Genomic DNA, 116,262 nt, shown 5'->3' on the forward strand with positions numbered 1-116,262 from the left:
TTAATGAAGAATCTATCCACCTCGACATGTTTTGTACGATCATGTTGTACTGGATTATGAGCAATGTCACATGCGGCTTTATTGTCACAAAACAATCGGATTGGTTGCGTAGATAGGTAACCTAAGTCCTGTAAGAGGAGTCTTAGTCATAATGCCTCACAAAGTCCTAGAGCCATACCTCTAAATTCCGCTTCTGCACTTGAATAAGCGACGACATTCTGCTTCTTACTTTTCCATGTCACAAGATTACCACCTACAAAGGTAAAGTAACCAGATGTAGATCGTCTATCATCCACTGCACCAACCCAATCAGCATTAGTATATACTTCTATACTCTGATGATCAACATTTTTAGCGAACAAAATTCCCTTCCCAGGAGCATTCTTCAAATACCTCAAAATACGCATGACTGCATTCATATGTTGCTCTCCAGGATTATGCATGTATTGACTCACTACACTCAATGCATAAGCAAGATCTGGTCTTGTATGAGCTAAGTACATTAATCTCCCCACAAGTCTCTGGTATCTTCCCTTAACGGTTGATACTTGATTAGGTTCAACACACAATTTCAGACCTTCTTCTATTGGTGTATTAATAGGTTGGCATCTCGACATTCCAGTCTCCTGTAAAATATCTAAGGCATACTTTCTTTAAGACAGAAAAATTACTTCACTTGATCGAGAAACTTCAATCCCAAGAAAGTATTTCAGAGGACCTAGATCTTTCATTTTGAATTCTCTAGATAGATAATTTTGCAGAGCTTTTCTTTCTTCAGGATCATTTCCTGTAACTACCATGTCATCCACATATACGATGAGTGTCGTAATCTTACCATGTTGCTTTTTTAGGAACAAAGTGTGATCTGAATTACTTTTACGATAGCCAAAAGCTCTCATTGACTTTGTGAACCTTCCAAACCATGCTCTCGGGGATTGCTTCAACCCATACAATGACTTCTTCAATTTGCACACCTTCTGACATTGCTTTTCTGACACCATGCATCCTGGTGGAAGATCCATATATACTTCTTCAGATAACTCGCCATGCAGAAAGACATTTTTCACATCGAATTGCTGTAATGGCCAATCTAGGTTTGCAGCTAAAGACAGTAATACTCGAATTGTGTTGATCTTAGCTACAGGTGCAAATGTCTCTGTGTAGTCAATTCCATAAGTTTGAGTGTACCCTTTTGCTACCAGTATTGCTTTAAATCGTTCAATACTACCATCTGCCTTGTACTTCACAGTATAGATCCAACGACACCCAACTGGCTTTTTTCCTGGTGGACATTCTACGAGTTCCCATGTTTCATTATTCTGCAATGATTTCATCTCTTCATTCATGGCAGCTTTCCACCTTGGATCAGCTAAGGCTTCCTGCACACTGTTAGGAATAGTTACAGTAGATAATTGATTTACAAATGACTTATTTGATTCAGACAAACGATGGGTAGACACATAGTTGCTCATGAGATATTTGACTTTAGTAGACAATTCAGGTTCATATGTGGGTTTAGGAATACCTCTATTATGACGATGTGGTAACCGTTTCATGAATGGATCAGGTTCCAAATTAAGAACACCCTCAGCAGACGACGATTGGTTTGGTATTTCAGTGAAGACATTTTCGGACCCAAATTGTTGACCACTCATATCCAACTCACCCGCTTCCTGGTTCACTAGTTCAGATTGTCCAGATTCATCATTCTCATAGATATGATAATCATAATCGAGAGTCTGAATTTCCTTATGGTACTCCCCCTGAAGTTCAGACTCAAATGAAAAATACATTGAATCTTCATGAAATACCACATCCATTGTAATAAACATTCGTTGAGTTGGAGGATGGTAACATCAATATCCCTTTTTGTGCAATGCATATCCAACAAACACACATTGCAATGCATGGGAAGTTAAGTTGGTGCATTGGTGTTTGTGTAGATGCACAAATGCCATGCAACCAAAAACACGAGGAGGTAGATTTGGGATGGTTGGGGCAACTATGGCATTAGTAAGAGCTTGGAGAGGTGTTTGGAAGTTAATTGGGCTAGAAGGTACCCGATTGATCAAGTATGTGGCAGATGTGATTGCTTCTCCCCAATAAGATATCGGTATTTTTGCTGCTATCAAGGAAGCACGAACAACCTCTAACAAGTGCCGATTTTTCCGTTCAGCGACTCCATTTTGCTGGGGTGTATTGGAACAAGTAGTCTGATGAATGATGCCATGTTCTTCCAAATACTTTTGAAGATCAGAACTCTGATATTCTCCACCATTATCACTACGCAAAACCTGAACCTTTGCATTGTACTGAGTTTCAATCATTTTATGAAATTTTTGAAACAACAAGTTCACTTCATCTTTGGTCTTCATCAAGCATAACCATGTCATTCTGGTACAATCATCAATAAAAGTAACAAACCAACGTGAGCCACTCAAAGTTGAGACTTTGGATGGGCCCCAAACATCAGAATGTATAACCATAAAAGGAAGCGGACTTTTATTCAAAATTAACGGAAACGAAGCACGATGACTTTTAGCCAATTCACAAATATCACAACGGAAACCAGAAATATCACTCTTTGCAAACAAACTAGGAAACAATTTTTTTAAATAACCAAAGGAAGCATGTCCCAGACGTCGATGCCACAACCAAATTTCAAACTTTTTCTTCTCCTTCTCAAATCCATCTGCCATCAAGGCTTGTTGCAACTTATTTGAATCATTTGACTGCAAGTCCAAGTAATAGAGTTTTCCCCGCTTAATACCACAGTCAATCGTCTGTCTTGTTTGGATGTCCTTAATCACACAAAATTTAGGCCAAAAAATGACAATACAAGATAAGGTTGCAGTAATTTGAGAAACTGACAAAAGATTGTAATATAGAGATGGAACAACTAAAACAGAATCCAAATTCAAAGTATCAGTAAGAGTTAAGGATCATTCCCCAATGACTGGGGTTGTGTTACCATTGGTTGTGGAAACAATTTTTTGTGAGGAAGGTCTAAGGGGTGAAATCTGTTTAGAATCAAAAGTCATATGATCTGTAGCACCAGAATCAATTATCCATGCACTATTAATAACAGGTGTAAAAGTATTTAGAAACTTACCACCATGATCTGTAGCGGCTACCAATGCAGAGGCTTTCTCAGCAACATTAGTCTTTGTTTTTATTTCGGCAACAGTTGCAGTCGAGGTTTTCTTGGAATCTTTCTTCCGTTGATCACGATTATTATCATTAATAACAAAGTGGTGATAGCCTAAACATGATCTAAAGGTCCATGGTTCAAACCCTCGGTTCCTCATTGTTTTCCTGGTCATACCAAGAGTCGTTGCTTTGAAATTGTGGGATATCCAGACTGGTGGGATCAGTCTTATTGCAGTGAGTGCATTTGAAGGTTGACTTATCAATATTAAGGCTTGTCTTAGGATGGTTGATCGCTGTCGGACTACCATAGCGACAAAATATCCAGGATTTCAATTCCATGGCTCTGATACCATCTTCAAATTGATAAATAATAGGTTTTTCATCCATACTTTCATTCGTTCATGTACAGAGTATATATAGAGGGTAATCACCATTCTAAGAATGGGAAAGAATGATACAAGAAAATAATGATATAAGGAAATAACAACTAATATCATAATATCTCAACTTTCCTAATATCTCAATATTCCTAATATCTCAATATTCCTAGTATCTCAATATTCATAATATCTCAATATTCATAATATCTCAACTTTCCTAATATCTAAACATTCCTAATATCTCAACACATCCATGTTGCGGCCAGTAGACCCCAGGTAAAGAAAGTCCAGCTTAATCTGCATCCACCCCCAGTCCTACCTAGAAATAGAATCGGATGAAACAATAATTAAGGATTGATCAATGTAATGTTTCTGATGATGAATAAGAAATGAAGAAGAAAGCTGCAGAAAAGAAACCTTCTTGTCAGGGCCAATGATGTAGAGAACTCGAGAGAGGAGATAATATCGGACTTCGGATCCGAAAAGATCGGGTATGACGCCTTGCTACCAGGCTGCAATTCATGCAAAACACTTCGTCAATCATCAGCAGCATAAAATCAAAGAAGAAGAAGAAGAAGTATAATGGTAACTCAAAAATCCACATGGGAAATGGGACTGGACTTGAAATTTCACACATTGATTTATTTGTTTTTCCTTCTTCTTCTAGTCCAAATAAAGTTCTTTTTCTTAAAAATATTCTTAGAGTTCCCACAATTAAGAAAAATCTGTTAAGTGTTTCTCAATTTGCTAAAGATAATAATGTTTATTTTGAGTTTCATCCAAAGGTTTGTTTTGTTAAATACAGATCTAATCACTCTTTACTCTTGCAGGGCAATCTACATAAAGGACTCTATCAGTTCAACCTGTCAAAGAAACTCTTTGGAAAAGCATCTGGTTTTTCTTTATCAAATGGTCAAAATGAACTTACATGTTGTACTGCTCCTCTTATGCATAATGTCAATTCCGATTTTCCTGAAACAACCAATTATATTTTTCATGTTTTTGATCTTTGGCATAAAAGGCTTGGTCATCCGGCCTCAAACCTAAACGAAGAGCAAACCTAAAGACCTGTTACCAAAAAATCAATGGCGATGGAAAGAAAACTGACTTGGGTGGGAGAAGATTATGGCCTAACTATCTCCGAATAAGTCATGGAGTTTGAACTTATGTGTGGTTTCCACTTCCAGGTTTGGGATAGTGTCTCCTAGACCCAGACTCGGCATTTTTTTTATTGGAAAATGTCGGAAAATACTGGGTTTTGTCGTGGATCTCTGAGATGGAGGTGGAGAAGTGCTGCTTAAAAATAGCGGGGAAGTGTTGTATGAAGGGAATGTGACGTGGCTATCCTAGCACTTTTCATCCCTCGGCATCCAAGTATTGGTGGTCTAGTTATTCTGTTATTCCTTATAAGGGAACAAAGCTAACCCTCTTGCTGCTCTAAAATGGGAAAATGACCAATGTTTCCATTAGACATTACTTTCTTTAAGTAGTGCTATACAACAATTTTTGTGTAGACAAAATATTTGTAATTACTTTCTTTAAGGGGATCAAGATTTTATTTTACATGCGAGTTTAATTTATCCTTTTTATCATTATTTTAAAATTATTTTAAAAAATGAATCACTAGATACTCAAAATCATAAGATTATGTTTGGTTTTTGAAAAATCTGAGAAAAAAAAAAAAAAAGGAAAGTTAAAAGGAAAAAAAATGTGAAAAAAAATAAAAAAATAAATTTAAAATCAATGAATTATTTTACATGCTTCTTCAAATTTATTTTATTTGATTTTCTCTCATATTTTTCATATTAAAACCAAAAATAACAAAATTATTTTCTTTAATATTTTTTTAATACTTTCTGAGAACTAAACATAGGATAAAAAAAAAACAAATAAGGTGCATTGTAGATGATACAATATAGTCACATAATATAAATTTTTTTCATAAAAATTCTATGTTCTTTTATTATTGTTGTGCACCTAAGCTATATAACTATATTTTTGACATTACAATAAAACCATATGTTTCAATTCAATTATAAATATTTGTAAAACTTTGATATGAATTTTACATCTTGTGAGTCTTGGTCACATTATAACTTTATCTATCCTTAAAACATAATTATTTCCAAAGCTAACCCTACCGTTAACTAAAATAGGGAAAATAAACTATGTTATAACTAATATTTGCAATTTGTTTATTAGATTTAGTTAGAAAAATTGGTTGGTCCATCTTTCCACGCTTTTTCTTGGACACTGGTCACCATTCCAATTGTTTGACGGCCTAAAGTCCCACTCTCCAATTTTTTTTCCTTTTTCTATTTATTTTTTCCTTCCCTTTTCTAGTTTATTTTTTCTTTCCATTTTTGAAAGATGTCCTTTAATTTTCACCAAATTTTCCAACTAAATATAGTCAATAAATTACATATATTTTGTCTACACAAAAATTTATTACATATCACTACTAAAAGAAAGTAAAATGTAGATGTTTGATGGAAACATAAGTCATTTTCTTCTTTTCATAATTCCACATTCCTCTCTTGTTTCTATTTTGTTCAAATGGTCATAACTTTTTAATCTGACAATAAATTTTTCATTTATAAAATAAATTACTCATTTTGGAGGACTACCTTTTCGGGCACTTTTCCATAAATAAAAAAAAATGTATCTAAAGAGGATGTTTTAGAGACTAATCTCATGTTTGAATGTATAGATATATTATGGAATAAGATAAGAGAAAATAAAACATATTTTATTTCATATTTTAATTAAAAATGTTTATAAACAGTAGTGTAAAATAATACTTATATAAAAATATTTTTATTTATAAATTTTAGATATCTTAATTGTGAATATTATTAAAAATAAATAAAAATTATTTATTAAAATTTAAATTATTGAGCAATTTCTAAATATGAGAAGAGAATTTTTATTCAAGTATGCCTACACAAGGCATACCTTTGCTTCACTCAACTCTAATCATCCCACAACTCGTACTCATTGTTACATGAAGTTGTAGCAACAATATCGGATTTTTTAAGACTGCAAAAATCTAGTGACAATAAAATTCTCCAAGTCTTATGTAATACTATTATTTCATAATACAACATCGTTCATCTTCAATTGATGATGATGGATACCAAAGATATTTCTTATTACATAATTCGTTCCTTTATAGTCATATTTCTTATTACATAATTGATTCGTTTATCACCTTCTATGTCGGATCTTTTATTTTCGTACATTTTTAATATAACTTTTATTTTAAAATATAATTTTGAAAATGTTGCCTTTGCATTATGATTACACTAAAATAAAACTAAAGAAAAAGTTACATCCATCTAATCATAGTAACATTCTAAAAAGATGTAACATAAAATCCTCTTCCACGCAATAGTTGCATGGCCCTTCAAATAAACTTGATGTGATTAAAGTTAAAAAAATATACTAGGAAGAAAAAAAATGATGACGTGGAAAATAAGAACTAGGATTGTCATCTTTTGCATTTTTGAAGTAAGGTGACCCAATTTCCCTTCATCCCTTTAATTTTGGTGAGAAATATATATATAAAAAGAATATATTAACAATACATCTAAACATTCCATTTTTAAATATTTTTTTCTTTTATAAAAATAAAATTTATTATGATATCCCACATTAGATAAATGAAATAGTTTTTCTTAATAAAGATTTATATATTATAATATAAGACAAAACGTTACTAATATTATAAATATATAGATTTTTCTTAATTATGAAGACGCATTTTAAATTTATGAGTATCTTTATCTTCAAAGTGAATAATATCTACAAGTCGTTTCAAATGATATTAAAGTTGATTATCAACTCCGATGTGAGGATTTATTTATAAAAATAACGTTACATTTACATAAGGAAATAATGATTATGATATCCTACAATGGGATAAAAGAAAAAGTTTTTAACTCTATATGTGGACAAGGGAAAAAGTTTCTCCCGTTATAAGTCATAAAAGTTCTTTATATCAAAAACAATAATATTTACATTATTGGAAGCAAAATGTTACATATATAAATGTGTGTTTTAATGATAAAAAAAAAAAAGAACCATGGAGCCTAGCTTGATTACTTAAGTTTGAATTATGATTAGATGAAAGAAAAGAGGGGGTAATTTTGTAATTTTATGCCTATTTTTATTTAAAATAAATAAAACGGGGGTAATTTTTGTGCTACACATTTGATTGATTCTCTCTTTCGTGTCTTATTTCATTACAAGTCTTCTACTACACTTTCCTTAACCATCGTTCACAGCAAATATCTCTTTTTTGCCTTTTTTTTGCTTTTTCCTTTCGTTTCCCAACATTTCTTTTCAATTCTTTAATCATCTTTTTCACCCAAACTTCTTACTATCAAATCTGGAAGATTTTGCATGTACCACAACAGTTTAAAGTTCACAGGGAAGTTGAAGGGAAAGAAGTCAAAAAGAAGATAATCTCATGCTAGTACGCGTGGAAAAAGACTAGGAGGTTTGAAGCACGTGGACGCAACTGCCAATCTCAATAGCCACGACATACGCCACGTTCCCTTCATGCAGCACTCATCCCGCTCTTTTTAAGCGCCTCTGCTCCACCTCCATCTCCCAAATCCACAGCAAAACCCAGTATTTTCTAATATTTTCCCAAGAAAAAAATGCCGGGTCTGACTCTAGGAGACACTATACCAAACCTGGAAGTGGAAACCACACATGGGAGGATCAAGCTCCATGACTACATCGGAGATAGCTGGACCATAATCTTCTCCCACCCAGGTCAGTTTTCTCACTCCTCTCAATCACCATTAATTTACAGGTCATTCGGTTTCGTTTTTGTTTCTGGGCCATAAGGATTTCTTGCATGTAGGCGATTTCACGCCGGTGTGCACTACGGAGCTCGGTAAGATGGCTGCGTATACTGAGGAGTTTGCTCGGAGAGAGGTGAAGCTCTTGGGATTGTCCTGTGACGATGTGCAGTCCCACAAGGAGTGGATCAAGGACATTGAGGCCTACACTGTAAGCAAAACTTTTTTCTTTTACGATTTTCGTTTGTCTTCTTCCTTCTTCGCTTTTATGGCGATCGATGATGGAACGGTTTGTTGTCTGTGTTTGCAGCCTGGGAGCAAGGTGACGTATCCGATCGCTGCGGATCCAAAGAGAGAGATCATCAAACAACTAAACATGGTGGATCCGGATGAAAAAGACTCCTCTGGAAACAATCTACCGTCTCGAGCTCTCCACATCGTTGGCCCTGACAAGAAGGTTTCTGCAGCTAGCTTGAAACTTTCTTCATTTCTTATTCAGAAACATTGATCAATGCTTATTGCTTCATCTGGGTGGGTGCAGATTAAGCTGAGCTTTCTTTATCCGGCGAGCACCGGCCGGAACATGGATGAAGTGCTGAGGGCGCTGGAGTCACTGCAGAAGGTGGCGAAGCACAAGATCGCAACTCCGGCGAACTGGAAACCGGGGGAGCCGGTGCTGATACAGCCAAGCGTGTCCAACGAGCAAGCCAAACAGATGTTCCCTCAGGGTTTCCAGACTTGTGGTCTTCCATCCAAAAAGGAATACCTTCGCTTCACCCAAGTCTGATCGTCCCACCACCATATATATATATATATATATATATATCTCTTCTACTAGTTATATGAAGTTGTAGTACCTTTTTCATTTTCCTTCACTCCACATGTTCCATGAAATGCCTCCTTGTGTAAAACTTATGTACTTATACAAGTGCGTATTTATAATATGACTTAATTTAATCGGTGCCGTCCCTTGGAATGGGGGTTCTTCTTTTGGCTTGCGGAACATCTGTATATATTTGGATCATCTGAGAACTTTCAGACTTGAAGACCATTCAAATGGCTGAGATTCTTACCAAAGGAGAGTGTGCTTATTCTCATATATGCAGTGTTATTTTCCTTAAATGGTTTCAAAAGAGTGCATGAAATACAGCAAATTTGCATCATTAAGGCACCAAATTTACATTAAACATATTTTAATTTGTTCCATATGAAACAAGTCCTATTTATATCCAAGTCGATGGAGTTTTGAGACATGATCAATTTCAAATTAGAGCTCAAATGTTTTGAGGATATCCTTCCTGTTAGAGTTGGGTTCGGGTGATCAGGTGGCAGATCCCATCTGTTCCAATAAAATGTGACTGACCCGACCTTATCCAGTGAAATGGGGAACGGGGGGAGAACAGTTTTTGTAGAGATTAAAATTGCCTAGAAATCTCTCTTTTTGAAAGAACGTGCTTCTTTCTTTTGAATTTTTTTAAAGACGAGAGTTAAGGTGGTCTTTCATCTAAGTGTTGGGACAGAATTTTCCTTGGGTATTTCAGATGCCTTATTTCCATAATTCCAATTTAAGATAAGTTGATTTTTTCTGATTTTAAATTGAATTGTTCCTGATATGACATGGCATACGACATATTTTTAATAATTATTTTTAATATTTCTGTGGATTTACCAAAAATTCAAAACCTTCCTTGGTTGGATTGCACCAGCGCGATTATCAATGTACAATTCCGGGTGCAATAATTTTAATTTGGGGACTGCCCACGAAATGAGCCACCGCTCCCCACTTTTGACCTTTTTTTTCAACTTTCTATACCCCACCACCAGCCTGTCCAACAGTCATAAAGCACCGTAAATCTCGGCCTCCGCCTAAGTGACCACTAACCAGTCTGAACCTATTATTGTTTCGCCGATCAACCAAAGTAGGGAAAGGCAAAATGAAATCTGCATTAACTCCATTCATCGGCTTCCAGCTTACCGTGCTCTTCACTCTGCAACTAAACCTACTTCCCGCTGTTTCCCTCCCCTGCCGCAGCTTCTGCGGCACCATTCCGGTGAAGTACCCGTTTGGAGTCGACGAGGGCTGCGGAGCACCGCAGTACAAGGGAATGCTGAACTGCAGCACCGACCTTTTCTTCCTGACACCCTCCGGGAACTACAAAGTCCAGTCCATCGACTATGACAAGAAGACAATGGTGGTCTACGACCCAGCCATGTCCACTTGCTCCATTCTCCAACCCCACCACGACTTCCTCATGTCCGATATCCAGTCCGCGATGATCCCTCCGGCGTCGGATACCGTCTTTGTCCTCCTCAACTGCTCCATCGACTCGCCTGTTCTCAACCACTACAAGTCTCTCTGCTTCAACTTCTCCGGCCACTCCTGCGATGAGCTCTACAGCGCCTGTACCTCGTTCAAGCTTTTTCACCTCCTCTCCAACAGCTCTCCGCCGTGTTGCTTCACGGGCTACGATACTGTGAAGTACATGAGCATGAATATACTGGACTGTTCTCATTACACTTCTGTGTATGACACCGATGGGTTGAAGGGTATTGGACCATTGGACTGGTCGTATGGGATTAAACTTTCGTATGCCATTCCAGACACTGGGTGCGAACGCTGCACAAGGTCTGGAGGGACTTGTGGGTTCGACACACAGACTGAAGGAACGCTGTGCATTTGCTCGAGCTCCACGAACTCTACGAGAGAATGTGGTAAGAGATAAAGTCAATGTATATATAATACATGTGTTTGATCATGTGAATTTGGATTACTGAGAATTGTGTGTTGATTTCTGTTAAATCCGTGTTTCAGCTGGAGGCAGTCTCGCCAGTACGGAAGGAAGCCAGAGTCCATTGAAGAGATCGTTCCGAGTTTTGCTTTGGGTCTTGGCTGCAGTACTGGGTGTGGTTTTGTGATGATGGCAATTTTGTGATATAATCACATTTGAGGCTTTTTAGGAATGAAAAAAGTGTTTCCATTGCTTTGCTTACATCGGGTCGGGTTTGCGGTCAATCCAAACCCAACTTAAATCAAAGAACGCTATGTCTAGATTCTAATTATCTAAATACAACTCACAATTTTATTTATTTATTTTTTCGGATTGAGTGATGTTAAATTAGATTGGATTGAATTAGTTTGTGATGTTTTTCTTTTAGTATCCAAGTCTATTCTATCTCAATAAGTGAGTTGAATTGAGTTATGTCGACTCTATGTGGCCAAATTGGACCCCAGTACGATATATCATAACTCTGGGAGTTTGCTACACACTTTTTTTTTAATAATTTATTGAAGCCATGTCTTACATGTTCTAACCTAAGCTTAAACAGTTGTTTTTTTTTTCTTAAAAAAAAAAAGTATTAACAAGTTTTATATAAAAATTATAATTAAAATAATAATAATAATTATATGCTAAATAATATTTGGTAAAACTTAATACTTAATAACTTAAATTTGGTTGTTGACTTAAAACTTATTACTTAATTCTTATTTTAAGTATTAAGTTTGTTTGATAAAATTAATTTAAATTTTATTATAAATTATCAAATCGATATATTTATCTTCATAAATCATAACTAGGACAAACGGGTCGAGAAATAAATGAAGGTTGTAAAGTAAAAAAATAGAACGTTAAGGTAATTATAATAAATGAAAATAAAAATATAATATGAAGATGTAGAATTAATAATAAGTTAATTATTTTTATTTATTATTTAAAATTATTTAAATTTTAAATATATTTAATTTGTTTAATGACATGAATTAAGTTATTAAGTTGATTTACCAAACTCCCATAAAATCTATATTTTTAAAGATTAATTTAAAAAAATTTAAAACTTTATGTCTTTTAGATACTCTTTAACTTGGTTTTTAAAAATTTATTATACAAATTATTATTTTGTGTTTTTGAAAAAATAACAAAAGTATATCCAAATGAATACTATGGTTTCGTTTAGCAATTATTTGTTAAATAAGTTTTATTTTATTGAAAAGTATAAATCATTGTAAATTAAATAATATATTTTAGTTATTTTTTTATAACTGTTTTTAAAAATAATGGTATAAATGCGATAAATAATTTAAAATAAAATAAAATTTATTTTAAAAATATATTAATATTTTAGATTTTCAAATAACCTTTTATTTAAAAAACAATTCGAGAATTGTTTTGAAAACATTTATATTTTTAATAAAAGTTTTAAAACATAAAATTTATTAATTACTTATTTAGTGCTTTATATTTTCATTTTCATTTAAAAAAAACAATAGCAATTTTATATTAAATATAATAACTTCTATATAAAAAAGTTTAACTATGAATTTATATTTAAGATGAAAAGAAAATTTTAATATTTAATTTTATTTCTATTTTTTTTATTTAAAATTTTTTTAAATAATTATATTATTTTCATACTTATCATTATATAATTATTATAAAATAACCGTAGGTGTAAATATTTATATTTGTTTAATAGTCTTAATGGATAAAAATTTGAAAAAAAAACATTAATATTTTATATACTTTATTTTATTGAAATATTTACTAAGTTTGTTGCATAGTCCCTAGTTGGAGCTTGTCAGAAATGTAGCTAGGCTTTGCTGACGCAAGACTTATTGGCCCGGAATTGAGGGGGGCCCATTATGATTTTGGTCAAAAGACTCAAAACAACTTTGGCTGGTTCAAGGGAATTCCGATGATTCGTCCAGTTCAACGGCTGGACGGTTTAGACGGGGAGAGGCCGCCGGTTGAATCGGTCCAACTTTAAAAAGATTGGTTTACACTTTGTTTTCTTTAACTGCTTTAAAAAAATAATTATACAAATAAGATAATAGTTTTTAAAAATCATTTTAAAAAAGTATTTCCCAGAGCTTTAAGGATTATTTGGTAATTATTTTTAAAAATAATTATAAAAAATAATTTTTGAAAACTGTTATTTTATTTTTATAGAACAAGTTTTGAAACTTAAAATATTTTTAACATGTTTTTAATATTTTTAAATATGTTTTAAAAATATTTTTTTATATCTGATGTTTTATTTGTAATTATTTTTTTTATATATATTTGTATAATTATTTCTTAGAATAACATTTATAAAATAAGTGAAAACAAATTGTATATGAAAAGCACCTAGGACTTATTTAGTAATTATTTTAAAAACCAATTATAAAAAATATTTTTTTGAGAATAGTTTTTAAAAAATACTCTTTAATTTTTGCATAACAAAAGTTTATTTTAAAACTTAAAATATTTTAATCTATTTTTAATATTTTTAAATATATTTTAAAAATAATTTTTATATTTAATATTCTATTTTTAATTATTGAACATGTTTATATAATTATTTTTTAAAACAATTTTTAAAAAACAAATGAAAACAACTAAAAAATATTACCCGAAAACATTCTGTTTTCTATTCTTAAAAATAAAAAACAAAAAACAGTTTTTGATTATTAAATGTGTTTTTTGTTATAAAAAATAAAAAATTATTATGAAAAATAGTTTCTAAATAGACCCCTATTTTATATTCTTAAAAATAAAAAATAAAAAATAAAAAATAATTTATAATTATTAAACCCATTTTTTATGTTTTTTATTTTAGAGAATATAAAACTATTTTTAAAAACAATTCTCAAACCGTAACTTAATATTTTTCTTATATAAAATTATTTGAAAGTCGGTTATAAACTTACAGGAAAAACCATTTTCCAATTGATCTAATTTACTGGAAATGAAAACCGTTGGTTTGAAATAGTAACGTCGTCTTAGGATGGTAGAAAGGTAAATTTGTACAAACTGGGTGGGGATCATTCTCGATAAAAACTAAAAAGTTTCGCGTACTTTTTCCGAAGCCTCACTTAACAATCCGCTCCACTCATAAATCAGTCGCATCTTTTTAAAGCTAGTGCTTAATGCTTATGATTACTGCTTTCATTTTCTTGCTTGTCCGTTTGAATGTGAGTGATTCTCTCTTATCTTGTTGGCCCCAGCGGGTAACGTTTGAATTCAAATCCCATCCTTTAGGTAAACTCATCTTTTCCGTTGGACCAGTCGCCACTGTCTTGAAATTCTATTTTATTATTTTGCAAATTATTTTACAAGTCTTTCCAAATTGAGACGTTAAAGTACTCAAATACCCTTTAACTAACGGGGAGTGATAATAATTTTGTAAAAATATTTCCCAAAAAATATACATATATAATTAATTTTAAAAATAAAATTTTATTTGAGAATTCAAATATAAAAATTTATTTTATTTTTTATTTTTATTAAACTACCAATTTTTTTTAAATATTTAAACTTATGAGATTTAAGTTCAATATGTATATCATACTTCTTAATATTTTTCTTTAATGGATGGAAAAACAAATATACAAATTACGAAACCGATATATGACTTCTCATTAAACCAAGTTTTGATACCATAATAAATCACTAATTTTTTAAGTTTAAGTTTATAAGATTTGAATTTAACATGCATGTCATGCTCCTTGACAATTTTTTTATAAAATAGAAAGATTTTCAAAATTTTTGATTGTTTTTTAAAAACTCTATAAAAAAATGAAAAATGCTTTAAAATTGTTTTAAGAAAATAATATATCCCAGTAATAAATTATGAAAAAAAGTATTTTTATAAACCTTAGTTAAATATGTTTTCAATGATTCTCAAAATTTCCATTTTTTATTTCTTTGGAAATTTATCTAAAAAAAAAAAAAATCCAAAATGCTTTAAAATTATTTTAAAAAATAATTTATTTTCAAAATAAATTATAAAAAACTATTGAGGCCTTGTTTGATAATTATTTTTTAAAACGGTTATAAAAAATATATTTTTTTAAAACCGTTGTTTATGTTTTGTAGAACAAAAGTTTTATTTGGGAACTTGTGATGTTTTAACTTGTTTTAGATATTTTTTTAATATGTTTTAAAAATATTTTTTATATATAGTGTTTTATTTTGAATCATTTATATATTTATTTAATCATTTTTTAAAACATGTATAGGAAAATAAGTGAAAATAATATAAAATAATTAACATGTGTTTTTTAAAAACACTTTATTTTATATTTTTAAGATCAAAAAAATAAAAAATAGAAAACAGTTTTTAATTGTCAAATATATATATTTTTTATTTTTTTGGTTATGAATAATATAAAATTATTATTGAAAACGGTTGCTACACAAACTCTTAACATTGGTTGTTGCCCAACATGCCGAAATCTTTTTGTGCTTATTTTCCAAAATGTGTTGTATATGAATTGTGAAATACATCATGGGGTCATATTGGTATTTAGGGGAACTGGAGGGCTATCTCTGAAATATTCAACAGTTGAATTTGAAAATGGGCGGGGTGTTAATCTTTCTACTATTCCATATGGGGGCTTTAGCTTACGAACTGGCTCTATCTGACACTTGCGCGGATTCCTCAAATCTCGAAGCAGCTCTTTCACTCCTGAGAATCCTATGTTCTTCATCATCACGAACATGATGGATTCCAAACCCTAGATAGTTCTTCACAATCACGGATCATGGAACGAGCTACGGAGCTATGGTTTTGAATTTCTGTTTTTGATAGAATTGCAACTCCTTTTTTCAGATTCTAAGCTCAAGCATGTCCAGAGACGCCTCCGATCTCCGGTTCGTAGCTGCAAACACTTTGACGAACGGACAACTTGAATCAACCGAAAATGAATTCGATAATTCGATGAATTCGATTCATTTTCCTCCTCCGAGGACGCCTCTGAACACTATACCGGATCCGTCGCAATTCCAGAGACAATTTCAAGAGTTGGATTTTGACTCCAAGGATAGATTTGGAGCTGCTAGGGCAGGTCGATCGTCGGATAGGAAGGTTGAAGTTTTGGAGAATTTGTTGTCGCTGAACAAAGTGATAGGAAATGTTTCCAATTGTGGGACTCCTAGGGTTTCTGGTAGAGGGAAAGCCCAGTCAGAGCCAAGTTCGGCTCAGAGCACTCCGGCGAGGAGTATTTCAAGGACTGTGAATGGCGGAGTAGTGGGAGCTTGTAGTGGTCATAGACCTCCTCCATACAGTGTTGGGAAAGGAGGGAGCTCTTCTAGGGTTTCTAGAGGGATTTCAAATCCAATGTCTGAACCGTTGGTCGAAGTTCCGCATTTTGAGATTGTGGAAGATCCCTCGTTTTGGATGGATCACAATGTGCAGGTTCGTGTAGTGCTTAGCTGCTGTTTGTTTTGTTGTTATCAGTTTATAGGAAATTATTTGTGGCTTTTGGAAATTATTTTCTTTCCCAAAATGGAAAATAATATTTTCTAATTATTTGTTTCTCTTGAAGGAAAGGGGAAATGTTCTAGCATTTTGCCAATACGGATCACTTTTGGAGATTATCGTTTTGAGTAATGAAATTGTTTTCTGAAATACCAAAAACTCTCTTGCCTTTTACATTTCTCCAGTTTTAGAACAGCCAATAGTTTTGACTCTGAAACTGAAGCATCCTTGTTTTTTGGTTGAATGCTGCGTTTAATTTCATTTAGTAAAGATGACTAATGAGTGCTGGTTTTAGGTATTGATACGGATTCGACCCATAAGTTCAGTGGAGAGGGCTTCGCAAGGGTATGGTAGATGCTTGAGGCAGGAGAGTTCACAGACCATATTGTGGCTTGGCCACCCTGAGACCAGATTTACGTTTGATCATATAGCATGCGAGAAAATATCACAGGTGCCATTTTAGTATCCAATTATTTTTTTCTAAAGGTGGATGATTGTATGGAGTCTTCAACTCATGCTTTGCCTTAACTGTTGTAGGAAAAACTATTCACGGTTGCTGGACTGCCCATGGTGGAGAACTGCATATCTGGGTATAATAGCTGTATGTTTGCTTACGGTCAGGTATGAAATGTGTGAGCCTGGGGCCTATTCTTTGTTGTGTGGTTGTAATGTTTTTTGAGGTTTCAGATATTTTCCTGCAGACAGGTAGTGGGAAAACATATACTATGATGGGTGAGATATATGAGATGGACGGAGAGCTCAATGAAGATTGTGGGATAACTCCACGCATTTTCGAATATTTGTTCACAAGGATTAGAGCGGTATGATACTTGAAATTTTCACTAGTTCTGTTACTGAGTTACTCCACCTTGTCATGCCCTTTACTTTTTTCCTTTAGCTTATCTCCTCTCTAAGAAACACCTGTGTAGGAAGAGGAGAACAGGAGGGATGAAAAACTGAAGTACAGCTGCAAATGTTCCTTTTTAGAGATATACAATGAACAGATAACAGATCTCTTGGAGCCTTCATCAACTAATCTGCAAGTAATTCAAGTGTTTTTTTTTTCATTTGACTCATGGTAGGCGTTCCTTTTTTCTTTTCCATATGATAGTTATAGACCTATTTTTCCTGTTGTAGCTAAGAGAAGATATGAAGAAAGGTGTATATGTTGAAAACCTGACGGAATATCACGTGAGAACTGTTGGTGATATAGTGAAGCTTCTGTTACAGGTGTGCCTCAATGGTAATTTTTGTGTTCTTTTTCCCTCTTTTGCAATATGAACCTGGCTAATATGTTCTATTCCAAACAGGGTGCTGCAAACAGAAAAATGGCAGCAACCTGTATGAACAGTGAGAGCAGTCGGTCCCACAGTGTTTTCACTTGCAATATTGAAAGCCATTGGGAAAAAGATTCCATGACCCACTTCAGATTTGCAAGGTTAAATTTGGTAGATCTAGCTGGTTCAGAAAGGTAGATATTGATTTCATGATCTTCTACTTGAGGGTTTTTTTTTTTTTTTTTTTTTTTGTGAATTATGGATTAACTTTATTGCTTATTCAGGCAGAAGAGCTCTGGCGCAGAAGGAGATCGTTTGAAAGAAGCAGCAAATATAAACAAATCCTTATCAACTCTTGGGTAATATATCAGATACCTGTTTTTCGGTTTGGTTGCTTGAACATACTGTATTACCTTAAAAAGATTGCTCTCTCTTATTGTACTTGTGCTTGTAGTGAACTTGTACCCTTCATAGGAAAATACATGTTCTACCTTCATGATTTTGCACACATAATTATACCACTTTTGGCATAGAATGTTAGATTTTTGGCTTAAGATGCAGTGCAAAAGACTAGGGGTCATTTAATTTTCATGCGACATTCAAATGCACCTTGAATGTTTATCCACAGGTGGCTTATGAGTCCTTGAAAATTTGACTTTATTCATGCAACAATGTTACAATCCAAATAACTGTTATGGATATATTAATCTGAACAAAAAAGAAGAGCTTGATAAACTTCTTCACATTATTGAACTTTGTCTTGGAGGCCTTGTATGCTATTGGGTAAGAGTTCTGCACATTCATTGGTTTAACACATTATTTTGTTTCTCTGTCACTTAGTCTGGTGATAATGTCTCTGGTGGATTTAGCACATGGGAAACATAGACATGTTCCATACAGAGATTCTAGACTCACGTTTCTACTTCAGGTCAGATAACCAAAACTCTTGAGCTTAAGACATTTCTACATAATGAGGTAGCTCCATAACTAAAAGGTTACGTTTTCTACAATTCCAAGTGCAGGATTCTCTGGGTGGAAACTCAAAAACAACTATTATTGCCAATGTCAGCCCATCTACTTGGTCGGTTACCCTTTATTTGGTCGGGAAATTCTAAATTTTGTATGTTTTGTGTTTTGTTTTATTTACTTCTTTTTTTTCTTTTTTAATATTGTCCTTGCAGCTCTGCAAGTGAAACACTAAGCACTCTAAAGTTTGCCCAGCGTGCCAAACTTATTCAGAACAATGTACTTACTTTAAACTTGTACATATTTTCCTTCTTTGTGGAAATATGAAGTGCTTAGTGTTTGCCCACCTTTTCTAGGCTAAAGTGAATGAAGATGCTTCGGGGGATGTAACGGCATTGCAAAGACAAATACAACAGTTAAAGGTGAGGATTAGTTCCAGAATTTTATGAGTTTCGTATTGGAAACCTATAAGTTAGTAGGATTAAGTCAATTTACCAAAATAAAACAGGGCCAGTTGTCCTTTCTGATGAACCATCATAACCTTTCAAGGCCTTTGTCACGTTGTCTCACAAGTTTTGGAGAATCTAGATCTGGTGATTTTTCTGAAGGATATAATTCTTTAGAAGAGAGGATCATGATCAATAATCATAACACAAGTGCCCAAAATAATAAGGTAGCCTTCATGTTCTTGTTAGAAATTATTGTTCGATCCTTGCAGATGTATGAGATAATTATTGACAAACAATGACAATATATATTTGTAGAAGATGAAATGCATGGAAGCTGCTTTAGCTGGTGCCCTCAGGAGAGAGAAACTGGCAGAGGATGCAGTCCGGAGGTTAGAGGCTGAAATCGAATGCATGAATCGCTTGGTATGTTTGGTTATAATTAACTGTTTAAAATTTTGTTTAACTTTTTCTTAGAAATGTCCAATGAACATTAGGGTCAATGATCAGAGAATACTTTTGAGGTTTGTCAAAAACTCAATAGCACAAGCAAGGACATGTTGTTAGATTAAATTATACTTCTGGTTTCTTTTCAGGCTCATCAAAGGGAAGAGGACGTTCAGCGCACTAAGATGATGCTAAGGTTCCGTGAGGAGAAGATTAAACGGCTTGAATTGCTTTCAGATGGCTCAATGTCTGCTGACAAGTATCTTATGGAGGAAAATAACGCATTGTTGGAAGAAGTTCAGCTGCTTCAATCAAGAATTGAAAGAAACCCAGAATTAACCCGATTTGCTTTGGAGAATATTAGACTTCTTGAGCAGCTCAGATTGTAACTACATGGACTTTCTAATGCTTTTGATGGATTCTTTCTGTCTTGTTGCTGAAGTCTTGTTCCACATATGTTCTTGTCAGGTTTCAGAATTTCTATGAACAAGGAGAACGAGACGCATTGCTGGCTGAAGTTTCAGGATTGCGTGATCAGGTCTGTGGAGTTGTTACAATATTGAAACACTTTCATCAACCCTATAACAGCATTCTGAAACATATTTGATTTGCAGCTTCTGGAAACACTTGAAGGACAGCTGAACTTTGCTTCAGCAAAAGAAAATCAGGTTGGGATTGTGATGTTTTGTTAATTCTATGTCACTTATTATGCTTTTAAATTATTTCCCTCTATAATCTGTACACTTCCCAAGAGTGCAGGATATGGATACTGTCATGGAGTTGGAAGATTGCAAAAAGATGAATTCCAAACTCATTAGGTATTTGTTTTTGTCAATCTACTCTAACGCATGTTTATGCGAGTTCCTGTAACAACGCATTGACTGCACTTGTCATTTGGCTCTGTAATCAGTTCCATTTTGATGACTAGATTTCTTTGTGGTTTGTGCCTGCAGGGAAGTTGATGAATTACACGCAGAGCTGAGAAAATATTTGACCTGTAGCCAATCTGCGTCTGATTCTGTAAGGATGGCTCATAAAATATTGAAATAAATGGTTAATAACATGGTTTAACTTGTAGTTCTTGGTGTCTTACATTTTTGTTTGCATCTCTTGCAGGTTACAGTTTCCTTATCCAAGGATCCTGAAGACTTTAAACAAGCAGATAAATACTCACTGGTGCGGAAATATAGTTATTGTTTGCATGCCTGATATCCAACATAGCTACCAATGCTTATATCATGCAAACATTGATATTCTTTGGCTGTGATTTGTTGTACTTTGCTATTGCATATACTATTGAATTTGCTACATGCATAAACAAAAGCTGTTTTACATGCTGTAAGCTATTTTACAGTATCAAGTTGCTTAGTTACTCTTTAGGCAACAGATTTGCAGTTAGTTTATAATTTTTATATTATGAAAGTGTCCTGTATTTTTTAAAATATAAAAAGGAAAAAACAAATTGTAGCACAAAGGAAACAAGTTTGTATACACAAATGCACTTTTTTTTAATGCGATAATCACCTTTATTATGTTTTTTAATAAGCTGTATAAAAAATCCTGAACACCACATGATCATGTTGACTAAATGTTTTTATGAGGAACAATCAGCTTGTCTATTGCATTGCTTATTAAAAATGTCACAAGCTAGAAAGCAAGTAGTTCTGGACGCATTAAATAGAAATACTGACATTAGATGTCATAATCCTTATGGATATATGGATCAATTCTTTTCTTTTGAATCTGTTCATGAATTGTCATTTTTATAGGTTGAAACCATATCAGTCAGAAGTGATTCAGGGGAGGAAGTGGCATCATATGATCAGGTAGAAGATGAAGTACTGCAAAAGAAAAACACCCAGAAGGTGGATGATGCTTTAGTTATGCAGCATCCTGACATTGAAAAAGAGCTGAGGGATGCAAGAATGTTGATTGAAGCCATGGAGTCTGAGCAGCTGCGGCTAATTGAAGAACTTCAATTTATGCAGGAGGAGAATAGAAGGTGCATGGAAATGTTAAGCAACAAGGCCAAGGTAGAGGAATCTGTTAAACTTGAAGTTCCCTGTTTGGAAACAAGTGATTCAGAAATTCAGAACATGGACTTGATGAACAATTTGCAAGTCAAGTTGGACAGGATGACTAAGGACCTTGAGAATGTAAAACTAAAGAACAACCAGTATCAAGAGGATTGGGCATCACAGCTATGTCATGAGCAGCAAGTTGAATTAGTGCGTGAGCAGGTTGAGACGGAAACAACTAGAACAATTCTTCATTTACAGGAAGAGGTCACTGCTCTTCAGTTAGAACTTCATGAGAAATTATGTAGCATGACTGAAGAAAACCTGGGACTCAGAAACAGCCTGGATGCTAAAGAAAATGAATTAAGGACATTATGTGGGGAGTGGGAAAGGGCAACCTTGGAACTAACGAACTTCCTTGTAGATGGTTCTAAATCTCTCAAAGATGCCTCTGGCCAGATAGAAAGTATTGCCTCTTCATTTCCTCAAGTTAATGTTTGGATTAGTGAACATGTTGAGAAGGCTGCCAAAGTTTGCATTGAGAAGGAAGAAACAATTTTATTACTACAAAAAAGCTTAGAAGATGCTCAAAAGATGGCAGGAGAAATGGAGCTGAAGTTGAGTTCCTTGAAGGGAGCAACAATTGCTTTAACTGAAATTCAAAGGGTAAATAATGATGAAAGTGGTAAAGAGGCAATTCAGTCAAGTAAACTGTTGGATGAGAAGATCAACATGGTTAAAATCCTAGAGAGTAAACTGAAGAAAAAGGAGGTTCAGATTACTGAAGCTGAAAACCGGGCTAATGCTGCATTCCTAGTGGTGAAAAAACTCTCTGATCATCAGCACATTGCTCTCAGAAGCAACATTGAGAGAGATATGGACATGTCAGAATCGGCTATTTCCCCCACAATGCGTAGCCACCAGACCTCTGAGGCGAAGACTGAAGCAGATTCTTTGGCATGGGAAGATATGGAGGTTCAAGTTCAAGTGGCAAGACTAGGAGTTCTGGAGTCAGAGAATGTTATTAATGCTACTTATTCAGATACAGAACTGTATTTAACAGCCCTCCAAACCGATATTCTTGAAGCGTCTTCTTTATATAGGGAGTTGGTTCAGGACTTGATGAAAGATATTGATGAGATGAGGAAAAATTTCCTGGAATTAAAAGAGGATTGTAAAAATTTTCAGGTTCATACAGTAGAGTCAGAAGCACATATTCCGCAGCTTCCAAACCAGTATCTCATGCTGCATCAAATAAGAGATGAACTCGATGAAACAAATGGCAGACTGGATAGCATTAAAGATTGCATTAGCACAACCTTAAATGTGCATGGCTGCTCAATAGCGGGTCTAGATTTGATAGAAGCAGGTGGATGGAGTCCTGATTGTTATACTTCAAGCAATTATCATTCAAGTGATGCTTCAAAAGATGAATTGGATGGTAAGATAACTGAACAAAACTTAAACCTGAAGTTCGAAGGCGGCAAGATACTTCCCTCTGTTAATCAAACACCTGAAGAGTCGAACAAGCTCTTGGAGAACTCAATTCACAGAGAAGCAACAATATGGTGGCTCAGGAAGGAATTAGAGATGGTATTCAATGTCTTCAATAAACTATATGTCCAGTTAGCCACACTTTTCAATGAGAAGGAAATTGGAAATTGCTCTTACATGGAAGGTACATGTTTTCTTGAATCACTGGCACCTGCAGATAACAATCAGGACACTGTACTTAGAAAAGCAGTTGATGAAATAAAAATGGAAGGGATGAAGCGAGTCTTTCCATCTTGCAAGTTGCGGATGGAGGAAGCTGAAACAAGCTGCAGCAGTATCAGAGAGGTAAGCATGGATACTTTCAAATTTTTTGAAAAACGGATCCAAACAAAAGACCACTGAGTTAATAATGGCATTTTCTTTACTTTATCTTTGGTGAGAAAAAAATCACTGACATTTCTTTCGCGAAACATTTGCAACATGCAGGCAGCTGCGGATCAGATAATCAGTCATGCTAGTAGGTTCTTAACCAAATTTGAGGAGGCACACACAACCATAAAAGAAGCCGATTTTATGTTGAATGCATTGCTTAAAGAAAATGAAAATGCAAAGCAGGTGACTGGTATGTGGAAGCAAGCGGGTGAGGAGTGGCTGGTGGAGAAAGCAAGCTTGATTAAGGAAGTAGAACAGCTTAAATCCTTGATACAATTGAAAGAAGGAGAGAATACAGTACTGCAGGATCACATCCACTGTAGTTTGGTAGAGATGGGGGACTCTATGTTTTTCCTTGAAGGGTCTTTTCTGCAAATGCAAAAGGATGTTGAGGAGAGGTTCAGGGAACTGTATACTGCTATCATTTCTACAGGACGGGAAATTCTATACAGCATTTGCAACTCAAGAACATCATTGGAGGATATTTACTCTGAGATCGTGGAGAAAGAATTTGCTTTATATGTGCTGTACCACTGCTATATGGGAGAAGATTTCCAAAGAATAATACCGGGCCTCAATGCAGATCATGGTTTCCTCCGATTCAGAAGGCAAGAATGCAATTTGGTGGTGAATAATTTGCAGAAGAGTTGCTCGAGTGATGAGGGTAATAGCATGATTAATGGTATTGAAGGCATAGAAGAAGGTGATCAAAGTGTAGCAGCCAGAGACTTGGAAGCAGAGTTGGGCCAAACCAGTGAGAACCTGATATATGAGAATTTGTCTCTCAAGAAAGAATTGGAAAGGAAAGAGGTTTTATTGAAGGGTTTACTTTTTGATTTTAGCTTGTTGCAGGAATCAGCCTCCAACAAGAAAGACATAAAGGATGAAACTGAAAAATTGATTCTCGCTTTAAGCCAAGTTCGATGTGAACTAGAGATGAAAACAAGTCAGCTTGATGACCTATTGGTTCAGCATAGAAAGCTTGAGGGTCACCTAGCTGATACTGAAAATGCCTTGTTTATCTCAATTTCAGACCTTGAGCAAGCCAAAGAATCATTAGACAATCTCTCAGACCAAAATGCTGAGTTGAGAGTGCTATTAAAAGACCTCTACATCAAAAAATCTGAGACAGAAGATCAATTAGAAGAACAAAAGGACGTCATCAAAGGCTTAGAGAAGGAAATTCTTCGTTTGACTTCTTCAGTGGAGAAAAAATTGATGTCCTCGGTTGAGGACATTGAAGATAAATTAAGCAGGGTCACTGATGAGAGAGATGGACTCCATGAAGAAGTCTGTTCTCTGAAAGACAAGCTTGAGATGGCTTATGCATTAGCAGATGAAAATGAAGCTATTGCTGTTGAAGCACGCCAGGTATGTATTTAAGATGGATTTTCTTTTTGTGAACTCAAAGATAAGATTGCGCGCATTTGCTGGGTTTGTTTGATATTGAGCTTGGATTAATTTTTTTAGGAATCGGAGGCAAGTAAAATATATGCAGAACAGAAGGAAGAGGAGGTTAAGATTTTAGAACATTCTGTGGAGGAGCTCGAGTGTACAATAAATGTACTGGAGAAAAAGGTTAGTTCCTACTGCATTTCTTCTTTATATCTATAATTTGCAACTTTGCATATCATTAATGACAAGGTAAGGGCCACTTCTGACCTTTTTCTTATTTTTTTTTATTTTTTACACAAGAAATAGAAAATACTTTTGCAACTTAAAAAAAAGGCATGTTTCATAAATTTTAGACTGAAAACGGTTTTTTGAAAGCCTGTTTTGAGAAGGCAATGATTTTTAAGAATAAATTTGATTTTTTTTTTTTTTTGGAATTTTTTGTGGAGTTTTATGAGAAACAATTGGAAGCATGGAGAATGGCTCAGGAACATCTGTGCTCAAGTGCACAAATCAGTCGAGAAAACTGTCTTTAAAATTGAGTTTTCAAATGGAATTTTATTCCTTAAAAACAATAAAGAACTGTTTAGATGACCTATTTTCAGAAACTGGTTTTTATAGCTATAAGTTTTTAGAGGTATAGCATGCAAAATGCCCTAGTATGAGTTGTCTGCCATGTAAGTCCCTGGTTGTGTTTTTTGCTTGCTATTTTGGCTACTGCTTTCCAGTCCTAAAGAGTATTCAAAACTCAAATTACATGTTTTCTCTATTAGGTATGTGAAATGGATGAAGAGGTGGAGAGACATAGATTGATAAGAAATTCCTTGGAACTGGAACTCCAAGCTTTAAGACACAGAATGTTGACAGTTGAATCCTTCACCGAAAACACAAATGTTGAACAAACTGAAGATCAATTATCAAGGTCAGGACTGCTGCTTGCTTTCTTCATCCATATTCTTGGTGTCTGCCTATGTTACATGGGTTTGGGTATGGCTGTTTGTCTGTGTCTTATCCTTCACATCTCAAATCTTAGGACAGTGGCATTGGATATGACATAACAACGAGAAGCAATTCAAGGTCAACTAGAAGTAAATAATTAACATGCTCTCTAAGAAAAACAATATTCTCTTTCTTTTCTCTTTTATCCTTATTTTTAGAAGAGGAAAAAAAAAATCAAAATAATGAGCATCCAAAGAAAAATGGGAATATCTGATAACGATCTTATACAAACATCCACATCCTGGTCATATAGTGTCAAGATAGGTAAGTTGGATGAAGTTGAGAATCCGGTATCATATGTGTCTACTTTCGATATTTTTTTTGGATTCAAAGCAATGATTCTGATGCAGGCAACTGTATAACATATCACGGGAACTTAATGAGGCTCATACCCGGATAAGAATTCTGGAAGAGGAGAGAGCAGAACGGGATAAAGAGGTGCATCCATGTGTTGTTTGTGTCTTTTACTCTTTACTAAAACAAATTTCTTATTGTACTGATTGTCCTATATTACTGATATCATCCTCTTTCCCTCTGTTCTAATAATGAATTGCCATTCATATCCTGCAGATCAAACAATACAAAGATTACATCTCCGAACTTGTATTGCATGCTGAAGCCCAGGCATCACAGTACCAACAAAAGGTACAATATCATAAATGCTGGATACCATTAGTCTGATTATGTTTTCCAGTATATGTTTGCATCAGAACTTTTTTTGAGAATTGTTTAAGTAATATGCCTTTACATGTATATCTTAGTGTACAATAACTGATCATGCCATTTGCACAGTACAAAACTTTGGAGGCCATGGTTCATGAAGTGAAAACAGATTCATCAAACTCGGTATCAGCCGCACTGGTACAAGAGAAAACTGAAAAATCCACAACGAGGACAAGGGGTTCCAGCTCACCATTCAGGTGTATCGCAGGTTTGGTTCAGCAAATGAACATGGAGAAGGATCAGGAACTGTCAATGGCTAGGCTTCGTATAGAAGAACTAGAGGAATTGGCAGCAAATAGGCAGAAAGAGGTAAACTACCTAGTCTCACATGATTGCTATTCCTGGATTTGCAGGTCAGCTATTGGCAATGATGAGGATTTCTTTTCCCTTTTAAGAATCTATCTCTTTATCTTTTATCCTAAAAGCAGAATCACATTTTTTCTTATGTTCTTCCTGCATATAAAACCATCGCCTCACTCTCTAAGGCGCATATTATGCTAAGATAACATAATATTTTGACTCAATCCGTGTTGGCCTAGGTTTGCATGCTGAATACTAGACTGGCAGCAGCAGATAGCATGACACATGATGTCATTCGAGATTTACTTGGTGTGAAGCTGGACATGACTAACTATGCAGTAAGTTTCAGATTATCATCTCGAGGCAGATGAAACTTCAGAAAAGTTTTTTCTCATTTATGTGCATGTTTCTTTCTTGTTGGCTATGTTGTAGGATTTGATAGACCAGCACCAAGTTCTAAAGTTATTGGAAGAGGCTCAGCAACAAACAGAAGAGTCTGTTGCAAAGGTTGTGATCACAAAAGTTCTTAGTCTACACTTTAATTGGGTTTGATTATAGTCCTGAAACATAATTTTTATTTTGTTTTGGATGAATTAGGAGCAAGAAATACGGAACCTAAAGAAGCAGATTGATGATCTAATAGAGGAAAGAGAGAGGTGAGCCCCCTCTCCCTACTCCGCATTCTGAAACTGAATTCAATTTATTTCCCCCCCATGAAATTGCTGTTCTTATACCCACCACCTTCAGAATCAGATGCAGGTTCCCCTAAAATGTTGAGATATAACAAGAAATCACCATAAACAAAATGAAAGAACTATTGTGAGTCTAGCTACATATTCAAAAGTTACCATTACAATGGCCGAACAGATCAAAAGATACGTTGGTCATAAAGACTGACTGGCAATGGCATGCCTCTCCGAACCTTTTTGCCCAGCTCAGTCTTCTAGATCGTATTTTCTAATAGTTAAATTGGATGACCATTAAGGAAATAAGTCAAACATCAGAGTAAGCTAACAGATGAATCCATGGAATCACTCGGAATCATGTCTAGCTTACATAAGTATAAGCTGGTCATGGAAGGGTACTCAGGCCTACGTCTGGGATAGCTTCCTCTTTTTTGGTTTCTTGGTTTTAGTCCGAAGTTGAAGCCGAAGTTAAAAGTTTTATTCAATATGAAAAAACCTTCTTGCATTAAAAAAAAATAAAAAAGAGCTTATATAAGAAGTAATATTTTTCTAATTTTCATATTATACTTTTCTTAGTCATAAGTTTTTGAATAAAAGTACTTCTCAGACTTCCCTTTTAATTGAAGTAGAATTTTATTAACTAGACTGACACTAGAAAGAATTTGCCCTCTGAAGTCTGTGAGGTCACTATTTCAAATGGAATTCTTGTGTTTGTAGTTGCATATTGGAAATAAATAGCAAGAAAGCAGATATATTTGCTGCCCAGATGACGGTTGAGCAACTTCAAGAACGAGATCACTTGCTCACTGCACAGAACGAAATGTTAAAGGTGTGGAATTCTTTTTGTAGAATGTTACATTTCCATATTTTTGCCTTCCAAGAAATTCTTTTCTTTTTCTAGTTTGGAGTTACCTATTTGTGTTATAGATGGACAAGACCAATCTAAAGAGGAAGATCATAGAACTGGACGAGATGGTGAAAAAGCTTTTTGGAACTCAAAACTCCCAACAGCAAATTCCACAATCAATGAAGATAAAGGCAGGATTCTCCCAACATTTTCTTTTCTTTTCTGCAAAACTTGTCTATTTTTTCTTAATTGTGTAAAGGGGGTTTCTGCATGGTCCAACAGGAGAGCGGCTCGTTGAGGCTGGGTGATGCTGGTATCACCAAAAGGCTAGCAAACTCCGAGAAACTTCTTTCTCGTGTGAATGATGAACTTGCTCAGTATCGCAGAAGAACAGATGAGCATAGCTCTTACACAAAATATAGGTAAGTGGTTTAGCTCAGAAAAGCTACATGACACAAGCAAAACTGTCTCCTTTCTAATTCTAATTTTTAATCCGGCAACAGGAAGCAGAAGGGGCCAATTTAAAATGGCTCGGGAGTCCTTGTTCTAAAGCAGCTTATCTAGGTCCACATGTTGCTTGAGGCACAAAATTCGCCATGCACCACGCTATCAGGGTTTGCGATAGTTTTTGCTGTAGCTTTTTCTTATTCTTCCATTCTTTTTTCAGGGTGGTTTGCGTGTGTAATTAATCAGTGTAATTATTTTACATTGTTTGTTGTGAATTCTAAGCCTAATGCATTTTTGTAAGCTGGCCTGTGTGGGGAGTTAATTTTATGTAAATCAGTTTATTTGTCCAGTTTTTTTGCAGAGGAAATTGATGTGTGTAGCCCCATTGCAAACCGTGAAGTCACCGTTTATGAACTTGGAACTTGGAAGTAAGTCAAGGCACTAACCTCCAATTTTTAAGTCTGGGTTAACTCTAATGGTTTTGATGGCACATTGGCGTCCGCGCCCCATGCCCCTAACTCTAGGGGCAGAGTTGCCAGCCCCGCCTCATACGTAAAAGGATACCCATAGTAACCTAGTAACCTATTTAGAAGGGCTTTTAAAAACGTTCTGAAAATCAAACATGGATGAACTGCCCCATCAATAATAATTTCTATTCCTGCTCTTTCTATACCTCGTAAAACAGTTATGATTCTTTGATTATAGGATATAATATGGATAGCAAAATCTCTACATCTATTTTCTCTTTTTTTGTCCTCATGTCACTTAGTTGCAAAACAAAAAATTTGACTAAAGATTACAAAATAAATTATAAATTATAAATTATAGAAAAATTTTCAAATTACGCTAAATACCAGAATGTAATATATTTTTCAATAATAATAATAATAACAAACCAAAAAATTTGACTAAAGATTACAAATTAAATTATAAGTTAAAGAAAAAAATTCCAAATTACACTAAACATCAGAGAATTGTACATTTTTAATAACAAATATGAGAACGTAATATATTTTTCAATAGATACTAGTAATAAAAGAAAATAAGTAAATTATTATTGTTTTAGGTCTGAAGTACAAAAGCAGATGAATAAACCAAACCCTAAACCAGTTTCACCAATGAAGCCATTCCCACCACAATATGCACTAACCCGAAAACATCGACATAATTTTTAGTTCTTAGCCTGCCCTTACCCACCATTTCAAATGACAATTGATGACTGTTTACGAGAAAAAGAAAGGGAGAAAACACGTACATTCCAACCTTTTCCCCTTCCTCCATCTCTTCTACTGGTTCTCAAAAGACAACCTCCAAACGACATGTTAGAAAATACTTACAGGGACGGTCAAAAACAAGAAGCACCAATTAAATCCCCAGGCAGCCTGATTTAATACCGAGATTAATTGGATTGTTAATCTGCTATGAAAGAACCCAGATCTTCCTCTTTTATTCTCCTCTCTGATTTTTCAGCTTGCTGCAATGCGCTGCTCCCTTCATCACCTATCTGTTGTTGAATGCAAAGGTAAGCAAAAAGATTTCAGTTGGTAGTTTAAACAGATCCAACAATTGGATAGAAGATAACCAAAATCCCCATTAAAAACGTGGCCTCGAAATAATATTGCAAAATTTTTCTTAGGAGAACATAGAGATAAAATCATACATGCCAGTGTGAACAATACGAAACAATAAAATCCCTCCTGTATTCATTGCTTTATGAAAATATCTTCTCAAAGGACAAGGGAGCAAGAAGGTACAAGGTAGTACAATAACAAAATGTCAGAGAGCACAAAGCAAGTGAAGTATAGGGCTCTAACGTATAGTGATTGGCAGAGCATAATGCGGAAGCAACCCTTTTATATGGCCGGGATGAGGCAGGGTGAGATGACAACTTTGGTGATTTTGTATGATAAATGTAAAATGCTGATGAACCAATAACACAGTTCCGATCTTGAGAAGCACTGCCATGTATGGCAGAAGACATGCCACATCTTACATTGGTTTCTTATTCGATTAATTTTGATCTGTTTCATTGTAGGGTTACAGGGTGGGAGGAGAAAAGTGGTTAGTTGTCCATAGCTATAGTCAATGGACAAATAAAGAATTCAAGGTCAGGGGGAAGAGAGAGAAGATTTACTAGAACTCAAATATTTGATGAATCATGCATGAACTCAAATAAATATTCTAGTTTCATGCTGAAAGGTACAGAAAATTAATTACCTGCAAATTATCGAATTTTGAAACCAGCCTCATATATTGGTCACGAGCTTCTGGGTGACGAACCATGGATTGAACTCGTGCGAGCGCCTTTTCAACTCCAGCAAATTTCTGTCTCCGGCCAACTCTCAGATAGTCATATTCATCAGTCTTCCCAACCTCAGGCACTGCATTTCCAATTGGCTTTTCCAACCGAAATCCTCGTAAGCCAGATCCTCTCCGCCTCCAACGCAGTATTGCTTTTTCCACAATACCAACAGACCAAACCACCTTTTTATATTGCTTGCGAACTTGATGCCCCCTCACATGGGCCTGAAAACAGTCAACATAGTGAGAAAATTTAAGCATCACCTATATCACCACATGTACAAGATAAGTCTGCACACGAGTCCAACCAAATGAAAAATGGAATTATTTATTTAGTCGCCTAAAACATGTGGAATAGAATACCATGTAAGTTTAAACAGATGATCTGAAACAAGCTCCAATAGGATGTCTTCTAATTGATGAACTAAAACAAGCACCAACAAGAGAGGGAGGCTTCAAAAGTTCCTGAGGACTTGTCCCCCACCCTTCTCTCTCAAGGTAAGCCAAGATGACAGCAACGCACTTTCTCCTTTATTTTTATTTTCATTCTTTTATAACTAAGATTGATGTAAAGAACAGGTTTCCCCTCCTAAAAGGCCATGTATATAGGAAGAGTTTCAATTTTCTTCTTTGAATATGGTCCCTCTGTGAAAATATTTTATCATTTTGAGGCTGTGGGACTAAATGAGAAACTAGAAACATACTTCAATCAAGAAAATTTCCTGGATATGACTTAAAAAATTGGTGTTAAGAAAGAAAATGAAAAGATCAACTATGACATACCTGAATTTTCACAATACGGCTCCGTATCTTCAAAAAATCTTCTCTACCCTTCCAGCCACGGTATTTTTGTTGGATCTTTACAGCTGCAGAATGCAAATAGTCCTTGAAATGACCCATCTTCGAAACCTTGTTTAAAGAACCAAGAGCAACTAGATCAAGAGAAGCTTCAGAAATATCATCATTGCTCCTTGTTAATTGTCTATCACGGAATGAACGAGCCCGCAAAGCAGCTTGAATTAGAGCAGCAGCATGAGCTGATTTTTTAAGAGCAGCTAGAGAGCCTTTCAGGGAGAGCTGCTCTTCTATCACCCCATCAACATTCTGTACTGCAGTTTGAGCAGCCTTTTCAGCTGCAATATTAGCAGAAACAGAGTCCATTACGTTCTCATTGGGACTTAAGGAATGAAGGTGACTCGATAAATGTGCTTCTGCCAAATATCCAGCAATTCCTTTATGTCCTCTACTGGATGCTAAATCAGCAGCTGTTTGTCCTCCAGGAAATGCTGGAGTTGGGTCCTCTACAGCATCTGGAGATGTGCCCAGTTTAACAAGTGCAATGACCGTTTCCTCTCTGATTAAAAAAAAACATTAATAAAAGAATTAGGAGAATGGATGATGCTAATTCACAAAGAGTACCAAGATATACATCAAGAATCAAGGATAAACTAATGAAGTCAAGGATTATCCTTCCACTTTATATTTTAATCTTTAATACTCTACATGTTAAGACTGGAATTGCTGCGCAGGATGCACACAGAGGTTTCTAGGTGATCCTTTTTATTGGTTGCATATGAAGCAAGTCTTCTATTTCTTTTGGGGCTCCAATGTCTAAATGGCTTGTACTAAATTTACAAACAATGAGTGGGAAGTTGGAACAAATAATTTTCCATACTTTAAGTTCTTCTATAAATCCTTACACTCTCCTATTACTTAAATTTAATATATATAACCATTTTCAACATAAAAAAGATGATTATAGTACTCATGTAACTTCCAGTATTCCCATTGCATTCACACACGCAGGACATACACAGAGAGATCTCATAAAGCATCAATCTCATCACTCAACAAATACACCACCAACAATATAGCAGTCAAGAATTTCGGCAGGACAAATGTACAGACACTAGTAGAGAACTAAAATAACATAAATCTTTGTACTTATCAAAAACTTCAATAATTGAGATGCCGCAATGACAACTTAGAGAGCCCATGAGCAGTAAAATGCTTGCCAATGGCTGCAGTGTTGGCTCAAGGAGGCAATGCAATGGACCCAAAGCACATCCCCAGAAACTTGTCATGTGAGCACAATTGGCCCAGATGGAAATGCCATGAAGATTTGAGCATTACAAGCCATCACACAGCCATAAAAGGGTGTATTCCTAAAGGTGTAAAGTAGAAAGATGGCCTTCTAAAAGATTGAAATATTTTTCCCTACAGACTTGATGGATTTGTGATCCCTTTATGGGATCATTGAACTGCATACACCAAAATATGGAAGTGAGCCTAACAACCTAAGCAAAGAAAGTCCTCTCCCTCAATCTGATTCTAAGGTTCCTCGAGAACATGCCCAAAAGCCCTAAATTGAGCACCATGATTGGCTCAAAAAGGTGAACAATATCAAAAAAGACACCTTTCCTGTTTGATCATAAGAAATGAAGGCCTTCCTTACAGATGGTACTGACTGAGCATGATCAACCTTAAATAAATGTCCATAACTTGATATCATACTATAATAGGGGTATCCAGTGACGATTTTTTTTTTCCCAATGGCAAACAAAAAATATATTGACAGAGCCTAGCAAAAAAGCACACCAAAGAATATAGGACACACACAAAGAATGCCAGAAAACAAAGTGAAGAGGCAAGAAAGAAGCAACAAAAAACAAAAGCCCCCTAACCTAGTCCCAAACCAATCTATCATGGACATGATTTTATACTATATGTGTGCCTTGGTGTTGGAATGCAAGAATCATATGAAATAGAGACCAGGTCAAGAATTTGAATTTCTAAAAATAAAGGAAATACATGCTAACAAGTTGTGTAATCTAGACAGACTCATATAAGCTGATAAAGGATGTAATTAAGTTTCACAATGAAGAAATAGGGTAAATCCTAGAAATAACAAACAAAGTTAATATAATCTTTGACATAACTTATCATACAGTGGCAAGGGATAAAATATGAGAACTTTGAAAGAAGAATCTGACCTCCCAAAGTATGATGCCCAGTGAAGCCCTGTTCTTCCTCTTGCATCTCTGAAATTGGGACTAACACCAGCAACAATTATAGGGCCCATGGCCCACTCATAACCAAGAGCAGCTGCCAAATGTATAACACCTTGGCCTTTGCCATCCAAAACATGGGGCCCTCTAACTCCTTCATGAACTTTACAGACTAGCCACTCAAAAAGCCTGTCCTTCAACAAATTTTTAATCAAAACATCTCTAGGGTTTACATGATTGCCAATAAAATCTTTAGCCATTTCAAGCTCTTCCCAGTCATTCTTTATGTCATCTTTCTTTGAATATATGTCACTTTTTATCTTACATTTGTCACATTCTTCAGTAGAGCAATCTAACCACTTCCTCTCCTGGCCTAAATGTAACATTTTTGCCAGTTGTATTTGGAACTGCACATCATCTTCTGGTGTACTTCTAACAGCCATAGAAAAAGCAACTCCTGATGGTTTTTCACGATATTCAAACTCCCGAACCTCACTGCAGGCTAACCTATTACTACAAGTGACATAGAATGGAACACGCCCAGGGGCATGCAAAGGAGCATGACATCGGATGACATTGTTAGTCAGAACTTCAGCAGAAACCTCAATTTCCCCAAACATACAGCACCATTTAGTGTTGGTAGAATGCTCCATGCCTCCCAAAAATGTACCTATGATTAAAACCTGACAAAAACAGACAATAAAGACCAACATAATTTTCTATCTTAGGCTCATTAGCATATATAACTTAAAGCCCCTTTGTGCCTTTTCTGGACAGTTTGGAAGGAAAGAAATAGTAGGGCTTTCAAGGATGAGGGACATTCGGTTCAAAAATGTAAATGTTATTTCCTTTGTAACCTTTGGGTGTGGGCTAAGGGTTTTTAGTTTCCGACCCTCTTCTGTTATGGATTTTGTAGATTGGTTGGGCTTTGTTTGAGGGGGTGCTGTTCTTTTTGGCCCCCTGATCTTTTTTGAGGACTTTTAGTCGTCCTTTGTATACTTCTTGAGTAATTTGGGGCAATTTTTGGAGTGCCTTGTTTTTTATATATTGTTTTTTCCCATTAAAAAAGAAAAAGAAAAAGAAAAAAAACTTAAAAGTTCTTTTTTTCGTTTGATAAGCTGGAAATCTCACGTCTCTAAATTATGTACCTTTGTTTCATCTTCAGAATAAGCCCAATCTGGTGAGAAATCGTTGATAGTAAATAGTTGTTCTTGGGAGAGAGAAGGAGCAAGAGAATCAATATCCAACTGCATATGGCGTGATAAACTAGATACCTCCTTGTCGTCATTCTGCGTATCAAGTGTATTCCAATAATTTCCAGAGTCAGACGCCATCAAGGAATCATCACAGTCCCCACCAATTTCTTTATCCATCCATCTCCCAAAGCTGTCAAGTTTCTTCAACTCTCCTGATGCATCATTATTGGCACCATCCTCTTTGGACTTGTTTTCAATGTGTGCAGTAGAAGTGTCTGCTACATGAGAACTAGAACAATTCTGGAACTGGGGATGAACTAAATGAAAGTTGTGCTCCAGTGGACCCTGAAACATAATGCTAATGTCATTTGGTATGCATTCACATGGGTCAAAAACCACAAAATCCAGCATATGAGGTGCAACTGAGAAGGGCAGCACGTAAAATTATCATGATGTACATTCAAACTTATAATTTAGCCTTGAGTTGAGGCCTATATTTCATATATACAAAAAATACATGAGGGCTAACAAGTTTTCAGCATACTGGAAATGTATCAAGGGTTATAAGGTAATGTTATAAAGCAATATTGACCAGGAATACCCTTGCAGTCTCTCCATTATAACGGGAAACCCATTGAGGGGGAGTATGATTAAATAATATGTTATTATTTGGAAGCCTAGAACTAATTTCCCTAACTTTTGGGGTCATTCGCAGAAATACCAGTTAGCTAATCCCCTTGGTAACAGATCATATTTCTGTCAAGCATAAGACATCATGACATTTTTTATTAAGAGGGTGTTTGACAAAACTTAATGACTTAAATTAACTTTAAGTTAAATCATTCTTATGTTGCTACCTTAAAACTTGTTACTTAATTTCTACATTAAGTCTTAAAGTTGTTTGGTAAATTTAACTAAAAATTTATTCTAAATTATCAAATCGATATATTTATCCTCATATTTAAAGTATCATGGATACATATGATAACTACAAAAATATTTACTATAAAATACAGGTGGTGAATGTAAAGTCATGGTTGTAAAATATAATCCCGCTAAATATGAACAAATGAGACAAAAGAGATTTGAAATTAAGAATAAGTTAACTATTTTGACTTAATACTTATAGTTATTTTTTACTTTAAGTTATAATATTAAGTTATTTTATCAAACATGCTTAATTTACTTAATAATATAAATTAAATTATTAAGTTAAATTAAGTCATTAAGTTGATTTACTAAACACCTCTAAAACTTTTTTTTTTCACAGGTAAAACAAAGAATATATATTAAAAGGAAAAAAATCCTCTAACTTGACCAGAACCATGTTCAACTTTTGTTGATTCAGCCACCAGGCTTCATAACCTGACTTTTAACCATCCAACAATTTTTGTTGCCCTCAAAAGTGGTGCTACTTCCAAGTCCAATTTCTCATGAATCCACAATTTTAATCTCCTATTTGATTCCATCCATTCTAAGAAAATGATATGCATGCTAATATTTACCCATGCTATGTAGGAACATATACTTAAAATTATGATCACATAGAGAATCAGATAAAAGATAGAAGGCATTAAATGCAGAAGCACTGCACAGACAGCAGACAAACAATTGACCTGGACTGCTCTCTGAGAAGCTGCTGTTAATCCTTTGATATCTAAAGCAGGACTCAACCCATCTCCACGAGCTGCAAAATTTTGGACCGTTCTATCAGAATCCAATCTTGCATCGGTTAGTTTATTTGTTATGAAATCGGCCCCATTAGGTTGTTCAAAGCCAAATTTCTGGTCATGCACACTGCTGCTTGAACCATGAATTTCATCCTGGACAGATGTGCTGGCACCATGACTAAAATGCACTCCAGCAAGCCCTGAACCAAGTTGATTTCTTGATAGCCCAACGAATCCTGAAATAGAAAGGACACCTGGTTACTTCTTCAAAATATGCTAGGACATATTGTTGGGAAATACATCAACTAAAAATTATAATAAGCACATGTAGAGTACACACGGCAACATGTTGTTTACTGAGATTCAATATTACTTAAAATTTCATCAACTCAAACAAAATGACGAGCTTGATTTGGAACATAGTAATGTAGGTGTCGGAAGAAATAAGACAGTGCAATATTAAAAGTTCATTCCAAAGCTAGGCTAATTAGTTTGCTTAACAGCCTCATTTCAAGGTTAATTACCTGAAGCTTCATGTGTAGGCAAAGAGGCATTGTAAAATACAGAACCAAGTATAGGTTGAGCAAGAGAAGAGGTTCCTGGATCATCCCCAGAATCCCCATCTTCAAATTCTGAGGACAAAGTTTGTCCACTCCAATCAGCAGTATTTGGACTTGACGCATATGATATCTGACCCGTAACAGTAGGAGCATTCCCTTGTGGCAAGCAAGGAGCTGAACTACCTTGAATGGTTCCAATCTGTGATGCTGGATCTGCATTTGGCAAACGAGAGACACTGGTTTTGTATCCCTGCATGCATACATCAAAAATATAATTAAGCACCTGAGCCACATGAAGGAAGGTGACAAATAACAATTCTCAACTATTTCATGTCCAATCCATAGATAACCAATCGGAACAAGCAGTGCTGCATGAGCCAACCAAAAAACCAACCAAGATTATATATTGAGAGTGCTTGAAAAAGGGCACATCAAAGAACACATGATGTATACAATAAGCCAGCAATTTCATTTTTTTTCTTTTTTTTGATAGGATATACAACAAGATGGTAATGAAACAGACAAGTGGTGTACAAAATTGAATAAGGCTGGCAGTATGTCAAATATCTTCAACCCAAATTACTAATTAGCCAGGTCAGAGGATGGGATTGAATCAAGTTTAATGCACACAGATTGCAAAACCAACGTTTTTTTTTTTTTTTTTGCAAAATGGCATTGATAAAATTTTGGAGAAACAGAAATAAAAATTCTCTGTTTGGTAAAGCATCAATGAGATTGTATAAAATCTTAGTAATAGAAAAAAAAGGTATGATATAAGAGATTCTTTGTTCTCAGAAATAGCATCAATATCCATTTAGCTTTAAAACAGTAAAACCAAATATTGTGGATATCAAAGAAGACATGTAGGCCATATTCAGGAATTAGTTCGGAAATATACCTCTTTTATTTCTCTGTAATGCACAAGAACAATGTGCTCCAGCTGCCTGAAAGTAAGGAAAACGAGCCAAATATGATACAAAGAAATGAAAATGAGCAGAAGAGATCAATGGCAGATTGAAATGTGTAACAAAATCACTTCTGTTTTACACACGTTTTTGTACACATCCCTATGAAAAAATTCCATTTTTCAACTCCATTGGCATCTAAAGTTATCAAGCCTATGGTTTGAGGGAAAAGAGTTTTGGTGCACTAGGACAATTAGAGGATCCCATGTTTTTGGTCACCATAGAGCTCAAAAAAAGGGTATAGTACCGTCTTAGTGTGGGCTGAGTGTCTACTGTTTGTTTCCCCCTTTCAGTGAGTGAAGATGGAAGGCTACAAAGTCAACAGTTTAACTCCAACAAGATCCAGAAGCAGTTTTGCTTCATCATAGCAGTCCATTGAACACCGAAGTGATGGAAAAAAAAAAAGTATTACATCTTTTTTTTACAGGCATGAAGAAAATATGTATGAAAAAAAGTTGTGTGTAATCATGAATCAACCACCCATTTGCTCAGCAGTTCATGTAGCCTATGTTAATGTGCTCTGGCAGACATCATCACAAAAATCGTCACCAGCCCTAATATACCAAAAGACAAAAAGAAAGAAAACAAACCTTTTCTAGTTGGGAATACAACAATCTTGTGAAATCTAAAAGTTTCAATAGTCCAAATTTCATGGGCTTTGAAAGTTTAAATAGAAATGAACAGACGCAAGACTCACTCGTCAAGCATCCAATAACTTCGTCGCTGGAAGTTCTCATTGTCCTCCCCATGAGCATAATAGCAATGTAGAACATCCACACTTCCAGCCTATGAAAACAAATAGAGGACCAATAAACACAACATTGCAGGCATAAATAGTACACCAAAAGAAATAAGCTACTTTAATCTTCAATGAGAATGTATGCTGGTGAACGAGATAACACATAAACCCTTGAAGAGCTAGAAGCTGGAGAAAAGAGAACCTCTGAATGCACAATAAAATGGAATATATAATGACTAGAATTAGGAACAACTTAAAAATATTCAACTTGGACAAATTAAAAATAACATAGCAAAACAGCTTTAACCATAGGTCCATTATGAATATAAATGCAACCTGCAACCAGCATAAACAAAGTGTCTCAGTAATTAAATCTCCCTCTCGATGCTAGGCCACCTTAAGTGTAGCGTGGGTGCAGTCTGGTGATAGCAGAGAATTTAAGGATGCAGAGTCATAAGGTAGTGTTGAAGAATTTAATTTTAAAATCATCGTAATCTAGGATTGGCATGTATCTTTCTTAGATTTTATGGCCTGGAAAGGATGTGGGATTCATGACCATTTGACATGAAAGACTTAACATTTCATGGTTGGAAATTTTATGTACTCAAGCTTTCATAATAATCAGTATCATACAAAAGCAACAATCAGAATGCTTAATTAGTGAAAAGATATGGTTAAAAAAAAAAAGCATTGAATGATTTAAATTGTTGCATCAAGCAAGCTAGCACATCTGATGGATAAAATTACTTATTATGTTTCACAGGAAATCATATGGTGTAAATTGCTTTCTCCTCGTGATTGATTCATGATCTACAGAACCACTAACTCAGCGGTAAACCTTTCAAACATTCAATTAGAATGCTTATGAGCCGCTATTACTTTGGTGCCACCAGGAAAACAGTGACACCTATTACATAGATAATCCAGCCAAAGGCAATACCTAGGCAATGTTTTGATCAAATTCCTTGGGACCAACCCAAAAATAAAACAATAAAAAAGCGAACTTACTAATAATAGAATGAACAGCACACCTTCAACTTTTCATGAGCTTCTTTGACAGTTTTTCCATCTTTTTTCTTCCTCCAACGATGACCATCTTTGCGAAAATATCGAAGTGCTTTTCGGTCAAACAGGAACAGAGAACCAGCTGAAAAACGAACAATATTTAGTTGCCATTTGCATGTACCAACATGCAATGTCAATGCTCCATCTCTGTAGGAAATAATAGTGAACTAGTGATATTTGATCAGGTGGTAACAGGTAAGCAAGAGGGCAAAATCTTATTTAACCTCCCAAAAAACGATTCCCTATGCAGATAGATGGGAGGAGAACAGGAAATTGAACTTGTTTGGATAAACAGTAAATAAAAAATATCCAAAATTTGTGCAGCATTGAAGATAAAAAATCTGCTGTGTTAGAACTTGGTAAATTTGCATGCTTGCTGAAAGACACATAGCCAATAAAGTATGAGGCTAATGCTGTGACCGACTACAATTTCTTAATACAAAGGGTATTATTACAACTAGAAACAAAAACTTAATCATGTAATGAAACATCAATCGTGGTTAAGTACTTTACCCACACAAAGAATCCCATATTTCATCAGACCAAAAAAGATTTTTCAAGGCTATTATGCTATGATAAATGATCACACATTTGCAGAAACAGCATAGAGAGTGAACCTCATAATATTCCTTTCCATAACAACAAGAAACATGAAGACCACAAGTTTTTACTTCTTGAAACAAATTCTAGAGCTTGCTCAGCTCAACTTAGATCATAGAATATTTCAAATTAACAAAATTAAAATTTTAAACAACAAAAGGCATAAGTCAAACAATCGACAAAGTGTGTGAAATATAGATGCAATATAAATCTTGTAATTTAAGAACTCCTTCTACCTCATCAATAAGTGAAATCAAACAAGGAAACAAAAACATAAAAAAAAAATAAATAAATAAATGCCAGTGACAACCTGGAGGTGTAACTGGTGGATCTGGTGTTATGAGAAACTTCTGGTAATTACGGAGGATTTCACAGATTTCAGTTGGTCGAAGCCAACGGTTTTGTGCTTCTAGTAGTATCTGTTCAAGGTCTGCCAAAACACCAAGTAAACAAATTGTTATAAATCTTCCAAACTAAAACTCAAGTTTCAATACCAAAATTATGGAACGTATTTCAGTTAGTAGAGTCAAGATGACGTATGAAACAAATGTTCATTTGACACAAACAATCAAATTCAACATGCACATCAGATTCCTTCAAGGTCTTTTATACTCAAATGTAGATTAATCACCTCCTCTTTGAATTCCAAACCTGATTTACAACCAGTACATGCATGCAGAGCACTTAACAAACGCGCATTAGTCTCAACTAGATTCATGCACGCAAAACACCCTAGAGAAGTCTCTGCATTCGCTCAAACGCACTCAAATCGAAACTTGCAACAAACACCACGAGAAATGAAATTTACATTCACGCGTGAAGTTGATGACAACAAATCCAATCAAAATAACTCCACAACCACTCGCAAACAACCAGAAAAATCAATCATCGCATCCAAAAAAGAACACGACTACACATTCAAAATTCGAAAGCTCCAATCAAACAACCTAAGAGGAAAAAGAAAAAGTAAGAAACGCGAGAAAAAGATAGAACGAAACCTGACCTAACTGTTGATTCGGAACGTAACGCCTGCTCTCAGCCATCCGCAATAAATACTCCTCCGAAAACCCTAGCTCTCATTAGCGAAACTGCGATTACAGATTCGGCCACGAAAATGAATCTGCGAGCTGAAATTTTAGAGAGAATCGATCAGAGAATCCAACCGCAGAGAAAGCGAATAAAGATCAAAAAGAAAGTGAGAGAAAAAGGCAGGAAGGGATTGAAGATTCTAGAGAGAAAATCATAGGGTAGGGCACCGTAGGAAAGTGTGGGGCAGAGGAAGTATACCCTCCTAGGAGGAGAGAAATAGCATGAAAACCAGTTAAAAAAGAATGTGAAAATAAAAATAAATATTATAGAGGATTCAAAGTCAATGTATGTGTTTACACTAAACATACAGCCATATCAGTGTTGGTGTTGGCTCCATCCAACGTGGCATCCGATTGCTTAAGCGTGAAGCCTGGTTTCTGCAATAGCTGCGAAAAATACTTGAAGCTTACTTGAAGCTTCTCACCCCCCTGCAATTTATTTGTATTTTTTTATTAAAGATACATTAAAGATATTATTTTTTATTTATGGATCTGTGATTAGTAAATAGTTGATATTAGTTTATATTTGTAAATATTAAGTGGATATATCTTTCATTTGAAGGTATATGCCAGATAAATTTTGACCCCAAATTGTAATTTTTTTATTAAAAATATATTTTTAATATTTAAAAAAACGATAGAATATAAATTATGATAATATTAAAAATCATTTATGGGTGTATATTAAGAGAATAAAAATAAGATGGTATTTGGTAAAATTTAATATTTATTATTTTTTTATTTAAATTATATAATTATTGATTTAAAATTTATTACTTAATTATTACATTAAGTATAAAGAAGGTTGAATAAAATTTATTTTAAATTATTAAATTAACATATTTATCTTTATAAATTATAATTATGGTAAAAAAGTTCGAATAATAATGGAGGTCATAGAATAATAAAAGATATTAAAATTATTTTTATTTTAAATTATATCATTAAATTGTTTTATCGAACATTCTTAATTTAATTTAAGTCATTAAATTGATTTACTAAACACAAACAATTGAATCATGATTTCACTCCATTTTTTACATTAAATTTTATTTATATGGCACACAAATATTATATACAATTGCAGCAGCTTAAAGAATATTGTAATGTGACGAATTTACCGATGAAATTGAGATATTTTATTTATTTACATACAGAGAAACAGTAAAAGGACAAGATTTAGTACCAAGTAGCAAAAATCCAAAGGGAAGGGGACAAGGGAGATGAGCCCAGCATGTTTCGGGGAATGCATATTTTTATGTTAGATCGTACACCCATGTGTATAAAAATCAATGATGTGCTTGCCTCCCTAGTCAAAAGATGCCTCCAAGTCAAATGATACGTGTACACGTAAAATACCTTCGGGTGTCTATACCTTCAAATCCTTTTGGACTTATGGAAAGAAGATGAAAGACCTTGAGACTTGAGAGCCGTGGATTCCCCTAGCACAACTGTGTACGCGTATTTTAACTTTTGTTGTCAAAAATAAAAGGAGACGCGGTCTTCCTTGTTTGCTTTCTTCTTCAATTCCCAGTCATTTACCCAAAAACTTGAACTGTTACTTGTCTACCTTCTGCTTTTTCTTTGTCTGTCATCTTAGGGATGGAAATGGGCAGTTTTTTTTTCCGGGTATTCAACCCTAATATAAGAGGTTTGGAATAAAAATAAATAAAGTTGAAGTGAGTTTGGGAAGTTTTTAAAAGTGAGGGTGAGTTTAGGAATAACTTTGTCACACAAAGATTATATATAATTTTAAATAAAAAAGAAAATTAATTATTATTTTTATTTTTTAATATAAATAAATATTACTTTTATAAAAATAAATTATAAATTTTACAATATTTCTTTTTTTATAAATCATATTTATATTTAATAAAATTTAAAAATAAAAATTGAAAAAAAAAATTAAATGAGACGAGTAAGTACATGAATTTCTATATCCATTCTTTTTTTAGGTAGAGATAAAAATAAATATAAATAAATAAGACAAGTTCAAATGTAAGATGGATTGGGATGAAGTGATTCATCGTAAACTCAGCTTGTTGTCATTCTTAACAAATTTAAATAAATAAATAAAAAAAGAAAATTTGAAACAATACTAACAACCGCTTTTGTCAAGATTAAAAGCTTGTTTGATAATGTCTTTAAAAAACGGCTTTTAGCATCAAATGTATTTTTAGAAAAAGAAAATCAAATGTTTGATAAAATTTAGAAATTATTTTTAAAAAATAAAATAAAAAATCATTTATAGTAAAAATACTTCAAATGAAATACTCTAAGAGGAACCAAGACAGATGAGATTACGAAGGAAAAGGAGGAGAATCTGAGACCAGCGGGCCAGCCTGAAGCAAAATGGGGATAAGGTTACGATCATACGAGAGCACATTTAGCATATGGAAAAGGAAAATGTTGTTGGCTAGGGCCCCCGTCTCCGTGGCTGCCTCTTTTTTCACGAACGCCTTATCCTCTATTTTATTTTTCCTTTTTGAACTTAAAGTAGAAAGAAGATATCAGAGTTTGAAAAGAAAGAAAATGAAATGAAATAATTAAAAATAAATGAATAAAGGAGAGGGAGAGGAAGGAGTAAAGCAATTGGGTTTAGAGGTGGTGCAAAAATATTGGAAGAAAAAAGTAATATAATCATATCATATCTTTTTTAATGATCAATTTAATATTCCTCTAAAGTCTCTGTTTCACATTGGGAATTTTTTGTCCTTCTAATCAAATATCCCTTAAAATGCAAATGGTGTGACAGCACAAACTTTCGTAACATAAATTTAAAAATAATAAATGGCACCGAACTCGATTGTTCTCAAGCCTAACGAAGAAGTCAAGCCAGTGTTGTGGCATGAAAGCATCAAAGTCAGGGTAAAACTCAAACTTTAGCTGTCTTGGCTAGTAATAAAAATGAAATTAGACCTGAAAGTCAATCTTCCAAGGAGGCCCACGTGAGATTAACACATAAATTATTAATACAGTACCATTTCCACCTAGAAAAAGTTACAAAGATTAATCATGGCTGCATCCTAGTCAAGTGATAACTACAAAGAAGGAAAAATAGAGGAATCTATTGCATTAAATTTTACTAGCATTTGAAGATTAAGTATCATCATCTTAAATGAGACCACTGATGAAAGTAGAAGTCATGACCAACATAAATGATATGAGATCAGTATCGGGTATACGTGGGACAGCACCATTGCTACTCCATTAAGGGTGATCTTAACCAGACCTAAGTAAAGAGTATGAAACAGAAACAGGCTCCAGAAGTGTTCACTCTGCAGTAGTGCTAATGACTGATATTCAGCCACATCCTATAGGCAAGTTGGATTGAGCATAGGCGGATTAAAGGCTTCTGGGCTTGGAGAAAGGAAAAAGACAGAACAAAACCCGACACTTGACCATTATGCTGTAACTGATTCAATGGATACAAATAAGTAAAACCACTCAGCTGGAGAACTACATGATACCATACCTAAACCATGTGATCACAGACACTGCACAAAAAGGTGGTATTTATTAGATCCAACTTCCAACATAATTTGGTGATTTCAAATTTTTAAAGTAGCATACAGAGGACAACCGTACAAAGGGTTGGAGATATTCATCTTCCTTACTTAACCGTCATTCATGCTTCACGCCTGGCCTTAAAGAATCATCCTAGAAACAGGAAATAAAAAGGTGCATAAGTAAATAACTTCAAGCAATTGGTCCTCTCAAGCTAGAGAATGAGGCCCCAAAGAAACTAGAAGTGTTTAAAACTTAAAAGAGAAATTGCTTGCTGACCTTAATGCAGATGTAGATATAATGGACATCCGGATTCTTTCCAAGAACTGCTTCCACCGAGCTTCCTTCATCATCCAGTGGAACGGGATTAGTCAGCTCCCATGTCTGATGTTCAGTTTTTGCTTCCAACATAAACTTCTCTGCAGGCATGGCAAGAATCATTCAGATTAAGAGTAATACTTCTAAACCTTCAACTATAAGGCTCAAGAAGTAGGGCAGCATTATGGTGGTTAATCAGAAGGCATACGACTGGGCTGCAATAAAATGCAAGAGTACAAAAAACCATGGATGCAAGACTAGTTTCTAAGGTTCTGACAGATTGCGCACTTTACGCACCTTTATCAACCGCAAATCTATTGATTGAAATTATGGGATTCAAGAATTCTAGCAATTATGTACATGCGCGTGTGTGTTTGAGAGAGAGAGAGAGAGAGCAAATCTGGCAGTTGTTTGTTCATAAAGGAAACAAATAAAACAAAATAAGATCACAGAACTAGTGATAGAAGGAAGAGGGAGGAACCACTTATTGAGTATAAAACACAATTTATAGAACTGCTTGGGTTTACATAAAAGATTGATGGGATAATTCCCAATGGGAAAACAATCTTTTGTTGTGGTTGGTTTGAATGTTTGTATAGGTATTCAAGGTTTAAATAGTTTGTCTCAGGGCAAGTGTAGATGTTCTAACTTTAACAGTCACATCAATATATGGTATTCAAAGCCCCTCCTCATTTTTCCTTTCATGGTTTCCCTTTTGGAAGGTAATGAAGATGGAAGAAAACATGCATAGTTTTAATCAACACAATTCAAATGTAAGACTAGTGTCAAAATTCCACATGAGCAGTATATGCCCCAACCAATTAAGGTCAATTCAGCAATGGATGGCCTCAAGTGTTATCAATGAACAGTCATTGCAGCAAAGAAGCGCAATAAGAAAAATTAAAATGTATTGGAAGCCCAAATAATGGCTGGACAATATCATCCAACTTAGAAAACAAGCCCAGAGAATGATACTCTACATAAATCTTAGTTTCAGTTAGAGCATGATTATAACTACAGTGAGAGTTTAATCAACCTATCACATGAAGCTTTATTGTCCATGAGCATGAATCTCTCAACAAACGCAACCGATAAATTGGAGCTCCATATGTGATCTGCAGCATTTGAGAGACTAGTTAGGAGCAGACAAGAAAACTTCACCCAAATTACATCTAAAGGGCTGGCATAAATCAGGTAAAGGGTGAAAAGCAAATTAGGAAAAAAAATGAAGAAAAGAAAAAGGCAGAATAAAAGAATATGAGATCCATTTGGTAAAAGAAATGAAGATGATTTTTTAGAAAGGTTTAAAATAATGAACATGTCTTTTTGGATCATTTTCAATCATTAAAGCTCCCACTTTCAAATACAAATAACAACATTTGGACATTCTCAAAATATTTGGACATATTATGAAAATGACTCATTTTCTGGAAAAATTTTAAGAAACAATTTCCAGAGTCATGCTACAGACGTATTTTCTGTGTCATTACATTTTTCCACTTTCAAAAACTGAAAACAGTTGTCTCATTTCCGTTACTTAACAAACATCAGACATTGTCTTGTGTGCGGAGGAATAAGGGATAAGGTACAGTTACCAGCATATATACTCCTTTATTCTTGAGGACCCTATAGTTTGTCATCAACTGCTTCAATACATGAACATTTCAAGAAAGAAAAAGTAACACTTCAAAACAAAAAAAAAAAAAAAGCACAATGTTGTTGATAGTTTCAGCAGACCTCTCAACTTCCTTGAGCATTTTTACAGCAAGTTGCCGTGAGTTGTTTCCACACTACAAACAAAAATTTGCCATAAGCAACCAACTCCCAGAAAAGATTTCTTTATCAGAGTGGAAGGCACTCACCAAAAGGGAGTCTAGAGTTCCTGACCATATGAAAAATGCACAAAAAATGGTGAGATGATGTAAAATCAATCAAAATGGGACCATCATCAAAAGAAAAAAAAGAAAAAAGAAAAAAGAAAAAACCTTTGTCAACCACAGCATCGAAGGACCCTGTTTGAAAACCACTCATATCAAGGACATCCATTCTAATGTCTGCTTAATTTTTAAGGAAATCCAAGCTGCAAATTCAAGAAACTGCTATATAAAAATTTCATAACAAGTTCTTTGGTTTTCACCAATCATAGATTGGATATAAGTGCAAAAATCATCCTATCCATGAAAAATAATACTACATTTACCAACTACTCACCCTCTCCAATTTCCTTCTTCTATCAGATCAACTAACATATAAATGCCCTGTATTTATATGTAATATAATTGTTAAAACACAATTACATTACATTCCACAGCTATCAATTTGGAATGAAGTATGAATCATTCCAAATTGCTTCGAAGGAAATTAAAGCTGCAAATGCAACAAAGTGCAGCATAAAAATTTTATAAAAAGTTCTTAGGTTTTCTCTGATTAATAGGCTGGATGTAAGCGCAAAATTATCCTATCCACTGAAATTAATACTACATTTAACGTCTAGCCCCCCTATCCAAATCACTCCTCCGATCAAAATTACACTACATTCCACAGTCTATCGATTTGGAGGACGAACCATTCCAAATCGCTTCTAAATGTCATGTAATTTTCTTAAACCAGGGGCATTTGTTTACTGCAGAGTCTGTATTTCAGATAATCGTCTTGAAAGCTGCAGTTTGACTCGTATACAAACACATAGGCATCTTACGTATGTAAAATTCAACTTCAGACGTCGCCAGATCCAGTGAATCCTATCCATCAACAAACAAATAACAATAATAATAAAAACAGTTGTAAAATTTACAAAAGATACATTTCAGCTGTGGACGATCGCTGTACTTCCGCTGCATAGCTTGGATCACCACAGAGGATATATCAATGTTCACAACCTCTCTGTAACCATCATTGACCATGCCTTCACTGAACGCTGCAATCATGAAAAAAAAAAAAAAAAAAAAAAAAAAACAAACCAGTGAAAAATGGAGAAATACAGAGAGATCTGAAGAAAGAAGAGGTATCGAAGATCATGGAGTAGAACCAGAGTTGCCACATCCGACGACGAGGACTTGGTGATGAAGAGGAATGTATAGATGGAGGAGTGGAGCCAAGGCGTTGTACTTCTGGTACCAATCGAACGGCCCTGACTCGTGGGAGTATCGCTCGTCCCAGTAAGATGGCTCTCCGTAGGCCTGCATTGTCGTCCCCATTCTCATCTTCCAATCAGCAAAGGCTATAGGACAGGGATGGCGCTGCGAAGGGCATTACAGTCGTTTCAGGCAAAACGATGCGTTTGATGAGGAAGATTTTGGGCCTCATTTTTGTGGGCCTAGTCCATCCACAGGAGGGCCTCTGGTCTGTGCAACCACATTGATGTTGGACTCATGAACTAACCACACACAAAAAGGCACGTGACATTATGTCGGCAAGGCTGGAAAGCTGGAAGAAACTTCATTCAATAGGAGCTTAAATCTTGTCTAGGTAATTTTGTAGTTGAGTGGAGTTAGTAATTTTTGTCTTGGCAAATACAATTTTGAATTTTCTTTCATACTATCTTTAGGCCAACCATGATTGGAGATTAATTGTCTATTCATGTGAGTGGCTAGTTTCATTCTTCTCTATAAGAAAGATCATCTCGATGCATAGTGAGATTGACTTATTCTAAGCCAAATAATTTATTTATTAATTAAAATTAATTTAATTTTCTCTCATAATTATCTTGAGTAGAAAATACAAGGACAGTTTGTTCACTATTATCAAAAACATTTTTCTATTTTTGAGAATGAGAAAACTGAAAAATAATTTCTTGTTTTTAAAATAAAAAACATAATATTTTTTAAAAATACGTCTTAATTGTTTTTATTTTTTTAGAATTATTTAAAAAATAATAATATAAGAATGAAAAATAACTAAAAATAAGAAAATATTTCAAATTTATAAACAAAATTGTATTTTAAAAAATGTTACAGAATTGTTTTTGAAAATTATTTTTAAAAACTATTTCTTTAAAATAATTTTTAATAACATTTCTAAACAAACTCATGTATTTATTTTCGATCAATTCATCAAATGCTTATGTATTGATTTTCTATTTTTTCTAAAATAATAATAATAATAATAATTTCTATGTAAATTTTTTTTTTGAGATTTGTCAAAAGTAAAAAAGAAATAAAAAATTGAGATATTAAAAAATTTGACTAACTCAAAATTTAAAAATATTAAAAACATTTTTAAAATATATTTTTATATAGAAGTTACTATAATTGTATATAGAAATTGCAATTATTTTCTATTTTAAAAAAAATAAAAAAATCATAAATATATTGAAATAAGTACTTAATTTTGAGATTTAATTTGAAATTAAAACTAAGGTTATAACGTTTTCCCTCAATCATCATAGGTATGAGCATGGCCCGTTGAACCTTTCATAGACATCGGAAAGATCGGATCGGAAACAAATGAAAGAGAGTTCAATTTCCTCACCCGTTAAAGAAGCTATAACTTTACATTGAGTTGACACGATTACAATGAAGCGTATATTTGAATTCGAGATCTTTGATTTTGATATAGCAAGTGGATCAAAGCCTTGGTAAGTGATGTCGAATTGCAATATGATTGAGAGGGCCTGAGATTTTTAAACCTGCTTAATTGAATATGAAATCGGTTCAGTTGAAATCCGGAACACTACGCAGATCGAGCTTTGGATCGTGGGTTGTTCATTTTATTTTTGGCCAATTTTATTTTATTAAAATTTCCCCACATGGGCAGACACGGTTCTAATTTAATCAATCACGTTTTACCATCTTTAGGAACATTACTTGTCCTACCATGCTACGACTGAGGGTTACACGTGTATAATTTGATCATATTCTTGAGAAGATACACGTGTATAATGTGATCATGTTCTTGAGAAGAGTGGAGTGACCTACACAACCACGGAAGAAAGAAAGACTAAAAAAACAAAGGGCATGAGAATATGGGTGTGTGCGTTTTGTAAATTAATTTAAAATATTAAATAAATTAAATATATTTGATAAAATAATTATAAAAGTAAAAAATGACTTTAAAGTTATATTTGGTTCTTTGAAATTTTGAAAGAAAATACAAGGAAAAGAAAATACAAATGAAAAATATAGGGAAATAAAAAGTGAAGGAAAAAAAAAAAGATTAAAAGTTGATAAATTATTTTTTTGTTACTTAAAACTTATTTTATTTATTTTAACTTATCAGATTAAATAATTTAAAAATATATAATTTTTTAATTAGTTTTTATTTTCTTTGATATTTTGTATAAGACAATTAAATATGAAAAAATCATTTTCCTTTGAATTTTTTTTCTTTCCTTAGTATTTTATGTGAACCAAACATAATCTAAGTAATAAGTGAAAATAATTAATTTATTTTTTTAGTCTATATCTTTATTTTACTTTTTTTTTTTTTAATCCAGTTTATCCTAATTATTTTTAATATCTCTTTTATTATTTCACGTCCGTTGTTACTCAATTTTCTTTACTATAATTATAATTTATAAGAATAAATATTTTAATTTGATAACATAAAATAAATTTGAAGTTAATTTTATCAAACAACTTTAATACTTAAAGTAAAAATTAAATAATAAATTTTAAGTCAACAATTTAAGTATAATTTAATAGTTATTAAATAATAAGTATTAAGTTTTACTAAACAAAATCCATGATTGATCACTTGTTTCTTAAGTTTTTAGCCAAAAAAATTATATTTACAATTTGGCATAAAAAAATGTGTTTACTTAATAAAAAAAAATTTAAAATATTTATAAAAAAAAACATTTTTAATTTCATGCTAATTAGAGGTGATCAAATATAATACATATATCATTAAAAACTTGTATCTAAACTATTAAAAGTAATATATTTAATTAAAAATATATAAAATCTTAAATATTTTAAAATAATATATGAAGGTTGAATTTTATAAAATTTATTTTTTAATTAATTATTTATTTACTTTAAAAAAAAAAAAAAAGTGCATGCAACACACTTTTGCGTTATTTTTTTTTCCTCTTATATTATTAGTTGTTGTGCCACCCACAAAGCTTCCACTACCCCGTTTTGGATTGGGACTTGGGAGTGGGTGGACGCCCAAACCGTCAAAGCTATAAACTCTCACGCAAACTATTAAAATATGTGTGGTGGGTAAAACATGCTCATTGTTTCTCTTCATGGGCATCACATCAAGCACATCTGAGTCCCCCAGTGATTCGCCTTCAATAATTCCCTAAGACTAATGACTTGTTAGTTGTTATTATAACACAATCAAAGAGGGGGAGGAGAGAGAGAGAGAGAGAGAGAGAGAGTAAGATATCTCATTCGTAAGTGTAGTTTAATTGCGTTGAAATCACATACTAAATGACTTACCAACCCATTACCTAACACCAACCCGCTCAAACCTCCACGCGTGCGTCGCCTCCCATCTCTGTGTGAAGAGGTGGAAAATTCCTTTCCTTCATTTTTTTTAAAATAAAGTTTTTTTTTTTTTATAATGTTTTAAAGTAATAGTTTTTTCACATTAATTGTTTGAAGAAGATGATGGAAATATGGGGAAAGTGATGGAATTGATAGGAAAATACTTGAAATGAATATTCCACGTCCATTTCCTTTATATCAATTAACCAAACATGAAGTAAAAAAGTTTGTTTTGTAATGAGTTATTTGAAAGTGATTTTGGTAAGAACGAATTTATAATTTATAATATTTGTTAATTATTGTAAGAATCATCTCCCTAAGAAACGTTAAAAGGTCATTCTTGATTATGAAACTACATACATTAGTTGTCAATCATAAAAAATAATTCGTCCAATGTGACATAGTATATACATGAAAAAATCATCTACAAAGTCTCTTATAAATTTTGTAGTTATAAAAACTATAAGTTAATAGATCGTAAAAGCAATCAACTAAATATGAGAAAAAAAAAATATAATTTTACCTAATCCAAACAAATTTACTTCTAAGTGTCTTACTAATTAGCATCTATACTCTTCTTTCACATTTGTGATAGAGTACCTTATGCTTGTTAATAGATCACTTCATCCTCGTATTGAAACCGATGGATTGATGCAAAGATCTTAAATTGGTAAGCTAGAACAATGGTTATAAGATAACGTGCATACAATTAAAATTAAAAGATTAGGTTTTTATATCAAAACCTTTATATGATATTTGATGAAGATTTTTACAATGTAAATTTATCAAAATTCATTTTTACCTTTTTATTTATTTATTATTTTTTTTTCCCTTTCATTTTTTAAAAATGATTTTCCATTCCATTCATTTTTCCATAGTTATTATACCAAAACACTTTCATCTAAGATGACAATGGGGCGGGTATGGGATGGGCCACCCGGCCCACCCCTACCCATTTCCGTATCGGTTATATATATTTTTTTCCCATCCCCGTCCCAAACCCGGGGTGGGGCGAGTTGGTGTCCCATGCCCATTTACAAAAGAGTTGATAATCCCATCCCCGTCTTAAATGTGTTTTTGAGAATTATGCTTTTATAGAATATGAGTCTCTGGAATTTCAATAAACGCTATCTGGGTTATCACATTTTAGTTACAAAGAACCTCTTTCAAAATGATTTATACTCTGATGACACCCATGTTGTGTTGTCTTTTCATCCACTTTAATCAAGCATTTGTTGTGCAACAAAATTGCAAACTGCACATATGAGAACAAAATGTATAGATCTACAAATAAACAACCCAAAAAATCTCAAATCCATAAACTAAAACCAAAAAAATATGAAAAACAAGACATTTCTAACAAAACCTCAAAACTTAAGGTTTTCTTACCTGGAAATGAGGAATCCATAGAAACCCTAATAATTTGTTGTCTACGAATTTGGTATTCTGGTTTTCAGAGCAAAAACTGTGCTTTTAGGGTGAAACGAGAATAAGCAATTTAGGAAGAAATGAGAAAACAAAAAAAAAAAAGGAAACAAAAGCCCTTTTACGAGCAAAAGAACCTTGAGCAATTTAGGAAGAAATGAGAAAACGAGAATAAATGAGAACGAAAGCTCTCTAAATCTCTTACGAGCGAAAGAACCTTGAAACTTTAGGAAGAAATGATATTATATGGAAGACTTTTAGGGTATTTTGTAATGACATAAGGGTAAATTGGTAATTCACATATGGGACAGGGCGGAAACTGCAAAACTCATCCCCGCCCTGAACTCGATTCAAATGTTTATATATTCCCCAAACTCATTCTATACCCGAATAAGATATTCTCATACTTGTCCCAATAGGTGCAGGGCAGGGTAGATGACCCGAATTACCCGTAAAATTGTCATTCCTATAGTTTCATCACATGCATACCTTTAATACCCTCAAAATGTAAGACATGTTGGATTAAGTGCAATAATTAAATACAATTACTAATCTAATATAATACATCAACAAATGTTTTTAAAAGAACATGTAAGCATTCTAATATAAATTTAAAAATAATTTTTATAGTGCTTTAACAATATATTATATAATAAAAAAAGTTTTTATTCTTTTTTCTTGGAAAACCACATATTCAATACTAGTCTAAGATCCTGTTAAGTTTAACTTATAAGATCCTAAAAGTTATTTTTTAAGCTTGATAAAAGCTCTTATATATGTTTGACTAATTTTATTCAAAGAGCTCATAACTTAAAAAATAACTTAATAAGACAATCGAAAAAATATTATTTTTTCTTTTATAAAAATTCTATTTTAACTTTTTGAAATAATTTTTTTTCATATTTAATAAAACTTTTGCCATACTAATATTATACTTTAAAGATTATGATTTTCTAAAAATAGAAGTTGTCCCAAAAAAGGCTCAATTTTAGGAGGTCTTGTACCAAAAAATACATTTAGCCCTATTAGTAATGCTCTTAAATGCCCCAAAATAATTGGTGATTGCATTATAGAAGAGAACTTTAAATGAATATAAAATTTTTTATTAAATGCAACAACTTTGAAAATTAATTGGTTTTCTTCTTTTTTATTATGATTAAAAAAATTTGATGAAGCAATTAGTGGAAAAATGCATTGGACTAATCCATCAATTCATTAATTTGATACCATTAAAAGAATTAACCCCACACTAAAAATAATTTAAATAATGTAATAAATTAAATTTATTTTTAAATATACAATATATAGTATAAATTGCTCAAGTTCAATCACAAGCATCCAAAAAATGAAAACATCTCACTAATGTAGATATTCCATATTTCTATGATGAGATTTTTGAATAGAAGACAAGGGTGAGTAGATTAGTGTTGAATAAATTTAAATTTATTTTAAATCATCAAATTATCATATTTATCATTATAAATTATAATTATGACAAAGGAGGTCAAATAATAATGTAGGTCGTGGAGTAGCAAAAATGATTATCAAGGTAATTATGACAAATAAGGGTAAAAATGTAAAATAAAAATATTGATTTAAGAATAAGTTAATTATTTTTTACTTATTATTTAAAGTCGTTTTTGACTTTAAATTATACAGTTAAGTTATTTACAAAACATACTAAATTTATTAAATGAATTAAATTAAGTTATTAAATTAAAGAGTGTTGGGTAAAATTTAATATTTATTACCTCATTACTTAAGTTGATTTTAAGTTAAATTATATTTAATTTGTCAACTTAAAACTTATTACCTAATTCTTATTTCAAGTATTAAAATTGATAAAATTAATTTAAAATTATGCTAATTAATAATAGAGGTCGTGAAGTAGTAAAAGAGATGATAAAAGTAATTAGAATAAATGAGGATAAAAAAGTAAAATAAGGATGTGAATTTAAAGAATAAATTATTTGTTTTTATTTATTATCAAAAGTTTTTTTTGATATAATTAAGTTATTTTACCAAACATATTTAATTTAATGACTTAAATTAAGTTATTAAGTCACTTTAAGTTATTAAATCTAGTTGATCAAACACCTACTAAATTATTTTCTTCAAAAAAACATTCAAAATTTATTTCTATAATAATTAAATATTTTCTTAATTATTTTTCAATTTAAATAACTCTCCCGTTTTAGTTAATTTTAATCTTTTAGCATAATAGGGATAAAATCAAATATCAATTATTTCCGTATCTTCATGGCAATAAAATCTAGGATTTGTTTCTAATTTTCCACGTCATAGTAAAGATAAGATCAAGCCTATATCAACAAAATTTAGCGTTATGTGAATACAAATAAACATTGAATTAAAATTATATGATAAGAAGCAAATAATATTCTAGGAAAGTAATAAACGTGTACCTTTTAGTCATGGACGACAGATGAACTGTATTGTCGGTAAATGGTGGTGACTGGTCCAGCCAGTCAATGACAGAGTGGGTTGGTGGATTACGGGCAATTCCCGGTAAACGCGTCATTCTCCGCCACCGACTCCTGCAACCTTACACGGACACCAACGGCTGCGATTGGGTCATGAAATGAACGACAACCGTCGATCTAGATCCCGCCGAAACTCTAAATGAATCTGGTCTGAAACACGCCTCAAGGGGCGCTTGAAGCCCTTGGAATTCGCCTATAAATAGGACTCGGGTTTACGAATTGAGACTCGCAGAACCAGCTCCAGTTATAGGCGGCGGTCACCTCCCTTCTCTCCCTCAGATCTGCTTCTTCGGCTATCATAAATTTTGAGGTAGTTCTGGGTTTTTCAACTTTTGGACCTTTATTTTTCTTTGACTTTGTTTGATGGTTGAGAAGCTGAGAAGCTTTGTGGATTGAACGTCTGTTTTCTTGGCAGATTTGTTGATTTTGATGCTAATATTTATAGATCTAAGTATATGTTACTTGGAATTTCGTTGTTGATCTGCTGGTTTGTGTTGCATGAATCTAGTGTACTGAGATGATAAATTTGGGAGCATGTAGACTAGTTTGCTCAGAAATGCGCTTGAGAGCTGCAGATCTGAATCTGACGACCTGTTTTTGGAATTGTCTCGCTCAGTTGCAGCCGAAACAGTTTGATAAAATTAATAAAACCTTGCATTTTAGTGCAATGAATCTGCTCCTTTTAGCATTAGATTTGCGCTACACTCGCTCGATTTGATCGATCTGGCTATTCAGCCGAAACAGTTTGATAAAATTAATAAAACCTTGCATTTTAGTGCAATGAATCTGCTCCTTTTAGCATTAGATTTGCGCTACACTCGCTCGATTTGATCGATCTGGCTATTCTTTTTGGTTAGTGATGGCCCCTTATATGGACCTAGCTTGTACTAAATATTTGTTTGGACTAAGTGAGAAATAGGGCCTAATTGGGATGACGAGCGGGAAAAAGTAGATGGATCTCACTACCTCTTGTGTAGGAAGAAGTGGGACGCGTCTTATCACCGTGATAAAGATGACATGAGAGATGACTTGAATGTTCATTTTTATTGGACATTTATATCCCTTAGGGGTTGGCTTTGCCAAGTTTGTATGAAAATTTTTGGTGTCTTGTGAAAGAACTATTCTATCTGGTCTCATTCATTATACTCCACTCATTTGAACAATGGTTGGGTTCCTGTATTCTACTTGCTACATGTTGACTGCCTCTTATATTTTTAGGCAAATTCTTTATTTTCCATTTTATTTTTGTGTGTTCTGTTTGCATATCGGTATAACAATTATACTACTTGTTCTGTGCAGCTTGAGTAAAATGGAGACCTTCCTATTCACCTCCGAATCAGTGAATGAGGGACACCCTGACAAGTTGTGCGATCAGATCTCTGATGCAGTGCTTGATGCTTGCCTACAACAGGACCCTGACAGCAAGGTTGCTTGTGAGACTTGCACCAAGACCAACATGGTCATGGTCTTTGGAGAGATCACAACCAAGGCCAATGTAGATTATGAAAAAATTGTGCGTGACACGTGTCGGGAAATTGGATTTGTATCTGACGATGTGGGTCTAGATGCTGACAACTGCAAGGTCCTTGTCAACATTGAGCAGCAAAGTCCAGATATTGCCCAGGGTGTCCATGGCCATCTCACCAAGCGGCCTGAGGAGATTGGTGCTGGTGACCAAGGCCATATGTTCGGCTATGCCACCGATGAGACTCCGGAGCTGATGCCCCTTAGCCATGTCCTTGCAACAAAGCTAGGTGCCCGCCTCACTGAAGTCCGCAAGAATGGCACCTGCCCATGGTTGAGGCCTGATGGTAAAACCCAAGTAACTGTGGAATACCACAATGATGGTGGTGCCATGGTTCCAATCCGCGTACACACTGTCCTCATTTCCACCCAGCACGACGAGACTGTCACCAATGACGAGATTGCAGCTGATCTCAAAGAGCATGTCATCAAGCCTGTTATTCCTGAGAAGTACCTAGACGAGAAGACCATCTTCCATCTTAACCCATCTGGCCGTTTTGTGATTGGTGGGCCTCATGGTGATGCTGGTCTCACTGGCCGCAAGATCATCATTGACACTTACGGTGGCTGGGGTGCTCATGGTGGTGGTGCCTTCTCTGGGAAAGACCCCACTAAAGTTGATAGGAGTGGAGCTTACATTGTTAGGCAGGCTGCAAAGAGCATTGTGGCCAATGGGCTGGCTAGGAGGTGCATCGTGCAGGTGTCTTATGCTATTGGTGTGCCTGAACCCTTGTCAGTTTTCGTGGACACCTATGGTACTGGAAAGATCCCCGACAGGGAGATACTCAAGATTGTGAAGGAGAACTTTGATTTCAGGCCCGGGATGATTTCCATCAACCTTGACCTCAAGAGGGGTGGCAATGGCAGGTTCTTGAAGACTGCTGCTTATGGGCACTTTGGCAGAGATGACCCTGATTTCACATGGGAGGTGGTAAAGCCCCTCAAGTGGGAGAAGACGCAAGCGTAATCTCATTTACTGGGACGCTGTTAGCTTGTTGCTTTGCTTCGTTATATCTGCGAGTTTAAGTTCTTTTTTTCATTTTTATTCGATTTTGCGTCTTCCTCTTAATTGATGCTATCAAATGTTTAACTGAAGGGTTGAAAGCAATTTTAAAAGAATAATATGCGTTTTCTTTTGGGATGCACGCTATTTTCGGCTGCTGAGGAAATAATAATGATATATCAAAATGAGAATTTTTAAACAATAATATGCATTTTCTGAATGTATATTATTGCTTGATTTGATTCCGTGTTCTTGTTTTCTGTTGTTTTTCATTGAAATTACTCCCTCTCTCTAAAAACCTTCTGCCAATCAAATTATCAATCATTGGACATTACCTACTTACAGTTAATTGTCTTGTGTTTTTAACTTGGAAGATCCAATCATATCAAATTATCAATCATAGGACATTCGTGAGTTAATTGTCTTGTGTTTTTAACTTGGGAGATCCAATCATATCCCATCTCTGTCAAAAAGTGGCATGGACGAGAACGGCTGAATCCCTTAAAATGTTTTTAAATGTGTGGTGACTGGTGGGGCCTAAAATGTTGTTGTCGGTGGGTCGTTGAAATTGGTGAATCGCACCCAGCCTCTTATTATTTTATGCAATTGCTGGCTCAATCCCAGCCTTTCAAACTTTCCTTACTGAGGCCTTAGACCAGAGTAGAGGGCCTACTTGGATTTTCAATGATATCAAACCGAAAAAGAAAAAAAATAAAATAAAAGTTCAAATTGATTTAGACATTGAAAAAAAGGAAATAATTATATTAGAAGTTGTTGGAAATCATTTTTCTTCTATGTTTTCTTTCCCTGGATGTGTTTGGCTGCATTTCAGACGAGAAATTAATACAATGAAAGGAGTCTCCCATCATACATGATTCCTCATGAGGCAAAGGGAATTACGTAGGGTCAACGGTGATACAAAGAATTCAATTTCTTTACAATTCGGAGCTTCGCATCAAATGACTGTCTTTCGATTCACCAATCAGGCCCATTAAGAATTCTTTCTGTCCAAACTTGTACCGACAGGAAAGAAGGCCCATATAATTGCAAAACTGAATAAAATGAGAATCTCAATTCTAAGCAGGAACAATTTTTTAAAACAGATTCCCGTTCAACACAACTAAACATTCGTTTAACAATCATAAAATAAAATATAAAAGTGTTTTCCAAAAACATCTTTTGTTATTTTTAAAAATAATTATATAAATGTAGAGAATAATTAAATTTAATGTACTATATAGATAATTTTAAAATATATTTAAAAATATAAAAAATAAGTTAAAAATATTTCAGGTTTCTAAACAAATTTTTATTATACAAAGTTTTAGAAAATAAATTTTAAAAATGTTCAAAACTATTTTTCAAAATTATTTTCGAAAATACTTGAAATGAAAAAGACTAATTCACTGTAAATACTTGTGAAAACCCACTCTTTAACAACATAATTATAATATAAAGGAATAATTGATTAAAAGGGACCAAAAATCTCAAATTTGTAAAATTAACCTCTCCCACTTTCTCCCATTTTTAAACTTGAAGAGTAACTTATTTTTGACATAAATAGCTTTCAACATTTTTATTAGTTACAGGTGTTTTAAAAAAAATGATTATTTTTGTAAGAAAAATATGAAGGTATTTTTGTCTAAGATGAGTAGTTTTTAGGTTGTAAAAAAATGAAGGGTTAGTTTTTTAAAGTGGAGATGATTTCATCATTTTTAATCTGTTATCCCCAATATAAAAGATCCCATTTCCTAAATTTTCAGTTGAAACCATTTTTTTTTGTTCATAAGAAGTTGTGAAAATTGGATGATTTTTTGGAACAAATTTTAGGCATTTAAAACCTTTTTTTTAATGAATTATTCAAAATACAATAGGAAATATAAAGAATAGTTTGAATTATTTTCATTATAGATAGCTTTTTTTTTTCAATCGAGAAAATTATTTTGATATTTGAGTTTCTAAATAAAATTTTGTTCTTAAAAATAATTTAAAATTATTTTTAAAAATCTTAGTTTTGTCATGTGATATAAGAATATTGTTTTCAAAACATTTTTTAAAAATTATGATACAGTTTGGTTGTTGTTATTTAAAAATAAAATAAAAAACTAAGTAAAAATGAGTTTTTTGTATGGAGTACAATCATGACATGAAAAGAAGTTATAAGCATGCAAAGAATATGATTAAGACAAAAAAAATCAAATGATAAGTATCTTTTATTAATAACGTCTCATATTGTATATTAAACTTGATGATTGATTTCAAAATAAGATTTCATACACTTTTAGATGGTATAGAATTGTAATTCCTCAATCAAGAAAGTCCTCGGGATGCAATTGGTCATGGAAATTGGGAATGTCCACTTTGATCTCACGATCTTCTTGATCTCCATGCCTTGGTGCAAATCTTTTCTAGAACTCTTAGTGGGGCCGTTGGGTGATGGTTTGTATAAATTGAGAAATTGACCCTCAAATCTTGGGATGACATCGTTAATGCTTTTATGGAGACATTCTTATGAAAGTAAATTCATTCTTAAAAAAATACAAAAATAAAATAAGTAATAAAAAATGTTGCAATTTTATACTGAACTATTCTTTTTAGAGGAAACCTAAAATCTAAAAGTAAGATAATTTAAATTTTTTTTTTTTTTTGTGATTTTATTTTTTAAAAAATATTTTCAAAAGGGATGTTCTTTAATAACACAAATAATTTTAAACCCACTAGTATATGGACATGAGGCTTTGGAGTGGGGGAAGAGTGGCATCTAAGGGAAATGCTATTGGTCTATTGTGTATCTAATAATCATCATTCTATTACTTTCCATGCCTCCCCCCGCCCAACAAAAAATGCAGTGCCTAAGACAAAAAAACTAAGCTTCTCATTAAACCATAACTTAGAGCCAACTCCATATGGATTATAATCTTCATTTGTAAATAAATTTATTGCCAAATATAATGTTTTCTTGCAAATTCTGACTCTTTTGTGATACAACAAAGTCATTTGGCCTAATAATACATTCTAAGAAACCAACTTTGAGTTAATATTTGACTTTTGAGTTTAGTGGTATAAGTAATTTTTATATCATAGGTAATTGTATTTAGAGTTTGTTTGGTAGAGTTTCTATCCGAAGTATTTTTAACGAGGATATTTTCTCTAAAAGTGTTTTTAAGAAAATCATCTATCAAATGTTTTTCTAGAAAACGTTGTAAGCAATTTTTCAACATTATAAGTCGTTATATTCATATTTTTTAAAGAGTTTTCTAAATTTGGTCAAACACCCCTAAGTTAAAAACAAGTTCTAAAATCATTACCAAACGGACTCTTGTTCTATTTTTGTAGCTACATCCATTCAATTGAAAGATTTTCAAATCTGTTGTTGCAAATGGGACTCTAGGTCGCAACATCAATCTATTGTGTGTTTTTTTTTTTTTTTTAATCTTTACAAATGACCCCACTTCTCTACCAAATGAATTTTAGAGAAAGCCTTTTCACTTGTAATGGACACGTTTGCTGGCTAAAAACCTTTCTACAATTGAAGGTTTGGTAAAGTTTTGATCAGTCAAGCAGGACTCTCATTCATTTCTCCACTTTATATCACCCAAAGTAATAAAATAAATTGGAAAGAATTCTTGACCCATTTTCAAATAGAAAACACCCCTTCTCTTTTCTTCTACTGTCTTTATCTAGGGCCCCCCCACAACATTTTTTTTTCTCAATTATTTAAGATGTCTTCCCTGCAAGAAGTGTGAATCCTCTTAAAGTCTTCACCCAAAGAGAATCATTATCCATCTCAGTGGGCCATCTTGTAGCAAAGGTCTTAAAATCTTAATGGCTAAGTGAAATTTTACCCCACAAACTACAAATCCTTACCAGGAAAATCCAATATCTGGCGGATAATGTGGACACTTGTGCCTCATCTTCATGGGTTATTGAGGCTCAGTATATGCAGTTGTTACATCACTTACCACCACACCAGTTCTTTTGGGCAATAGTCACTAGGAGCCAAGAGAAAAGGGGAAAAAAAGAGAAAAGTTTGGCTGTGTGATTGGTTAATGTGAAAAAGAAATCTTCATGCAGACAAAAGGCCATGCAAACTTAAAGAAGACTCTTGTTTTTAGATGACAATGAACGTTGTACTAATATTTCATGCATATTCAAAAGGTAAAATCAGTTGATTGAAAAGATTCAAAAAGAAGAACTCTAGTCAGCATCAGTAAGGGATCAACCCCATATCAGCACAATTGAGTGTTAAATGTTGGTTTTCTTTTCTTTAGTCAAATTTTTCTTTGGTTTTTTGTTTTTGGCTGAGAATCTGTGGTTTGGGAAATAAAGCCTTGTAGGATTAGGGTATTGTTGAATAACTTAGAAAATGTTCAAGCACATACATGATAATAACTTCAGATTTTAGTTCTTCTGCTGAAAAATCAGAACAAAGGTTCAAAAATATTCTAAAATGGTAGGAGAATTTTCACAGAATAATCCAAATGGGAAAATGGTCAGTCAAGTACCAGCTCTTAGACAAAGGTTATTGTGATTAATGGCGGTGTTTTGGCCTTTTTGGGTCATTGTTTCTGGTTCAGAAGGACATTTAACTTAACTCAGAGGTTAACTTAGGAGCAAAGTCAATTGGAATGAAGGGTGGGTTAAGTTTTCAAACCAGACTAAGGATTTCAAATGCCAGGCATGAAGAAAAGTAGTGCAAAACTGGCAGACAAGTGTGTATCAGAAGCTAATACCTCCCCTAATATGACAATGGTAAAGATCTAATCGAACATGGAGAAAAGAGAACAGAGACAAACCTTCAAATTTTATCAATCTCCATCTTGGTTTATTACTGCTACTAATGGCTTTTCTCTGATAACCTGAAAGCATTGCTTCCAGCTTCCAACTTTCACCACTGGGGACTTTCTTCCACTGACGAGAATACATCATTGAGCACCATGTATTAGTACACCCTGGCACTCCTCTCTGTCTTGGTCTGCAAAAGTAAGGACATCGGCACCGCTCAATGTCAATGTCCTGAAAAAGAAAGAATGGCCATGAGAATTGGGATTTACTTTAGGCATCTCCAAGTTCAATTCTTACTTAACCATTCATTAAAATCACAAAGAAGGATTCTATTAATATATAGAAAGGGTAATTAAGATGATGAAAAGACGAAGAATCCAGAGTTCTAATCGTTAAAAATGAAGAAGCAATGCAGTAAAGAAAAAAACGCGAAAAAAGGAGTGCAGCAAGTTTTGAACTAGAATTACTTCCCTAATTATTTCAGGTTGAAAGTTTGATCAACCATGATAAAGGAAAGAGGAAAAGTAGGTTTTAAACGTGATTCACATGTGCCCAATGTCCTCATTTCCACAAACTGTTAGGCAGGGCAATTCATGGACAATAAGAGCACATTTCTTTCCTCTTCCCTGATCTTAACAATGTAGGATCAAATTCTGTCAAATGTTGCATACTATATTCTCAGAAGATGGCATTTTATAGGGAAAATTGCACTGAATCTTCAAACTATGATTGAACAAATTTGAGGACAAACTGTTTTATACTTCTTTCTCTCTTATGGATTTTATATCTGTTCACATGTGGAAGCCAAAGGTGATTAAAAAGAAAGAAGAAGATGATAATGATACTACCCTTTTTCTTTTGCTTATGAGATAAGATATTGCCATAAAAGGTGCCATGCAAAACTTTAACTGATCCAGACAAAGACAGAAAGGAGGGGGAAAATTTGGAAGAGAAAGAAAAGTAAAAATCATCAGCAGTCATTCCATTTTATTTATTTATTAAATAGGCACAGGAACTGTGAATTGACTATGAATTGACTCCTAAGAAAGTATGCAATATTTATTCAGACATGTATAAGAAAGTTTACAGGAGTTCTTCAGACAACAGAAATTGCATATTCAGTTCAAATGGAACTAACTGCTATTGGAAAAAGCATTCAGTCATCAATTCAACAACAAGCTTCACTCTTAATTAGAAGTAGTTCTACCCATACAGAATCCATAAAGGAAGAGGATGAAGAACATGAGTTGCTGTGGGCTGCAATTGAGAGACTGCCTACTTTCAGACGGGTCAGGACTTCATTGTTCAGTGATGACCACGATGATGGAGATGGTACAGGAGAATTTGAAGGGAAGAGGATGGTTGATGTTACCAAGCTTGAAGATCTCGAAAGGCGGATGTTTGTTGAAAAGCTCATCAAGCACATTGAGCATGATAATCTCCGATTGCTGCAGAAACTGAGAGAGAGAATTGACAGGTGATCCTGCTTCTGAATTTTGATATATAAACAAGACATGACTAAAAGCCATTGATAAAAATCTGAACCTTAATTTATGAATATATCTCATTTAATGATTTCCATTTAGAATATAGGCACTAAGTTTGTTAGATTTTGAAGCTTATAATAGCTTTGATTTGCTTTCAGGCATGGATTGATACTCAAATGAACTAACCAAGTTGATTTCTTTCAGAGTAAACGTGAAATTACCAACTGTGGAAGTGAGGTACAAGAACCTGTCTGTGGAAGCAGAGTGTGAGGTAGTTGAAGGGAAGCCCCTCCCTACACTATGGAACTCTTTCACAAGCATGTTATCTGTAAGTTGCCTTCTGCTCCCATGATCTAATATTTGAATTGCTGTGCCTTTCCTGCATTAAAGAAGCAAAAGACAGGAAATCCAACTGGGTCGACACGAAGCAATTGTGTAAGTACTAGCAATGAAACTTCAAGTTTTATCCAAGAAGTTAATGGAAAATAACACTTGAACAGGTTTTTACAAAGTTGGTCCAGTGCAAATCTCAAGAGGCGAAGATAAGCATTCTGAAAGATGTCAGTGGCATCATCAAACCATCCAGGTATATATATATATATATATATATATATATATATATATATATATATATCTATATATAACTCTATCAGGATAGGGCTTTGTATGAGAAAATTCCTTCCATGGTGTGGCTGATTTTTAATAGAGATGGGAGACCATGGTGGAAAACACAATGGGAAGGATGGGTTTTATTTGAGTGATGTGTTTTGTGTAAAGGGATGACCAAAAAGTTCATGAACTGGTTGGTTATAGTTCTTTAAGAATGAAAAAATGAACGAAAATTGAAGAAAAAAAATTGACAAACTTTCAAGTTTATTTGGAAAATGAAAGGAGAAAATTATTCATCCATGGATTGGTTTGCATGCAGGTTCACCCTTCTTCTTGGTCCTCCAGGCTGCGGAAAAACCACCTTCTTATTGGCCCTCGCAGGAAAACTAAACCAGTCTCTTAAGGTTAGTTATCCACTTCTACCAGCTTTCACAATTCATTTAAGATTTTCGTACCTTTTGAAATGTCTAAGATCTAGATTGGTTGTTTCACTAGCCAAATTTCTCGCCTCAAGTCATGAATGAAACTACGAGAATCATTCATTTCTCACAGTACAAGATCCTTAACCTTCGTTTTACGGAGAAAATTAGGAATAACTTCAAGAAAGGACCTTCTGTTTCTTAGAAGAATTATATTCTTACTATTCTTGTTTCTTGGAGAGCCAAAAAAACATATTTATTCTCTTTTTGGTTTTCTGGGAGAGAAGCTAAAATATCTCTCTGGTTTTCAGGGAGAGAATTCTCACCGAGAGAGATTTCACTCAGAAAGAGAAAAAAAAAAAGAAAAAAAACTTTTTCTGTTTATTTATTTTTAATAGTGATAGTTTCTAGGTAGTTTTAAAACTCCCGGAAACAAACTACCCACCCCCATTTTCTCCCATTAATTGGGTCAGGTCGGGTCAGCCCACTTGGGCACCCAAACCCAACTCCAACAATTTACCTGTACATTTGGATGAATTTCCTTCATATCTCTCCAGGTCACAGGGGAAATCTCCTACAATGGTTACAAGTTAAATGAGTTTGTTCCTCAGAAAACTTCAGCTTACATAAGCCAATATGACCTGCACATTCCTGAGATGACTGTAAGGGAAACTATCGATTTTTCCGCACGCTGTCAGGGTGTTGGAAGCAGAGCAGGTAAAGTCCACGAACGTGCCATTTTAGTATATGTATGCATATATATCAAAGTAGATGTTTAACTTCCATTTCTGGCTATAAAGAAATTATGATGGAAGTCAGCAAAAGAGAAAAAGAAGCAGGAATTGTACCTGATCCTGATATTGACACATACATGAAGGTAAGCACAATACGATCTTTGATTTCTTCCCCCTACAAGGAAAAATTGTTTAGTCTGTTAGGAGATTGGGATAATTTTGACAGGCAATTTCAGTTGAGGGACAAAAGAGAACTCTTCAGACAGATTATGTTCTCAAGGTAAATTTTCATCAAAGCAGAGCTGCATTAATAAGAGGAATGGAGGATTTAAACTTGCATTTTTCTTCATATTTTGACTTGTAAACAACACATTATGAACCTGCAGATTCTTGGGTTGGATATATGTGCTGACATAATGGTTGGAGATGCAATGAGAAGAGGCATTTCAGGTGGCCAGAAGAAAAGACTGACAACAGGTAGTAAAGAAAAGATAGACCTTCACTGCTCTACTCCTACTCCTACTCCTTGTTCACTCACATGCCTCACATACTTGGTACATCAATACAGTTTTTTGACAGAAATTTTGATCCAAGCGTTTCTTGAATGATTTGTCTGGCAGGGGAGATGATTGTTGGACCAACAAATACTCTATTTATGGATGAAATCTCTACTGGATTAGACAGTTCCACAACTTTTCAGATAGTTACCTGTCTCCAGCAGTTGGCTCATATCACAGAAGCAACTGTGTTGGTTACACTTCTTCAGCCAGCACCCGAAACTTTTGATCTATTTGATGATCTAATACTGATGGCAGAAGGGAAGATCGTTTACCATGGCCCTCGCAGTCATGTTCTTCAATTTTTTGAGCATTGTGGATTCAAATGCCCAGAAAGAAAGGGTGCTGCAGACTTCCTCCAGGAGGTGAGAATTTGGAGAATAAGACAGTTTATATCCCCCTGTTATTGAATACCTCCTAATTGCCAACCACTTGTTCATTTCCACCCTTCCCAGGTAATCTCCAAAAAGGACCAAGAACAGTACTGGTGCCGGTCTGACCCCTATAGGTATGTTTCAGTGGATCGATTGTCTGAGATGTTTAAAGCAAGTCCTCTTGGAAGGAAGCTAGATGAGGAACTTGCAGAGCCATATGACAAATCCCAGAGCCACAAAGATGCTATATCATTTAGCAAGTACTCCTTGAGCAAATGGGAATTATTCAAAGCTTGCACAGCAAGAGAGCTGCTCCTCATGAAGAGGAACTCATTTGTATATGTGTTCAAAACAACACAGGTAACTTCTTATTGCTGATGATCACTTGCCAAATTGCCAATGTCCTAGAGGGTACATGTCTTAATTCCTCTTGTCCTACAGCTTGTCATCGTTGCACTCATGACAATGACGGTATTTATACGCACTCGGATGGCTGTAGACTTGCAACATTCAAATTATTTTCTGGGTTCTCTGTTTTATACACTTATCAGACTTATGACCAATGGAGTTGCAGAGCTGTTCTTGACTATTTCTACACTTCCAGTGTTCTACAAACAAAAAGAAGGGTACCTATACCCTGTATGGGCATATTCCATTCCGACATCAATCCTAAAGACCCCATATTCCCTTGTTGAATCCATTCTTTGGACATCAATTACTTACTATACCATTGGATATAGCCCTGAAGCCAAAAGGTTGGAATTCTTCAGATTTTAGAATTGAATTGCACAAAAATGTGGATAAATGATTCTGTTCTCTCCATTTCACTACTTATTTTTCCAATGGGTGGTAGGTTTTTCTGTCAGTTCCTTCTGCTATTTGCCTTACATCAAGGATCAACATCGCTATGCCGGTTCTTGGCCTCAGCTTTCCAAACTCTGATTACTGCATCAACGGTTGGTTCTCTGGTCTTGGTAGGCATGTACTTGTTTGGAGGCTTCATTGTACCACGACGTAAGTTGATCAATAACCATTTCCCCCACCCCACCCTAAGTTTTAAGGGGAAAGAACTGCATTCCTTAACAGAATTTACACTTTTCAGCCTCTTTACCACCATGGTTGAGATGGGCATTCTGGGTTTCTCCATTGACATATGGGGAGATAGGGATATCAATAAACGAGTTCCTTGCCCCACGCTGGCAAAAGGTAAACTCCTTATATTATAATCTTGTTGGCGACTTTCCAAGTGACATGAATTTGTTAATGGTTTTGGTTCTTTCTCATTTGCAGGTTTATGCAGGAAACACAACTATAGGGAGGAGAGTCTTGGAGAGTCATGGCTTAAATTTTCCTAGCCACTTCTACTGGATATGCTTAGCAGCGTTGTTTGGTTTCACCATACTTTTCAATATTGGGTTTGTCTTGGCCTTGACTTACTTCAAGTGTAAGCCCATCTTAACCAATAAATAAGCATAAATATAGCATTTTGGAAACATACAGATCATATCTACATACCTATAAGCCTGTCATGTGTACAGCCCCAGGGCCATCTCGAGCGATTATTTCTAAAAAGAAGTTGTCTCAACTACAAGGAAGTGAAGATTGTCACAGTAGTTCATGCCTAGACAATGATTCCACCCTATCAACCCCTTCCAAACCGATTGCAGAAACAAGAAAAACTGGTAAGACAACCCTACATTTGAAAAGATAATATCCAATTTGCAAAATGGATTAGAGATTATGAAATGATACAAAAATATGTGTTTGGTTATTCAGGGAAGATGGTGCTGCCATTTGAGCCACTGACAGTTGCATTTAAGGATGTGCAGTACTTCGTTGATACCCCTCCAGTAATCGATCCAACTAACCTCTACATTGATCTTCTAAGGCTTTTGTACAAGAAGTAAAAATTACATGCTAACTTCTTTTCCTTCTCCCTTTCCTTTGGACAGGAAATGAGAGCAAAAGGGGTCACAGAGAAGAAACTTCAGCTGCTTCATGATATCACAGGATCATTTAAGCCTGGAGTCCTTACAGCTTTAATGGGAGTTAGTGGAGCTGGGAAAACAACTCTCATGGATGTTCTTTCTGGAAGGAAAACTACAGGAACTATTGAAGGAGACATAAGAATTGGAGGGTATCCCAAAGTCCAAAAGACATTTGCCAGAATATCAGGCTACTGTGAGCAGTATGATATACATTCTCCACATGTTACTGTGGAAGAATCATTAATATACTCAGCTTGGTTGCGATTACCTCCAGAGATTGACTCAGAAACAAAATATGTATAACATCCTCCTTACATATACCAACAATACCATGCTATTATTCGTCACATAATGTTCTTAAGCCTATTAATATACTTATTGTGCAGAGATTTGTTGAAGAAGTCATTGAAACAATTGAGCTCAATGATATCAAAGATTCTTTAGTTGGTATGCCTGGTCAGAGTGGTCTATCTACGGAGCAGCGAAAAAGGCTAACAATTGCAGTGGAGCTTGTTTCTAATCCATCAATAATTTTCATGGATGAACCCACATCGGGTTTAGATGCCAGAGCAGCTGCAATTGTCATGCGTGCGGTGAAGAACGTCGTTGCTACAGGAAGGACAACTGTCTGCACCATCCACCAGCCAAGCATCGACATTTTTGAAGCATTTGATGAGGTAGTACCAGTAGATATCCTTCATTCAAGGCATTTTTGAGGCATTTGTTTTGCTTGTTCTTTTGAACATGCTCCTTCTTAATTGTCCACCATTACCATAGCTGGTTTCATAGTAGTCGTCTAAATTTTTCCCTTTAATTTGATAGCCAATCCACAATCAAACACCCCTCTTTAGGCACTTCTCTGTTAGCCATTTTACTTCCTCCTTGGTCTCTTCTCTCTCTGTATAATTAGGCCAAGATAATGGAAACAGCACTTTTGACATCTCATGGCAGTAAATGTTTACTATTCCCTCATTTCTGCTTGTAGTATTATTAAAACTACATTCCCATACAAGTTATTCATACAAGATTAACCAAAGAAATATCTCCTGGTAATGCAGCTGATTCTAATGAAAAGAGGAGGACAAATCATCTATACTGGTCGGCTGGGTTATCATTCAAGTGAGCTTATTGGATATTTCGAGGTATGCTCATAATCCCGACATTTCTCAACAAGCAAGTAAACTTCTGGTCTCCGGTAATCATGGTTATCCATAACTTGTTCTTTAGGTTATGCTTGGTTCCCAAAAAGCACTAAGAAAATGGTTTTATCGTGTTTGGTTTCATTATGAAAAATATGAAAGAAAATCAATATAGTTAAAATTAGTTAAAAATTTATGCATTTATAAATTATTTAATCCTTATATCATGAAGGAAAATAAGTGAAATGAATCTGAAGCAGCATGTATCTGCTGGTCCTCTGTGTTCCTCCATGGATGATCACTTCTTTTGATGGTGTATAGGGTCTTAATATTAAATCAAATGTTAATCCAGGGAAAAGACTGTACAAACTTACTAGAATATTATTCTTCCTGCCAAACAATGCCCACTTTTTACTCAAAATTTTCCTGTCCAATGTAGGAAAGGGATTTAACATTTTCTGTACTTAACAGGGTATTTCTGGATTGCCAAAGATTAAAGACAACTACAATCCAGCAACATGGATGTTGGAAGTTACTTCAGCATCAGTGGAAGCAGAACTCGGCTTAGATTTTTCCAAAATCTATAAGGAATCATCCCTTTACCAGTAAGTTCTCAATGACTATACTCAGATTCTATAGAACAGAAATACTTCTAGGAAGCCTTTTGGAATCGTCTCATGATGCTTATATTATTCTTCTGTTTATAGGGTCACAACAGAGCTGGTAAATCAGTTAAGCAAACCCCCACCAGATTCAAGAGACTTGAATTTTCCTAATCGTTTTCCACAAAATGGTTGGGAACAGTTCATGGCATGCCTATGGAAACTACATTTGTCCTACTGGAGGAGTCCTGAATACAACTTCGTTCGTTTCCTGTTTATGATTCTCGCTGCATTTCTTTTCGGCGCCACCTTTTGGCAGAAAGGACAGAAAATGTAAGTCATCTCTTCAGTTTGGTTGGATTCTGATAAGGAGCATCAATATACCAACTTTCTAAATTGATGCTCAGTCTAAACCCAAGCCAGAAAATCAACAAGAAAACAGGAGGACACACACCAACTTTGTATCCACTGAATGCCTATGATATTTTAAGCTTTAGTTCTAGTTTCTTTGCAGTTTACTTTGGTAATGAAATGGAAGTTTGTTTTGTGTCTTCAAAGAGACAATGCGCAGGATTTGTTCAACATACTTGGATCAATGTATCTTGCTGTCATATTCTTGGGCATAAACAACTGTTCAACAGTTCTTCCCCATGTTGCCACTGAGCGCACCGTTCTGTATCGGGAGAAATTCGCCGGAATGTACTCTTCAAGGGCTTATTCATTTGCACAGGTAAGATATTCTTGTAGCCCCTAAATGTTATTAGCCTTTGTTACTTAAAATATTTCAATGAAGGCTTAATTCACTAAGTTTCACAGGAAATAATGGAAGTTATCTTTCCAAATGTTGTAGGTGGCCATAGAAGTGCCTTATATTTTACTGCAAGCCATTTTGTATGTGGCCATTACATATCCTATGATAGGATACTACTGGTCACCTTACAAGGTCTTTTGGTACTTCTACGCAACATTCTGTACATTTCTGTACTTCGTATACCTTGGGATGCTGATAGTTTCACTGAGCCCAAATTCTCAAGTGGCTTCCATATTAGCAACGGCAGCATACACGATACTGAATCTTTTCTCAGGCTTCCTAATGCCAGGACCGGTAAGCCCTTCCAACTCTTCTTTATTCTACAGTTTTCTTTGATAATGAAGCAAAACATCTAAAAGAGAAAATTTCCCTTCAAATGACAAACCTACTAATGGTGCTGATTCGTGTTGATATGTCGTGTTTTTATCACATTAAAGGTCAGATACTCTACTAATTAGGTCAATCCAAACACGTCACGAAGTATTATTTAATAATCAGATGAAGTTAAATCTTGTATGAATTTAAATGATTAATCTCTTAATCTGAATTGTTTATAACTTAATTTTGATCTATTGATTAATCTCTTAATTTTAAGTGAGCCAAATATGAGTTAAATAGGTTAGAGTTATAATAAGATTAATTAATACTATTATAATAAGATTAATTAAGTGAGTCAAATTTGTTCTATGCAGATTTATTAAAAAATAACGTGCTCATTAAACGGGTTACGTAGGTTGACATAAATTTGGCTTAAACACGATTATAGTTAACCCAAATTCATAAAAAAAAACATGTTGGGGTCAAGTCGTGTTAGGGGATTGTATCAAACTTTGCTAGCCCTAGCATCCATGCCAATCAGACAATACTTCTGAACAACCTGGAAGTGGAATCCCTCAAGCCACTCCAAGAAGAATATACACTAAAAAGCAGACTCCGAGCCACATAGCCAGTCCTTTGGAAAATGGTTAGTAAACTCCTTTCTCTTCCACATGCTAAAGAAAGATGCTAGAGGACCTTGCACCAAATTATCAGAATTCAACCTAATTATTTCCTGTAAATTTTCTCACAAAACATAAAATTTTCATTTTCCATCTTCACAATCATCCCTACAAGATAGAGTTCTGAGGAGGATGCTAGAGACCCTAACCAACCAAATTAAGAGAAATAAACACTCTGTGGTTAATAATACTAACTGTGCTGTATACTTTCATATGGTGCAACTTCTTTTATGATTAACACTGAATGCATTGAAGCTAAAGATGATAATTATGGTATTTTCACTTTCTATCTTAAGCTTCATCCTAATAAAAATAGAGTGTAGAGGAGGATGCTAGAGACCCCAACAAACCAAATTAACAAAAAAAAATGATGTTCCCTGTGTTTGGTTATGCAGAAAATTCCAAAGTGGTGGATTTGGTGCTACTGGATTTGTCCTACATCCTGGTCCCTCAATGGCCTCTTGACTTCACAATATGGAGACATGAAGAAAGAGATACTGATATTTGGGGAGCTTAAACCAGTTAGTTCCTTCCTGAAAGATTATTTTGGTTTTCAACATGACCATTTAGGCCTTGTGGCTGTTGCTCTTCTTGTTTTCCCAGTTGTTTTTGCATCTCTTTTTGCATATTTCATCGACAAATTAAATTTTCAAAGGAGGTGAAAGGATGAACACAGGTTGCTGTCTCATATTTAGCAACAAGATCCTTATTCCAAAATCTAGAACTTCTTCATCAGAATACAGATGACTTGCATGTATACTGACAGTATGTATATGTATATGTATCAAAGCATGGTTGTGGAAATTAAAACAACACTCTGCAGTTGGTAGAAAATAATGCTTCTGGGATTCTTATGCCAAATTATTGATGCACATGATTTTTTTTTTTTTTTGTCTTTACGTTGTTGTGAAGTGAAAGAAGGCATCATGCAAACGTTTTCTCCAAACAGGCATTAAAAGGAAAAAATTTCCCTTTGATCACACCCCATCTTTGGCCATACACAAAGCCATCCTTTTGGCATTGATAAGTCTAATTCTTTCTCCCACTAAGCATTAAAGAAAGATCAGATGACTAGCTGTAGATGTTTCCAGAAACTCATCATTTTTCAGCACAAGATTGTCCTCAGTTTTGTGTTTCAACCATTCTACATATGTGGGCCTAAATATAGAGGGCAGTGGTATCATGGAGGCAGCCTGCCAGTATCTACTACAATGAACATTTATGTGGAGGGGTTGAGAAGCTAAGTGTAGTTTTTGACCTCAGGAAGTGCCTCCTACACCTACTTGGGGCTGTATTTCACAGTGAGGAGGAAGACTCTAAGCTCAGAGGGGCCAAAAAGATATGCAGCCAATGCAGCCTAATACCAGTTAATTATAATTTATAATACCAGATAGAAGAACCCTCTTCAATTCCCTTGTAGGCAAGGTCCATAATGCTCTTACCACATGTATTTTCTCCCAAACACAATATGATGGATGACCTACCAAAAATTGTTTTCCTCAAAAACATTGTTACTTCTCAACACCCATACAAACCAAACCAAACCAGTCCTATAAAGTTGCACATCTCCAGAAAACTCAACCAATTCCGCTTGCCACAGTATAACTCTATAAGAAACTCAATGTTAGAGTCAACACCAAATCAAACATTGCAAACAGAGCATGTAACAGACAATCAAGGCAATGTATTCAATCAACATTTGTCATGCACATAATGCAAGTACAGAGCATTGAAGCATTTAAGTTTTCGTTTCACTAGGGATGCCATACTTCTTATTTATGATTTTCAAGACCAGCACCTTCAACTCAGAGTATAACTTCAAAGTCCAAATTAACTTCGACAAAAAATAAATATTCACAGTTTGTATCAAAGAACAACAGAAATTTGACCTACAATGTACAAGGGAAGTAAGTTCAATACTCGTACAGTCAGTGATAATAAAAATGAAGTTAAGTTCCAAGATGCATGTTAAAGAAGTTGGGACAAGGATAAGACATCCCAAAACATATCATCCCACTACAGATCCTCCTGAAACCTGATTTTTCAAGCATCCCTCCTATTGTATCCAATACTTAACATGGAGATAATAGGGAAACCTCAACATATACGAAGTGGCAGAGTAGATAGGATGAGGACTGGAATTCCCTCCGTGTACTCTTCAACTTTTCAATTAAATTTGCTCTCAATTACAATATATACCCATATCTAATTCTTTTTATGGGTTCAATAATTAAGAGGTGTAACACTAAAAATCCATCCATTTCATTACTATGATTATATCATATACTTTCACATGAAAATAAATCAATCAGAACATTTCACCGTGAAAATGTTGCACACCTCCTCACAGCAGCAATAAACAAATTTCTGGAGAAGAAACCACTAAAGGGCAAGAGCTCAGCATATCTTGTTATTGCATGTTATAATAAACACACCATAGATGTATGAGTTTTTTTCTGAACAATTTTAAATACATGAAAGAAATATAAAGATAAATTGAAAAATAAATAAATAGATATATAGATTAAACCTTTAGTCTGCACTCTGCACCACAAGTGCATAAAAAATTCTACAAGAAGAAACACATAGAAAATGGTTACAAATATCTTCATTGGCTGGAATCTGGGTAACAAATTTGAAAAGAAATCCAAGTATAGATTCAGATAAAGAGACAATATTCATCATAACAGAAGCCATGTCTGGATGTTAAACATAAAAAATGAATAAACAGTGCCATTATGGGAGCCAAAATAAATTAAAACTCCTTTGTATCATCAATTTTCTATTCAAATAGAAATCATTTCTGAACATAACACATATTTCAGCAGGTTACTCAGATTTATGTCCAGTATCCAGATGATAATATTTTTTGTTAAGTCATTTTATGTCTTGTTTTCAAGGGAATGATATCCTTTGCAATTGATGGAATCACAGAGAAAAGAAAAGATTTAGCATCGAACAGCATCATTGTTAAATGACATGTACTGATTAATATTTCAATCCTTTGATCCAACATTTTGAGGGACAAATAACAACATTAGATGAATCAGAATAAAAATCCCAACTGCAAGCAGGTGAAAAAGTGCATAAAAGCAAATCCAGCCCAAAACTCTCAAACTGGTACTTGAAGCAGTCCAGAGTCCAGACTTACACTTTTGAACGGTAGTTCTTATATATATATATAATTTTAAAGAAAGCAAGTAAAAATAGTATGCACCAGCATATGCACAAGAATGCATTCAAGCAAGGAGCATGAGAAAGAAGTAAACAAGAATGAGAGCAAAGCCAGAAATAGAAATATTTAAGGCAGTTTCCAGCTGTTATTTGCCCCTAGACATGTGCTGATCTAAGCTGCTGCACCACTTAGCAGCTTTCAGAATATTGAATGCTGCCTTGAAGTTGATGGAATTACCCAGAAAGGACATAGTAACAGAAATGGATTTAGACTTGATTAAGGCACCTGGCATTCATATAGACCTTCTGGGAACATGCATGCTAAATATAAGAATGAACTGACTTACTCATTGACTGGCAAACTTCAAACAAGGCTAATGTATAAATAACATCATGGGAACTGGGAGAGACCCACATCATAGTCTAATGTGATAGATTTTTTTTTTGGACCACAGCATAACCAAGGAAAAAAATGAATAAGAGGACAATTGGAATTTCACAGGAAGAGAGCAGCTTTACATTTCTAGGTAATAAAAAATCTCTCCAGCTCACTGAGAGGCATCCATTAGCTCTGTCATACATTTTAATACTCAAATAGTTTGCTCAGAAGATCACAAATGCCTGGAAGATCTAGACAGTACTTCATACAAATCATGCAGATAGACAGGTAGTAACCACACATCTACCCCAGAAAGCGATGGCTTGGTTACCTCATCAATCAAGGCCCATGTAGCATTCAGAAGGAGCAGTTTAGCAGCTCCTGTACAAAACTTGGGCAAGAGTAAAAGCATTTGTCATTAACCTCAATCAGACATTAACCACATATTTCTTGCTACAAAGCCTAATCACCTTTTGGACCATCAGCAACCATCCTCTGTCTCTCCTGCTCCAAATCATAGATTTTGTCATTCATGCCTTCCTTTTTATATGCCTCTACCATGATAGAATAGGTTGTGGAGTCTGGTTGACAGTGCTTATCTTTCATCCGATTGAAAACTCTCTCCATTTCTATCAAATCCTCAGCCTTTGCACAAGCAGAAATAACCACATTATAAAATGAGGTGTTCTCAGGTATCTCAAACTTCCCAGCCAATTGAACACTGCTTACTACTTTATGGAAAAGGCCTGCATTAGCATATCCTCTAATAAGGCAGCAAAAGGTCTTGGTGTCGGCTTTCATGCCCTCAGCACGCATCTGATCAAATGTGTACTCCATGTTTTTTGCATCTCCCACATCAGAAAATGCCTCGATCACATTATTGTAAGTAGAGGTCGTCCAAGGAAACTGAAGCTTGCGCATGTACTCCATCACTGATGACATCTTATCATACATCCGTTTCTTCCCATAAGCGCCAATCAATATATTAAAGGTGCGTGTTTCTGGTTCAATTCCAAAATTCCGGAATTTCTCATACCATTTTTCCATAATTTCAATCTGTCCCTTGTTACCAAACAAGCTAAGAATGGTGTTCATGGTCCAGACATCAGGCTTGCTTGAGGTGCTCTCAAGCATTCCTGATAGCACTTTCTCCATTTGGTCAAATTTGCCTGCCTTCCCATAGCCACTTAACACTATATTTTGTGTAACTGTATTTGGAGTTATTGATCGTTCATCCATTTCTTCATAAAGGGACTCAACCAGTTCAAATCGAGAAGCATCAACACAAACCTTGAGCAGGGTACTGTATGTAAAAACATCAGGCTGGCAACGAGGGAGGGTCTTCATTTGGTTGAGGATTGAGAATGCTTCATCAATGAGATTGCTCCGACAATAAGATGCAAGCAGAGCTGTATAAAGTTCAGTGGTGGGTTCACATCCTTCTTCAACCATTGTGTCAAAAAGTTGATGAGCACGAAGGGGTTGCCCAGATTTTCCAAGCAGAACAAGGAGCTTCATGTAAGTCCCTTCTTTTGGTTGATAAAAAGGCTGTTCTCTGAGCATCTCAAAGACCTGAACAATTGAAATGCCCACTATTATATAGAAAAACAATAAGACCCAGTTTTTGATCCATTAACAACATGGTAATATCAGTTCTATGATCATGAAACGGGAACACTCAGATAAGAAAAACCTCTTTAGAAACAGTAAGGGAAAGGAAAGAACCAAAATGTTTTCAAACCAAGGCCACCCCCCAACCAAGAAGACCAATGTGAGTGCTTCAAGGGCAAATGAATATGTTAATTGACAACTCTAGGCAGCAAAAGACAATAAGATATTAAGTGCTTAGATTTCCCATGAGAACTGGACTGCCCCATTGCGCTTTGGATGTAGTTTTATACATAAATCCATCATGGTATATTCCGTCATTACGAAAAATGACAACCATTGTCAAGAAAAAAAGGGAGGGGGGGGGGGGGGGGGTGTTTGGCAAAGCATGAAACTGAGCCTAGACCTCAATTGTGGTGATGAATTCAATTTCCTCTTATGGCCAGAGTTCCACATTAGAAAATAGGCTTCTACCTCGAAATGCTATCTAAAATTGAAAGGAGAATCGCAAATACAGTAGTGGTATATGGGGCTACAAATTCTAGAGAAAATTTTATTTTTGTTAACAAAAAACTCCTCTCAATTGAAACCTGAAGGAACTATTTGGCTGAATTGAGACAAAAGACCGATAAATTTAGATTCTTTAATCTCGGTCAACTTTATAAGCTAGCCAAGGCAGTTAAAAATGATTATAATGAAGGAAAAGGAAATGGACAAGAGAAGAGAAAAAAACCTCAAGAGCTTGGAGCCATTGCTTTTTGAGGACTAGATCAGACAAGGCTTCGGCAACGGTGTTGGCCCAGGCCTTGGCGTCGTTCTTGCGGTCCAACTTCTTCTTGATATTCTTAATGGGCGTCTTTCTGGATCTTCCTTCCGCCGAAGTTCCTGGAAATTCTCCTTGCTTCCACAGTCTCTTCTTACCCACAGCTGAAGAAGAAGAAGAAGAAGAAGGAGTAGAAGAGGTCTTCCTTCTCGCTGGTGAAGCGAATGCGCAGCGAACAACTCCGCAAAGTGATCCATGGTGGTCTCTGGGTTTGGTTGCAGTGGTGGCCTTGTTCTTGTCTTGGAGAAGAGGAGAGGGAAGCAGGGAGGATGAGAAGGATAGAGAAATCGAAGCCATTTTTGGGTGTCTGGTTTCTAACTACTAAGAGGCCTGGAGTCATACTGTGTTTGGATATGGAAATGACCTCCTTACCCTTATACTTACCCCCCATATCCCTAATTTTTATTTTCCGCTATTTTATTTATTAAATTAATTTCATTTATAAATACACTTAAACGCCACTAGTTTTAAATTTTCTCCATTACCACCTTTATGCATATAAATTTTATTTTCTAAATAATAATATATGTATAATGAAATTAAAGACATTATTTAATGGAAGAATGTGCACCATTAGTAAATATGATTTTAAAAATAAATATCAAATATTAATATTAAAATTATTGAATTCAAGAGTAAAAGAATAATACAAAAAATAAAGGTTTATTTAGTTTTTATTAAGAATATAAAACATGTTATTTCCAAATAACATCTTTTAGTTTATTTATATTATTATTTTTATCATTTTTTTAAGAATTATTTAAAAAAAATAAATATACAAACACGATAAAATGATTAAAAAAACAACATCAGATATAAATAAAATTATTTTTAAATTATATTAAAAAAATATTTTAAAAATATTTTAAATTTTTAAACAAACTTTTGTTTGACAAAACATTAAAGAACAATTTTCAAAAATTATTTTTAAAAACTATTTTTTAGAACCGTTTTCCAAAATAATTACCAAACAAGCCTTAATAGATTCATGCTAGCATTGTTTTGAATATATTTTTATTTTGTTTATTTATAATTAACTCATAAAAAATTATGATTTATTTATATTTTAAATTAATAACATATAATTGGATTAAATACATAATTTATTCAATAGTATAAAATGTAAAATAAATAATAAATACACCTTGAATGGTGAAAGTCTGAGGCAGTATGTTGAAGGCTGGCTTGATGAATCAAAGTTCATTATCATTGCCAAAATTTTATTAAACATCAAATAACTTTCATATTAATATTAATTTTGAAAATTATAAATTCTTTCAATAAAAAATTTCATATTAATAACTTTCATGAGGAATCCAAGTCCTTTCCTTCCCTGTCAATATCATAAGAAGACAAAGGTAAAGAAGCCACCTGAGGATATATGCACAATCTCACTGACACTTGGCATTTTAGCACAAAGCCTGCTTCTTAGAATCTTATCATCATCTTCCATCTCAATTTGGCACTCTGCAACACAGATAACCTGCTAAATGCATAAGATTTGAATAGGCATATGTATATATGGTCTGTTCCCTCCTCCCCTATAACACCCTACACTACTCCCTTCACCACCTGGACAAAGCATATTCATGTTTCTTCCACTGGTTCGAGCTCCCTGTTCCCCTATGCAGCTCATCTTTCATTTATGAAATTAAAATTGATTTAGAATAAATAGATAATAGAGTGTTTTTTGGCTAAAATCTACACATGGATCATCAATATTTCTACATTCTTCCTGCAGAGAAGGAAGAAAAAAAAAACATATTTGGCCTGCAGTACGAAGATAATAAAACTACCTAATTTTTAGCTGGATCCATACTTCAGTAGTTCCCATCTGAAGGGCCTGAACGCGTAAAGCACTTCTGGCGAGCTTTTGAAGAGCAGAGCCACACATACGCAGACAGCAGCTATAGCCACCATTGAGAGCATTGCTGGCCTGTATGCCAATGACGTTCTCATTCTAGTGTCGCCATAAGCCAGCTTCTGTTCGCATAGCTTGCAATGTTGGCGTGCTGCTTGTTTCTCAATCTGCAAACTGGGAACCCTCACCGATTTGAGCCCATCAGACGGCTTCGGCTTGGTGTTGCAGTCTAAGGGGGCATCAGGGATATCAAGCACCACACGTCTGTCTAACTTATTGTTGATTTTCTTCTGGACCAATTGGATGTAGGAGTTGTGACCTCGCAAGCATGCGTAGTCATTGGGAGTCGAACCAACTTTGTCTCTAGCACTCTTCCAAGCTTCAATTCCCACCTGGAAAATGAAGATTCATATCATCACCTTGAAATAATTTTAAAAAGTGAAGGAAGAAAAGGAACCTAGTGGAAAACAGGATGCCTTAGCGCACAAAAATATATCACAAAAATTTATTTTTGATGTCAGTTCAGACCTGATCAGAAGCAAAACAGGAATTTCAACCTGATGTAGACCTAATTCTAAGCCCCACAGAAGCAGGCATGAATTGATTATTTGGATCATTTAGAATGCAAAAGGGTGTAAGTGGATTCCTTGACAAAATGCAAAATTTGGATGAGAGAAGTGGTTTTTAACTGTCAACACTGGAGCATCATCCTCATATAAAATCAGAATTATTAAATTGCAATGCATATCAAGAGATGAGATGGAGATACCAATTCAGGATCATCGGTTAATGCATCCAACACATTCTCGGAGCCATCCATACTGGCTGCTATGTGAAGGGGAGTCAAACCTGCTGGACCAACGAAATCTGGCTTAAACAAGTAGTAGGAGCCACTGTTGGGCCATCGCTTGTCATTGGAACCTGATTTATCCAAGATTTTATCTGGGATGAATCTCAAGAGGAGTTCCACCATAGGTCTGCAGTTTCTCCGAACAGCGCTATGAAGGAGGCACATGTCCAACAATGCAATTTCAATGGAAGGATGCTCCCCGGCATTTACTGTCCCACTGAACACAATACCCAAGAGTTTCTTCACAACAGCACACCAATCATGGTCCACTGAAAACTCCATGAGGCACTTAAACCTTTTGAAAGGAAAGAGGTCCAGATTGGGATCCATGTCACCCAATCTAAACTTCAAATAGTTTCTATGAAGCAGCCAACCCATTTCATGTATAAAGTCCAGGGCTTGATACTTGGCTTGCATTTTTCCTGTTTCTCTGAGGATGTCTTCAGCAGTCTCAACCATATCTATCACACCCTCCAGCATACAAATCTCAGAACATACATCCTGCTCTGCAACTATAAATGGAAAGAAGCTGCTGTTGAGACCATGATCTTCCACCTAATAGAATCATATACAAGATTCCTCAGTTGTAGGAAAAGAACAATGTGCATGCAATCATTAGAGAGAAACAAGAGGTAAGCACAGTGTACTCTTCTAGACAACCAAACCACCAACAACCAGCCCTCTTCCCCAAGAATCCAAATGCCCCCACCTCCCTAGTTTCTTTTAATTTATTAATTTAAAATGTACTTTTCAAGATGATACTAATATGAGATAAACAAGATTTGCATACAGGCATTGTCTTGGAAAAGCATGCACCAAAATAAATTTTTACTAAATAAGGACGCCGCTTTCTTCCAAAGATGGAGAGTGGAGGATTTGAGGCTGATCTAAAGTGTTTTCTATCTGCTATTAACAGCAAGAAACATAAACGCGGATGGACAAAAAAAGGGGGGGGGGGGGGGGGACAACAGTTCAACTTATCAGGATTTTCATGAATTCCCAAAATTAAATTCCACTTTCAAAGTGACTGCAACATAAGTCAAACTCAATTCTTCTAACTCGTTTGGCAATGTGCATACCATGAATTTCTAAAAATTAAATCCAGATCCAACTTAAGATCTTGAATACAACCAAACAGGTACATGCCAGTAATGACAACAGATTAAATCATCAGAATGGATTTTATGGGCAGATTCATGGCCGGGATCCATCATTTTATGAACTCATCAGACCTCTAACAAGAATATTTAGAATGCATCTTTATCATATGTTGGCAAACTTAACTGCATATACACACATAGCACACTTCATTGGTTAAAATAACCAAGATAACAGTACTTGCAGAGAAAGTACAGGGAGGAAAAAAGACCTCAATGAATCCTCTCCCACTAATATTTGGTACAGAGCAAGGAAAGCTGAGGCACTGGAGATCATCATGCTCAATGAATGTATCTGTACCCTCTGTCAACTCATAACAAGTTTCTTGGACCAAATACCTTCCCTCAAGTGCACAGAGTAACCTGAAAATAGGCAAAGGGAACTTGGTATTGGGGCAGTAGCAAAAACCTAAAACTCAAGATAGTATTTCTTCCAAATTACATGAACAACAGGTGGCAGAACATAATTTGGTGCATGCCCAAAGAAAATGAAGGATACCTTGTGGCAGATCCAGCAAGGTTAAAGCCCTTAACTACAAATTGAGCTTGTTCAGAGACAGGAACTGCAATTGGTTTGATGCTTGAGATCCTGCAATTATGGCTTTTAAATGGTAAGGGGGTGTCTAGGACAACCTGACCTGCAGCATAAATAAAAAGAATCAAAATCCCTTGTCACCCTCACAAAAAATGTTACTCTGAGGGAAAGAAAAGCAACAAAAACATAAAACAGAAAGAAGCAGAGACAAACCACTATAGATAAATGCTAAACGATTCTGCACTCTAGTATATACCCAACCAGTTCTCCAAAAAGAGTCCTCAGACATATCCAAAAGCCTACTCAAACTGGAGCCTAGATCACAGCAGAGCTGTTGCAATGGTGATTAGGAAGATCAGTAATGCTTAGCCAAAAATTGGGATTAGTTACCTTTCCTGGAACTAATAAAGAAGCATACCTCCTCCCATGTGGATTTTCCAAGGCGAAGGTATATTGTCAATATGATACAGCCAGGTCTGATGAAGCTCTCAATTTCTGTAGGAGTGTGGGATAACCAGTCGAGGATCTGGAAATTCAAAATGTTTGAGAAATCAAACATTTTTTGAAGAAAACATTTAAAAAAGAATTGCACTTAAAAATGTCACAGCTCAGAAAATACCTGCTTTCTCATAACAAGAGGAAAATCACTGGGATCTTTTCCAAAGAGTTTAAAGACAATTCGATCTGTGCGACTCTGAAAATTGAGGTGACAAAGTTAGGGTTAAGAAAAATAATCTTTAGAGTCCTAAATAACAATTTTAGGTAGTCATACTATCATCCATAACTGTGTCCAGCACAGAGTGCATTTGGTAGTGATTTTGAGAAGCGTTTTTAGCATTTCTAATGTTCGAAAAATAAAAATTTTCAAGTATTAAAAAGACTAAAAACACTTTTTAGAATCATTGTCAAACGCACTCTTAATTACAGTTCTCCTGATAATACAAAACACCAACTTGACGCTTGAACCGCAGCCATTCCTTTTCTAGAATTATCAGAAATATAATAAATGCATGCACATTAATTCCTTTATTCCAGTCACTTGAACTTCCTTTTCCAGTTAATTTCCCAACTTAACACCTTTACCCCTTCAAAACTGACAAATAAAAATAGCACAGAGAAAGGATAGGAAATCCAAGAAGGAAAAAGAATGGGTCAACACTTCATGCCATACCAGCCACCAGTAAATATTTCATTTAAAATCTCTGAACAATGATAGAGCATGATCTATCTTACATCACTTCCAGGGGGCTACTTGAAGCCATATTACAGACCTAAGAATTTAGGTGTACCATTCAACTGCTAACTGATCAATTGGATAGAAAGGCCACAGGGCCCACCCAGATTGCAAATTACAATGATTATCTTCTTAAATATGGATATCAAGTCCATATTTTTTATGGGTATTATAACAACCATCAATAACTTCACCCGTTTTGACAATAGGAAATTAATAGAACACACTATAGAGGTTGAACATAAGAAAAGCTTATCTATGAAAAGCTGAGCTGCTTCAAAAAAATCAATTGACTCCCCCATAGACAAGACCCAAATGAATTTGGGCAATTAGCTGGCAACTATTACCCAATTTTAAGAAATTCATTGCCTGTTCCACCCAAAATAGGAACATAAACAGGATGGTTTGGCACCTCTGTGTCTCAATACCCCAAAACACAGGAATTTAAGGGTATGATCATAACAGTGCCAATAAAAAACCTCAAGCATGTAAGAACAACAAAATATACCTGAGCTTCTCCACTAGAAGTAGACAGAGACCGGGCAGAAGTTGAATCTGAATTTGCACTTGTCTGAGGTGGGCTTGACTTGTAAGAGTCTTGTTGTACCAAAAGAGCACGATCAAGAGGCCTGGTCCCTGGATTTGCAGGACCATAAGACCTCTCTGGGTTTTCTATGCAATCTTGAGAATCATTATAGACATTATTTAAGTCGAAGTTATTTAACTTGATCCTCCCATGTGTGGTTCCTTGCATATTTTCCATGGCTGGAACACCATCTCCTGTTGGAAATCTATTTGTGGGTTGGGTACCAGACAAGTTTTGTAGCATTCCAACCTGAGCATCATCAGTAAATACTCTTTTCTCTGCCATTTCAGGTACAGTTGCCATCAAGCATGGCCCAATAGGCCTACAAGAGGCCTGAAGATCACAGCCATCAGCCATCCTAGAGGCTGATCCCAAAAGTTTATTGGGTACAAGACCATTTGAAACCATATCTGGCACCTTTTCTGCAGTTCCAACAGAGGTTCCAGCATTCAGTAAATCTTGAGATCCCTGCAATAACCCTGGAATGTCCCTTTCATTTATTGTACCACCAGAACTGGCAAGGTTCTTTAATATATGAGATAGGAGATCCTGATCCTTTGTTTGATCTGAGCTATTTGCTGCAATTTATATAAGACAGAATCTGTGAAGTCAAATTAGTAGGCCAATCACTAGACTCAAAAAGTGGTAACACAAACAAAAACCACAATTAAAAAAAGAATATAACTGAATGACATCACATCTAATTATTTCAAGGATATTTTCCTGAAGATCAAGATATTAGAATTCAGCTAGATGCATTGGAGTTCTAGCACCACAGCTACGAAATATGGATGTACACACGAAGTTGGGGCAAGAAAAGATCATGAAAAGAGCGCAACCACAAAGCAGACCCAAAAAAGACACAATCATAAATATGTGATTGGATTTTTAAGAACCATAAATTTCTTTTTCTTTTTTTTTTAAAGGCAATAAAAGATATATATATATATAGAGAGAGAGAGAGAGAGAGAGAGAGGGAGAGCAAAAAAAGAGTACATATGACATATACAATGGGCACAAAAAGGCAAAGCCAAAACAAGAGAAAACACAAAAAATAAATGCAATTCAACAAGACAGTTATACTAATTTATGTAACAGATAATTATTTAAAACTTCCAGTCCGTTTGATATTGGCAACATGACAGCCTTCTCTCACTTTCCCATACCTATAAAACCCTCATCTTCATAGTGACCGATGTTCAAATTTCAGTTTCAGCAGCAAATCTATCTCTGGTGTAAAAATGCAATCAAATCTTGAAACATAAAAAATATGATGAAGGCATGGAATTTTTTATCAATAAGAAATAGTTTTTGTCCAAATCTTGAAAAGGCTCAGAAATCAAAACAGGTTCTCAAAACTCCAGATTCTGTTATTTTTTATATTTTATTTTGAAACCTTCTTTAAGGATCATCCTTAGAAGATTATGGTAAAAATACCACAACAATGGGAGCGAGATGCATCAAATCACATTGTTCTTTATGATCCTGTTCTGAAAATTGACCTCACAGGGCACATGCCACACAGTTGTTATCATCATACCTCGAGTGTCCATAAATCCTATAAGTATCCTCTCTACCTCTCCACCAATCTTTTTCAAAGCTAAAATGAATACCACTGCTTGTGCTGTTTCATACAATTCCAAAAACTTATATGAATTCATTCAACAAGGGCATAAAAGTGGTAAAGTCTTGCTGCAGTTGTACTTCAAAACCTTGTAAAACTCAAGTTGATGCCTGGGCTTTGTAAAACTGTGATAAAAATTTCACAACTTAATACCTCTCAGGGGTGACCCAAGTATGATATAAATGTCAAAAGTTCAAAACAATTCCATAGTGACCCCACTTAATCCCATATACTGTTTTAGTCGCCAAAACTGTCCAAGAAGAGTTCCCAACCAGAAATCTACAGCAAAAATTACCTAATGAAAGCCTGCCAAAAGAAGAGTGCTACAAAGAGAACTTCCACAAATAACCATATAACCTAGCCTCCAAGATTCCTAAATTCTACATCATCCCTCCCAGCATCAAATTTAACTCACCTGCTATTTGTATAATTCATTCTTAAAACAGAAAAGAGTGCAGAGTGTCCAGAACTCCAAAGAAAGAACCTTGCTTTTTTTTCCTGCCTTGGATGCCCACATACCCAACCAAATGGGAAACAGTTGGTTAAATCTTTAGAGCTCACTTTCCTTTATGAGTCTCTCTCACAATTTTTTTCATTTTTATTTTTGGATAATCCAGGAGAGACTCTATTAAAAAAGCACCAATAAAAGGGGGCACACCCTAAGTATACAAAAATTATACACAAAAAAACAAAACAAAGAATACCAATAGGTATCTACAGCACTCGCAATTGAGTTCTTAGCAAAAAAGTGTTGTACTATTATTCTAAGCTTCAAAGTAAACGCCTTGCCATTTTTCACAGTAATTGTGTATCCATCCAAGAGGGGATTGGTGAAATCATTCTCATGTCAAGGCATCCTAACATCCGCCAATGTAGGCTTAAATTCTACACAAAAAAAATATATATATATTGTCATTTCACCTCAAGAAAACCATGTTAATTACCCATCTACTTGTTTACCATTTATCCCACACATAGATAATTAGGTACTACTAACTTTGCATAGTTGTTGAAAAGGTGATGAGAAAGGCAATATTCTAATAACAATCATTAACACATTGGCGATCATCAATAGCAGCTACGCATGATAATAAAAATGATATCAATCAATCAGTTCTGGGAGAATATTTCCAATAAATTATTAAATTGGTGATAAGACAAATACTTACCATGCATATTGGAGAGTATTCTCAGCACGCTCATCAGTAGATAACGAATTCCTCGTTCATCATTCAGGGAACCTCCATTAACTACGGTATCAGGATGTGTTTTCCTCCTCCGTCTGTTATGACCTGCCAAACGCCTTCGACAACTTCTTTTTCCTTCATCAAACTCTTGAAGAAGGTGAAACCTGCCATAGGTATAACCAAATTACATCTAATTTGAGAAACAAATATTTTTAATATATGTAGGGCAAAATTCAAGCTAAGACTTCAGATCAAAATAAAAGCAAAGCAACTAATTAGATGATCATCATTGTGATTCTTGCCAATCCTGTGATTTTTTTCTCCAAACATAGAAAACCGTATAAACCCAACAGACCTGCTACACTGCTGACAGAACCGCTGCATAACATTTCCGACCAGAGCTTTACTAGCCTTGGAATGCATATCACAAACTTTATGTCGTCTATGATAATCCTTGGCATTGCCCAAATCAGCTCTGCAATCCTCCACTTGGCAGACTGCACGATTTGGGGTAGCCCCAATGAGCTTAGTCTTCTTCCCACTCTTTACCTCCCCTTCCATGATAGGGTAAACTTGAGCACCAAGCTTCAAATTAAGGGAGCCGAGCTCATCGCACGCTTCGTCTTCAATAACCACAACTCTCCGCTTTTTCTCCAGTTCCCTCTTCCCTTTCCCATCATCTACAATTATTTCATCTGACGATGATGAACTGATTGATAAACCCACAGTAACTGGTTCAGACGCAGGTGGAAAGAATTGCTTACTCCCACAATCTGATGGCACAGAGTTCAGCTGAGTAGCCCTGAAAAGATCTCCATCCCATTTCCAGCCATTTAAATCCCATTCCATAGTCCTTTTCCCAAGTTTCTTCAAATCAGACACCGTTGGACCACGCAAATGGCTGGCTTTACCTCCGAATTTGTGCTCCATTGATCAACAACCCGGAAAATGAAATCACAATCCCCAGATTCCAAATTCTACCAAACACGAACTTGAACACAATCACAAACACAAACACCAAATACAAAAGCAATTCTCCACACGCAGATCAAATTCTCTCAACTCTTGAAAATCCGTAACTCAGATTCCTGAAACCACAAACTTTCCCTAATCAACACATGTACGGCCCCATAAATCAAGAAATAGTACACCAACACATCCATGGATCCAGAACAGAGCCACCCACATACCCAAAAACCTTCTCCAATCACCCACCACCACCACCACAAGCCCTAAATCCCATCCTCAATTGCAGAGAACCCAATTCAAAGACAATAGCCGTAATTCAACAACAGCAAACAACAAAACCAAGAAAAAAAAAATAAATTGAGCACTTCCCAGGCACCCGAGGGTCCTGATCTGAAGTCCGTGACGGCTGAAGAAGATCGACGGCGAGAATAGAAAGTACCGAGAATATAGGGTGCCGGCCGAAAAAGAAGAGCAAGCAGCAAATGAAAAAAAGAAACAAAGGAAAAAAGAGCTATAAATGCGGTTTCAGTGGATGAGAGTCATGAGACTACCCAACAAAACCAAAAATAAAATAAAATAAAATAACCATTATGACGTCATCATTTATGATTACAATAATTTGTGGAATCCAACTGCGTACTAACTACATCGTTGTTCAATTTTACAGAGACAATGGCTGTTTGTGCATGTGAAGTGTACGGACACACTCTCCTCCACATAATTCCTCTTCACCCTCCTCATCTTAGAATTGTGCAATGTCCATGCGATGGGTTCAACATCGATCACCCTGTTTCACCAGGGTTCGAAATTTTGTCCATTGCAATCCAAATTTACTACACTGTCCATCTTATTCCGACTTTACTACCATCCCGCTCTCAAATTATACCCCGGTTTCTAAGTCTGAGTCAAAAATTGAATACATTCTTAACAATTTCGGTGAGCTCCCACCCTTCCCAAATAAATAACAACCCCACATGCAGAATATGCCTTACTAAAACTAGATGTAAAGCGAGATGGAATAAGCGGTTAGACATTAGTAAGTTTAGAATGGATGGCACTAGCTATCTTTAAGTGGATTTGTCTTCTAATATTTAATAAATATGCTTTTCATGTACACATCAATGCAGCAAGAAAACAAAAAAAAACAAAAAAAAAACGAAAAAAAGAGAGGAGGAAAGGAGGAGAGAGACCAAAAAGGTCTGCAATAGATTCCTTGCAGGTCAATTTTTTTTATTAATTCTATTTTAATGTTGGGTATATTTTATCATAAAGTTCCACTCCTTTCACAATTTTCTATTTCTAGGAAAGTCTCATCCAATTGGCAACAAGTTACAACACAACTTCCTGATTTTCAAAATATTTTTGATCTTTACTTCAAAGGTGAGTCTTTAAATCTATATGCATGTCGTTATCTTAAATAAAGAATCATTTAATGTTTATCATTAAATTAATAATCTTAATTAAGGACATGATCCAGAGTGATGATGGTAAAAGCATTTCTAATTTAAAATACTTTTTTGTCAATTAAATGTTTATGCAACGTGTTTTTGATTAATTTTATTTACTTTTTTAATGTTTTGGTTTGAAATTTTATTAAATATGGTTCATGTTATTTTCGTTTGTTATTTTGAATGATCTTCCCTTTTACTCCAAATTAAAAAGGTGTTTGATAAAACTTTAAACCAATTAAAACCAAGCATATTTAGCAAAAACCGTAAGAAATGTCATAAAATAAATTTTTTGTCAACTTTTTCATTTTCAAAAATGTTTCATAATTTCTCAAAGTCAAGTAACGACCTTTACAAGACCAAAAATTCAAAGTCATAAAAGATTGCCTTAAATGATATTTGTTTTTTTTGACTTAATAAGAAAAATAAAAATATTTGATTTTTTTCTATTTAAATAAAAGTAACATATCGATATCAACTAATACAATTAATATATCTAAAATGAACATATTATTAATAAGTTTAATTTTCTTATGTTGGTTGGTATCAACAAGTTACTTTTAACTGTTAGCAAAAAAAAAAAAAAAAATCGTCTTAGGGTGTTTGTTTTTTTAATTTTTTATTGAAAACAATTTATTTTAAAACTTTGAGTTATTTATTTTTCTATTTTTTCATTTATGTTTTTCCAATGTATTTACACTATTAATAGGAGTCCACCACATATACCATGTCAAAAACTTTTTTTCTTATTCAAATATTAAAATTTTATTGATTTTTTCATTTAAAAGAAAAAATATCTAAATATTAAAAAAAAAAAGTTTCAAATTTTCTCGAAATCATTTTAAAGCATAATTTAAATAATTTAATTGTGTAGTAAATGCTTGAATAGATGGAGCATGGATCATGTAAATATATATATATATATATATATATATTATAGAATAAAATTAGGGGTCCAAACGATATGTATATCTTAGAAGGACATGAGCTATAAGGCTGATACCCACATAGAAGAATACAAAGTACGTGTACAAATGATACAATGTGGTCCCGGCCCAAATCGGTTGGCAGGTCATGTGAATCGTATGTTGGATGGAGCTTGTTGAGAAATGTGGACCAAAAAAAATGGAAAGTAGAAGAGGTTTTTTCGTATAATTTATATAAATTATTTGTATTTGAGCACATGGTGAAGAGGCGGTCAACATAAGAAAAGTAGAAAGACAAGGACACCCTAGGAAAATGCATCAAATCATGGACAACCCCAACGCCAAATTTATGACCTTGTTTCGAATTGGAGCCATCTCTTTAGACTCTGCTTTCAAGCCACCCCCACCCCCCACAATCCCCTTGTCTCTTATGACAAGCTCTCATACCTTGAAAGTCTATATTTTAGTTTTGTGAGGAGTTAATTTATATTTTATGAAATTTATAATATGTGAATATTATTATTATTTTTTAAAATATAGCTTTTATTTATGGTTTTTTTTTTGAGAAAAAGCCAAAAAATAAAAAATTATCCCAAACAAAGCTTTATATGTAATTTTTTATTGACTTTATTTGGATTAATTTTGAAAAGTAATGAACTATCGATTTATTTTTTTTTAAAAAAACTTGCAATTTAGTAAAATAATATTATTTTCTTTTAGAGTCCATTTTTTAAACTTAGTTGTTTCATGTTTATACTTTAAAAAATTGTTGGAAAGTCTCTCAAATTTCTAATTAATATAAATTTCTTTTTATTGTATATGATATTTATAAATTGATATAACATTATAATATTAGATTTTTTATTGAATAATGAAAGCTATTAGAAATATATTCATAGATATTATAGGTCGGGAAAAAGAGTTATGAGATCAATATAAGTTTGTAAAAACTATACAAGATGATAAAATAAAAGACATCCAATGAAGCAAGCTCGTGGTTTAGGGTATAGATATAAAAAGTGGAAAACATGAGATATTTGAAATTCATTACTTATTTATTGTGTATGTTCTTTGTAATATTTTTATGGTATCATAATAGAATGATTATCTTTTATTTATGGTTGTAGACATAATTGGTTAAATCATGATAAAACCTCATGTATATTTATGTTTTTCAACTAACACTTATTTATATTATTGTTTATATTAAAGCTTATGCTAGGACAACAATATAAAAAAAAAACAAATAAAAAATTAAGAAAAATTATTTTCTCATATGTGATTTATTATAAAAACATTAAAAAATAAAATATAATTGAAACTAGTTATTTAGTTCCAATTTATTTATTTTAAAATTGTCTAGTTTTTATACTAAAAGGAAAATGAACTAAAGCAAATTTGAAGAAAAATATAAAAATAATTTATTAATTTTAAATATGGTTTTATTTCAATTTCTCTACATCACATCTTATAACATAATTTAGATAGTGTTTGACATTGATTTTAGAAAACATTTCTATACTTTCTAATACTTAGATTATAAAAATTTTCTAAGTATAAAAAATGTTTAAAACGTTTTTTAAAATTACTATCAAACGAGTTCTTAGTTATATTACTTTCCTTGTTCAACTACCATAGAAGGAAATTTTTTACTATAATTGAAATTTCAAAATATCAAAATAAATTGCTAAACAAAAATAATTATTTCTACTTTAACTCTCTCTATTACTAGCTAAAAAAAATAAAGTGATACTTGCCCTTTCCTCAAGTCATCATCTATTCTTAAAAATGTAGACCTTCAAAGTAACAATTCAAAAAATAACCACTGTTAACTTTACAAATATCTATATAAATATATATATATATATATATATATATATATATATATATATATATATATATATATATATATATATATATATATATATATATATATATATATATTTAATAAATATAAATAATATTTACGAACCCATCCAAAGAAAAAGACAAATATACAAGATAAGCTTCCAATTGAGTAAGGCTAAAGATGATTTTAGAAGGGTCATTGTAGTAGACCTATATATGGCCCAACCATCTTCAACAAGAGAACATGAAAGAAGAAGAAATGTAATCCTACTATTTCAACAAGAAGAAACGTAATCCCACTATTTCTATAAAAATAAAAAAAAAAAACAAACAAAAGGATTATTGTGGACAATTACAAGTCTTGTACAATGATATCTCAATAAAAATCTTGCATGAAATCGGGGATAAAAACAGGTTATGTTTGGTTCCAAGAAGATATTGATAAAAAATATATATATTAAAAAAGTATTTTTTTTGTGTTTTTATATTATATAAAAAATAACAAAATAAAATAAAATATAATTAAAAGTTTATAAATTTACAAATTATTTAATATGTGATAAGTTAAAATAAATTAAATGAATTTGTAATAGGATATAAAAATAATTTATATAGTATGACTTTAAAAAAAAAAATTCTCAATTTTTTTCTTTAATATTTTCTCTCAAAATTTGTAGGTACTAAACATATAGTTAACATTTGAAATCTCATAGCATATTCAGTTTAAAAAATATAATTTTGATTTTGAAATTAATTTTTGCATCGAATTTTGATAGTCTTATTTAAAAAATTGATTGACGTCTAGTAAAAATAGATCATTCTTTTATAATTTTGAAAAATATTTAAATGTGAAATAAAAAAATTGATAAAACATTTTATTATAAAAAAAGATATGTATATTTAATATCTTATGAAGATTATTATTATTTTATCCTTTTTAATTAAATGACCCTTGTCGAGAGTCAAACCATATCGCCGACCTCCGCGTCTCTGGGGAATACGCGGGTGCGAGGGAGAGAAGGCGAGAAGGCGCGAGAAGGCGAGTAGTCGGCACCCCGCACCGAAACTGTCCCTTTTAACAGCTCTCAGGAGATATTTTCAGTGTGGCGTCACCTTGACGTTACGGGAAGCCTTTTCATTTTCTTTTGGTTTTGGCTCCGTTATTCCTTTTTTGGTTCCTTTGGGTTGTGTGTCGATGGGCATAAAGGCTAAAGCATCTTTATTTTATTTTTATTTTTTGAAATTAAAAATAAATAAAGACTTGGAACTTTGAGTCTAGACGCGTGACACAAGAATCCAATTCAACTTTTGGGAAAGGCTACCCCCTTGAGTCTTGATATCCAAATTCATTTCACCCTCCCTATTCTTTGGTCTCCCTTGGCTCATACGTTCGGAGTTCAATTTGAATGTGAATATGACTTTATATCGTTTGTTTGAACCCATGGACGAGGGTCTTTCTTGGGGCCATGGGAAAAATTAAAATAAAATAAAAGTGGGTGGGTCCAAGTTGTATTGTTGCTTTAAGGCTTGGGTGGGCAATTGTACTAGGTTTGATTAAATTAAGCACCGACTTTGCTTTGTAGTTATTGACTTTGGTTGCTTTGAACATTGACTTGGCCTTCTACATTTCTTCCTTATCCTAATACCAAGTAAAAAAAAAAATGTACATACTAAATTTCATGAAATAATTTTTTTTATTATATTATTATACGATAAAAAGTTATTTTTGTAAACAAAATTTGAATGATTTTTTAAATTTTAAAAAATTGTCTATGATCGAGTTTATAGACTCGTAATCAATCTAAGTAAAAAATTATATTATAACAACAAATGTCATCGATTTGAATGGTTTTTTCAATGATGAGTTTAACATGTTATAATTTTAGGGTTTATTTGACAATGATTTTATGAAATATTTATAATCTTTTTAATGCTTGAATCAATTCTTTTGATAAAAATTTTCAAATGATAAAAATATTAAAAACATTTTCAAAAATCACTTTTAAATGTATTTTGATAAGGCAAAGACATTTGCTTCAAAGTATGTAAAATAATTGTTGAAAATATGTAAAATAGTTATTTTATAACGATGATGAAACATTTCTTCATGTCGTCAAAATGGAAGTTGAAAAAGGGAAAAAGATCATAGGGTGAGCTTTTACTTTGTAAATTCAACATCTTATAACTTAAATATTAAAAGTATAAGCCAGAGTAACTACTAAATACTATATACGATAAGATTATATTATAATAACAAGTGTTAACGATTAGAATAGCTTTTTCAATGATTAGTTTATCATGTTACAATTTTAGGGTTTATTTGATAATGATTTTATAAAATGTTTATAATTTTTTTAATACTTGAAATTATTCTTTTGATAAAAAATTTCAAATAATAAAAATATTAAAAACACTTTTAAAAATCACTTTCAAATACGTTCTTATAAGGCGAAGACATTTGTTTCAAACTATGTAAATAAATTATTGAAAATTTATAAAATAGTTATCTTATAATGATGGAACATCTCTTCCCGTGGTCAAAGTAGAGATTGAAGAACAAAAAAGATTTTACCTTATAAATTCAACTACTTTTAACTTAAATATTGAAAGCCTACATTAGAGTAACTACTAAGTACTATACAATTACGGTTGCAACTCTATTGGTTGCTAGTTGATCCAAATTCAACCAAAAAATAAATCATATATGCTTGAAAAGTCTAACTCAATTTAATCTGCAATCCAAAATTTTCAACTCGAACTCAACCTAAATATTTTTTTTCAAACTTAGGTTCGAATTCAAGAAAAAACATATCGACTAGATTGAATAGGTTAATTTGGTCAAAACTTAGATTGAGTCGAGGTGAAAAAAATAAAATAAAAAAGTGTATAATACATTAGTAGGGCAAAAGAAAGTTTATTGAAAGGGAAGTTACATTTCACTTTGTATAAGAATAAGCTATATTGGCTAATCCCATTAGTAGCATACTCATCAATCCAATCCAACATCTTGTAAAGCTATTTAACTTTAATCAATAAGAAGTTAATTTATCTACTTTTATATAAGCTAAAGTTTTTTTTTTTTTGGATATGGGAAGAAATAAAAAATAAAAGTGGGTCCAAGACTCCAAGTTCCATTGTTGCTTTAAGGCTTGGGTGGGGTGAATTGTACTAAGTTTGATTAAATCATGCACTGACCTTGATTTATAGTTATTGACTTTAGTTGCTTTGGACATTGACGCTTTCACATTTATTCCTTATTTTAATACAAAGTAAAAAACTTTAAGTGGTTTAATAAAACTTAATACTTATTATTTAATAATTTAAATTAGTTTCAAATTAAATTATACTTAAGTTATTGACTTATTATTTATTATTTAATTCTTATTTTAAGTATTAAGATTGTTTGATAAAATTAATTTAAATTTTATTATAAATCATCAAATTAATATATTTATTCTCATAAATTTTAATTAGGGTAAAGGAGATTATGTAACAATGGAAATCATAGAGCAGCAAAAGAGCTCATGTAAGTAATTAGGATAAATGATGGTAAAAAATTTTTAAATAAAGATATGAATTTAAAAATAAGTTAATTATTTTTTCTTATTACTTAAAATTATTTTTGACTTTTAAGTCATGTCATTAAATTATTTTACCAAACATATTTAATTTATTTAATAACTTAAATTAAGTTATGAAGTTGGTTTATCAAACACCCACTTAATGTAAAACCTTACCTATATAAGTCTATTTTAAATTCCAAAAAATATTTTTTTTAATTGTATTATATGGTAAAAAGTGATTTTTAGAAAATTTTTGTTTAAAGTAAAGTCAAATAATTATTGAAAATGTGTAAATTAGTTGTTTAATAGTAGTGTTGGACCACGTCTTCCCATCATCGAAGTAGATGTTGAAGGAAGAAAAAACAAAAAAAGTTTGAATGGTGAGCTTTTGAGTCAATTTAATTAAGTTATTCATTTTCATTACGTAGGGAATGGTATATGGTTATGGTTGTAAGTCGATTGGTTAATAGTCAATCCCAACATAAATCATATACGTTCGAAAGTCTAACTCAACCCAATCTATAATTGAATCATTCAACCTAAACTCAATTCAAATTGAAATTGGGTTGCACTTGAATTAAAGAAAAAAAATATATGAGTTAAGGTTCAATTAAATAAGTTACACAAGTTAGTTAGGTTGAAAGTCAAGTTGAGTCGAATCAATTACATCAAGTTGGGTTGCATAAAAAAATCGAAAAAACCAACAATAAAATAATAAAAACGTATAATATATTAATACGCCAAAAGAAAGTTTGCTCATAAAAAGCTATATTTCACTATGTACCATAATAAGCTACTGAATCTCATAAAAGGTATTACGTTATTGAAAATGAAGCTCAACAAGTTTTTAAAAAATATCTCTTAGAAATGCTCAGTTAAGAGATTTCAAAAATCTTTTGTACATCTATATCTTTGTACATTTGTCTACTTGTATTTATCTAGTAAAAAAAGAAAATAAAAAAAATGAGTATAAAATGCAAAAATAAATAAATTTAAATAGTAGTTAATAATGTCAAATAGTATCCAAATAGTATTGATATTATTTCAACAGTATATTTTGTCTACCAATGTGATTTTCAAAGAGCAACGTGGAGAAAAGAGAATTTATTCTCTTCTGGTTTCATCCAAAAGACCTGTGACAAGAAAAGAAAATTTACCTTTTTCGTTCAACTTCATATAACCAACTATTCAAGAATTGATTGTGAATTAAAAAAATTTTCAAACACGCAAATTTCATCAAGACTTAAGTCCAAATTCTTCATCTATAAATAGAGATGCAAACTTTATCACAAGATAGAGCTCAAGAGCGCAAGAGCGAGTATAGAGTGTTCCAAAAATCTCTTTCTAACTTTTGTAATCTCTCATTTCAAAATCTAGTCCTTTGTAGTCATCCCTCTGCTGTTAACAAGCCTATTTGTAATTAATAACTCTCTTGTAATCAATGTATATTTTTAATACAAAAGTTATTTTCAGATTAAATCTTTGTATTTTTATGTTCAATTTTTTCGCAATAAATTAGACAAAATTAGACAACAATTATTTATGTTTTTATGCTTGGAGTTCATAGACATAATTAATTTGTTTTATGAACTATTTTATGTCTTGGGTGTGAATGAATTAAAGGAAAAAATATACGAGTTAAAGTCCAATTAAATAAGTTACACAAGTTAGTTAGGTTGAAAGTCAAGTTGGGTTGAATCAATTACATCAAGTTGGGTTGCATAAAAAAAAACCGAAAAAATCAACAACAAAAGAATAAAAATGTATAATATATTAATACGCCAAAAGAACCCATAAAAAACTATATTTCACCATGTATAATAATAAGTTACTGAATCTTATTAATATCAAATTCATCGATCAAATGCAACACTTTGGTATGACATAATAAATTTAATAAATAAGAAGTTAATTTATTTATTTTCATATTAAAAAACTATTTTAGTATTAATTAAATGATTAGAATTGATTAAAGATTTAAATATCACTAGTTAAATGGTATATTATAAAATTCAATTATTATATATTAAAATCATCTAATTAAAATTATTAAATATTCCATTTGGGTTTGGAAGTCCAATCCAAGCCCAATCAGAATTCAATTTAAATTGCAAAAATGATTGCCCAAACCAGCCCAAAATAGGATTGAGCTGGGAATGTTACACTCTTAACTATACTCGTGCAACTGATTTTACATCTTAAAAAAATAATTTAAAAATACTTTTGTGAAAAATGGACAATTTCAATAGTTTCGTTAAAAACATGGGATGGGCTTGGGCCAGCGCAATGCCATCTAAATTTTGATATGGACAATTGGTATTTTCCTTTCTTCCTCATCCTCAACAACTGAAACTGAAGCTCAGCCTTTTGGGCCATGGGCAGCCCAAAGGTTTCAAAACCGGCAACTTTATTTTTGGAGTCGAAGTACCTACTAACTGTATTGTTTTCAGAAATTTACTATTTATGGTAATATTAATATTTGTCACACGCTCTCCCCCCGATATTGTTGAACACGTCCCATCAACAGACCTCAATTTTGTTTCTTTATTAGGCTTACACCCTCGAGAAAAAACATTGATAGTGTATTGTGAAAACCCTTCATATATGAGCTCTTTCCCATTCACTTTCCGGGCGATGTGGGACACTACAATCCACCCTCCTTGAGGCTTGACCCAACGTATTTGTTGGCACACTTCTAAAGCCGCACTCTCCACTCGATATCATTGGGTTGAGGGCTACAATGGTGCACACACGAGCCGTGGCCCATTTCAGTTTTGCTTCTTTTATTGAGCCCATGCCTTTAAGAAAAGGTCTCCACGGTATGTTGTGAAAGTCCTCCATATATGAATTTTTTTCATTCACTCCCAAGGATGTGAGACACTACAATATTGATGTTACAAAAATACTTGAAACAATATTTTTCTTTCCTTCATTATTATTTTTTTTAATTTTCATGAAGGTAATCCAAATAGGTAAAATATTTTCTAAAAAAGTTGATAGAAAGAGCTTTAGGAAATTTATTAAATGGAAAATGGGTGTGGCAAATGAAATCTCAAAACTCTAAACAAATTGGGATTTGGGCCGATTTTAAGAGAATCAGAAAATAGAAAGGAAAAAGCCCATGAATGAAATATAGGCCCATTTACCCTGGGAGGAAATTGAGTGGAAAAAGCCCATGCATGAAATATGGGCCCATGCCCTTCCTTTTCTCTTTTCTCTGATATTATTATTATTTATTTATTTATATTTGAAATTCTCATGAATTGTTTCTGTACCGAGAGATGCGGCATTGATCATTTTCCTTCTCAAGTCATATTTTAAACTATAGGCTTCATCATTATAAACAGCGGCGGCCTACCTAATCTCCTTCTGTCTTCACTTTCCCTAAGTGATAAAAAGAGAAAATACGAGACAAATAATTAGATCTTTTCAAAAAGAGAGCAATTATTGTGCCAGCAATTCAAGGTAGGAGTAGGGCACATCCAAACACTACCCAATATCATAACCAAAAGGATAGCCCCATTCAACAACTTTTTACAGCATCTTTTTTGGATTTATACTTTATAGACAACTTTTTTTTCAGAATAGGAAAATGCAGACATTATCAAGTGGTATGATATCCAACTTTTAACGTGGGTCATTGAATTTAGAACATTATTCATGAGAAAAATGAGAAGGATACCAAAAATAAAAATAAAAATGGAACATTAATGTAAATAAATACATTTTGATATACATGATGAAAATAACACTCCGGGTTACCTTTTGAAATGTCTAAAAATGATAAATTATTTGTCGTGAATGAAACGACAAAAAAATGATAACTGTTTTATTTTTACAACACAAATGTCTTAATTTTTGTTTTGACCGGAAAAAATTAGAAGAAATTTTCTTAAAAAATTTAAGATAAAAGACTTTCTTGTACAACCAACCATGTTCTTTCAGGTTTTTTTCACATGAAGAGTAGAAGAGAGGTTTCATAAAAATTAGTAGTTATTAAAATAATTTAGGGTTTATAAAAATTTAAAACATATTTTCAAATTGAAATGTTAATCAACTTTAATATACTTATATTATATATTGCATTAAATTTATTTTTTGAAAAAATAATTTCTAACCTAAAATTATTTTTAGAAGCTAATTTAAAAATTCAATATTTAAATTAAAAATTTGTCTCTTAGAAAATAATTTTTCATTTGACTTCTCATAAATTATCATAATTTTAAAAAATATTTTTCAAAATCATCCTTTTTTATTTTATTTTTATCAAATTCTCTACTATATGATTACATTGTACTTTAAAAAATATATTTTTTTTATTAGATTTCTCAAGTTTGAAGTGGGCACTATAGTGAATACAATAAATTAAATGTTGAAAAATGTATAGATACTTTGAATGAGTGAATGAATTTAAACACAAGAAGCCAAAATGTTTTGGCTTCTTTAAGGTTAACAATCTCTTTCTCTCCTTTAAAAGTTTATATAAAAAAAAAAAGGCTCAAACTCTCTTTCAGGGTTAAGTTTTTGAATTTTGACGTCGAAATCATCAAACCTTCCTTTCTTTCTTCCGTTATAAATCTTATGATAGAATCAGACACAATTCAATTCGTTCGGAGTGGCCGTAAGGTGTTGTTACTATCACTCAAAAACCATTTTATCTTGTAAGACTGACGCCTTGTAATTTTTAAAGCACTAGTGGAGAAGGCAAATCTGTTTTAAGGAGATCGTGGCTTCACAATACTAAGTTTTAGTATTGCCTTTTTTTCCTTCTTTGTTTATTTATTTATTTATTTTTATTTTCCTTCTTTCTTTATTTGTTTTGTCTGATAGATTAACCAAATGTGATTTACATTAAAAACTATCCATTTTGAGACACCAACACAAGTGAACTTATAATAATCATGTTGTTTAGAACATAGACAAAACACGTGTTTTGAATAACAAACTCATAATCATGTTCTTAAAAATGCGACCTATCCATTGTGCTTGTAAGAACACATATTGTGGTCGTACTTTTGCGAATACAATGATATAATTCCAAAGAATAGATTTTTTTATCAGGAATAGTTACAAGTTTAGTCAATCAGTAGATCACACATAGACACATAATGAAAGATATAAACTAAATAATAAATGAAAATTCAATGTGACAACAAGGTTGAGGTTGATTTAAGAGCCATGTATGATTTTTAAATAACTTAATATGGTAATATAAATTTAGAATAGCCTCCAGAAAAAAGGTGGCGTGACCAAATGGAATTGTACAGGGTCGATGCAATCATGGTCTAAAGTCAATGACTTCTCACCATCCTGGCACCTTAAGTTCTTAACCAACCACCCAACATCTCACATCAACTTGGCATCAAATAAGCATCCCATAAGGTCAAGAACCCTTATCTTAGATTACGCTTAAAACAATAATTTCATGGGAATTTCAAGTACAAGTTACAAACTTGACCCTTTTTGTACTGTTTTGACCATTAAGAGTGTATACCTCGAAATTTCGATGATTGGATAAAGTTGTAAATATTCAAATATACGAGATTAAGGAATAAATAAATAGGACTAATACAAAAAAAAAAGTGAAATCTAACATAAAAAAAAAAGACTAATGTATAAAATAACAATAGGGTATAAATTAGGCTTTTTCTATATATTGGGCATTTTTTAAAAAATGTATTTTTGGATTTAATGTAAAATTCCTCATTTTAAAATACGAGTTATTTAATTGATATAAAAATAAAATTATGATATCTTATATCAAATAGAGACGTGTGTTATATAAGTATGAACTCTTTTTAATATTGTAAATACGTTTTAAAATCATGATGGATCTTTTGGACTTAAAGCGAATAATATCTACAAATGGTGCTAGACTATTCTTGACTTATGTGAGGGTTTTATTTGGCCTTGTAAAGAATAATTATATTACATAAGGAGTCATTGTGATATCACACGTATTGCTCTTAATCTTATAAACGACTTTTCAAGTTGTGACTCATTTGAAACCAGAATAGACTTGTGTGCGGATTGATATATAAATAGGCGATAAAATATATGATATATTTTATATTTATTTTTTAAACAATCAATTTTAAACCGCCAACCCAAAAATAACAAACAATAAATAAAGACAAAATAACAAACTAGATGTCCAAGCTTTGAATTTTCCATACATCTTTCAATTTTTTTTTCTTTTTTATATTCATTTCAATCATATTCTTCCTATTATGATCATATATTAAATATTAGGCCTATTAGTTATATTATTTATAATTTGCTTATATTCTTTATATTATAATGTAATTTGGTTACGTTCTTCACATCCTAATCTTTAGTACTCTTATTAATTATATCCTAGTCCTCCATATTTCCATTAATTATATTACTGGTAACTTGTTTATCTATTTTTTTCTATCTAATTTCTTCACATTTTTAGTATCTCAATTATTTTAGACCCAATTCATTGCATGTGCCACCGTCATAATAAAAATAAATAAATAAAAATTAATGACAGTTGAATTATGCAAAGCAAATGTGAAAAGAAAAAGAAAAAAGAAGGGTGCCTAAATGATGGAAGAATAATCAGTTTGGTGAGGATGTGGTACAAGTCAAGGCTCAAGAAAGACACTGAAGAAGGCTTCCATTGCATGATTTTTCTATCTTGTGCTTTGCTTGCTAGCCGGCTTTACAGCTTCAGATCCTCCGCATTTGCTTTGTGTACTGCTGGTTGCTATGCAATACTGTTAATAATAGGCTGAACAGTCTGCAGACTTTATTAGAGAAAGTAAAGTGAAAGACAAGGCATAAATACAAGTATAATCTCCACCAGCAAGCATCTGGGTCTGAATCGAGGTCAGTTTTTTGCCCCCAGGTTCCGCATAAGTGTTAGAATTATTTTCCTGATTTGGGTCTAAGAGTACCAGTTCCAGAGTCTGTATGTTGTTTGATTATGGTCTTCATCTGGGTTCCTGCGAAAACCCAGGAAAATGAAAGGAAATCATGCTTTTGAAACTTTTCTTGCCTTTTATGGGATCCCAAACGGCTGATTAATATAAAAAATTGATGCAAAATTGTGCTTTGTTGATGAAGATTCATACCCCATTATGTTGAATTGTGATATTTTGGTTGCTTGGGTTGTTTTATGTTTGTCTATCTATTTGATTGTTTGGCTGGGTATTTGTTTTGGAGTGGGATTGATCTGGAAGTTTGGTTGGCTGAAGTGGGTTGGTTAGATGCTACTGTGAAATACTGAATCCTACTGGGATTAAGCACTTGATGGAATTTATTTGAGGATGCATGTTCTTTTGCTATTTATATGGCAAGAAAGACCATAGATGCAAAGACAGTATGAAGTTTTTACCTCTGATTGTAGTGAATTGCTGTGAGCTTGTAGGAATATGTATTGATTTGGAATACTGCAAATGAATTGAATAATTTTTCTTGTGTAGCATGCGAAGAGAAACATACTAGGCAATGAAAAGGGGCTTGTCCCCAAAATGACCCCAGAATCGTTATTGGACTGATGTATGAAATATGTTCTTTTACTTATATGTGAAACTGGATATACACAGAATATCGTTTGTATCTATTTCTAAAATGAGGGTGCAACCAAAATGAAGTAGTTTGATTTTCGGTTTCCAAATCGGTCCACCTGAGATTGATGGACTTTTTCCCAATTTTAAAGAAATTAGTGTGTCAATGCATTGACCGTTATGGAACTTCAAATGGGTTTGCCTTTTTGTTTTATTGATACTTAATTACTTTGCTAATTTGTTGGAGTACCTGGAAGTTTGAAGCCTCAAGCTCTTTTAGTTGATTATATAGTACTTGGAATCTGTGCAACCATTGATTTTGTTTTGTAAGGAAACCTCTTTTTCCAAATGCAAAGGTAAAGGTAATTTTTTTTTAATTTATTTATCCGGAGTGCTATTTTTAAGGAGAAAAAATATGAGTTGCTTCAGCTGTTGCGAAGAAGATGACATCCACAAGGCTTCTGATACTGGACCATATGTGGCAAATAATTCAGCAGGTAATTCTGTTCCCCACTTTGTAGTTCATAGAAAATTCGCAACATTTTCTCTTTCATCAAGTGTTTATTGACCAATTTGGAGAGAGTACGAGCAACTTGTTCTTTAGAGTTTGATTTCCAAGGCATGTTCTCCAAGGTGTTTGGCTTGAAACTAGCTCTAGAAAAACTTCAATGCCATATGAATTTTTCATAGTCACAACCCTCATTACAAACTGAGAGTTTTGTCCTTGATATTTATCTTGTTTAGGTGTACCAACTATTGGTGGTTTGATCTTGTGGGATGCTTGGTTTTCTTGTTTTCTTTTGTATTAGGTATCCTGGAGTCGCATGTCTAATTATATATATATTTTTTTTGTGTATCATTTGCCAGTACTGTTTCATTATGATTTTCTTGCTGTTTTATTTTTTACGGCTTCTGATGTCATTAATATGAAACCGAGCAGTTGGCCATAATGGAAATTATCACATGACTGAAGCTTCACGATCAAACGACACACAAACTGTGGATGTCCAGCCTATTGCTGTCTCAGCCATCTCTGTGGATGAATTGAAAGAAATTACAGATAACTTTGGTCAACAGGCTTTAATTGGGGAAGGCTCATATGGAAGAGTATACCATGGTCTTCTGAAAACTGGGCAGGCTGCAGCCATAAAGAAGTTGGATTCCAGCAAGCAACCGGACCAAGAATTTTTAGCGCAGGTTGGGTCAATCACAATGTTTGGTTTCTAATGCACGCCATGTATAACTTCATGATTCCGATATATTTATCAGTCTTTGCATAACTTTACAGGTTTCCATGGTATCAAGACTAAAGAATGAGAATGTTGTTGAGCTAGTTGGCTATTCTGTTGATGGCGGTCTACGTGTTGTAGCTTATGAGTATGCTTCTAATGGATCCCTTCATGATATTCTTCATGGTAAGTATTATCATGTTCTTCCTATTAAATTGAATCTTGTTCATTGCCTTCAATACTGATCAAGAATGATTTAACTTCGAAAAACTGTCAACTTTAAAATGAATGTGAAAATTATGTCTCTACCTAATGTCTGAAAAAATATGCCAATATTTCTAGCTGAGTGATGAAGGTTTATATATGAGTAAATTTTTCACCTTCAGCGAGTTTCTTGTTTGTCTAGAAGTCTGCATGGACAAACCATTCAGCTTAATACTGTGAAACTAATTTGAGTGATTGCTTATTTTGCATGTTATGGTTTCAGTTATTTCTTCGTTTTTACTTATATTCTTGACATTATTATCTATAACATTTTGAGTGTTGCCTCCATGACACATGAAATGCCCAGAATCTAGAAGCATTAGAAGTCTTTTATCTTTTAGTTAGCCAATTCACATGAATAATGAGTGTAGCAATAAATGGAGCTCATTTCATTTTTTTAGTTCCATTGAACAATAGTTAACATACAATTAAGTTCAACCCCATGCCCAATGTAAATGAACTTTTGGCAATGAGATGGGTTTAAAGCAGTCAAATTTGGACCAGGTAAAGAAACTACCTAGCTGAACCTGCCCACTCTGTAATTGACAAGGGAGATACATCCCATACCTTACCCATTTCTTATGTATATATATATATGCATGTATGTATGTATTTGCAAAAATACTCCTCTTAGCTTTGTGTGGTTGAGAAGATTTTTTAAAGAATGGAAGACTTTTCCCTTTTTAAAAAAAAAAAAAAATTTCATTGATTTGTGGGGTTTAGCTTAAGCCTGGTGGATTCTGTTTTTCATTCATTTATTTTTATCTTTTGCTTATTGGCTGCTCCATGTATAGTTCGTGAACTTAATAACATCCCTTCTTTGTTGGGTGCCTGTTAATATATTCTTATTTGCCTTAATTTTTTTAACAATAGTATTCTACTAAAAAAATATTGAGTGATCTGAATTGTGACTGCTGGGCTCTACTGTTGAGCATAAATATGATGTGCCCATATTCTCTTCTAATTCTATTGTTTCTTTATTATACTTATTGCTGGTGCTCAATACTAGCTATTGTTCACCAAAATAATCAGTACCTAGGTATTTTCCATCCTTTTAGTGATAGAAATAATGTCCTTTCATTTGTGGGTGTAGGAAGGAAAGGTGTCAAAGGAGCACAGCCAGGTCCAGTACTCTCATGGTCTCAAAGAGTTAAGATTGCGGTTGGAGCGGCTAAAGGACTAGAATATTTACATGAGAAGGCACGGCCTCATATTATTCATCGTGACATCAAGTCCAGCAATGTGCTACTATTTGATGATGATGTTGCTAAGATTGCTGATTTTGATCTGTCAAATCAAGCCCCTGATTCAGCAGCACGTCTTCACTCTACTCGTGTCCTTGGAACCTTTGGTTATCATGCTCCAGAGTAAGCTCTTGGATTTGCTTTTTGTCTTTGTTTAGTTGTGCATGATGAAAACAGAGAAACTCAAGTTCTAATAAAGATCGATCATCTGGAATGTTTGCTAACCACATCACAATTATGGTATAAAGCAAGCATGACAGAGGCATCATTTGGTAGTGTGCCCACATATGAGATCTCATATTTAAAAATGTAGTCAATAACTCAAACTTACGCTCTCAGCTCATTAATATTCATATCACTGCAAGAAAAGGAATGAATTTATTTATCTATGCCAAACAAACATAAAACAAACAATGGAGGAAAAAAAATGTGCTGGATGAGTCCAGGGAAAAAAATCAGGGTGGGATACATCACTACCCACCAAGTCTGATCTTTTGGCGCAGCTCCCAAACCATTTGAATAACTATTCAATTAATCAACAGTCCTAATGGTCTACCCATCTGTTAACTTGAGATTCCTTTGTGAACTAGATCCTGCTCTATGCTTAATATACATACACTGGCCTAACTTTGCTGATTTTTCTGATAAAAAAAGCATTGCTGATTTTGATCACCAGATATGCAATGACCGGACAGCTGAGTTCAAAGAGTGATGTTTACAGCTTTGGTGTTGTCCTGCTGGAACTCTTGACTGGGCGTAAACCTGTTGATCACACACTGCCACGTGGTCAGCAGAGTCTTGTAACATGGGTACTAATTTCATCCCGGTTCTCTTCTCTGCTAATAAAGGGTGCCTGGGTGCTCTATTTAAAACTTTTCCAGGTTATAGATTTGACCATTTCCATCTAAGCTGATCTTGTATACCTTGGAATGTTAATAGGCCACTCCAAAACTCAGTGAAGATAAGGTGAAGCAGTGTGTTGACACCAGACTAGGAGGAGAATACCCTCCCAAGGCTGTAGCAAAGGTAATTAAGATGCCATTTTGGGCTTTTGGAAGTCTTAGCATACTAATCTCTCTTGGCTGATCCTCATGGAACTGATTATTAGTCAGTTGCTAGTTTTTCCTCTTGTAATTTTTGATATAAAACAGTGTGTTTTCTCACTCTCCCTACTGGTTTGAGTTAGATTTTCAATCACAACCTCTGATTCTTTTATAATGTCGTATGCTGGGAACAGATGGCTGCTGTTGCTGCCTTGTGTGTACAATATGAAGCTGATTTCCGGCCGAACATGAGCATTGTAGTCAAAGCTCTGCAGCCTCTGTTGAATGCTCGGCCTGGACATACACCAACCTTGTGAATTCCCTCTTCCCGCCCAGTCATCTCTTGCAGGAATATTTTATTGAGATCTGTTTTTTGACAGGGTGCTATATACATAATCCACCATTTGGTACTTTGGCTTGTAGTAATTTTTAAATGCTTACTGGATTCTTTTCTGTTATGCATAGAAAGATTCTACATGATGAAGGCTCTCTATTTTGTTTTTGGGTGTCACAGCAAGAGTAAACTTTGTATGGATGTTTGTATAAGATTGAAATAATAGGGGAAAAAAAGGAAAGAGAGAAATCTACACCCCTCACTTGACTATTTCTGGCTTTTTACCAAGTACAGCATATTTTAAAATTAATTTATTAAAAACAGTTTCAAATTTATGATAATTTAAGGAGAACCTTGGACCTTGCTTGGTTCCTTAGAAAATTTTAGGAAAAGAAAATGGAAAGGAAAAAGGTGAAAATTTAAGGGAAAAAAAAAATGGAGAGGAAAAAAGTGAGAAAATTTTGTTATTTAATTGTTTGTAAAATGTTTTCTTCTTTTCATCCAACTCAGCAAAAGTGAAATATATCTTCCTTTTTCACATGTTTTTAAAGATCCACAAGCGATATCGATAGTCCTGGATGACACAAAGGGTCATATTTCTTAATAAATATATTTTGCAACTATTGAATTTTACAAATTTTTTAATTGCTGTAGAATTGTCAAAGATCCAACCCCAGACCATCAGAATTCACAATCTACACCCACCAACCACCCCGCCAAAAACCCAAATCGTTTTTAACCCCCTGATTTGCCATTGCACCACCCTTCAAGGTCACTACAAAGGGTAGGTTGCATTGTTAGAAGTCTGACCATTCAACTGCATGCTTTTCCGGAAAATCCAAGTTCATAGTCATCTGAATGTGACAATCCCTGTTTTTGACATGAATTCTGTTTGACAAGGACTTTGAATTTCTAAAGCAGATCAGATCTACCCATTGAAACACATTTATTTGAAAAGAAAGCAAATGGCTGACAGCTCGCCCACAATTCAAAGTTCCACCAGTTGTTTCTTGCGAAAGGAAACATGGGTTGCACTCATGAGGTCACACCTAGCTCACATTTGCTTGCTTCTTGATTTCTTTGCGGTTCATTTTCCCCACTTATTTCTCCCACAGGGACAGGGTGAAGGGTTTTGATTACGCAACATAAAAAACCCACCAGTGAGTGAGTGGAAGTGGATGACAGAGGGGAAAGGCTCGACAGATCAACTAGAGGAAAAGCTTTTGCTCCCCAAATGAAATTAAAGAATCATATGGTAGGGAGTAGACTTTTCTATCAAGTTAGCACAAACCAACAATATTTTCAGCAGAGAGGTGTTTGGTTTTCTTTTTCTTTTGTTCGATTGATCTCCTGATGTGTGTTTTCATGGGGTTTTTGAAAGGTAACAGATAAAGAAAAAGAGGTTATAACTTTTTACTTTTCATTGTGCTGCAGGGGACTACTTTCTTCAAATGCAATCACAAAAATCATTCACAAAGATCATTCTTTTTTTCCTTGTTTGGTTTTTTCTACACAGCAAGGGCAATTATCAATAATCTGATGTACTAGAGAGACCTTCAACCCAAAAAGGATTTCTGGAAATGAAAAGGAAAAAAAAAAAACTTCATAGATCTGTACACATCACAAGTGGTTTGAGAGTTTCATAACCAACCCCACTTTCATACACAAAATAATTTTCTCTCCAACATCTACAAGTAGGTAATACAAAACCGAAATACAAATATTCTATCCCTAAATGGCTCGACCCCTGCCCATTGATCGCAAGTAAGGCAGGCCCCAAGAATTTCAAAGTCGAAAGAATGTGGAAATTACCCTTTATCTTATGTAGTCATAGCCCTCATCCTATAAATGGTTTGCCCCCTTTGCTGATGTCCGATGTTTCCTTCTATTCTCTGCCCTTGAATCTGGAATTTCACTCCTATCAGTATCAGAGTTCTCCCTCTGGGACTCTGCTTCATTGTTCCCTGCATGACTCCTTCTGCGCCTCCGATCCTGAAAATTTCAACCAGGTTACACTGAAGGCTCACTCTTTTTTTTTCCAAAAAAGGGATAAAAAAACCTTGTCCTAAGCAGGGCTTTCAAGTTTCAAACAATTTTATGGGTGGGAAAAGCTGAATTTCATAATTTTTTGGCTGAACAATGGAGACAAGTTTCTGGAGAAGTTGACAATGCTGGATATTTGCAAATGACAAGTTTTGTAACGTTTCTGATAAAAGATTGTTCTTTCTAATTTCAATGCACACCAAATAGAATGTCTTTGGATATTTAGAGAAGATTTTAGACTCGAACCTCTCGTGGTATAGGATATTCCTCTGATTCAAGCATGCGAACGACTTGACTCATCTTTGGTCTCTTGTCAGCATCTGGGTCGACACACCTTAATGCAGTCAAAAGGCCTCTTTTAAGGGCACTTGTTGATGGCCTAGTCTCAATGTTTGGGTCTACAACTTCTTCTGAGCGCCTGCTGCCAACCATCATCTTGAGCCAATCAACGAGATTTACCTGCATGAATCAACAAATTCAGAAACCATGACCTTGTAAGCAGTGTGACTCTGCATTGCCATTTCATACTCTTAATGGGACTGATGACAAGTCACATAAATGGATGGACTCAATGTTAAATAACATATTAAATCTAGAAGTGCTAATTGATGTGAGCTAATAAAAAGTTGAAATCAGTAAATAAAAATGACAATAAAATGTCCAAAATAGCAGACAACAGCAAAAATAAGGAATCAAATCCCCCAGACAAATTCTAATCAACTTCCTACAAAGGAAATAACCATACCTCATGTGCAGGTCGACCGTAATCTACTGGATCTCTTCCAGTGATTGCTTCCAAGAGCACAACCCCAAAGCTATAAACATCACTCTTCTCATTTAAAAGGCCAGAATTGGCATATTCTGGAGCCACATATCTGTAGCATTAGGAGAGAAACATGAAAAGAAATGAAAGGAGATCATTTGTATATTACCAGCATCAACTTTTCTTCTAAAAGCCACCAACAATGATAAAGTGATGTAAAAAGAAATAAAGTGAATACATGAACAACTAACTTAAGTTGCTGCAACTATTGAATAGCAAAAATACTAACCCAAAGGTCCCCATAACTCTAGTTGTGATATGACTCCTTCCTGCACCGAGTAATTTGGCCAGACCAAAGTCAGATATCTTAGCATTAAATTCATCATCAATCAATATATTGCTGGATTTGATATCTCGATGCACAACTTTTGGTTCAATAGCTTCATGCAAGTAGGCGAGCCTGCAATAAAATATCATATCACACCATGTGGATAACAATTGAAAGAAATGAAACCTAAAGCAACTGTAAATAACAGATTAAGGTATCAGTGAGTTTACGCCTTAGCAGTGCCAAGTAAAATTTTCATGCGGGCCTCCCAAGTAAGATATCCATGCTGACGCATCGCTCCATGAAGCCATTGCTCTAAATTGCCATTGTTGACGTATTCATATACCAACAGCCTGAAATTATAGTGAAAATTGAAATTAATGAATCTGAAAGATATCCTTTCCAACTTCCAACATAGAGCACTAAAACAAAAGATACCTTTTATCAATGGGTATGATTCATGTGTAAGAAAATTGAACACCCCATGGGATAATTAGTTTCAAGAAGTCGCAACCAGAAAGAATAAATTTGTTAGATCAATGACTAGGGAAGCGATTATGGTTCTGTTTGTTTGTTTTTCCTTGTAAACAGGGTGCTCTTGAACCCAAATAGCCAACACATGAGACAATTGGCATTCCGTCATAGAATAATTGATGAAATAAATAAGAGAATGTGAGTAAGGAAGCTTACATAATTAACTAATTTATGAAATTAATGTGCAATAATTAGCTCATACCATATAATAATTCTAGTTAAAAATCCAATACTATGTAGACATGCTTAATAATCTCTTTCTCACCAACAGCAGAAGACAAGTTAATATGATGCTTTAGAAACAAGGAAAGATCCGAAAAGGAAGCACTACCTATGGGTTCCTTCAATGCAGTAGCCCAGAAGTCGAACTAAGTTTTTATGTCGCACATGACCAATAGCCTCAACTTCCACTCTAAATTCCTTCTCTGCTTGTCCTCTATAAGAAAAAACATTGAGGTGTGAAATAAGCAAGTAAACTTAAGATAGTCTACTAAGAGGAGGATAAATAAATGTTGCATAGCTATTTAAGAAAGCTAATCCACAATCTTACAAATTATTGAGGAGCTTCTTAACAGCCACGGGAGTCCCATTGATCAGATGGCCTCGATAAACAATTCCATACCCACCCTCACCAAGGACATTTTCCTTCGAAAACCGGTTTGTTGCAAGCTCCAGGTCCCTTAATGTAAACCAATGGCCCCAACCAAGGTGAGAAAACTCGGGCAAACCAATTAGAGGTGATGGGGCTGTTATAGGATGTGAAGAAGGTCTATGCACATTAATGGTCCCAGAACCGACTTCTTCTCCTGATTGAGACCCAACACCATCTTTCTCCACATGATTAAAGGAACCAGATTGACTGCTATTATCCCCATTTTTTGCGGGGATCAAAACCTTCTCTGATTCTTTATCACTGAATTTGTCATTAAGGGCAAGGAAAACTCCATCATGAGGACCACAGTTGTCTGCAGAAACTCGATCAACCCTTACCTCTTTGATTTCCTTCGAAATAGCTGGAATTTGGCTAAGGGGAATTTTGTTATTAGCCCTTCTTGATTTCTTCCGTGAAGTAAGACACAGTGACATCAACAAGAGAATTATCACAATAAACACCCCCACAAAGATCCCCACTAAAACCCACACCTTAAGACCAAAAAGAAATGTCTTCTTGGATAGTTCAGCCTGAAGACCAGACGCCATTTCTGCTGTCACTATGACACCTGAAAAATAGAATGCGATAGAATTGAACTTCAAATTCCATGTATTCACTCAAACTTCACATATATGTTGCATTTTTTAAAGAATTTATCTTCATCTTGTCACTGATTTTTATCCCAATGGCCCACATATAGCATGAATTGATCTGACTCCAGGTTGGATCAACAGAAAATACAAACCTGTCTTTTCCATATTGCAAGAATTTCAACCAAGTTTTAAATAAAATCCACATCTATCACTGGTAACATAACAAAATGATCCACCATTTCCTTCAATACCACAAAAATCAGCAAAATTTGAGAAAGTGAAAGAAGGATGGAACCAAGACAACAAACAAACAAATACTGGGAGATGGAAAGAGAGATTAACACCAAAGGTATCGGAAGAACAGACCTCAGACCCATTTCAAGTTTCCATAAGATGAAAGGGAGGGCACATATGAACCCATAGAGGCAAGAGAAAAAGGATACAAAATCTTCCAAGTAAAATACAACTGCCTATACACATTCTTGTTTCAAGCCAATACAAAAATAACAAAGAGAACCAGAGAAGATGCAGAATATATCCAATAAATAATAAGAAACACACTCAAAAGGAACATATCTCCCATCACTTTCTGCATACCATCACAACCAACAAAATGCATTTCCTGTTTCATGACATAAATCATTCATGCGTGAAAAATCAAAGGAACAAGACAAAAATAAAAAAAAAGTGCTCTGCTGATTGATGAAAATAACAGGTAGAAAAAAAGGAAATTATTTCTTTTTTGAATCATAGTTCTAATATTTTAGGACTTGAAAACGTGACCTTCAGAGGACTGACTCTAATGGAAGTACTATATGGCTTATTCAATTGAGTGGTTCATCTTCTGGAGACAAAAAACAAGAAGCAACAGATTCAAAATTTTGTTCTTTCCTTCTCCATTTTCTCAGCAACTAATGCAGAGAGCAAATGGCCCGCCTACTGAAGAATTTCTCAATGAGTACCTGTATTCCTTGGAATTCAAAATAAAGAGCAGCCGCCACAAAACTTCTGGACACCCTCCTCAAAATAAACCAATCTCAAACCCTAGATCTCCTATGCAGGAAACCATAAAACCCACTATGAAATGAATCCATGCAGACACACCCAAATCAACCCCATTGTCAGAAGTTGAAGATATATAGGCAGTTTGGTTGGATTTGCCTTTCGGGATTTTTGAAATGAGCAAATGGGTCTCTATATCCAAGCTCAAATGGAGCTTTCTCACACCACACTTGCCCCCCACCCTACCGCAAACCCTAAACACAGTGCCACCAGAAAACCCTAGTCTGCGGTTTAAGAAAATTGCACAATACAACTAGCACATGGAATTCTGGGAAATGGAATGGTGGTGGGGTTAATAAGAAGGGATGGAGTTATCAGTGGTAGGTGATGAGGAGAGAGAGACTCTCAGACATGTCTCACATTACATACAGTAAAAGAGAAGCATAGCATGATAAATTGAAACCCTTTTTACACATTTTTTTTTTTTAAATTCTTGAAATGGTTCTTGAAGGTGACTGATTATCAGAAATCTAATTAAAATAATGAAAATTTAAAACTTAATTTTTTTATTCAATTATTCTAGACTCTTATTTCTAAAACTTTTTGTTAGTCAAACATCAATTTTCTAACATATAAAAAAAGAAGTAATCATGATTATAGGAGACAAGTCATCAGTGCCCTTGAAGAAATGTTAAGTGCAATTCAGTGGGAGGCTGGCAGGTCAAAGTGAACAGACTTTGCACCATATATTGGCATAAAAAACCATTGTGATTGTTCTCATTTATTGGGTATTTACAAATTCATGAAATTTGTAATCACTCTGTTTACCCTGTGATTGCTTCCTTCTAGAGTGTTGTGAGTTTTCTTTTTCTTTTATTTATAGAAACAAGGATTATGTAACAGGTGGGTTGGATAGTCAAAGAAACAGACTGGACACCACATCGCCTGTGTGATTGACATCACTATCCTTTATTTTCCTTTAGAATTTAGACATTGCCATTTGTGGGTGAGATGTAATGGTCTGTGTATGGCCCTGAATGATCCTCAGTACCCACCTTTGGAACCTAGAGAGCTGTTGAAAGTTGAAAGTTGAAACCCAGAAAGGGTTTTTTGAAATTTTTCCCTAACAGTTGCCCCAACAATCCATCATAATTGCTGCAATAATGAAATTCCTGATATGTCAAGAGGTGAAGGAAAGGAATCATGGTGGCATGTAGAAAAGATGAGTGAAAGAGAAAGCAAGCAAGCCAGCAAGCAATCCCCACATTACAGTCAAGCTACTACTGTGTCATCCTTGGACATTTCACTAGCAATTCTTTATGTGTAGAAGAAGAACATGGATTGGGATGAAAGGCATTTCATTTACTTCTAGATAAAAGGGACGCCATGTCTTGACTCCTGAGTTACTCATTTGAATAATATGCATGGTGGGTCCTTCATCATATTTCACACCCCTCTTCTTA

The 116,262-nt window shown here is 34.1% G+C and overlaps 11 protein-coding genes across 17 annotated transcripts; 6 read left to right on the forward strand and 5 right to left on the reverse strand.

The window, feature by feature from the left end:
• Positions 1-8,161: 8,161 nt before the first annotated feature.
• Positions 8,162-9,298, forward strand: LOC117915014 (1-Cys peroxiredoxin). Its single transcript, XM_034830556.1, has 4 exons — positions 8,162-8,312; positions 8,404-8,552; positions 8,652-8,798; positions 8,883-9,298. Exons 1-4 carry the CDS (start codon positions 8,195-8,197, stop codon positions 9,126-9,128), a joined length of 660 nt encoding a protein of 219 aa, XP_034686447.1. The 5' UTR covers positions 8,162-8,194; the 3' UTR covers positions 9,129-9,298.
• A 933-nt stretch (positions 9,299-10,231) lies between these two features.
• On the forward strand, positions 10,232-11,432 carry LOC117914995. Its single transcript, XM_034830535.1, has 2 exons — positions 10,232-11,053; positions 11,154-11,432. The coding sequence occupies exons 1-2, from the start codon at positions 10,276-10,278 to the stop codon at positions 11,255-11,257; spliced, it is 882 nt and encodes a 293-aa protein (XP_034686426.1). The 5' UTR covers positions 10,232-10,275; the 3' UTR covers positions 11,258-11,432.
• A 4,295-nt stretch (positions 11,433-15,727) lies between these two features.
• Positions 15,728-29,405, forward strand: LOC117914599 (kinesin-like protein KIN-12C). Of its 3 annotated transcripts, none has more exons than XM_034829988.1 (34): positions 15,728-16,519; positions 16,878-17,033; positions 17,120-17,203; positions 17,284-17,403; positions 17,512-17,625; positions 17,720-17,812; positions 17,893-18,053; positions 18,144-18,218; positions 18,700-18,787; positions 18,882-18,940; positions 19,041-19,104; positions 19,182-19,247; positions 19,334-19,498; positions 19,590-19,697; positions 19,868-20,103; positions 20,187-20,256; positions 20,333-20,386; positions 20,478-20,536; positions 20,672-20,738; positions 20,835-20,894; positions 21,488-23,575; positions 23,717-25,033; positions 25,133-25,240; positions 25,828-25,976; positions 26,404-26,491; positions 26,624-26,698; positions 26,846-27,085; positions 27,316-27,414; positions 27,509-27,583; positions 27,674-27,732; positions 28,480-28,591; positions 28,690-28,800; positions 28,892-29,031; positions 29,113-29,405. In XM_034829988.1, the coding sequence occupies exons 1-34, from the start codon at positions 15,950-15,952 to the stop codon at positions 29,132-29,134; spliced, it is 7,152 nt and encodes a 2,383-aa protein (XP_034685879.1). In that variant the 5' UTR covers positions 15,728-15,949; the 3' UTR covers positions 29,135-29,405. The 3 variants fall into 3 exon arrangements, with proteins under 3 accessions (XP_034685879.1, XP_034685880.1, XP_034685881.1); XM_034829989.1 differs by having other exon boundaries at positions 19,593-19,697; XM_034829990.1 differs by lacking the exon at positions 19,334-19,498.
• Positions 29,406-30,056: 651 nt separating this feature from the next.
• On the reverse strand, positions 30,057-42,435 carry LOC117914257 (calmodulin-binding transcription activator 3-like). Of its 3 annotated transcripts, XM_034829509.1 has the most exons (13): positions 42,417-42,435; positions 42,164-42,287; positions 41,471-41,590; positions 40,527-40,642; positions 39,454-39,542; positions 38,690-38,735; positions 37,756-38,041; positions 37,178-37,467; positions 35,514-35,906; positions 34,351-35,048; positions 32,141-32,711; positions 31,274-31,582; positions 30,057-30,560 (listed from the first exon to the last, which is right to left on the reverse strand). In XM_034829509.1, exons 2-13 carry the CDS (start codon positions 42,201-42,203, stop codon positions 30,468-30,470), a joined length of 3,051 nt encoding a protein of 1,016 aa, XP_034685400.1. In that variant the 5' UTR covers positions 42,204-42,287; positions 42,417-42,435; the 3' UTR covers positions 30,057-30,467. The 3 variants fall into 3 exon arrangements, with proteins under 3 accessions (XP_034685400.1, XP_034685399.1, XP_034685401.1); XM_034829508.1 differs by lacking the exon at positions 42,417-42,435 and having other exon boundaries at positions 42,164-42,410; XM_034829510.1 differs by lacking the exons at positions 41,471-41,590; positions 42,164-42,287; positions 42,417-42,435 and having other exon boundaries at positions 40,504-40,619.
• Positions 42,436-45,629: 3,194 nt separating this feature from the next.
• LOC117915430 (EEF1A lysine methyltransferase 4) lies at positions 45,630-49,329 on the reverse strand. Its single transcript, XM_034831022.1, has 9 exons — positions 49,102-49,329; positions 48,877-48,990; positions 48,059-48,127; positions 47,936-47,955; positions 47,811-47,863; positions 47,669-47,699; positions 47,110-47,188; positions 46,035-46,174; positions 45,630-45,908 (listed from the first exon to the last, which is right to left on the reverse strand). Exons 1-9 carry the CDS (start codon positions 49,274-49,276, stop codon positions 45,873-45,875), a joined length of 717 nt encoding a protein of 238 aa, XP_034686913.1. The 5' UTR covers positions 49,277-49,329; the 3' UTR covers positions 45,630-45,872.
• Positions 49,330-56,636: 7,307 nt separating this feature from the next.
• On the forward strand, positions 56,637-59,159 carry LOC117914379 (S-adenosylmethionine synthase 2). The gene is made up of 2 exons (XM_034829693.1): positions 56,637-56,743; positions 57,733-59,159. The coding sequence occupies exon 2, from the start codon at positions 57,743-57,745 to the stop codon at positions 58,922-58,924; it is 1,182 nt and encodes a 393-aa protein (XP_034685584.1). The 5' UTR covers positions 56,637-56,743; positions 57,733-57,742; the 3' UTR covers positions 58,925-59,159.
• A 4,481-nt stretch (positions 59,160-63,640) lies between these two features.
• On the forward strand, positions 63,641-74,335 carry LOC117914449 (pleiotropic drug resistance protein 3-like). The gene is made up of 25 exons (XM_034829798.1): positions 63,641-63,712; positions 64,795-65,222; positions 65,437-65,560; positions 65,733-65,818; positions 66,161-66,245; positions 66,818-66,977; positions 67,061-67,137; positions 67,221-67,274; positions 67,381-67,471; positions 67,615-67,916; positions 68,007-68,285; positions 68,367-68,680; positions 68,779-68,939; positions 69,028-69,131; positions 69,216-69,369; positions 69,464-69,607; positions 69,702-69,775; positions 69,878-70,210; positions 70,300-70,590; positions 70,972-71,055; positions 71,524-71,657; positions 71,760-71,987; positions 72,213-72,384; positions 72,505-72,759; positions 73,859-74,335. Exons 1-25 carry the CDS (start codon positions 63,641-63,643, stop codon positions 74,123-74,125), a joined length of 4,473 nt encoding a protein of 1,490 aa, XP_034685689.1. The 3' UTR covers positions 74,126-74,335.
• Positions 74,336-76,963: 2,628 nt separating this feature from the next.
• Positions 76,964-79,850, reverse strand: LOC117915467 (pentatricopeptide repeat-containing protein At3g06430, chloroplastic). Its single transcript, XM_034831065.1, has 2 exons — positions 79,358-79,850; positions 76,964-78,588 (listed from the first exon to the last, which is right to left on the reverse strand). Exons 1-2 carry the CDS (start codon positions 79,742-79,744, stop codon positions 77,479-77,481), a joined length of 1,497 nt encoding a protein of 498 aa, XP_034686956.1. The 5' UTR covers positions 79,745-79,850; the 3' UTR covers positions 76,964-77,478.
• A 1,234-nt stretch (positions 79,851-81,084) lies between these two features.
• On the reverse strand, positions 81,085-89,940 carry LOC117914295 (squamosa promoter-binding-like protein 1). The gene is made up of 10 exons (XM_034829562.1): positions 88,837-89,940; positions 88,464-88,645; positions 85,593-86,248; positions 84,470-84,544; positions 84,269-84,376; positions 84,064-84,181; positions 83,815-83,953; positions 83,528-83,678; positions 82,078-82,713; positions 81,085-81,700 (listed from the first exon to the last, which is right to left on the reverse strand). The coding sequence occupies exons 1-10, from the start codon at positions 89,409-89,411 to the stop codon at positions 81,251-81,253; spliced, it is 3,090 nt and encodes a 1,029-aa protein (XP_034685453.1). The 5' UTR covers positions 89,412-89,940; the 3' UTR covers positions 81,085-81,250.
• Positions 89,941-103,820: 13,880 nt separating this feature from the next.
• On the forward strand, positions 103,821-109,154 carry LOC117914720 (pto-interacting protein 1). Of its 2 annotated transcripts, XM_034830171.1 has the most exons (8): positions 103,821-104,090; positions 105,176-105,267; positions 105,711-105,967; positions 106,059-106,185; positions 107,357-107,630; positions 108,184-108,316; positions 108,447-108,533; positions 108,745-109,154. In XM_034830171.1, the coding sequence occupies exons 2-8, from the start codon at positions 105,186-105,188 to the stop codon at positions 108,865-108,867; spliced, it is 1,083 nt and encodes a 360-aa protein (XP_034686062.1). In that variant the 5' UTR covers positions 103,821-104,090; positions 105,176-105,185; the 3' UTR covers positions 108,868-109,154. The 2 variants fall into 2 exon arrangements, with proteins under 2 accessions (XP_034686062.1, XP_034686063.1); XM_034830172.1 differs by lacking the exon at positions 105,176-105,267.
• A 1,196-nt stretch (positions 109,155-110,350) lies between these two features.
• On the reverse strand, positions 110,351-115,228 carry LOC117914926 (probable receptor-like protein kinase At5g18500). 2 transcript variants are annotated; one of them, XM_034830446.1, is made up of 8 exons: positions 114,760-115,228; positions 113,103-113,772; positions 112,884-112,988; positions 112,249-112,371; positions 111,980-112,150; positions 111,673-111,802; positions 111,174-111,386; positions 110,351-110,876 (listed from the first exon to the last, which is right to left on the reverse strand). In XM_034830446.1, exons 2-8 carry the CDS (start codon positions 113,750-113,752, stop codon positions 110,727-110,729), a joined length of 1,542 nt encoding a protein of 513 aa, XP_034686337.1. In that variant the 5' UTR covers positions 113,753-113,772; positions 114,760-115,228; the 3' UTR covers positions 110,351-110,726. The 2 variants fall into 2 exon arrangements, with proteins under 2 accessions (XP_034686337.1, XP_034686336.1); XM_034830445.1 differs by lacking the exon at positions 114,760-115,228 and adding an exon at positions 113,950-114,740.
• Positions 115,229-116,262: the final 1,034 nt, after the last annotated feature.

Source organism: Vitis riparia, chromosome 5 (genome assembly GCF_004353265.1).
Source record: "Vitis riparia cultivar Riparia Gloire de Montpellier isolate 1030 chromosome 5, EGFV_Vit.rip_1.0, whole genome shotgun sequence".
NCBI classification, from domain to species: Eukaryota; Viridiplantae; Streptophyta; class Magnoliopsida; order Vitales; family Vitaceae; genus Vitis; species Vitis riparia.

Excerpts from the sequence above, each read along its gene's own strand:
- LOC117915014 (XM_034830556.1), top strand. The coding sequence starts at position 8,195 with ATGCCGGGTCTGACTCTAGGAGACACTATACCAAACCTGGAAGTGGAA. Across the intron at positions 8,313-8,403 it reads CATAATCTTCTCCCACCCAG|GCGATTTCACGCCGGTGTGC; the intron begins GTCAGTTTTCTC and ends TCTTGCATGTAG. Across the intron at positions 8,553-8,651 it reads AGGACATTGAGGCCTACACT|CCTGGGAGCAAGGTGACGTA; the intron begins GTAAGCAAAACT and ends CTGTGTTTGCAG.
- LOC117914995 (XM_034830535.1), top strand. The coding sequence starts at position 10,276 with ATGAAATCTGCATTAACTCCATTCATCGGCTTCCAGCTTACCGTGCTC. Across the intron at positions 11,054-11,153 it reads GAACTCTACGAGAGAATGTG|CTGGAGGCAGTCTCGCCAGT; the intron begins GTAAGAGATAAA and ends TCCGTGTTTCAG.
- LOC117914599 (XM_034829988.1), top strand. The coding sequence starts at position 15,950 with ATGTCCAGAGACGCCTCCGATCTCCGGTTCGTAGCTGCAAACACTTTG. Across the intron at positions 17,204-17,283 it reads GTATGTTTGCTTACGGTCAG|ACAGGTAGTGGGAAAACATA; the intron begins GTATGAAATGTG and ends ATTTTCCTGCAG. Across the intron at positions 18,054-18,143 it reads GATCTAGCTGGTTCAGAAAG|GCAGAAGAGCTCTGGCGCAG; the intron begins GTAGATATTGAT and ends TTGCTTATTCAG.
- LOC117914257 (XM_034829509.1), bottom strand. The coding sequence starts at position 42,203 with ATGGCTGAGAGCAGGCGTTACGTTCCGAATCAACAGTTAG. Across the intron at positions 38,042-38,689 it reads ATTACAGAGAAATAAAAGAG|GGATACAAAACCAGTGTCTC; the intron begins GTATATTTCCGA and ends GTATGCATGCAG. Across the intron at positions 31,583-32,140 it reads GCCGTATTGTGAAAATTCAG|GCCCATGTGAGGGGGCATCA; the intron begins GTATGTCATAGT and ends GACTGTTTTCAG.
- LOC117915430 (XM_034831022.1), bottom strand. The coding sequence starts at position 49,276 with ATGAGAATGGGGACGACAATGCAGGCCTACGGAGAGCCATCTTACTGG. Across the intron at positions 48,991-49,101 it reads CGTCGGATGTGGCAACTCTG|CGTTCAGTGAAGGCATGGTC; the intron begins GTTCTACTCCAT and ends TCATGATTGCAG. Across the intron at positions 46,175-47,109 it reads AATAAAGCTTCATGTGATAG|AGAAGTTTATGTTGGAAGCA; the intron begins GTTGATTAAACT and ends CCATGCCTGCAG.
- LOC117914379 (XM_034829693.1), top strand. The coding sequence starts at position 57,743 with ATGGAGACCTTCCTATTCACCTCCGAATCAGTGAATGAGGGACACCCT.
- LOC117914449 (XM_034829798.1), top strand. The coding sequence starts at position 63,641 with ATGAAGAAAAGTAGTGCAAAACTGGCAGACAAGTGTGTATCAGAAGCT. Across the intron at positions 67,472-67,614 it reads GAAGAAAAGACTGACAACAG|GGGAGATGATTGTTGGACCA; the intron begins GTAGTAAAGAAA and ends TTTGTCTGGCAG. Across the intron at positions 68,681-68,778 it reads TATAGCCCTGAAGCCAAAAG|GTTTTTCTGTCAGTTCCTTC; the intron begins GTTGGAATTCTT and ends AATGGGTGGTAG.
- LOC117915467 (XM_034831065.1), bottom strand. The coding sequence starts at position 79,744 with ATGGCTTCGATTTCTCTATCCTTCTCATCCTCCCTGCTTCCCTCTCCT. Across the intron at positions 78,589-79,357 it reads AATGGCTCCAAGCTCTTGAG|GTCTTTGAGATGCTCAGAGA; the intron begins GTTTTTTTCTCT and ends TCAATTGTTCAG.
- LOC117914295 (XM_034829562.1), bottom strand. The coding sequence starts at position 89,411 with ATGGAGCACAAATTCGGAGGTAAAGCCAGCCATTTGCGTGGTCCAACG. Across the intron at positions 84,545-85,592 it reads CTTCTAGTGGAGAAGCTCAG|AGTCGCACAGATCGAATTGT; the intron begins GTATATTTTGTT and ends CTCAATTTTCAG. Across the intron at positions 81,701-82,077 it reads TAACCGATGATCCTGAATTG|GTGGGAATTGAAGCTTGGAA; the intron begins GTATCTCCATCT and ends TTCATTTTCCAG.
- LOC117914720 (XM_034830171.1), top strand. The coding sequence starts at position 105,186 with ATGAGTTGCTTCAGCTGTTGCGAAGAAGATGACATCCACAAGGCTTCT. Across the intron at positions 105,968-106,058 it reads ACCAAGAATTTTTAGCGCAG|GTTTCCATGGTATCAAGACT; the intron begins GTTGGGTCAATC and ends ATAACTTTACAG. Across the intron at positions 107,631-108,183 it reads TTTGGTTATCATGCTCCAGA|ATATGCAATGACCGGACAGC; the intron begins GTAAGCTCTTGG and ends TTTGATCACCAG.
- LOC117914926 (XM_034830445.1), bottom strand. Across the intron at positions 112,372-112,883 it reads TGCATTGAAGGAACCCATAG|GCTGTTGGTATATGAATACG; the intron begins GTAGTGCTTCCT and ends CTATAATTTCAG. Across the intron at positions 110,877-111,173 it reads AATATCCTATACCACGAGAG|GATCGGAGGCGCAGAAGGAG; the intron begins GTTCGAGTCTAA and ends TGAAATTTTCAG.